The 142,943-nt window shown below is 52.7% G+C and overlaps 2 protein-coding genes across 2 annotated transcripts; one reads left to right on the top strand and one right to left on the bottom strand.

The window, feature by feature from the left end:
- Positions 1 to 8,744: 8,744 nt before the first annotated feature.
- CEBPG (CCAAT enhancer binding protein gamma) lies at positions 8,745 to 9,197 on the top strand (the record flags this gene model as incomplete). The annotated part of the gene is made up of 1 exon (XM_084257812.1): positions 8,745 to 9,197. The coding sequence occupies one exon, from the start codon at positions 8,745 to 8,747 to the stop codon at positions 9,195 to 9,197; it is 453 nt and encodes a 150-aa protein (XP_084113938.1).
- Positions 9,198 to 14,249: 5,052 nt separating this feature from the next.
- PEPD (peptidase D) lies at positions 14,250 to 107,276 on the bottom strand (the record flags this gene model as incomplete). The annotated part of the gene is made up of 15 exons (XM_084256873.1): positions 14,250 to 14,387; positions 14,822 to 15,013; positions 18,275 to 18,459; positions 25,781 to 25,929; positions 34,809 to 34,886; positions 35,784 to 35,852; positions 71,038 to 71,084; positions 71,980 to 72,055; positions 79,722 to 79,766; positions 87,652 to 87,713; positions 89,016 to 89,063; positions 94,242 to 94,305; positions 100,711 to 100,838; positions 102,480 to 102,663; positions 107,260 to 107,276. 15 exons carry the CDS (start codon positions 107,274 to 107,276, stop codon positions 14,250 to 14,252), a joined length of 1,482 nt encoding a protein of 493 aa, XP_084112999.1.
- Between the last annotated feature and the right edge of the window lie 35,667 nt (positions 107,277 to 142,943).

Raw genomic sequence — 142,943 nt, forward strand, 5'->3', positions numbered from 1 at the left:
ATCCTTAGTACTTAGCCCACAACTCAGCACATAGTTGGCACCAAATAAATATTTGTAAACTGAGTAGAAGAATCACCAGCTACCAGCTGAAGAGGAAATAAATACTCTAGTCTCCTCCGCATGGACCAGACTTGAGTGTGGAAGAAGATCTGCTCAGACAGCCCCAGGGAAGCTGCAGCATTTGCTAACCAGAGGAGAGGATACATGAATATACCTCCACGATTTTCCTTAGACATTTTTCAAATGATTAGAAAATAGGGTAAAATTATGATTTTGTGAACAACAAAATAGAATATGTTTTAGTAGTGCTAAATTTTTTTTTTAAAGATTTATTTATTTATACAAGCACTGGGTACAGTCAGAAGCTCGGGAGGGTGAAAGAATTCACCAGAGCCAGAGCAGGGAACAGAACAGGCAAAGTGACGAAAGACACTGCTGGGGGAGCAGCAAGACTGCAGGAGAGATCTGCACCGCCATGTGGGACCCTCGCCAGTCGCCGGGGATCGAAATGGGATCCAACTGGTGCTGCAGAGGCTGCGGGCAGCCTCGCAGCCCAGTGCTCAACTGCTGCGCCACCAGGGAAGGCCCAGTAGTGCTAAAATCTTGATCAAGGAAATTTCAACTCAGAAGTGAGGGCCAAAGTAAAGGAAATCCATTGGTTTTCATGATATTATATCATTCTACCAAGATGTATCCATGGTTATTATTATTCATGTTCAGTTGCAGCCCTTTCTTTTACAATTTTTTGTTTTTCGTTTTTAAATTCTGGGACCACAATTTTGTTTTTCCACAGGCGCACATGTTCCACTCATCCTCCACCATCTTGAAACAATTTTTATCTATATTTTTTTGGCAGATGTTTTAGCATCTTTTTACTGATTCCTCGAAACAGTCTTATATGGAGAGCTGGTTCCATTGCCTGGGCGATGAAGAAACATTTCCTCTTTCAAAGACTATTTTTTGGACGATGATAAGAATTGCTAAAGAGGAAACAATCAAATGTATCGGGAGGGCTCTACTCTCAACTCAGAGCGCGGCTTCCTGGTTTCAGATCCTCCCATGAATTGTCCTAGGTAAATAATACTGGCTTGTCCTTATTATTATGGTGGGGGGGGAGGGAATCCCATGTCTCGATGTGTTCACCTGCAAGACACAAGGGATTGGATCGTGGAAATACCCTTCATTTCACCATCACCACGAGCCGTTGGCAGAGTTCACCATTGTGTCATCAGCACTAAGCCTACCTTGGAAGAATTTTGCTTTGCTACCTTGACAACGTAAGTGCCTTCAGGACTGTGAAGCCAAGACTGCATCTGCGGGGTGCCGGTGGGGGTCGGAGGGCCAGTGGGCCTCTGATGGAGTCCACCTCCCTGGAGACTGCGGGGGTGGGGGCGGGGGTGGGGGTAGGGTGGGGGACAAGGTCAGGCCAACAGGGAACCGGTGATTCAAAATATCACTCAGGAGGGCCTCCCTCGTGGTGCAAGGGGTTAAGTACCGCACTGTGAAGCAATCCACAGCCTCTGCAGCATTAGTTCCATCCCCGGCCAGGGAGCAACCCACATGGTACAGCAGACCTCTCCTGTCTCCCCCGCTGCTACCCTCAGCAGTGTATTTCAGTAGATCTGCCTGTTCTGCTCCCCATTCTGTCTCTGGTGAATCCTGTCACACACCTCCTCCCACCTCTGGCCTGTACCCCAGCTCTTGTATGCATAAATACATCTTTTCAATTTCATCTCCAGTTCATTCCTCTAAAATATCTTTATTTAGGGCCTCCCTCCATGGTGGCGCAAGGGGTTAAGATGCAACCTATGAAGCTGTCCGCAGCCACTACAGCACGAGTTCGATCCCCGGCCAGGGAGCTACCCACATGGCACAGCAGACCTCTCCTCACTCCCCACTGCTCCCCTCAGCAGTGTATTTCAGTAAATCTACCTGTTCTGTTTCCCTCTGTCTCTGGCGAATCCTCTCACCCGCACTCCCCCCCCACCTCTGGCCTGTACCCCAGCTCTTGTATGCATAAATAAATAAATCTTAAAAAAAAAAAAACCACTCAGGAAATGGTGCTTTCCGAAAACAGGTGTCGCCTGCATCAGGCTACGGTTTCCCAGGCTACGGCCTCCGAACTTCACAGAACCCTCCTCGCTGCAGCTCGCCCGCAGCTCGGAGCCCCCGCCCGGCGCCGGCTCCCAGGACCCGCGGGCGGCGCCGCCAGGGGCGTTCCCCTCCCGCCACACCCGCCCGGCCCCGCCCCGGCGTGGGCCACGCCTCCGCCACGTGCCCGCCTCCCGCAGCTAGGCCGCCGGCTATTGGCTGGCGTTGCTGCCCGTCTCGGGGGGGCGGGTGCGTCGCCCGCAGGCTGGCGCTCCCATTGGTCGTGGGGGCGGCGGCCTCGCGCGCGGCCCCGGCGAGCAGGGGAAGCCGGTGGCGGAGGCGGTGGCGGAACGGGCGGAGGCTCCCGGTTTCGTAACCGTCGCTCCTCCTCGCTGACTCGCGGGCTGCGAGGCCTGGGTCGGGTCGGGCCGCGCCGCGCGGGGCCGCTCGGAGAGGAGGCCGCCTGGGGGCGGGCGGGCCGGAGGCGCAGGTAAGGAGGCCGGGGGCGGGCGAGCAGGAGGCCGCGCCGGAGCCCGCCGCTCGCGTGGGCGCGGGGCCGGCGCGAGGAGCCCCGGCCCGGCCGCCGGGAGGGCCCGGCGCGGCGTCTGATGCAACCTGCCGGCAACACCCGGCGGGGCCGCTGAGCTCATCCCTGGCCCCCGCCCCGCGCCCGGGCGCCACCCGCCGACCCCCGCGCATCCCGGGGCGCCCCTCGCTGCCGGCCCGGGCCGGGCGGGAGGCCAGGGGGCCCCCCCAAACCCGGCCCTCGGCCTGTGAAGCGGGAGGCGGCGACAGGCGCGGCTCGTATTGGCCCCTGGGGATGAAGGGTGTTCCCAGAAGGTGGACCGTGTCCCGAGGGCCCCCGGGGATGTTTCCTGCCCCTGCACAGCCCCTCAGGGTGGGGTGCGGTGGGCGGGGATCCTGTTCAGACGTCGGGGGGCGGGGGGGGGATGTCGTCGGGGAAAGCACTTGAGTGCTAAATCCATGACTGCATAGACATAATGGAAGGCTTTCTTAGGCATCTGTGATTTGAATTTCCTCCTGTGCACAGTTGAACATGGGCGATCACTAGTGGAGCCGAAGATGGGGGCAAGACATGAAGTGTTTTTGCTTCGCGCGGTTGGAGGCAACAGCAAGGAAAGTAGCTGGCAGAGGTGTGCAGGTGGGGAGGATGGACATGGGAAGAAGAGTGTGTGTTCTTCCACTTAAGCTCGTAGGTTACTGTTCTTGAGAAGGTCTAGGGGTTTGGCTGAGGTTTATGCTGTCATCTGGCATCTTAAAATGCTCCTGTTTAACTTTCCCCCTCACCCCCCCAAAAAAAAGGTTTTCACGTTGGTGGGTTACACAAAAATTTGTAGTCCTGCCCCTAAGCCTCCACTCAGTTGAGTTCTTATTTGAATAGATTGTCCTTCCATTCAGATACCGGTGTTCGCTTTCCCAGTATGTTTTTGGAAATGCTGTGAAAGTTGCTTTCTAAGAAATCCGCATCTAAAAAAAGTTCTTGGTCTGTAGAAGCTGAAATCTGGTCGGCTGTTAACAGTTGAGTCGTATTTGGGATAAGCCATTCTTCAAAGTTGATCTCTGTGTTTCTGGACAAGGGTAAACAAGGCTAAGTAATTACAGGATGCTAATGAAGTGGAGAATTTTTCAGTTGCTTGATTCCCGCTTCTGTTAGGCGGCACACTTGGCTGACTCATTTTTAATTCCTGTCTAAAAAAAACATAGGTGGAAACAAAAGTTTGTTTTTCTCAGAATGTCCTTTAAATTTTCGGGAACCTATCAGAACTGCCAGCAAGGTTGTCAGATCTTGAAGAGGTGGTTTCATTTTAGGTCCTTGGGGATTTAAAGGGCACATGGTGAGTCCCTGGTAAAGAAAAATAGACCTCATGGGGCTGAATTTGGTTTTGTGGTCTGAGTTGCATCACTGATCACAGTAATGGTAAACGCAGGTAGCCACATTTGCAGGTTTATTGCATATGTTGGCAGGGGGGCTTCATGAGTTCTTGTACTGGTAGCTACAGTGACCTCCTTCCTACCTTTTTGGCTTTCCAGCTGTATCAGTGAAGAAATTTTAAGCTGGACCTCCTCATAGATGTGTATTTATAAACCGTATGTGTGTATTTTTTTTTTTGGTATGTTGGAAATGTCAGCAAAGGTAGATTTAAAAGGTGACATTAAAAAAAAGACACATGCAGAAGATATATTTTCTTCTCATACTTAAGTGACTCCCTTATGCTCTCCCCTGCCCCCCAGGGGATACACCCTCCTTAGATCCCTGATTTAGTCATGAATCGAGCAGTAGCGATGGCGATGCACTGTAGGTGTCTGTAGACTGACTGCTTTCCTTGACTTGCAGGGTTGTGAGAACCTGGCAACACAGGCCTAAGAACTTGAGGTTATTAACTGGAAAATATAACTGGGCTAAGTAGAAAACATAGTTTCAGACTTAAAGGAAACAGCAGGCAAGATTGATGTTCACTGTACAGACTGGTGACTAGATGCAGCAAATGGAACTATATTTTTATTTTCCTTCACACCTTTAGAAAGACCAAGAACTTCAGGTAGTCTGACCATAATGTCTCAGTTACACTCTTGATCTAATTGTGGTTGTTTTAAGAGATTTTGATACCAGTGAGTTTCATTTTTGTATAAGACATTTATAAAAATAATTGTTCTCCCTCGACCTATTGACTTTTGAGCCTGTTTTCAACAAATATTTCTTGTACACTACCATTATAGTAGCCCAGCTGTCCATGTGAAGACGAAGACAGACAGCCCTGCCTCTAGCTAAGTGTACAGGGAGACGCACTGTAGAGCTAGAATTGACAAAGAAACCGAGAGAACAAATGGAATAGAAGCACTGAGAGAAGAGAAAGCCGGGCCATGGAAGGGTCTGTCAGTGGTTCAGTATTGTCGAGGTGTGAAGTGTCAGGAGAAGGGACTAGAGAGTGATTTGATCCTTTGTGCTGAAGTCACAGAATTTTCAGCAGGAGGGTGTGACATACTCAGGTTGTATTGTTAAATGGTCATGAGAGAGTGTTGGAGGGAACACTGCTAACCAGAGACTAGTGCCCCTGAGAGATGATTTGTAGCAACCTGAGAGATGATGTCAGCCTGAGGTAATTTTGGTGGCATTGGGGTGGAGAGCAATGGTGGGTATGGGGTTTTATTTGTGGGGGAAGGGTGTGTGAGTCATTACCAGGTACCAATGATTGAAGAGATTTGGAGCAAGGGAGAAACTCTGAATATTTTTGAGTTAGGCCTTCACTGAGGAAATTGAATGAAATATTTATTTTGGGGAGAATATCTGATTGTAGTTATATAAAGAAATGACAAGAGGGTTAGGGAAATTTGTGACAGGATTATTTTCCCAACTGAAACTTGAGAAAAATTTTATTTTGTTTTGCACGTTCTAACATTCTGAGTTTTCAGTGTTACTGACTTTGAATGGCCATTACTTGAATTGTGAAATTTGAATTAAAGAAGTCACCCATCCAGCCCATTGTCATTCTTAAATCCTTTACTGATCTGCAGAAGTGGCTGTCAAACTCCAGTGTCATCAGGATCACTTGGAGGTCCTGCTACAACAGGATTGCTCAGCCCCATTCCTAGCGCTCCTGACTGCTAGGTCTGGGGCAGCCTGAGAATCGGTATTTCTGTCAAGTTCCCAAATGATAACACTGCTGGTCCAGGAGCCACACTTTGACAGTTACTGCTCTTCAGTTTTTCTACTGCTTCCTGCTTGGATGATTCACTTGCAAGGAAACTGGGCGCCTCCCTTCTTCCTGCAGACTGAACTTTGGAATAGCATTTGTTCACATGGAAGCTAGACTTTCATTTAGGCTTGACTATCCAAATTTGAAGTAAACTTAACTGGGTTTTTTTTTGCCCATTGTAGGTGCTCAGTAAATGGTAGTGGAAGGAACTAGAGCATGAGTAGAAACTATAAATTGTGTACCTTTTTTTTTTTTTAAAGATTTATTTAGTTATGCATACAAGAGCTGGGGTACAGGCCAGAGGTGTGGGGGCATGATTCACCAGACAGAGTGGGAAACAGAACAGGCAGACTGACTGAAATGCACTGCTGAAGGGAGCAGCAGGCAGTCAGGAAAGGTCTACTCCGCCATGTGGGTTGCTCCCTGGCTGGCCAGGGATGGAACTAGTGCTGCAGAGTCTGCGGACAGCTTCATAGGTTGCATCTTAACCCCTTGCACCACCAGGGAGGCTCAGATTGTGTACTTTTGGAGGCAGCTATGTTGTTCATTGTAAAAACAGAGTTGATCGTCTGAAGTTTTTTAGAACTTTGACTCCCTTTACTTGGTTCATTTTCTTTAATCAATCTCTTCACTTTAAAAACTGTTTTCCTGGCTCATCTTTGGCTGAGAATTTTTTTATTAAACCTTCTTGGAGTTCTTTTTATTATCTCCAGGTTTCCCTCTTACATGTTTACCAGTATGATGATTACTCTTTGTTATTCAAGCCAAGATTCTTGCTCACATTCAAAACCTCGCCTTCTATGCTCAGCCTCGTACCTTGGCAAGATGAGTCAGACTGAGGTAAAAGAGTCCTTCCTTATTGCTGTATCTTCTGTGCAAACCTCGGGCATGAACATCACAGGATTTGGAGCTTATAAGAGTTTTTAGTGACTGAAATTTATGGTATATTATGAAAGTCAGAAGGCATCTTACCAGACTCCACCCCTCATTTGCACATGAGAAATTGAAGCCCACAGAAGGGAAGGGGTGTATGTCCAAAATAACAGAGTGGAAGCCAGAACCAAGGCAAGAATGGACTTGGCTCCTGTCTGTACTTCTTAATGATCATCAGTATCTCCACTGATTGCAGAAATTAGCTTTGAAGACTAAAATGCAGTTGATATATAAAAAATGGAAAAGATAAGGTGATCAAGATTGTTAAGATGATCTCAGGAGAGGTGTTAAGTAATGTCTTAAAAATTAAGAACATGTTTATTCAGTTTACACCAAATATATAAATAACAACACCATTAGTGGTAATGGTGATTCAAGTGAATACTGAACAGCCACTTGTTAACTGGAGGCAAAAATAGGCAACATAAATTATTTACTGAAGATAGACTCAGAGTATTGATGGATAGTGGTTTGGAAGGAAGCTTTCTGTCCTGCCTCAGCACTGGAGTGAGAACAGATGACCCACCAGCCCAGGGCTGGCTTCAAGGCTTAAAAAAAGTCAGAAGTAATGGGGGTGTGTGTGTGTAGAAAGAGAGACTTAAAAAAAAAACGATTAAAAAAAGCAGATCAATAAACAGTGTTTATACAGAAATGCCTGGCTATTGGGTGATATAACTGGTATTTACTCTCCGAGCTTCTCTTAAGAACTGTAAGATGTAGTCATTTGAGGCATTTTATAATTTTGACTCCAGGTTTTTCCACTATTGTAGTTTTAGCAATTTTGTGAAGAGACAACAGGATAGTTTTATGCTTCATGACACTGCTTTCTAAATTTCCAAGTGTATCGTGACTTCTTGGTGGACAAGTTTTACTCAGCTCAGTTTATCTTGAAGTGGCCTTATGATGGGAGAGGTGTGTTTTTATCATTTTGAGGCAACTATAGCAACCTGCTCACATTCATAGTAATCGAGATATGACTAGCTCCTGAAACTGACCTCATCTCTATAGGCAGCTCCAAGTGACACCGCAGCTCCTTGACCACATGAGGTGCAGGCGCTGCAGCTGCTCGGGCTGTTGGTGTAGTCCAAGTCCCAGGAATCGCACTACCGTGGATGTAGCACTAGGCCTTTTGCTTCTTTCTTGTGGTTTCAGATTGACTTTTAAGATGTATATATTAACTATGTTGAGAAAAAACACTAGTAGAGGTATGGTGGGTGCCCTAGAGTTTCTAAATCTATGCTAGAAGAAAGTAATCTCTGTAAACTACTGTCATTTGAGGTCATTATTAACAAAATATAAAGACAGGCCAAAAAAAACCCCAAAACCCTTTTCATAATATCCCATAAAGATAAGTTCTGGGAGAAAAATCAAGTCCCAGATGATTCACTCTCTACATACCAGCATAGGGGAAACGCAGGGCTCCTGGCACAGTATTTCTGTTAAATAGTGGAGACCGGGCACTCCACTCTAGCATTGTTTTGACTTGAATCAACAATTGAAAATTATCCCCCTTTCATTGTAGGTGTCTCTTCTATCGTAATTGAACTCAACTTTTCCATGTTTAACCCAAACATCTCAAGTTTCTCCCTGGCAGATTCTCAAGTGCTATTAGTTCATATGTGCTACTTAATTAGTGGTTCTCTTTTGTTTTCCCTTGCATTTTTGATAACGATCACAGATGGGCACTTCCCTCAGGGATTCAGGTGGGCTGAATTGGCCTTGGGGTGCTTGTGTACTTACTTACTTTTCTCAATTAAATGATTTCGATTTCTGAAACATTGGAGGAGTTGGCAGTTATGTAGACTTTTTGGAGCATCATTAATGTCAACCTGCTGCTAGGTACATGCAAGTTTAATCTCATTTGATCTTGTCATTTGAAATATGTTAACGCATTTTATTTTTTAACTAGGTACGTGTGAAGATTTTTGGCAGTTCAGCGTGGAAACCCTTGATCACTTTACCGTCATTTCTGTGTATTCTGTGTTGGCAAGGGACAGTGCCCAAATGAGCAAGGTATCGCAGCAGAACAGTGCTCCGGGAGTGAACGGAATAAGTGTTATTCATACTCAGGCTCATGCCAGTGGCTTACAGCAGGTTCCTCAGCTGGTGCCCGCTGGCCCGGGGGGAGGAGGCAAAGCAGTGCCGCCAAGCAAGCAGAGCAAAAAGAGTTCACCCATGGATCGAAACAGTGACGAGTATCGTCAGCGCAGAGAAAGGAACAACATGGCTGTGAAAAAGAGCCGATTGAAAAGCAAGCAGAAGGCCCAGGATACGCTGCAGAGAGTCAATCAGCTCAAAGAAGAGAATGAACGTTTGGAAGCAAAAATCAAGTTGCTGACGAAGGAGTTAAGTGTGCTGAAAGATCTGTTCCTCGAGCACGCGCACAACCTTGCGGACAACGTGCAGCCCAGCAGCACTGAAAGTACCACAACAAATTCTGATAATGCGGGTCAGTAGACCTCGCCCCTTCCAGACTTCAGAACCCATGGCTTGAACTGGACGGGTGTGAGACCTGCAGTCACGTCACGCCTATCGGTGGCTGAACGCGGTCTTGTTCCATTACTCAAAGACCCACTGAAGGCTGTTTTCTAGGATCAGCACTGACGAGTTGAATAGCTAAAAATGTTATTCAAACATCTGGTTTTCAATGGTAGGATATTTGTGGGGATGAAAAACCAAATTTTTAAGATATATGGAAAAAATACCTTGGACCTTGATGTTCTTAATAAATCTTGACTTCCCAAGAAATGCTTCTTTTTTAGGGGTCACAGTAGTTTTTGGCTTCAGGGGATCTAGTTAATTGGATTAAGAAAAGTTGAATTCACCTATGTTAAATCTATTTGGGAGTTTTCTGTTATGTATTAAAAATCCTAAGGGCTATAGAAACTGATCACTTTGTAATTTGGAGTGATTCTACGTACAGCATGAAAACTGTGTTTTAGCATAATTAGTACTGTTTTCCCCAAGAACAAGTTTTTGAATAGTAATGGTCAAATTAAGTAAAGAAACCCAAATTAAGTAAAGACAGGCATTTTAATTGACTTTAAAAATATAAATAGCCTGAGAAAGCAAATAGGTTTAAAAAAAAGAAAGCGAAGCAGAATTCTGCTTTCGGGGTACCTTCAGGCTATTGGATTGGCATTATTTTGTTTCCTAAGGGGGGTGTGGGGAACGCCCCCAGATAACTCAGGCTTTAGTTTATGTAGATGTTAGTAGTGTAAGCATTTCTTGGATACATTTTCAAGCCAAGTTGATGGACGAAGTGTCTTCACAGTTTGATCACACAAGCTGCTGATAAGAATTTGGAATATTAATTCCGCAGGTAGTTTTTCCTGTGTTCAGATGTCTGCAGAGGGGCTGTGACGTTTAAAGGCAAAATTTTCTAGTGAAGAATCATTTCGATATTGTTTTTAACCAACTGATTATTAGAAAAATGTATTGTCAACTCCACGCCACCTCCCAAAATAATAGTTTAAGAAAACTTGAAAGTGTAAGGTTTTAACCTTTAATTTATTTCTTTTAAATTCATTTATATATATTTTTTGTAGCATTTCTTTTTCTCGTTAGTGGGTTGTTCTTCCAGGCTTTTTGTTCCATTACTTCTGTTTATTCATTTGTGTGCTTTTATGTCTCATAAATTATTTTAGAAAGAAAATACTCAGGATAATGACATTTTTGTTGAGACTACAAAACAGCAGTCACTAACGTCAGGAGTCCCTAGAGTATGGTTTCTATCAATGTTAATTCTGTTGTCCTTGTCGCTTTTTTAAAAAGCACAACAATTCTAGCTCAAATTTGTAGGCTTTTGTGTATTTTTTTTCTGCCTGGGCTGGTAACAAAAGTCTGAGTCACATCTGATTAAAAAGTGTGTCATTTGAACATGATGTGTGTCATTTGAACATGATCCTTATTGGCCACAATACTGTTTCATAACAGAACCCGGGACAGTGTAGCCAGGATGTAAGGCACCCTTGGGTGGGTAGGAGAGTGCTGTCTGTGCACGCTCCCTGGGTAGGAGAAGATATGGCCTGCAGCTCAGCACAGCCATAGGCCACGTGCCCCTTCTGTGCTGTATGTGACAGAGCCCAAGGCTGATGCCTGACAGCTGCTCTCCCAGGAGGGTTCACTCCCGTGGCATCAGGAGACAGCTTAGGGGTTTCTCATAGAGCCCAGGTCAGTTTACTTTGGTTAGAATATTGATCCACTTGTAAAGGTTGTTAAATGTTTTGAATAACTAACTAGGATATGCCCACAGAATTTTTAATAGCTGATGTTGTAATTAACCTAGCTGGAGATGCAATAACATGACTTGATTCTTTAAGCACCTATAAATGGTTGTAGACATTTCAATCTCTTATTTATTAAAAAATATCTTTCAGAAATTGATGTCCCCATGGAATTAATGGGTACAATTTTAAGAACTGACTTAACTATCTTGGAAAAGAAGCTTTAGAAAAATCATCAGGGCTGCCTGTATTTAGTTCAGTATTTCAAATCAACGGAAGATTGGAACTTTTGGGAAAATTGATTCAGGTTTTCCTATTACTTATTTAATTCAAAGCTTCAGCATAAGCAGTCACTTATGCATAGAAAAAATGTTAACCATTGTTTTGACTGTCAAATTTAAGTGTTTTGGGGATGAAAGTTTTTAGTTTGGTAGATTTCTCAGTTATAAAATAAAGGGAAACCAAGTTGGGGAATAGGTAAATTTAGAACTTCGGGAATTATAAATTGACTTGGGTAACTTTTGTTCTGATGTTACGTATGAACCATTAAGATTTGATCTGCCTTTACTGGCAGGTCCAGTGGTTTAGGAATTAGGCTTGAGGATAAATTCATAGCTGCACCGGAGTCTCCCAGGACAGGCGCTTCTGGCTGGTTGTGGCTCAGCTGGCGAGAGCAGCTCCTGCTTGCTGCCCAGCACTTTCAGTTACTGGGGTGGGGCACAGAGACACGGGGCATGCTAAGAAGTAGTGAGATTGTAATAAAATGTGACCAGATTTTTGAAATTCAGTTCATGAGTGTGAAATTTTCAAATTTAAATAAAGTAGAAGTAGGTATGACTTAACATTTGATATTAAAAGAAAGACAATTGTAGCAGCTTTTGATGATTCTTACTCCCCATTGGAGGGCTTGAACTTCGTACCTGACCAGTTGAGTTATCACTCAGAGTGTTTTTTGATGCCTTAGAAATAGAAAGCATTTTCTGTTTGACAAAATCTAGGAAGGAGAAAATGTTCTACAGCTATTAGGTCTGCCTCTCAGGAAAAAGTACTTGTCCTTTTTGTTCTTGGCTTTCCTCAGTTTGTGAGATTATTCTATTTTTTTAAACATAATTTTATTTCTTTCAATGAATTTGAAATAAAAAAAAAACCTTTGGAATAATGGCCGTATTTCATTGTGAGTTTCTTCATGTGGGTTCTTTAAGTCAGACAGTAGCCCAAATGTTGGAACAGCTCTGAAGAGAAGGTAGGCGTCATGCTGTCTTTCCTGTACTCAGGTGGGGGGGGGGGGGACCAGAGGGAGGGAGGGGGGCGGTGTTGGGCTGATTTTGTCCAAGTCTGGATTTCTCTTAGTGGATAAGAACATAGTTTTCTCTGGTCATAACGTGCATCTTTAATATTTTTGTGTCACTTGGTCTCCTCTCAAAATGTATACAATAAAGAAAGCGATCACTGGCTTTGTTGCTCAGATACCTAGTCTCGGTGTGGTTTCCATTTACAGAGAGGTAGGGCCTATGTTACTAGGCTCTGAGGTAGGTGAACAGGAATGTCAAGGTAAGGGCTCTCCTAACAAGGCCATGTATAGTAGGTATGTTGACTTCTCATGAGGCCGTTAGGTCTGGAAATGAATTTATAGATACTCCAGGAAGTTGATTTGAATATTTCAAGGGAAGATGCCATTTAGATACTTTCTTTGTTCCTTCAGTTATTTTCACATCTTAGGAGCTAAATCTCTAGTTATTGCACTTTAATGAAAATTGTAGTGATTTTTTCCTGTGGGTAGTTATGTCCTGTTTCATTATTTATGCATTAGCTGTAAATTAGCCTATTCACTTGGGCATTTTAGAGATGATTTCCTTGTGCAGGTGCCAGCTCTATTTTAAATAAAAGCACTTTTACACCTGCTCGCTCCCTTGTATTGAAGAGTTCATACGCATTTCACAGATGCACAAAGGCGCACAGCCACCCCTGAATATTCTTTCTCTGCAACATCCTCACTCCTCAGAGCTGCAGGCCTGGGGGTTACAGAGGTGCCTACAGGACTTGGGGTTGTAGAACTTGGAAGAGAAGGGAGTTGTTAGGCAGCTACATGTTACACTATTTGGCAGTCCACATGCCGGTCTGTCTCATCACTGAAGCAGCTATTGGAGCCAGATGCCTTTCCACGTCACCCTTCCAGGTTGATCTCCTAAATGTCTGTCTGGAACCTGAGCACTTCACTTCCCCAACCCTGCTGTGGCAGAGCCACCATCCTCTCTCGCCTGCCGTTGGTCTCCCCGACCACTGCATGGGCTCCAGAAGCATCTTGTTTCCTGCTGCACACTGGGTGACAAGCAATCTCCTTGCATGGAGGCCCGATTGACCTTGACATAATTTCCTTCCACTGTCCTGCATTACTTTGCTTTGGCTGCAGGGCTTGCCCTTCACCTTTCCTCAGAAACCGCTGGAAGCCAGCACTGGATGTGGAATGGTGCACAGAATTCTAGAATCTGGCTCCTGGGTAGGGGCATATCTGTGGGACCGTGGGAGAACTGGACAGCAGCCCCAGAGTGCAGTTTGGGAGGTAGGCTTACGCTTACAGAGGACCGATTATCGGCAGATGAGAAGGGAGAGCCTCACTTGTGCCTTAGGTGGCAGCGTTTCAGGCTTTGCTAGTATGTCCTTCGTGAGGAGGAAATCAAGGACTAGGAATCTCTGCAAGTCCCAGGTTTTACATAACGGCGCCTTGCCGTTCAGTGCTACATAGTTCTTCAGAAACCATGCTTTGAGGCTGTTAATCAAGGCTTCTTGCCTCATCGGTTCACAGACCATACACAGAGAGGGTAGCCTGCCTAGTGCCAGGATCTGCAGGGCCGACGCTCAGCTGCGAAGGGGTAACCAATAAAGATGGAGCCCTGCACAAAGGACCACTTTAGGAAATCTTTAATTGCAAATTCCATTCTGTATATTTGATTTTTGAAAGAAAATTTCTAGAAATGCCTTTTTCCTGAGCAAAAGAATACAAACGATAGCCAAAGAACAGGATTATTTTCAATTCACATTTTAAAAGCCACTGTCATTTAAGCTAAGAATCAGAGATGAAGGGTGGGATCTACTGGAGGATGGGGGGCGTCATGACAGAGTGGCTCCCCCAGCAAAGTGTGATTTGGTTTGAGCAGTGGTCAAGGCTGGCTTGTGATTTCTCAGCACCGTCTCTGGCCACCGTAGCGCCAATCAGCAGGCTGCCCATGGTGAAGAGCGGTGGTAAGGCTGGGTCCCCAGTCCTGCTGGGTATTCCTGACTGGCTTTACTTTGGGCCAGAGAAAGGGGTAAAGGCCTTGTCACGTCCTGCCATGCATGCTTCAATTTCTTCCACCGTGCGGGGCACACAGGTCAGAAGCTCCATGCCAGTGTTAGTCACCGCGACGTCTTCCTCGATGCGCACCTGGTCACCAGTGGACACTCGTTAATTTCTGAGCTGGCATCATTAGCTGGATTAGAGCACCAGACCCCCACACTGAGCAGGAGAACCCCTTTCTGAGGCATGGTCAGTCCTCCCCTCCTGATGGAAAGGGCTAGACTCAAGGCCACTGGGCAACTGCCGAGAGGCTGGCTCCTCCCACCCGCTTGTCTCTGCCCCGCATCTTGCCAGTGGCTGGGAGCCATGGAGTGGGCAGGGCTTTTATAGAACCTATGTCTCTTCTCAAGGGGCCAGGCGCTTGTCTGGTGACAGGCCAGGCCCTCCCCAGATGTGGAAGTAAAGACTGCCCTTCCCACTAAGGCCCCTGCCCTGGGACAAAGAGGTGGGGGTGACACACAGCAGCGGTGGGGCTGGGGGGCTTGTTCTGGGAGTAAGGGCGTGGCCTCACGGGCACTTACCCCACCGAAACCTCGGAAGCGCTGCAGAACGTCACGGTTAAAGAAGCAGGCGCGGGCCGGGTCGGCCAGGGCCTCGTCCAGGAGGTGGTCGATGAAATAAATGCCCGGCTCCACGGTGAGTACCATGCCTGCCTCCAGATGCCGGGCAGTGCGCAGGCTCCTCAGACCCGGCTCATCAATGCGCTCCACACCCTGGGAAGGGAAAGGTGAGGAGGACCTGTTGGTGACTCAGGGAGGTGCCAGCTCCAGCCCAGGGCTGCACTCACAGCAGGAGAGAAATGGGCATGAAGGAAGGCACCAGCGAGGCCTCTTCCCCAGAGGGTTCCACATACAAGGGCTGCCTCCAGCCCCCTGGGGTCTCACTGGAGCTGCAGGGGCAACTTCATGACCATGGGAGTTTCCAGTTGAGTCTCATCCTGCTCACCTTGTGCCACAAGCAGTTTCAATAAGACCCTCTATGCTGTACCCCCCCCACCACCCCAGGTTTTGAGTAATCCTGCCCCTTATTACCCTCACCCCCAGAACTGCCTACAGGAGTCCTGTGGATCTCCATGTGCACACACCAAGGCACCTGATGCTGGCCGGGTGTCTGGGCACCCTCACCTCGGCCTGCTAAGGGAGAGGTAGAAGCCAAACCTGTAAAGCCAAAAAAGCTCTTAAGGAGGCTGTGAGGCCTCCCAGGGCTGTTTCTTTTCTTCCAGGCAGCTCAAGTGGAAACCGGGCCAAAGTGCTAGGCCCCACTCCCCCAGGCCAAGTCCCTGGTTTTCCGTGTGGCTTTCCAGGAGGAGGGACAGGTGCTGTCATCAGGATGGGCATGCCAGCACCAGCTCCAGCTTATGTATGCACAGATGCACGCGTACCCCGTGTGCACAGCCAGTTCCACGAAGTTCTCAGCCCTCCAGCTGAGCCCTGGGGAACGGCGCCCAGTCCTGCAGGCGTGAGTGCCAGTGGCAGCTGCTCCTGGCAGCAGCCATTTGTACCCTTCCCCCAGTGCACACCCAACCTGGGCCTGTCTACTCACAAGCCATCGCCTGCAGGGCTGGCTGGCTTCAAGGGCAGGTAGTGGGGGGTGCAGGGCACCTGCAGAAGCATCCTGCTTTCCCCAGTCCCAGAAGCACCCTCCTGCCCACAGCCAACGCCTGTGATTGAGCTCTCTGGTCAGGCTCTGATCTGGCTCTGCCCGGCCGGGCCCTCCTCACGGCTGTCCTGGAAGCCCAGCTGCTGGGGATGGAGCTGTCATTTCTGACTGTTTGGGGGCCAAGAACATCAGACTTCAATTAGTGGTTCATGTAAGGTAACCAGAACCAGGCTGGCTCAGCCCCAAGGCTGGCACAGCAGGGAAGGCTGTGACCAGGGTTCTCTGAGGGTGGGGACATGGGACACACATAGAAACTGGTGTGTACAACCACCCAGCCTGGTGTGAGCCAGGCAGGGATGGAGATGGGGGGACACCAACACAATGACCCTTGCTAGGTCATGCTTGGGGCAGAGATGCCTGGCTGGTGTCCATGGACGTTTTTGTCTGGGAAAGTGGGGGACGCAGAGGGCGGAGTGCGGAATGACGGTGCCCACACTCAGGTGAGAGGTGCTTGTGGGGCAGGACAGAGGCCTGTCTCCTGCACAGAAGCTGCTTGTCTGAGCTAGGAGTCCTGCACCTGCCCCTTGGTACCCCCTCCCTCTTGGTGACCTTCACGCTACCCCCTGATTGCTGGTTTCCTCTCCACTCCAAAGCTGTCAAGGCCAGTGCCTAGTGGAAGCAGAGGCCTGACAAGGCCACGCATCCCTCTGGCCTTCCTCAGTCACTATGGGTCCCTGCCGAGCTGTTCCCTGGGGGTGCACAGGGGAGGGGCAGAGACAGGCAGCCCCCCAAAAATTTCAGCACCATCACTCAAATTGGGGGTCAGGGGAAAATGGAGGGTATCACAGGGGGCAGAGAGGATATGTCTGTCCTAGCTCACTGGCCATTACCCTTCACAGCATGAGCTTTCAGGAGCCTGCCTGGGTGGGGGTGGGGGTGGGCAGTCATGAAGAAAGGCCAGCGCAGGGCTGGGAGAAGGATGGGGGCCCCCGACCCCGAGTGGACAGCAGATTCCATGAAGCTGGGGAGGGGCTGGGGTCAAAGTCCTCAGTCTCTCTGGCCCAGGAACTTAGGCCTTGTTGGGGTAGGGGGCGCAGTTAACACCCGCCTCTATCTGGGCAGAGGACTGGTGGGGCCTCAACTTTTATTGGGCTCAGCACAGAGGAAACTCAGGCCTGAAATAAAAACAAATGAGTTTTATAGGAAAAGCCATATTTTTTCCACAATTTGAACTGTCAGAAGAATAGACTCTGTGAGCACAAAGGGCTGCTTACTGGAAAAGATGAAAACAGTTCGCTGCCAATTTTCTCTGGTGGAAAAAAAGTGCTTTGGCGACTAATGAATAATGAACCTCAGTTAACAATGTCTGGAAGGCCTTGCTCTTGGCTCCCTGCACACAATGTGATGGATAGAAATTAGGAAATTAAAACTGATTTTGTTTCTCCAAATTTAACTGTTTACACTTGAGGAAAAAATAATTGAATAATAATGCTCCTCTTGAGCAATTTTTTCCCCCAAAAAATCATTCTTAGTGCTTTCAAAATACCCTGCAGCCAACAGGCCAAGCCTAGTCTTGGCTAACTGGCTGGTGGGCCCCAGGGCGTGCACTGATTGCACAATCAGCCCCCTGCAAGTGGGCAGCGGGCCAGGCGGCAGGGCCGGGCTCACCCCCACCCACCGGGCCCAGAGAGGCTGCAGCCACCTGCCTGGCAGGGCCTCCCAAGGCCGCCAGCACCCACTGGGTGGTCCTTTCAAGGATCCGCCTATAAGGGGTGGGGAGCCTAGTCTGAAGACACCCACACAAACCTCCCTCCCCTGCCAAGGATGCTTAGAGTGCCTGGAGGTGGAGCCACAGGGTGGGCTGGCTAGGGCTTGGGGGCGAGGGTTGGGGGAGAGGGTCTGTAGCCAGGCTTGTGAGGGGTGCTGGGCGCCCAGAGGGGACCAGGTGAACCATCAGCTGGTGGAACCCCATCACCTCAGTCTGAATGCAGTCAGGTATGAGGGTACAGTGCCAACCCCATCACTGAGGCTGAGCCCCCAGTGTCTTGTGGGGACCCCATGCATCACACACTAACCATCCACCTCCAGGCAGGCACGACAGCCCAGCCAGCACATAGCCCAGAGCACAGCAAGCCTGTTCCTGTGGGGTGACCACCAGAAACACCCTGCTTGTCGTGGGGCCTTGCTGGGCCCTTGGGTAGGGCAGGGAGGGGCAGCAGCCTGGGCTAGGACCAGCCAATGGATGAAGGGGGTTGGGGGGAAGTGGGCTTGCTGGGACTCTCTCCTCATCTGGCCTGCCCACTAACCGCCCCCCGGAGTTCCAACCCCCCCACTTGGCTGGGGACAGGCCACTGGGCTGAAGTGTCCACACGCACCTCGGGATAGCCGCCCACATCGTGCACGTCAATGCCCAGGAAGTGGCCAAGCCCGTGAGGCATGAACACGGCCCCCAGGTGGGCCTGGACCATGGCGTCCACACTGCCAGTCAGAACGCCGATGCGGGTCAGCTCCTCCAGATGGACACGATCAGCCAGGCGGTGCATGTCGGGCCACCAGACACCTGTGGTTCAGAGAGAGGCTGTGGTGAGCCATGGGGGCTAGGCTGGGGGACACAAGAAGCCATCACTCTGGCTGAGGGGGGAGGGCCGAGGTGAGGGGCAAGGGTAATGAGGCCGGGGTAGCCCCCCATGCATGGCTCTGCAGCCATAGTTCTGGCCTTCAAGACCCTCCCGTCACTCCACTGTGCCCGTAGGGGCAGGCTCCTGTACCCCCAAGGCCAGGAGCATGAAAACTCCCCCTCTCTATTGGGTCCTGGCTCATGCTGTGCTCACCCTGGCCAGTGTGGGCTTTTGGGGCCAGGGGAGCCCAGCAAGATCCCTGGGTACAGGAGGATAAAATCCTGTGTCCCCAACAGCAGATGTGGGGCAGCCTCACTGAGTCCTGGGATCAGGGCCAAATGTTGCCTCAAGCTGTGGGGCCAGGGGAAAGCCTAGGGCTCGGGTGGGGGCAATCCTCAAATGGGGCTGAGTCACCCCTGGAGCTGCTGTGGGGAGCAAAGGTTTCTGGGGTGAAGTTGCAGCTGGCACAGCCTCAGTTCACTGACAGGGGTCTGTCATGGCCCAGACTGCTAATCAAACTCATCTTTCCACCATGTTTCTGGGGCAAAGGTCACTATGGAGAGCCTCCCTAGGCCGAGTTTCGGGGTGTGCAGGCTCTGTGGGGCTTGGGTTCAGCCCTGCCCACGCTCTGGGGGACTACAGCACAGGGATCCATGGAGCTGCCCTCCAAAAGCCTTGGCCTTCACCACAGGTACCCACCATGTCTGCCGGATTCTATGGACTCCCACTTTCACCCTTTACCCTCAGGGAGCTCCACCTCACCTGGGTGCTCAGCCTAAGCACCAGACAAGGACTGAGAACATGGACGCTCCCGGCCCCACCCTGAGGGATGAGCTTGGGAGCAGGCTGCATGCTGAGGCCAGTGGCCTAAGACACACGTGGACAGGATGAGGCCCCCATCCCTACGCAGTGCTCCCTCCAACCAGGGATGGCCAGTCCAGTCCCTGCGCTCGCTGCACATGGCAGGCAGCCCCCATTCTCAAGGGCCTCAAGCCCTGCCCTTATCTCCGGTGCCCCTGACAAGACAGGCCTCATTTGCCCCTGCACTGCCAGGGCTGGGCGACATGGTCTGGTCTGGGCTCAGGGATGCCAGAGGACAAGATGATGGGGTGAGGAGAGGTAACAGCTCCTGGATGCAGCTATTACCTGTCAGACACTCATTCTCCAGGTGGGGGCCCCTTACTTGCTAGAGACAGTTAGGGTCTTAGGCTTGAAGCCCAGACCTGATCTCACCTCCTATACCCCCAAGATCTAGGCTTTAAGCAGGGGACTGGGGCTGCACCCTGACAAGATCACAGCACAGTGCCCAGTCCACGCCCACAGTGCAGGGAGGGCACCCACTCTTGTCCCCAGAGACAGATGGACAGACGGCCTCCTTGGAATCCCACCCTGCTCACCTGCACTGCAGTGAGGCACTGATGGGGAGGCCACGGGGTGGGGTCCCAGGGTTTGGAGTGTGGCTATGACCACTACTGACGTGTGGGTAGAGCCCCGTTCACACCCCGAAAAGCTTTCTCTCCTATATGGCATTCTGAAATGGAGACCCGGGTGCTGGAGCCCAGCACGCCGCTCACCTTCAGCAAGACCAGGCTGACAGCAAGACCCTACGCTTCACTGCTGTAGCTTCAGATGCTGCCTTTGCCCATCGGCTGCAAAGCCGGCCCTAGCAAGCTAGCTCCAACCACTGCTCTCCTCGGAGACACACCCACCCACCTTGCCCTGCCCGGGCCAGGCCACCTGTTCCAGAAGCTCACCGAGGTCTTTCTGTATCAGACACTTTGCAGACCTGGCCTGGCCTATAAATCTTTATCCATGGGATCTTATCTCAGCATAAAACTCAGGCTTCCCTGGAGGGACCCACCCCGATAATTCTCCCCATCATCCCCACTATTTCTCTCCTAGCACCTCTCACCTGTACAGCCCCTGGATAGCTTGACTATTGGTGTCTTGTGTCTCCCACCAGAAGAGTGATGTCCCCCCAACCCCTCAGCACTGGGGGCCTGGCTGACAGTGCTGGTCCTGGCGGAAGCACAAGTTGCCTTTTCATTGGGTCTGCCCCACACCCAGGCTCCGGGCCTGAAAGAGCCCCTCCCACCCACCCCCCACAAGTCCTGGCTGCTGGGGCTGAGGGAGGGCCTCCTGGGTAGTGACTGATGCCCCAACCCCAGTTCAACTCCATCTCTCTTGGACAGGGGCCTTTTCTGGGCGCCAAAGGGGAGCCCCAGGAAGCGCAGCCTGACTTCAGGCCTGGCTAACTTCCACAGTGGGGATGCGGTCTCGGCGGCCTCGGCAGAGGGTGGGAATCAGGTATAAATCATGCTCTGTGCTGGCAGCTCGGCTCCTCTCCTGTCCTCGTGGCCCCTCGTGGGGGCCGGACGTGCGGGCCCAGGCGGTCCCCACGGCGCCTCTAGTCTTGCTCGCCTGCACACCCTCGGGGAAGGCCTTGCACACAGCTCTCTTGGCTAGGAGGGGGAGTTTCTGCCTGTGTGTGGTTAGCGTTGTGACAGTGATTAAACCTCCAGCAACTTGGCCTCAGCGTCTGGCCCGGATGGTGGTTACGACACCCATGGCTGGGCAGGGGCCCCTGAAGTGTGTGAAGGTTACTGTCCTTCGGCTAGGCTGGTGGGGTGGGCACAACCTGGGCCTCCCGGCCCACTGAGGCCCAGTCCACAGTGGGCAAGACTTTGCCCTGACTCACAGCTGCTCCCTCCCTCTCTTAGTCTGCAGGCCCCTTGGATCCCAGAGAGCCCAGCCTAAAGGTATTAGCAGACCCCCAAACCTGTTCAGCCCCCGGAGGCTGCACTGGGGACCATGCAGCAGAGACTAGGTGTCATCTGCCCTTCCCTTTCCCCTACCCTCAATAAGCACTGAATCGTGTCTCGCTTTCCCTGAAACATCTCTGAATCTGGGCCCTTTGTGGGCCTCTACTGGACCCCCACCCAGTCTCCCTGTCCAAACCCTTATAATGCCACCCATCCCCACTATGTCCTGTAGAAGGCCCAGACACATCTCTAGAAAGTGGGTCAGTAGAGGTTGTTCCCACCCTGAAGACAGAGCCTCCAGTTCCTCAGCCGGGCCTCCCTCTCCAGCCTTGTCCCTCGCCCACAGGCAGAGTGCCACGTCAATGGTTCTAAGTGTTGGCACTCCCTCTGCCTTCCACCTGCTGTTCCCTTAGCTGGCACCTTACCTTCCCACTCACTGCTATTCTTCCTGTGAGCCTGTGTTGAGGCTTCCTCCAGGAAGCCCTTCCTGACTGCCCCTTCCTTGTGCTTCCTGAGCACAGCACATGGACTCATAACTGGATCTCTGCTTGAGTCCTGAAAGGGTGGGGTGTGCCCTGCTCTGCACCTGGCAAACATGGCCTGTGTGGGAACCCCAATCTCCCATATGCCTTTCTTGTAGCCACTGCTGTGGCCTTTTGGGCCTGGGATTTGGGTGTGCCCTGCCCCTCCTTCATGTACAGACTCCAGGGTGGGTAGGGGAACCTCTGGGTTTGTGTTCTACCATCTGCCTCATGAAACAGGACTCAGGAAACAGAGCCCTGGTGCCCAGAGCAGCCCCAGGTCTCTGGCAGTCTGTGCCTACCTGGTCCCCTCAGGCCACACCTTCCCCCAATGGGCCAGGAGCCAGGTTGGGCCTGTGGCTCAGGCTGACTCTCGGAGACTTAAAAGCATCCATCACAGCCTTGAGGCTCCTGCCCAGGGCGTGACAGCCCTGGAGCCCTGAGTGGAGGGGGGAAGCAGCAGAGGGCCCTAAGAGCTGCATCCTCACAGCCACTTCCAGACAAAGAGCTTACTTCACTCAAAGACAATGGCCCTCGGGAGACCCATGAGGTGATGTGTGCGCCAGGCCCTGGGGGTGCGGGAGGGAAGACTCAGGGCAGGCCCTTGGATAGCAGGTCTCTGCTGGTCTGCACCACCCCCACCCTCACCCCGCTAGGGAGTGAAGGAGGCACTCCTGGTCCTACAGCCTGCTGGAGGGTCTTTCAGGCCAGAGGAGTAACCTAGGGCCCTCATCCAAGACAGCCTCCCCATCCTGGCTCCAGCCAGAGGATGCCTGTGGCTGAGCGATGAGCAGCTCCCGCACCTCTGCCTGCCAGGCCCTGTGTTCTGTGCCATCTCTAAGGAGAGGTCTGAGGGGAGTCAGGGGGAAGCAAAGCCAGCAAAGGCACCGCGACCACACTCCAGAGCAGACGCGTGGCACCCGCACATTCTTCCCAGGCCCCAGCGGCTCTGAGTGTCCTCTTCTGCCGTCAGGACCACTATGGGGCGGTGGCATTTCCCACCACCTACAGCCTCCCCTGACTTAGTATTGCCACCGCCCCCACATGGCCAGGACTCCCGCTGACACCACGGACTGGGGGGGAGGGGGAGAGGAGCAGCACACACTGCCTCATGGGCTGTGCGGAGATACAAGGAGCAGGGTATGTTGCCTGTACCACCAATGTGGGGGTCCCTGTGGGGCAGGAGCTCAGGAACGTGGGGGCCCACTGCCCTAGATGTGGGGGGAGGCCAGGATGGGCAGGTGAGATGTGTTGGGTGCTGGGAAGTGGGAGACAAGGCTGTGTGCTTACAGCTGACCTCGGTGCCCCAGGATGGCTGTGGGAGGTCCGTGGGACCTTGTGCTGCCGCAGGCCGCCCGCAGCTATGGCCGCCTCAGACTCCCAGCATTGGGCCGCCCCACCAGGCCCACCAGGCCCCTTCCCGCAGCACCTCTTGCCATCAAGAGGGCAAGGGACCCATGGACACAGGCTGCTCTGCACGGGTGGGTCACCCGCCATGGAGAACTTTGGCTGCATACAGCCAGCAGCCCCACACAGCCAGTACAGGCCCTCCTGCAGGCTGGCACTCCCCCAGGTGCTGCCTGGCCTGCCGCTGCCACCTTAGGTGGCCTCTCTGAGAAAGCCCAGCCCCCGTTTCCTGCTAGGTCACTGAGGGACCTTCCTTCTCTGACCCCAGGCCTGGGGGCCAAGGCCTGCCTTCCTCAGCGGGGGCCGTAACCCACCTTATGTATATGCACTGCTCTCCTCTAGCCATCTGCTGTGACCCCGTCTTTATTTACTCTTGCCTGGAAGGTCGCAGGAAGCAGCCATGTAGTCTCAGTGGGTGTTTGTCTTGGCCCAGGAGCCGAACCCACAAACCAGGGGCATTTCCGCTAGGACGGGGCAGGGGGCTGACCTGGCCACGGCCTCCTCGCTGCTATGGGAGGCGACCTGCCCCCATCTGAGCTCCTGCACGGATGGAGTCAGGCTGTCACAATCTTGCAGTATGTGTGTTGGGGGCTGGGGAGCCTGGTGGGGGCTCATCCCCCCACTGGGGAACCCTGAGGCCCTAGTGCAGGCCTGATCTGTGCCCTGCTGTGTGCTGGGGGAGGATGATCTCATGGATGCAGAGACCAGCTTAGCTGCGCCCAACCTGGCTGCTCCATGGTTACCCCAGGACGGGCCTGAGGCCTTGTGTCAGCCCCTAGAGTGGGCTGACAGGCGCCCTGTGGGACCAGGCTGACCAGGTGGGCACCAGGTGACAGAGAACAGCATCAGGTCTTTCTCAGTGTGACAATGGGCCCTAGAGACTTGCTTGGGGACCTGGCTACTTTCTGGGGCAGAACTGGGGTTGCTGGATTGGCCAATTGAGCTGGCCAGGACACCAGCTGTGGTGCCACCCAGATCCTGCCCAGTACCCAGCAGGCTTTCCTGGGTGAGTGGGGGTGCCAGACCTTGACTTCTCAATACTGGGTGAGGATAAGCAAGTGTGGGAGCTTGCCAGGCCCCTCCAGGACCTCTGAATCCACAAGCAGCCCTTGGGTGGGTAAGGATAGGATGCCACCAAAGGAAAGGTGACACTGCTTCACCTACATGGTTGCTCCACCCACATGGTGAGGCTGCGGGGGCCCAGAGAGCTAAGTGCGGGTGGGCAGAGAGCCCTCCTGGTGCCCACCACATCCCTGCCCCCACCCCCCACCACTGCCATAGCTGATCACTGCGTGGGAAACACTTATCATTTGAATGCCCAACATTCTTCAGAGCAAATCTTCTCTTTCTGGTGTTACAGGAAGGTAAGGCGTATGGGGAGGAGACGTTCCCGGGGAGATGGCTTCCTGAGGGCCACGTTTTACAGGTAATAGATGAATGTCTTTCAGCTTCAAAGTCAGAAGACCTTGAAAGGCTGGTCGTGAGCACCTTCCCTATGCCCCCTCCCTTCTGTCAGTCCGTCTGTCTCCTCCATGAATTTATAAGCACAAGTGAATCCACATCCTCGCAGGCCCCCTTTTACAATAACAGGAGCCCTGGCCACCCTGACCTGCCCTTTTTCTATCTCCACTGGCCAGTCCTGGCAGTTGCCCATGTTCGTACACGAGGAGGTTCTGGCTTCCAGACTATCAGCATGAGAGGCTGCTGCTTCTTACCCTGGGACGTCCAGTCACCATGTCACCCCGTCAGTTTTCCTTCCTGATCTTCCTTTCAGGGCACATCTGTGTTCCCTCATGTGATTACTGAACTATGTTCCCACTGGACAAGTGAGGGGGGAGGTTGGGCCTGGCATTGCCAGAGCACCTCCAAGCCTCGTTGGTTGGTGGGGGCTCTCCAGGGCTAGACAGGGACCATGGGGGGCCCTGACTGGCTGCCTCTGAAAATGACAGTAGCTGAGGACCCTCCCAAACAGCACGTCGCTGGGTGATCACTGCTGCAACGTGTCCCAACGACTGGTGGTGGGACCAGGGGGGCTGCAGAACCATTGGGTTTTGGGTCTGCAAGAGACCATGTCCCAGGGCTTTCTAATTCTCGGGCACAGGATCTTCCTTTCTTTTTTTAAATGAAGCGATACCAATCTCACCACCATGCTCCCCCTAAATTCAGTATGAATTGAGTTCAGCCTTTAAGGTTGTCCTGGCTGGATACCCAAGGGCCCCACGGCCTCCACTCACCATACCTGGAACATTGGGGAGACACAGCTCTGAACAAGAGGCTGTTCCCATGCCCAACCAGATGTGTGTCCACAGCTGGCCAAGCCCCCACAGAGGAGACTTGTGGAACAGGGCAAGAGGACGTGCAGGTAGAGGCCAAATGGTATATGGGGTGACCTGGGCTGAGCTCCCCAACTCCCAGCTGTGTCCCTGCTCGGAGGTCAGGGGTGACCTTTCCGAGGAGTGGCCCTGGGGAGTGGATACCATCAGGAGTCTTATTGGCTGAGCCCACGAGGGGAGTAGATTTGCGAGGCAGAGGCCACCCTGCACCCCCTGCTGCCCTTCCCGAGGCCCCCTCACCTGGCTTCATGGCACTCATTACGGCGCGGCAGCTCCGCAGCACTGCCTCGTAGATGGCCTTCTGGTCAGCGGTGAACTTGCCGTTGGCAGGAAAGGAGCACGTGATGTCTGAGGAGAAGCAGTAATACTCTCCACCCATGTCAAACAGGCTGCAGAAAGAGGAGGGCATGGAGCAGGCAGGTCTTTGGGGGCAACCCACACTTCTCTTCCGCTGATGCCCAAGCTTTGTGGCCATGTGCCCAGTACAGCAGGAGTTTGGTGCCTCTTCTCATGATGCACAAGCAGCAAAGGAACTGTGCAGAGACCTCTGACCTCACAGCAGGGAAAGTGGGGAGCGTGAGGCTGACCCTGACTCTGAGCCCCCTGCCTGCATGGCCTTCACCGACCCAGCCAGCCAGACCTCTGAATGGCTTCAGGAACTCACATGGACAACCAGGGAGGGGGAGAGATGTCCCAGGCCCCCTGCCTCCATATGAGCACTTGACAGACCCTCCCGGGCCTGCCCTGTACCCAGCATCGGGCATGGCTGCAGCCCATGGCAGCTGGACAAAGCCCTTGGGAGGGGCACACCTGCCTGACAGAAGGTGGGCAGAGCCACATCACCTGCCTCTCACAGACTGTGCTCTGGAATCCCTCTGGCCAGAGGAACGTGTCCCTTTCACTACTGTGGAGGGATAGATGTGCTAAGATAGGGCCAGAGGGAAGGGCAGAGAGGACGGGCAGAGGACAGTCCTTATGTCCAGCAGGGCTTTCCTGGGCCAGCCAGACAACACCCCAGCATCCCCCGGTGGCAGCACGGGGCCCAGCAGGCACAGTTGGGGGGAGTGGACAGTGCCAGACAGAAGAGACCAGAACTGGAGGCCGTGAGCCAGCAGGACAGACAGGGCGGGCCCGCTGAGTCAGGAGGATGGGCCCAGCTGAGTCTGCCCTCTGGACACCCCATGATAGGGCCTGAGACAGCGGGGCTGGGAGGGGGTGAGCCTGTTTGCACAGAGCCCGGGGGCCTGGGCCTCAGTCCCTCACGGCAAAGGGCAGGTCTGAATCTGCTGCACGGTGGAATGTGATGCTGGGTCCAGACCTGGTTCCCACTGGGTCGATCACCCATGCCAAGGGGGTACAGATGAAAGGCACTGGGGGCACAGATGACCCCCCCCCCCACGCTGTCCCCCTGGAGCACCTCTGCAGGGGACCCACTAGCTCCCAGCTCCTTGTCAGCATCAGAGTGGAGTCACGACGTTGATGGTAACAGAGCCGGCTGAGGGACGTGGACCCAGTGCCAGGCCTGGCTTCTGGCTGTGCCTTTGGGACCAGGGCACCAGGTGGAGCAGTGGCAGAGGCTGCCCCCTGGGGTGGCTGGAGCCCAGGCCCCTTGGCGCCTGGCTTGTCCTCAGTGTCCCATAGGGGGCAGCGTGCAGCCTCGCCAACCCCAGCAAATATGAGCTGGGCAGAGCCGCACTCCACAAGGGCCTCTCACCCAAATTCTGATGGTAACATAGCCACTCAGGAATGTTCCAGAAGCTGCCCGCCTTTGGGAGCCCTTATCCCGCAGGCAGAGAGGGGGGCCCCCCCGGCCCTACGTGTAGAGCAAGGAACCTGACGGGCAACACTGGCGACTGAAACAGACTTTTTAAAGGGAAAACCTGCAATCCAAAGTCCCCAGCCGGCGCTTTGTAATCTCCTGTCTTTTTCTGATTGCAAAACACCATAAACAGTGTCAACAGTGCAAAAAGCACCAGATAACACCTCAGGTGATCCTTAGGGAGTGGGGAGAGCCCCCACCAGCATGGTGGGGAACATTGGGTTGGGTCAAAGTAGACAAGACAGTTGCTTTTACAGACTGTGGCCTGGCTCCCACACCCACAAGGCCCGGATCAGAGGAGCAGGGGTCACAGATGGCCCCGCCCCATCCTGTCCTCTGGGGGACTCTGCCTGGGGTAGGCCAATGAGTGACGGGGGGACTCTGCCTGGTGTGGGGGACGAGGCCAAGGAGACAGAGAGGGCGCTGAGCAGACATGCTCGGGCCTCTGCTCCCGATACACAGGCTGCTTGGGCCACCAGCTGCTTGCAGGGTCACTCCTGGCCAGGGCACACTCCCCCAGCGCTGGCCAGGAGGGTGGGGCACATCTCGCCCTAAACTGCAGGGAAACAGGCTCTGACAGGGGCCCAGCAGAGCCCCAAGTGGGGGTCGGTGTCTCAGGGGTCAGCATGCAGGCAGACATGGAGCGGAAGCACGTGGGGCCCTGGCCCAGTTTCACCCGGGAGCAGAGTGTTCTCATTTGGGCTCCTCAGAGGCAACAAAGGAACATGGTTTGTGGTTTGTTGATTCAGAACATCCAGGAATGGCCTGAGCAGACGGGACAGGGCCGGGAGCATGGGGGACACAGATTTCTGGGGGCCGCCACATCAGAGGGCGACCTTCAGCAGCACCCCAGGCAAAGTTCTATGGGACTGTGCTGATCTCAAAGGAAAACAGAAATTGCACTATTTGAGACACCAGGAAGCCCGCAAGAGCACATAACCGCTGGAGACATCTCGAGCGGGGAAGGGGGTGGGCATGGCTTCCCCGGGGCACATGGGGCTGTTGACCAAGTTCTCCAAACTCTCAAGAGAAGGGCAAGAGCGCAAGGTGGCGGGAGCTTGCAGCCTGGCGTTATAGCATTCAGCTTCTAGAAAACTTCAGCTGTATTTTTTTTAAAAATCATCCACTTTCTGGAGAAGGAAGTGTACACCCAGCCGGCCAGCTCCATCCTGCCCAGCGCGCTCGGGCACGGGGCTAGAGTCTATTTTCGTTGTTCTCAGTTCCCTATCTTTTTCTGCATTTTTTTTTAAACCCCCTCGAGTTCCTACAAGCATAAATTATTGAGATTCAAGTCATTCTGGAATCCAGGGACGAAAGCCCTGGATTTTATAAACCATCTCCCTCCAATTCCTCCGTGTCCACTTCATCTGTCCTCCGAACGCAACCCAACAAGGGAGAAATTCAGTCACACTCTGGCTCCCTCCTCCCCCGCTGCCTGGGGACACCCACCAGGGACCGACCATCTTTGGCCGAGTGAATGTGTATGATGATCTAAGACATCTGGGAAGACATTACACATCTCCCGGCAACATGCTGGCGTCCCCCACATGTGCTCATCTGGTTCTATTTCTGGCCGGGCCGAGAGGATCTGTCCTCCACTGGCTCCTCCCGGGCAGCTCCAGGCCTGGGCTACCTGCCATGGCTGGCCCACCCAGACCCTCTCCAGGCCCCCTTCGGCTCTCGTGGCCCCATGGCAGGGACCAGCCAGTCCATAACCGAAGGCCTACATGAGGTTCTAGCCCAGGAGAGGAGGCTTGCAAACGGTTTGGGGAAACAGCGCAGTGTTTACACAAGGTCCTCTCTGCACCCAGCTTGTGGCTCATGTTAGTCTCCGAGCATGTGGTCCAGCTCTCGGCAACTCTCACCCCAGGCCGCTGGAACACAACCACACAGGCCTGGTCACCACAGCAGAACCACCCTGTCAGCCTCCCTGGCCAGGCACGGGGATTCCTGAGCAGCAGGAAACTTGCTTCCCTTCAGACCTCAGCGTAAGACAGAAGGGAAGGCGTCCAGTCACTTTCCTGTTTGTGGGCCACTGTGGGCAGCCCCTTCAGACAAGTCACATAGCTGGCCGCCTGCTCCCTGCCGGGCCTCTCCAGGACGTGCCCAGCCCCACGAGTTACGAGCGGCGCAAAGGCATTGCTTGGTGCCTTGAGAGCTGACCCACCAAGTGGACCCTTCCTGGCTTGCCTGTTCCCCAGCCCAGCCATGGGACAGCTGCTCCCGAGGGGCCTGGGCAGACAGGACAGTCACCCAAACAACTGGCGGTGCCCATGGGGACAGGAGCAGGTAGCGTGCAGGGCCTCTTGCGTGGGTCTTGGAAGAACTCTGGTTACCACTCTAGGGATGACATGAGGAGCAGCAAAGCACTGGTGGGGCCATGTCCCCAGGGAGGGTGCGACTGGTGGGTGGGACCCAGCACTGCTGTGCTGACCACCCGGGCACTGCCCCACAGGGCGCAGGCCGGGCAGCAGGCAGCGCACCATGGGGACGGGGGAGTAAGTCGGTGTCCCGCCTGCACACAAGCCTCATTTCACTTTTGTGGTGAGCAGTGTTCCATGATGGACGGGAGCACCCAGGTCGTCTGGGCCGGGGCTTTCAAACTGTGGCTTGTAAAGTCACAGGCACTGGCCGAGTGGGGTGCGGGTGAGAAGCACAAACCCACTAAACAGAACCAACAGAAAACATGTGGTCAGGGTTATAATCTGGGTGTATCTGCATGCATGGTTCTGGGCGGGATGTAAAGGGTGCTTCTAACCAGACAGAACACTGAAGGCCAAGGCCACTAGTCTGGACAGATGGCTGACTGGGCCCAGTGCCCTCCAAAGAGCTCTGGGCATGTCTTTAAGACCCTTGAGGCCTCACAATAGGTGTCAGTGAAGGGTCCCGCTGAGGAAACAGTGAGGGCTTGGGGGGCTGGGTATTCTTGGCTGGGCCTGGGGGGTGACACTCATAATCTAAAGCCTAGCAAGGCACCAGGAAAAGTGGGGTTGGAGGCCTTCTCACTTCAGGCCCTCTGCTAGTGGGGAAAGCGCCCCAAGGCTGTCAGCAGAGACATGGGCAGACACCAGGAAGACATCACACACAGCTGTAGGGCCAGGAGATATCAAGAGGACTGCTGGGGTCCTGGTGAGCCAGGGCAGGGTAGGGGTGGGGGCCACAGCCTGCACAGCTGATGTCTGTGATATGGGGGCAAGAAGAGGTACTTCTCAAACAGGTTCAATGAACACCTAGTCTACAACCAACCTGTGGAATTAACAGGAATCCAGCTAGCGAGAAGGGCAGGAAGGAGCGACTGGTAAAGGTGCTGGGGGCTGGAGAAGGGAGGCAGGTGTGGAGTGAGCCTGTCGGGCCATGGTCTCCTCATCTGCGGGCAGAAGGACAGGTGTGTGCACAAGGACCTGACACCCCTGGGCCCCAGACATCACAGGGACAGTGGGAGCAGGAGTGGGAGCAGGAGCAGGCACCCTCTACCCACCAGCAACAGCTCAGTTTTCAGGACTTTCCGGGGGTGGGGGGGAGACCAGGAGCCCTCTTTCTTTGGGCAAAAGGTTGGGGTTTGGTGAACTTGAGTTGTGTCCCCACCTTGCCAACAGGTCAAGGGGTGGGGGCTCAGGCTGACCATTATGGGAGCCCTAGCTCTTTGCAGGGAAGGAAAGGGGAGAAGACACTTACTGGATGCTGAGTGTGGGGCTGGAACAGTCCTCTTCCCCCCAACTGGGGTTGGCCAGCCCCCACCAGGGCCCCAGGGCAGCACAGAGGACCTCCTCCAGGCTTGAGGCTGGGCTCCCAGGTCCTGAGTCAACGCTGCCCTCTCCTGGCCAGTGCTGGGAGGTCCTGCTCGCCTCTCACAGCCACATCCTGCCTGCTGCAGGGCAACCCAGGCCTGGGCATCCTTGGATAAGTGCTCTAGAAAGTTCTGAGAGGGGCCACAGCCCACCCTGTCCCAGGAACAACTTCCTTTCTACCTGATCAGATGGTGGGATGGGGGTAGTGGATGTGAAGGGGTGTCCCGGCTGTTTTCAAGTCAGAGCCCACTGGAGGCACCCTTGGGGCCCCATCCCCCCTGGCACAGGCATGTTGATGTCCAGGGGAGGCAGGCAGAGTTGAAAGGCCAGGAGTCCAGCCTGAGACTCCCAGTGAGCTTCTCCCTGTGGAATCCAGAACAGACTGTGGCGCCCCCTGGTGGTCTTTTGTTCCTTCACCCACCTTGATTTCCAAAGCCCAGGCTGGCTCTGGGAGGAAGGGTGGAGTGTTGGGGCCCAGAGGATGCGGCTGATGAGGAGCCCCAGCACATCACACCAACCAGTCAGACTGATTTGGAGGGGAGGAGTTTTCTGGGGCTCCACCTGGGAGGGCCTCAAATGATCTCAGCCTCTGCGCTTCGTGTGAGCAAGTAAAGAGCCCCTGTTTTAGAATACCTGACCATTTCTCTCAAAAACAAAAACAAAAAGCAACTAAGCGTTTCCAGGGAAAGTAACTTGGGTATGGGGTTCATGGTGGGCCCCACGGGACACGGTGGCAAAAGGCTCTGAGCCAACAGCAAAGTCCAAGAAGCCCCACCAGAGGCCTCCTCGGGTGTGAACTAGCTGAGTGGGGGGCAGGGGCTGGGAGCCCCCCTGCTGGCCCTGGTGCAGCCCCTACTGCTCAGGGCCACCCCATGCCAGCCTCCGTGCCTGGTGCTTGCACTAGTCATCACTGGCTCCTCCCTGAACAGGAGGCTGACAGAGAAACTGAGGCTGAGTCGGGGGAGGCGGGGTAGGAAATTCATGCTCATTCCATGCAGCCAGGCCTCTTTCCAACTCCTGGTCTGCGGTGGGGGCCATGTCTGGACTGGGGGTTTAGGGAAAGAAAGGGCTGGTGCCCTGGAGCAACCTTCACCCACTTCCTCCCCACCCCCTGTCATCTGACAGCCCTGGACCAGCTCCGGCCCCAAACAGCACCATTACTAAATGCTAAAATATCTCTGAGGCATTTTCACCCAACATCAAGGGACTGAGACCCCAGAGTGCCCCCCACAGGCACCCAGAATCATCTCTGGAACCCTCTCCTTCTGGAAAAAGTCCGCACTAAGCTCCTATTTTGGTTTCATACCTACAATGAATTATCTTGGCTTTTATGTTGGGCTAACAGAGTGATTTATTATTTACCGAACGCAGTAGACGCTCAGCAGATCAATTTCAATAAAACAATGGATTATAAACGCTGCCAGCAATCTGGCAGTAGCAGTAATCAACAAAACATGTTGTTCTAAATGCTGCATAATAAATTGACTATAATAAACTCATAATTATTCTACTGGCTACATTTCAAAGTTAGCACTAGAAAATAAAATCACCAATTTGGGCTTGGCATTAACGTCCGTGGGCTTCCTTGGATTGCTCGTGTCACTAACGCTGCCACAGCAGACATGTGTGCCACGCGGTGCCAGGAGCCACTCGGTGGTGAGCTGGCCACAGTGTCCACCCAGAGGCCTGATGTGTGCTGGGTCCTCGTCAGTCAGGCCCGCCCCCCGCTCAGGGGCCACCCCAGCTCACAGCTGGGACTGGTCTATTGTGGGGTGAGGTCCCTCTTTGGGGCAGATCAAGAGGGAAGAACAACATCCACTTCCTCTGGGGTGTAAATTCACAGAGAAACACTCAAGGCCATGCAGCCCAGATTCCCCTGGGACAGCTGGGACCATGGGTGGGGCTGGGCTTCTGCCCAGGCACTGGCTTCCCACATCCTGTCCTCCCGCTCAGCCAGAATGGACCACAGAAAGAGCATTAGGGTGAGAAACCCAGAGAGCTCTGGGGTAAGAAACCCAGAAGATGCCAGGTGGTCGCTCCTTGGAACCACCAGGGACTGGCCGCTCCGGCTGTGCTAAGTCTGAGGCAGCCCCTACTATGCCTCAGTGACCTTGCTGCACCTGGTGGAGGGGCTGAGATATCCACCCTGTTGTCAAGATCACCGCATGCCCTCAGTCCCTCCAGGAGGGACATCAGACACTCTGGGAGAGGCAGTACTCGTGGTCTGCCTTGTGGCCACTGGGGATGTCCCCCTCTGTGTGCCCCATCCCTTCTCCAGTCTAGGCCCCGGGAAGAGGGCATCTCGGTCAGCACCTGTGTTCCCGATACGGCCCTTCTGCTACCCCAGGTAGTCCTGACAGGCATGTGTGCTCTCTCCATGGGTCAGAAAAGTAAACTGAGGCTCAGAGGGAACTCAGCCATTGTTGGGCTCCTGCCAACAGTGGCCCGAGCCAGAATACCCTGCCTGGCTACTGGCCCTGGGTGAGTGCAGAGTCTGCGGCCAGTCCCAGTGTTCCCAGAGCGCCCAGTAGCACAGGGATCCTGGGGCTGGGTGGGTTTCTGAAAATACTTGGCAGTGACAGCCCAGAACACGGCATCTCCACACAGGCCCCTTGATGGACGAGGGCTGAGGACCCGGGGTGCAGGAGCTCCCACTCCCTGCCTCAGGGCTGGGTGACACCTGTGTGAGGTGTCCTGGCCAGTGTGCAGGTATCACCAGCTCAGGGATGGCCTAGCAAGGTGCACAAGTGACCTGAGAAGAACCTCAACACTGCCTATAAGCAGGCTTTGGGGAGCCTTGTGGGGTGCCTCAGCAACAGGGGAAAAGGCACGGAAGAGGAGGGAGGGTCTGTGTGTGCCCCCAGCATCTGTGGGTGGATGACCACAGCGAGATGCCTGAGGGCCCGGATGCGTGGCCTGTGGGCTGGGAGCCCTGCAGTGGCCCTGCCTGCAGCTGTCTGACCTGCCCCTGCAGGACATCTGGATGGTAGAGAGGACGGGAGGGAAAGTGAGTGCCATGAGATGAAGGGCAGGCTGCTTCAGGTCAGTGAGGCCCCACAAACCCCTCCCAGGGCCCAGTGAAGCCTGTGAGCAGGACCCACAATTCCACCAACAGAGTCTGCTGCAGGCTGTTGGCCTTGAAGCTGCCCTGTGTCTGCTGGGTCATGGCTGTGTGAGCAGCTGCAAGCACATGCAATGGGCCTCAGGACCGCCCTGCAGACAGTGTGGGGTCAAGGAGCACCCCTGATCTCCTGAACTGATGGCCTGATGCCAAGGGGTCCCGAGACAGAGGCTGGCAGGCTTCAGAGGGCGTAGGCTCCCTGGGAATCTTGCCCGGTCCAGACGAAGGTGCCCAAGACAAAAGTATGAGTGTGGTGGGGGTGATTCAGACCTCCTCAGAGAGTCCACTGTCCAGGCCCCCAGGGGCCAACCCCACCTCATAGGGTCCTCTGGCTCCTCTGCTCGGCTAGAAGCAATGAGAGGAGGCACCAAACAGGCAGTGGCCTCAACTGAGCAGTCTGGGCCCAGAGCAGGCCCAGGGCCTCACTCTGGTCAGTGCCTCAGGATAGGACCAGAGCCTCAGGCTTGAGGTTGAATCCCACCTAGGTCCACTCTTCAAATGCAGTCAGGGCAGAGGAGGCTCAGGGCCCGTCTCACTTACCACATGTCTCCATCCTGGATGGTCCGGTCGTTGGGGGCCCCGGCGTGTCCGTAGTGCAGGACAGCTGAGTTCTCACCACTGCAGAGTACAGGGGGAGGTCAAGGTCCATCCTCCCTAGCAGGTCCGGGGGGCTAGCGCCCTACCCCCTACCCCATGGATAGCATGGCCCACCTTCCTCAAGAGGCCCAGAAGTGGCTGAACCAGACCCACGGCAGAGGTGAGGGTGGGGCCCTGGCCAGGGACAGTGCACCCCTGGAAGTACTGCCCTCAGGGCTTCCCTAGCCTCTGAGGCAGGTGTCCTTTGGGCTGGGAATGGGTCCCACTTAGTGTGGGTCAAGAACAGGAATGGGGAGGGGTCTGTGGGCCTGGGGGGGGGGGTTCTGTCTTTTGCTGGTGTCAGAGGGAGAGGGAGGGTTACTGGGAAGGGTTGGCTATGTCGGGCTGTCCCTGCAGCCCTGCAGGACTGTGATAGGAAGCCAGTGGCTCCCTGCACCCCAACTCCACAGAGACTCCTTAATGAGTGGTACCTTTAAGAAAAAAAGGACTTTCAAGTCTGTCCAAAGGAAAAAAAAAACCCTCACCTGGGTGTAATATTTATGGCCCCCATTCGGGAGTCTGAGGAATCATAAAAGTAGAAATAATGATTTTTCTCTCTATCTACCAGAGAAGAACATTTCCAAGGACTGAGATGTTCATATGTATTATTCATGGACCAGGCCGTGCACACCAGCACAGCGGCTGCCTCAGACTTGGCTGCAGGGGCCGGACCTTTGACCCACGGGGCCGCGAGAAGGCAGAGGCGGCCTTCGCTTGTGGAGCCTCAAAAGGGTTAACGACTTCCAAACACGCAGGCATTGGGGTGGGTGTGGATGTGGGTGTGAGCAGGTGTGTCTGGGAGGGGAGACTTGGACAATCCCTCACATTCCCTCACCCTCTGCCCCTGACCAACCCACATGACCTGGGACGCTGGCTTACCTGCCGCAGATGCAGGTGTAGGAGCTGTGGCGCATGCCGCCCCGGGAGTAGCAGTAGTGCTCGAAGAGGCTGCAGGGGAAGGACAGTGTCAGGTGGGGTCACCAGGGGGGCTGCACACCCCGCCCTGGGGTCACTCCTCTGCCCAGGCCTTGCTCAGCTATGGCCCCACAAAGGCCTGAGCTCTCCATCATGGTTCTTTGAGGCCTGGAGCTCAAGGTCAGTCACAGGCCACAGGCCCACCAAGGTCAGTGTGGAGAGGAGTAAGGCCAAAGAGTTTGCCACCCCCAGTGACAAGGCGAGGCCCAGCCTCCCAGTCCCACCGGGGACAACCCTGGTGCTTCGGGGAGATGGGCTGGCACGGGCCGCAGGAGACAGGGCTGCAGGGGCTGTCTCCCTGGACTCCTGTGTCCAATAGCTGCACCCTAGCCCTTGGGGTGATTGGATATACCACTGGGGGGACACGAGAACTCCGCTGGCCCCTCACAGGACTCGCCCAGGGCTCCGGATCTGACCTCAGAGAAAGGTGAAGGCAAGGAGAGTGGAAGCTATTGGCACCGGTCGGGGTTGAGGGTGAGAGACAGGCCCTTGTGCAGCTGGAGAGGGCAGGGTTGTCTCCAGGGAGGTGGAGAGAGAACTAGAGGCAGGCCCCGCTTCTCCACTCTTAGGACAAGCAGCAAATCAATTCCCCCTGTTCCCCAAGCTCTTGCCAGCCACATCAACACCACATCAGCAGTGCCGAACCCTTGAGAGCCCAGGTTGGACCCCGCCCCACCCACCACATGCCTCAGGACCTGGGCTGGTGCATTCCAGTTGGCATGGGGCTCTGTGTTCCAAGGGCCCAGCCTCTGCAGAGCCCAGTTAGGGAGGGGCGTTGCCCTCACCCCTTCCCAGAGGCCAGGCAAGAGCTTGGACCCAGCCCTGTGGATGGCCCAGAGGGAGAAGCAGGTGTAGGTGGAATCCCCCCGCCCCCCCAGGCTGTGCGGCCGCCCCTTCCTCAGAACAAGACCGCCTTCGGGTTCGCTCAGCGGCAACCCTGCCTCTCGTGTTCTAGGTCTGTTTCAGAGAATGTCTGTGTGGAGGAGTCTAATTTTCCAGGCACTGTAAACACAAATTATGTATAATTGTTATGATTGGGTATTAAGTCGTTGTTATGCAGGAACGGTGCTGCTGTGTTCCGTCGGCTTTCAGACTTGCCTTACAAACCGCACAGGATAATTGGGCCTCTGCGAGTGAAATATTGCCTCAACAAAGGGTTCCCAGGACTGTCAGGGAGGCGACGGGAGCCATGTGCTCCAGTTCACGGTGGGGATGTTCAGGCAGCTGCAGCCACTTATGCTCAGTCCCAGAGCCCACGGGAAGGCGGGACTAGCCACAGCCCTGCACTCCCTCCACGCAGCAGGCCCCCTACACTGGCTGGGCGCAGTCTCTGCTCCCCTCAGACACCAGGGGCCCCACGTCCAGTACAAGAGCCCTTGCCTTCCAGGAGCCTCGCTGCTCCTTAGCTTTGGGAGATGCAGCCACCTGGGCAGAGGTGAGCTGCAGGTTCCACACAGCCTTTTCCAGGTGATCTGTGCCAGCTGTACGCGCAGATTAATGATAAGAACATTCTACAGTGGCCTGAGACAACAGGAGGGTTTGGGCCCCTGTACTATAGCCACTCACATTAGCAGGTGTCTCTCTACCATGCACCCCGCTCAGGACACACATGCCCTGGCTCCTGCTTAAGAAAAAGGTAACTCAGAGAAAAAGGCACACTTCAGAAGTGCCAAACGAAGGAACGGCTGGCCCAGCTTCCAGCTGCAGATTCTTTGCCATGGAGGATTCCACAGGCCCACAAGGAAGAGACAACAAGACCACGAGGGACATCCACCCCAGCTGACAAGGGTCTGAGGTTCTTCTGATTGGACTTCAGCATCTAATTGTGCTTTAAATTAGTCTTTCTGACACTGCATGGGGAGAACCTGGGGCCTTAGTGGCCATAACAAGTGGATATAGCGGGCTTCCGGGTCCCTCTCTCTGGGACCTCAGCCTGGCTGCAGACCCAAAAGTGCCCAGGTGCCATGACTCGGGAGCCTGTGGAAAGAGGATATGGGTGAAGAATAGGTGCTCCAATCTGTTATAGGACAGGGAGAGGGGCAGTCCAAACCCCGCAAACCTGCCTATTCTAAATGGGTTCTGCCATCCGCCGCATCAACACAAAACATATGAGACTTTAATGGGAAGGATCTTTAATAAAACTAGGAAACAATATAGGTAAGGCAAAGAGTCTAGTTTCTAAATGAAGCACCCAAAGTTACCCGTCCCCTCGTGGGTAAAACTCCATCCAAATGGGATCGGCCCAGAACAAGGCCCCAAAGCCTGACACAAGTCTAAAGCATCTTCCAGTGGGGACCCACAGAAAAGGGTCACAAACAACCAGACAAGCCCGGAAGGAAAAGAGCAAAATCAACATCCAGATAAAAGCTGCCATTGTCACCTCCCCACGGGTCTCACCCACATCTGTGTCACCCCGTCCACGACCAAAAGACAAGTGCAGTTTCTTCACGTGTCTCTAGGCTCCATGCGCCTCCTCCAGGTCTCCTGGCTCCATCCTGCTTCCTTCCTCAGTCTCTTCTTCAGCTTCTCCTCTTCCTACTCAGCTCCCCCCTCCCTTGGGAGGGGCAGGGAACCTCCCCCTTTCCTGGGGACCACCCTGTTACAAAACCAGGTCCCACACTTGACGTAAGGCTCCTGTGAGCATGGCAGGAGGACAGGCTGCCTGTTTCCTCCTGGATGGGTCACAGACCAAGGCAGCAACAGAAGGACACTCAGTGAAGACCCTTCTAGACCTTTAATGGGATACGGGGCAAACTGAGCCAGGTGAGGCACTGGCTGACTCACAACCAGAGCAGCCTAACTACTGGCAAAATGAGGCACTAATCTATGGCCAATTCAGACCCCCTGGAGCCACAATAAATGATGCAAAGGCAGAGTATGTGGCTGGAGCCTTGGACCTCCAACACCCCGAGGGGCCATGTGAAGTATAACAAGGGAAGGAAGGGGAGGCCAGAAAGGAGGAGGGAACTGTCAGTCTTGGGGTCCCAGAGGCCTTGGTTACAGCTGCCATGTGGGGACAATGAGGCAACAGGGAGGGGATGGCCGTGAGACCCCACCTCCACAACGCTGGGGCCTAGGCAGTGATACACCCTCAGTCAAAGGGTAGGCTCAGAGAAAATTCACCAGCATCAAAGGAGGGAATCAGGAAGTGGAGTTAGAATCCACAGCACAGGTCTGGCCTCTCTGGGGTCCAGGTTCAAGTATGGGCCAGGTCTGGAAGCCTTCAAGTCAGGGCATTAACAAAAAACCTGGGTGCTGACTGGTGTCATTCTAGGCCTTACTGACCCTCCCTCCTGCACACCTGGAGGGAGGCCGGGGTGGGGAGCACACCAATGGGCACATGGCCCAGCCCCCCTGCTGCCCCTAGGAGCAGGTGGGCTCCACCCACAGCCAGGATCCGCGCGCAGACGCTCCGCACTCCGGGATCCCTGGAGCTCTTGCACATGTGGCTATTGCTCCAACACCCTTGCCTATAAATTTCTCCCAAGCAAACGTGGGTAGAAAATGCTCTGTATCCAGGCATAAATGAGAACCTTTAAGTAATCTGGGAGAGTATGTGCTGTGAATAACGAGGTGGATGGAGCTACTGCAGCGACACAGGGGCAGGCCCATTTGTCAGTGTCTAGAAATGACTAATGGGCCAGGGACAGCAAATTCTGAGTCCCAGGTTGTAGGGATGGTGTCTCCTGGGACGGCGTCGCCGGGCCTCCCCCTGGATCCGCAAATCCAAACCCAAGAGCCTTCCTGGGCACACGGCCCAGCTCTTGTCCTGTGACGTTTACCATCTAATGAGGAGACAGCCATAGCCCTATGAGAATGCATCCGCTGCCCAGGACAACAGCAGAGGTTGCCCTGAGCGGCAAGCCCCTGCCAGCTTAGCTGTGAGCACTGGCACATGGGGCCAGAGAGGTCGGCAGGGGCTGTGTGAGCTGATCATCAGCCAAATCACCCCCTTCCCAGGCTGGGCCTCCAAGCACAGCAGGTTCCAGAGAGCTGGACCAGGAGCAAGAGAGTGGAAGACAGGCTGGTGGGTGGAAGCCATTCACTCAGCCGAGGAGTGTGTCCAGGAGGGTTACAGAGGGGGCTATGGGTCAGAGCCAGAGGGCAGAGGGTGGGTCATCTCAGCCAGAAGGTCGCTCATACCCACTGTTACTGCAGTGTTCCCAGAGGCTCTACTGGTAGGGCAGGGTCCTGCACCCTCAGGCCTGTCAGGTAGTCCCACTCCTGGCTCTGCCACCTACCAGCTGGATGGCCTCTCTGTGCCTCAGTTTCCTTATCTGTAAGACGGGGTGATATCAGTACCTCCCACAGGGCTGGGGTGCCACTGAAGGGACTTAATAGTATGAAGCAGACCATGCCTGGCACACAGGGAGCACCGCGTCCAGGATCCATGTGGAACGGGACGGCCATCATCGCTGTCACTGCTCAGAGCCCTCTGAGGGAGTGCATGCAGCAGGGACCCTCCTGCAGGCTGTAGGGAAGGACGCCTGGCTATGGTGGTCTCTGAGATACTCCTCTAAAACCAGGGAACATGCGCAGACCCACCTGGACACTGCACCTGCATGTTCTGGCACAGCCAGGCTCCAGGCATGGGCCGACGTCTCTGGGATAAATGTGCACACACAGGGTGCCCATGGTACAGGGCGCCTCGGTCTACAGTCCCTTCCCGGCTGTACCCCACCCCCACGCTGGCCCTTAAGTCTCACCTCCTGACCCCCAGTTCCCCACCAGAGCCCAGAACCTGTAAGGGGGAGGGTGGTGCAGAGGGTCTTATGTGTTTGGGGACAAATGACTATTCTGTGCAGCTGTCCCTGTACTAAGTTACTTTCCATTCACGAGTATTAATCAATATTTTATTTTCTGGATAAAAATGGCCATAATTATGTAATGAATGTGACATGCCTTTGAAGAACTACCCAATTACTAAAAGCAAATTCTATTCATAGTAAGAAAGACAACGATCCCCATCCCGTGGAGGGGGGCCCCCAAGAGTCACCTGGAGGAGGAGCAGAGTGTCTCCTGCTTTCCCCAGATAGAGCAGCTACAGAGGACCTGGAGCCAAAGCCAGAGCAGGGTTCTGGGATCAGCAGGAGGAGGAGATGCTTCACATGGAACAGAAGCCTAATTGTTCCTGAATTCTTAGGGGCGGTTAGATGCTGCTCCTTTCATTTCTTCTGGGGGCCCATGGGGCCACCAGAATTACCTGGCAGGAGAGCCCCCGTTCCCATCCGTCGTCAGCCGCTGCACAGGGGCAGCTGCAGAGACCTGTCCAGGGTTCTGCCCAAATTCCCAGGTCCTACACCCAAGTTCTCTGGGTCTCCCGTGAGGTGGCAAACTGGGGAGGGAGTTGGAGAGAAAGCTAGGCATAATGGCTCCGAGCATTTTAAATGAGCAAGTAGCAATCACACTGTCGCCAAGAAGGGACTGATTTAAAGCCTTGGACTAAACCCAGAAACGCATTATTAATAAAACCTTGCTCACACTCAGCTTCACAGCACAGCCTGTGCCGATGCGGCACCCCAGGCACACAGACCGTCTGCAGCAGCTGCAGCGGCCACCCCGCCTTCAGCAGTTCTCTTTCTGCCTGGTGTTCCCCAAGACTCCTCTCTGTCCCCTTCTGCCACCCCCACCCTGGCCCTGGACCAGGGACAACAACGCCTTCCCACCCAGGGAAGGACCTGCAGGCTCAGGCGACCTGGCCAGGGAGCACATGGCACCAGGCATGCTGGGCCTGCCTGGACCACCTCCACATAGTCTGCCAGTGAAGACAGACTCTGAGCCCACTTCCTTCTCAGATTACTCCCCTGATTCCCCAGAAGCTGCCAGGCTGCCCTCCACTAGCACCCTCATTCTGAGGGGCTACACTGGAGGGGAGGGAACTCACACAGACCGAGATCAATCCAGGACCTGCTACCAACTCTGAGACTTGGGGCAGGTCACGCAGTCAACCCAATAAGGAAGACTGAGCAGCCACTGGCAGCATTTGACGCTTACAACAATCCTGTTGGGGACAGGAGAGACATGCCCCGCCCCCACCCACCCACCCCCCACCCACCCCGCACAGATGAGGAAACAGTGCTGGGAACCTTTCCAAACCGGGTTGGACCTTGGAGTTCCTGCAGGCCCTGATGCCCCCCAGGCATGCCAGTGCTGGAGGTCTGGGGCAGCACTCCTGGGTAGCGCAGGCTTTGCGCTGAGTCCTGATGGTGAATGATGTGAGCACAATTTCCAGACTCTGGTCTCGTGTTTGCACAGGGACTGTAATGGAAACGAGATGGATCTGCCTGGACAGAGGCAGGGTGGGCGTCCCAGGGGCACTGGTGAAAAGCAGGAGCTGGAGCTCCGGGAGAGGCCCTGGGATGAGGCTCTCGAAGGCGGGAATTCACCAACCAGAGGCAAGGGCAGCGGCAAAGACGGCAGCGGTCATGCCAGGAAGGCAGGCGCACCCGAGAGCGCCACTCACTCTCTTCCTGAGAGCAGCCTTATCAAGGTACCAGATAATTAGCATTTTAATTGGATAATTGGGAATTCTAAATTGCCTATCTTGTATTAAGCATAACTGAGGACATAACATGACATTCAATTAACAAATATTCCCCTTTATTCTTGACATGCTTGATTAGGTTGAGTTTCTGAGCTCCTCAGTATCTGTTGCTGGATAAAACATTATACTCATCCGTCTGGGGAATTGGCTTCCAGAGCCCCGAGATACCCGGATCTATGGATGCCAAGTTGCTTATATAAAAAGGTGTGGTCTCTGCATGTGACCTACACACAGCTTCTCGCACACTGTAGATCATCTCTAAGTGACTTACAACGTCCATGCTGTATAAACAGTTGTTATAGTGTGTTTTGAGAGAATAAAGACGAGAAAGAGGGTGTATGTGACAGCACAGACTCAACCATGGAGGGCCTAACAATATAGCAGATTTTAAATCCATGGTTGGTTGAATCCACAGACGCAGACCCTGTAGATACAGAGATTATTTATATCCTTAGTTGTTCAAGCTCTGTCCTCATCAGATTGTTAATAAAATTAAATAGTGTGTGTGTGTGTGCGTGTGTGTGTGTGTGTGTGTATGGAAGAGACCTTAGAAATTGTCTACACCCTGAAAAAAAGCAAGAAGCATCTAACTGCCCAGAGATTATTAAATATTTCCATTGAACGTCCTTTGAGGCATGTTTTAATGCAGAAGCTCAGATTTTAAAGGTAATAAAGAACTGTAAACTTTTCTTAAGTCACCTTTTGACTGAAGTCTCTCTCACGCACACAGAAAAAGGGCCAAATCATAAGGACCCAGCAAAAGGGCCTGTGCTAACTGAGCATCCCCGGCCCTCCTAGACAGCCGTCCCTCCCAGCCTGACTTCAGACTCACAGGTAAGGTTTGCCTATTCTTGAATTTGACATAAATGGAAAAAATTGAGGAGATCTCTTTGTGTCTGGCTTCCTCCACTGCTCCGGTCATGCTGGTGAAGGCTTCCCCGCTGGCCCTCCCACCCTGGGGTGGGCGGGTGACACTTGCTCGCACCCTGAGCTGGTAGCGTTCCCCATGGTGGGTATGCCCCAGGAGACTTCTCATTCTGCTGGCGAACACCCTGGTTGTAGCTCTCATGAGTGGTGCTGCATACAAGTGGATGTTCTCGTGTGGTCTCTGGGGCCTGTGCGCATGCGTCTCTGTCAATCACATAGCAGGGAGTGGAAAAGCTGTGTCACAGGATTTTGCGTAGGCTCAGCTTTGGCAGATAAAGTCAGTCTTTCTGGGCAGTTGTATTAATTTACTCCCCAGCTTATAACTTCTTCTCCTCCATGGCTGATGCACAGGGCTCAAGGGAGCTGAGAAGGGTCTGCAAGGACAAAAGGCCCCACCCAGTCCTGGGCCAGGAAGTCCCCAGGAGGACTTGCTAAAGCAGGAATGTTTTTCCCTGACAACAGTGACAAGTCTACGCTAATTTTATTTCTAACGCTGTCACTGTCCAGAATCTGCCTGTTTCTCCCCACAGGCGCTGTGCCCCGCTGGTGCAGGCCTTCATCCTCTCTCGCCTGGTCGATGACAACAGCGTGGTGACTTGTCCCTCGCAGAGTGTGCTCCACAGGGGGCCTTTCACACTGGATGTAGGATCACTGGACTCAAACCCAGCCCTGGCTTTCCACGAGGGCCTGCCTCCTCCGTTCACCTCCTTTTGTCTTCTTGGTCTGTCTCCTGGCTGCTGCTGGCAACATGGGGCAAATTCCCACTGCAGGGCCATGGGGTGGGGTGTGTTCTCTCCCCTAGGAAGGTCACAGCTATTCCCTCTCTTCCTTCAGTCTCCCCTCCACTGTTACCTTCTCAGGGAACTTTGTCCTGAGTCTCTGGATAAAGAGCAGCTCTCTCCTTCAACCTTCACCATGAAATGACTTATCCTCTCTCTCCCTACCTGTCTCCCTCCCTCTCTCTCTCCCCTTTGCTCCGCCCCAACCTATTCATCTTTTCTTTCCTTCAATCCCATCCATCCATCCATCCATCCATCTTCCCATCCTCCCTTGCCTCGCTTCAGTCTGGAATTTCACCTATTTTGTTCACTGTAGTATGCCCAGAGCCTAGAACAGTGCCTGACACACAGCAGGTTTTTTGTACATTTCTACTGAGTGACTGAATAAGTAAATGGCGGTGTGGGGAGCACCCCAGCCTAACATCTGCTAGCTCTCTACATTGTCCTCCCCTCCATGTAACGGACACCTGTGTCATATGCCTCTCCAGGCTTCCAGCGAAACTGCTAGCAGTAGAATTGCTGACCAAATGATGCTGAAATGTTGAGCATGTTTTTGAGTGTCAGGGCATGTTCTCCCCAATGGATCCCAGAAAGCTCAAAGGGATTTTCAGGGTCCTGATCAGGGCACCACAGGGCCTGTTTGCCCACAGGATGGCAAATCTGGTAGGCAAAACAAAACATTCCATTGTTTCACTGATGAACCAGCAACTTAGCACATACTCTTATGTTCATCTCCTCATAGTTCTTCCTTTCTGAATGAACTTTCTGGTGCTTTCTCTGCTGATTCCCCAAAAGGAGGACAGAGCAGTGGAGGCAGGAAGTGCAGACAAGGGCACAGCAGGAGTGGTGCCTGGGATGGCAGCAGCACCCACGAGATGGAACCCAGAGCCCGAGGCATGTGGCTCAAGTGGGAAATCCTACATCTGCCAATCCAGACACTCCTGGGCCTGACAGCCCCAACCAGGAAATCCCTGGAAGAGTCGTGTAAGAGGAACAACCTGCCAGCTGCTCTCTGCCTTATGCTGGGATCAGCCTGCTCACCTCTGACCCGATGTCACCGGTCAGTCCTTGCTGTCATCAATAGTAATACCTCACTTGGCCCCAACCCCCAAAATCTCCCTTTAAAAGTGCACTAGGCCACCCCAGGGATCATCCAGGTGGCATATCACCAGGAAAGGGTGGCAGGAGATGATCCTAATTCAACATAAACCAGCAGCTACTTTCCCTCCAAGAGATGTTTAAATAGCACCCCTGCTGGGAAGGCACAGGGGAAATTAGCCAGGTACACAGGGAGACTTCTGGGGCACCTACTGGGGGGACTGTCCTTAAGAGTCCACGAGATGACATTACAGGGTACACAATCAACATTTTATACATTAGATATTTGCTTTCAAGTGTTGCCTTCCATTTATGGCAGGTTGTATTGGGTTTTACTCATGGCAGGTAAATAAGGCTTTCTTTTAAAATGTATCTAGAGAGAAAGCAGAAAGAAATGCCTAAGCAATCGGAATATTACTGTGGGGCAGGATCTGACAGGATCTGACAGGGTGTCATGTGAATGGAGGCTGCTAGAGACCGTGCACCCAGGCTGCTCTGAGGAAAGGCCTCATTTTGGTTCGACAAGCTCCCCACAACCTCCTCAGTCCCCAGTCGGCACCTGTGGGTCTTTGGGAAACAGCTTCTGGGGTACATGCCAACAGAACCTAGGTTCTTTCTGCACCCCAATCTGTCCTATCTCCAGTTTAGGAGCCTAAGAACCAGGCCGGTGTGAACTCCATGGCCCCTGGCCCTTAGCACCTGGGGGCCACGGGATCTCTGAGAGCAAAGTCTCCTCTAGCAAACCTGGCTGCTGAGGGCCACTCTTTTCCCACAATGCTTTGCTCTCTACCTAGTGCAGGTGAGGCCCCTAATTCTCGCTGGAGTCTGGCTTGATGACCTTCCACCTTTCTGTATGTCATAGCTCACTCTGAGGTCAGGCCATAGACAGAGCCAGGTGAGGGTGGTGGCAGTCTCTCTTGGCAGCGGTGGGAGGCCTGCAGGACCCAGTTCTTTCTACCCTGTGTGTGGTTGTTTCACGTGAGCTGCCAAAGACCCCCTTCTAACCAGCTTTCCTGCTTCACTTGTGACTCTTAATGTTATTTTAGTCACATTCAGTCAAAGAAACTACTGGCATGCTATTTATCACTTTGAAAGTCTTCATCTACTTAAGATGATAAATGGGGGAGCGGGGAGGGACACTCACGCTGCCCCTATAGAAAGGTCAACCCAGAAGAGACGAGCCGCTCTGAGCTTGGGACAGGCGGGGAGAGCAAAGGGCAGGGGACTGGCCTGGCTGTGGAACCTCCAGCGCCTGAGGGAGCTTGTCACAGGGGCCGCAGCCCTGGGTGCAGCCATGCCAAGTGCAGGGACGGCCACCTTGCGTGGCCTCAGCTGCCTCTCATGCCACACAGGGAGGAGGTAGGGGACAGTGGGACAGCCACATGTGCTCCCCATGTGTCCCCAGTGAGCTGCGGGATGTCCCCTCTGGGGACACAGAGGGTGGGAGAGGCGATTTAAGAACTAACTCACATTCTCTGAACCCTCCTCCCGCTGACATCCCCACAAAGCAGGGCAGGTACCCAAGAATACTCCTCCAACCCCCACGAAGTTAAGATTTGTGGTAACTTCAACCTATTTATCAATAGCTAATTAATAAGGTCTACATCTTCTGATGACAGGGTGATTAAACTGTTTTTGAAATAATCCATTTTTAATTAAAATGCTACCCTCTCTTGGTTTCTGAATAGATTCAAAAGAAAGCCTTAACAGATGTCTTGTTTTTAAATACACATTATATAAAGCCAATAATTAGAAGAATTCATGCTTTTAATTATATTTTAATTATTCTTTGCCTATCGATGCAAAGTTAAATATTCTTTTTTTATGGTACTGACATTGCTAACCAAAGAGGCAGACAAGTAGCAGGAATTCTTCCGTGTGTGAACCCCCAATCTGGGGATCTGTATGGCAGCAAAGGAACCTACGGGCTTGTATGCCCAGCAGACCTGGCAGTCGGCAGGCGGTCTGATTACAGAAGGGCTCCCAGCTTGGGCTGAGGGTGTCACGCCCCACAGTGGAGGCGTTGGTTATGAGATGAGGGCCTGGGTTCCCTTTCTGAACAGCGTGAGGCAGGAAAGTCCCCTAACTTCTCCATTCCCCCCAACCCCAGCACACATTCCAGAAGATCTCACCAGAGTGACCCCACCAACAACCAAATGACCCACCAAAATTCAGAAGGCTCTTGATATCTGACAAGAGCTTAGAGGATGAGGAAGTAGGAGCCACAGGGCAAAGGTGGCGGCTGGAGAGGGTTCTCAGTGGCCTCTCTCTCCTCTCACCATCAAAAACCCTTTTATAAGTAAGACCCTGCCCCCTCTCTCCCCTTTTTCTTTCCCCCTCTCCCTCTCTGTCTCACATCCCTCATTGGTTTTAGTTTGCATATGGCTGTGTCATAGTGCCTGGCCAGGCCACGTCTTCCTGAACCCAAGGCTGGGCACAGTGATAAGCACACAGTAGGTCCTCACTAAATATCGGAGGGAAGGTAACAGATGGCAGGGAGGGTTGGCTTGAACATGCCTCGTGATCAAAACAGAACATGTGTGCATTCATGTGCACATACACACACAGCCCTAAAACCCCATCTATCCAGGAGTGGCCCCGGGTGCTCCCCACTTCACTTCCTCTTTCTGAGAATATTTCTCAGCCTCCTTGCAGTTAGTCGGGAATCATGTGACTGATTCTAGTTTTGCCTGTCTGGGCAGAAGGGACATGTGCTGCTTCTAGGCAGGGCTTTTGAGCGTGGATGTGAGTTCTCTTCTCTGTCTCTCTCCCCTCTCAGAGAGGAGGAGCTGGGCAATGGTTGCAGCCCAGACTTGGAAGACAGCATGGACCCACCTCAGATTGCAACATGAGCATGAAATAAACTCAATGTGCTAAGCCACTGAGATTTGGGTTTTTGTTACTGCAGCAAAAGCTATCCTATGCTGACTAACACAGATAGGAATTTAGAATGTGGTAAAGGTGGAATTATAAATCAGTGGGCAAAGCAGACAACAGGTGGATTAATCATTTCTTGGGGGGCAGAAAAGTCAGAATCCTTGTTTACTCATTACTCTTAAATGCATTTGAGACAGATTAAAGAGTTAATTGTTGAAAAAAGAAACTCTATTGGTATGCTATACTATACATACCAGTGCTTGAAGTATTTCATAATGGTACAGAACATATTTTTTAAAGATCATAAAATCCCAAAGCAAGAATCAATACATGTAAACAGCTGAATTGTATTGAGGTAGTAAAAAAAAAAAAAAAAGCCTATATAATTATACAAAAGACACAAGCTATACAGGAAAGGGCCAATTTGACCATATTTAAAATTCCTGTATATCAAAATGACTCAAAACAAAAATATCTTGACAAACAGAACAATAGTATGAAGAGCCCTATTATAAAGTCCTCTTTTAGGTCAGTAAGTCAATCACAAATGTCCACTTAGCAAACCATGCCAAGCATACAGAAGCCACAAAACATGAATATCCAAGAAATACTTGTAAGAGAACTTCAACCTCACTGGTAATCAAAGAAGTGTGAGTAAAGGTTGGATATTACCTTTCACTTACCAGACTGGTAAAAATAAATAACAATAACACAATAAGGTTAACTTTCAGGTCCAAGTGGACACAGAGGCACTTGGGGGTGACTGCGTGTCACCAGCTCAGCGGCTGAGAGCACAGTTCTGGGGCAGGGCCACCTGGCTTCTCCAAGACCCATTTGTGTGCTGTGGGATCTCCTGCCAGCTCCTTACAGCCCTGGCCCTCAGTGTTCTAGAGAGTGGAGAGGACGCCACTCCCACCTCGTGGGCTTAATAAAGTTCCCAGGAAGGTGCGACATGTCCTCTCCCCTCCACAGCTGTGAGGGAGGACAACTTTGAGAGGGCAGTTTGGCTTCGTGAATCAAAGTTTTCCCCAGCAATTCTATTGCAGGAATTTACCCCAAAGAGACTGTCAGGGAAACCCCCACGTGGTGGAGCAAGAAGGCTGACTATCACAGAGCTGCTCGTGCAGAAACCTCCGGCTGTCCCAGGGGAGGGCTGGCTAAGCATATTACAGGCCCCCACGGGCGCCCGTGCCCGAGTTCACTGACGGGAAGAGATTTCAGCTTCACACAGGAGGAACAAACTCGACTAGCATGATCCCAGCAGATCAAAGTCTGTTTGTCTGTGCCCCTGGGGAGATCCGGAAGCTCGTCTGCCACCACAACAGGGGGGGCTGAACGTCTGCATCATGGAATTATTTTTCCTATCTTGTTTACGATGCTCTGCACCGACTGATGTGATATCTTGTTTATCAGAATAAAGCTACATGGACAATGTTTTTTGGAAGAAATGAAAGCTGCTTGTTAAAGATCAGCCCCCTGCACCCAGTCTTGCCCAGCCAGTCCCCCCAGGCCTGGGTTAGCAGGTCTTGGGGGACACAGCCCAATAGCCACAACCCAGGACAACTACGTGAAGCTGCCACAAGGGGTCGCCAGTGCACACCGCCTGCACCCACATGGGTACCTTGAGAAACAGACCAGCTGGAGGAACCACGGTCCAGAAACAAACTGTGCGCAGGGCTCTTTGGCATGGGGTTTGGAGAATCCAAGCCACACGAATCCACCCCTGCTCCCAAAGTCCAAAAGCCCACCTGCCTTTTCTTCTCTGGCAAAATCTCAGTCTGCACAAAGAGATCGCCCCCCAGCAGTTGGAGTGAGGGGTATCAGAGACTGGAAAATAGCTAGCCTGCTGTCTCTCACTGCCCGGACTACTGCCCTCTGTACCCATCCCCAGCCCTCCAGCTGCAGTGAAGGGAGCAAGAGACAGGATGGGAACAAATGTGCACTCTGAAGGGCTGAATTCAGAAGCAAATTTGCCTCTGGTGCTGTCGCCTGGAAACCCCAGCTAGCTGCATCCCTTGGGAGCAGAAGGAAGTGGCTCTGCCCTGGAGGACTGTGTTGTTCCTTGGAAGCGAGCCTGCCGCTGTGAATGGATCTGGCAGGTACAGGGCAAATCACCTCAAACGTATAAAACATGACATTCACCAAATGCCCTGGACAGAAAACTTGGGTTCAGCAAATGGCCCCGATCTGAATAGATTTCAGGACTTCAGTTTCTAAATCTCCCTGGGAAAAGCACTGCTAAGTGGCAAAGGTGGCAAGCTGGGGCACCCTGCATGTGCAGCCTTAATACCTTGGAGCCTCACACATCTTCCAGAAACCCCTCAACCCTGTCCAGTCTGCAACTGTGGTTGGGGGAGGGGGCACTAGGCCTGCCCTCCCTGCCTGAGGCAGAGGGTTGAGGGGTAAGGGAGAAACATATTTTAAGGGAATTGCTTAGACTCCACCAGTTTGGGGACCACCAGTGGTCCCAGTCCAGGAGCTACACAAACAATCACAAGAGGGCCCCAAACAATTCTGACTATGTGAGTCTGGCTCTCTTTTCCGGCCTTCCTAGCCTCGGGCACAGAACAAGTTCAGAAATACATCAACGCACCAGCCTCCCCAGGAACTTCAATAACTAGGGAAGAGGTTTCTTCATGGAATTTTTGTGTTCTGCTAGTTCTTGGCTCGCTCAGTGAGAGTTGGTTTTTTATCTTTTAGCTACAGAGCCAGAGCTGCGCCCTCCCTGCCAAGGGGGCATTCCTACTCCACAAACACACAGCCCACTCCAAGGCCCTTGAGACTATCTTAGAATAATGATGCCCACTTTGTACCTCCAGGGGACTTAACTAATTTATAAGGCAATTTTAATAATAACTATGTATTAATTTTACATTTCCTTTTTACCTATTTCAGTGGCTACGAACTGTTAGGAACTAGGTAATATATTACAATAGGCTTCTGGGGACTTTTTATTAACCACTGCCCCATATTTAAAAATCTTCCTGTCAAATGAGAAACATTAAGAAATGCCGTCCCTTTTATAATTGCTTCTAATAGACTCAATATTCAGGTCTTGGCCTGCACAGACAGCGTAGGCGGTACTTCCCCCAAATTGCATTTAACTTTTCATTTTCTTTCTGACACCAGCCAACAGAATAATTTCAAAAGTGCACAAATGGTCATTTCAGCATGTCAGCCTGGAGCTCCCGTGACGCCTGTAAATCTAGAAGGTTTACAGGCGCCACTTAGGACAGGAGACTCGCAGCAGCCTCTGGACCCACACTGTGGCCACCACAGCCCTGCTTTGTAGAGCTTGTCCTTTGTCTCATTAGCTGATTTTTGAAATTGAACAGCCACACGTCCAGTGCACACGTCTTAGGTGTCCAGGCTGATGAAATTTCATAAACACGGCCCAGATCAAGATCCAGGACACCTTCCGTGCCCAGCAGGCACCTCGCCGCCCCTCTTGCCCTCTGTTCCTCTATCACAGACTTTCACAGGTGGGAGCTTTATTGAGGGCAGCAGGATGGACGGCACCTGCCATGGGTCTGACGTCTTTTTGCATAATGCTGCCCTCATGAGAGCCGTCCCTCTGTGCCAGGGCTGCGATAGCCAGCTCCTCCTCACTGCTCAGTGGGCCTCACAGGAACACACCAGTTTCTCCATCTCCCCTGGCAACTCTGGACCCCCCAGTTTTAGGTGATTCCCTGCCCAAGTATAGCGCTTCCCTGAATGCGTCGTCTGGCGTGTGCTGAGGGGACTCGCGGGCAGTTAGGAGGGCAACACTGAGCTTGGGGAGCTGCCATTTCTGGTGGTCATTCCCGAGCCTCGGTTTTTATTTTGTTGTTTTCCCTGAAGAAATTTTCAAGCCCATTCCTTTTATGAACATGGAGGCTTGAACCCGCACGTGAGGTCTGGGGGCTGCCTGAGCCTTCCTGCCTCCCTCAGACCCCGCGCAGAGCAGGCCTGTCCCAAAGTCAGACCGGGCCTGTGGGACGGCAACACACCTGGCCTGCCCTTGGCCCCACAGGAAGGACCAGGGGCTTCTGAGAAGTGGGGAACCACAGAGGAGAGCCCCCCTCAAGAGGGAACGAACTGTCTTCATATAAGTAGAGAACGCCACAGAAATGGAAACATGATCAGGGATGGGGGGTGGGGGTGAGAACGACAAACCCATCCAACCAGGGGCATGCAGGAGACTGGGAAAGGTCTTTCCAGGTAGAGCAGCAGGTAACCCAGCAAGCCACAGGTGAGGTCCCGCCTCGGGCCTGCCTCCCTTCTCTGAAGGAAGGACTGAGGCAGAACACTCGGGATGGCAGGAGAGAAGCAGCCTGGAGAGATGCCAGCTTCCACGGGGAGGGAGCCCCATGCACAGGCCTGCTGCAGCATGGCAGACAGGGACGATCAGAACAGAGCAGGAACAGGATGCTGAGGGATGAGGTGTGACAAAGGGGGCAGCCATAGCTGGGAGGTTGAGGTGACAGCTTCCTCAGCCACCCGGCATTTCCAGGCAGAGGAGAGAAAAGGCCCAGCCTCCCGGGGCCGCGGAAAAGCCACCAAGCCAGGGATCCTTTGTTTTCATTTCCAAACTCAAAGGGCTCTCGGCTGTGCCAGTGTCTGATCCTGACTCAAAGCCACAGGAGACCCCTGGTGAACCCGACGTGGAGGAGCCTCAGCTGTGACAGCCCGGGGGGCTTGGAAAATTGAGGCCCTAGAACCCAGTTTTAGAAATTTATGAATAATAAATGCAATTAGCGTGATGGAAAACAGAATCTGGAAGCCACACTGGAGCCCCGGGGTGGGTGACTCACCAGGTCACCGCCCAGGCCTCCACAGTGGACAGGTGGCCAGATGGTGGAGGCACCCAGCCCTTACCCTGCCACAGCCCACAACAAAGAACAATCAGCCCTGGGGTCTGGCTGTGGGAAAATGGCCCCCAGAACCTACCCTCCTTGCTCACTCCCTCCCTGTGCTAGGGTCCCTGGCTCCTGTGCATGCCCTCCTGACCTCATTTCCCTCACCTGCAAAATGGGATTACCAGCCATAGTGTGGCTGGACACTATCATCTAGGTGCCTTCTTCAGCCTCTCCTACTGGCCCAGGACTGGGTATTCCTGCCTAACCAAGACAGGTATGGTCAGGGGCTCCAGTCCCTCCAAGGCTGAGGAGACACCTGCCCTTGCCACGGGCCACCAGTCTTGTGCCCACCTTGGAGGCCTCAGTGGCTGCCACAGATGAAGTCACCCAAGAAACCCCGTCTGGTCTCCCCCTAGGGGGCACAAGGCAACGAGGGTAAGGTATTACCTGGAAGTTTCTCTCACTTCATACAATTGTACATTTATTATGGGAAAATCAATGATATCACCACCTCCATCTTCCACACCTGTTGCTGATCTAAAGTAATTATTGCAGGGCGGTAGGCCAGAACTGGGCTAGTGCTCCTGGGAGCACCCGTCTGCTCTATCCCTTCATTTCAGGGGGGCCCAGAAAGGAAAGCTAGCAGAGCGATCCACCCCAGCCAGCCCCCAAATGTTCATTTATCAGGTCCATCAGCCACACCATTGCACACCTACTGTGTGCTAGCCATCAGCTGCTGTGACACTGGACAAGCAAGGCAGACTCAGGCCCCAGCGCATGGAAACTTTCTGTGACATTACCTGAGAAACTGTGACCTTAGACAAAGCAGAAGCCACATGCTGGGAGAGCACAATCATGGAAGACTTCCTGGGGGAAAGGGGAAGAGCAAGTGGGGGGCAGAAAGAAGTGGGGCAGGTGAGCGGAACAGAACTAGGCCTGAGGAGCCAGCCAGAGCTCAGGGAGCGACAGCAAAGGCCAAGTAAGGGGGGGGTCCCCTGAATTCATGGTCAAGGGGAGACTGGAGATGGGAAACACGTCCCGACTCCAACTGCAGTGTTTCCTATTCCTGGCACAGCCACTCTGGACATCAACTTTTCAAAAAAAGTCTTCATTTTTTTCTTTCAAGTTTCCTTTAAATGATAGCTTGTTTAGCTACCAACATCAATTGGCCAGCAATTCCTCGAACAAATGGTTCTCTGCTCGTCTCTGAGTTCAGCCACTTTTATTTGTCCCCAAGTATTTGGCAGGAACCAGTTACATCAATAAAGAAACGTCAATTTTTAACAGCCACATGAGATGCAAAAGCTTCAGATGGATTTTCTGTCGGCAAACAGGGCGCCTGGAGGAGCTGTTATTAACGGCCATCAGAGACATACAGGCAGGCCCGTGAGACAGGGCTCCAGATTTAGACTGGATTAAGGAGATACTGTAGGCACCGGACCTCGAAGCGTCATAAATAACGTTGAAATTTTAGATTGTGGTTGAACTCTGTTGTCACAATCATTTAGGTCACGATGTGTTTGATGTTGTATAGCAAAATGACAAATACCTTTCTCAACTGCTAAGTGCATAGAGCCCGTCAGAATAAATCCAGCCAAAGTGCCCACTCCAGGTAATCAGGCTGAGACACAAAGTGGGAACCTGCAGGGGTGGGTGGTTTCCGAAGCGACTAGGGCAGTGATTTCCGGGGGGTGTGGACCATGCAGCGAGGGGCCCATTTTCTTGCTGTCCCTCACAACCTGGCCATGCAGTCTCGTTGTGGGAAGATGTGGGTTTCCAAACCCTTAATAACACATGGGGCCTGCTACTCCAGTTCTCTCCAACAACCACCAAGCCACAGCCGAACGAAAGAAAGGCGAAGGGAAAAATAATGTCATGGAGTGTTGAAATGCGGTGGGATGAAATATGGGGCAAGAAGTACGTGAAAGAAATGGGGGCATAGGGGACAGCTGGAAGTCACCCTCCCGGTGCCGCCGGCTGGCCCACTGCCCAGAGGCCTCCCCAAGGATGTCACCAACAAAAGACTTCCGGAGAGTCTGGAAGGAGTGTCTGGGAACCAGGCAGGGATCTCAGCGGGATGCCCATCCAGCCTCCCTGAGGCTGGTTCTCTGGCAAACTCAGTTGAACACAGGGTGCTCCTAGGGCCTGGAAAATAATCCAGAGGCAGGGCTGCCACACCCCAAGTCTCCCTGGGTCCACGCAGTGCCTGAACCGCAGGAGAAACAAGGCCAGTCTTGCAATCCTGCCAACTCAGATCCCAAATCACGGCTGGACCACTCCCTCTCGGCCAGACTGGCCTGACTTTGTGATGGGCACAAAGTAGAAACAGAGGGCAGTGAGAGAAGAGTCAGGTCAAAGGGTTTCGCAGGCCCTTTGGCCCTGTGGACATGATGCAAGATCAGAGCCTTAGCAGGGATCTTATGACCCGAGTCAGGCCTGGTGAGCTTGTCCAGGGGTCCAGCCGGCCAGGCTAAGACTGGAGTAGCTCCCACATGATGGAGGTGAGGACAGCAGGGCGCTGGCTGGGCAGCTGTTCCGGAGGGAAGTATTCTCCTTGGAGAGCCTCAACTGGCAGCTCCGGAGCTGAGGGGTTCCCCTCCCAATTCCTTACAAGAATGGGGGAAACTAGAATGCCTTCTATTCAAGGGGTCTGTACTCCAGGTCTGAGGGGCTGCTCTTGCATCAGGGCCTAGGGAGGAAAAAGCATGATGTGGCTGGGCCCCCACACATGGGCACATCACACATGCACCCACAGCCCCGCAATGCATGACAGCACCTGGGCCCTGCAGCTCCTGCGCACCCCCTTTCCCTGGATTGGGCACCTAAGCTCAGCGGGTCTAGCACCAGACCCTCCAAATCCTCTCCCAGGGGGTCACAACTCAGGCACAGCAGGAAAGCATGAAGCCCACACCCACCTACCCACACACATGGAGAGTGGATAGCTGGCCAGCATGAGTAGGCTAGCCCATGTGTGGCGGCCTGGGATGCCCATCCAGCCTCCCTGGGCAGCCTGGCAATGTCCCTGGGCCCAAGGCTTAGATTTTAGCTTCCTGGGGTCCCTCAGCAAATAAGATTTCTCAGGTGCAAGGGACCAGCAGAGAGATGACCACCTCTGCCCACAGTTCCTCGGGTGTCTTCAGATCATGCCACCCAGCCCCATCTCCAGGAAGGGTGGCAGGCGCCCCATCTGCAGCCGCCCTCATGATCCAATCAGACCACGACCTCGCAGACGCTGCCGCCCTCAGGCCTTGATTAATGCCTGTCATAAGCTCCCAGAGCAAATGCCAAACTTTATGAGACTGGGTTCCAAGAACTGTTCTTAATGACTTTACGCTGGCTCTCCCTCAAGCACAGCAATGGCTCATCTATCAAAATTCTAAATGACATCCGGTGAGACCTGCCACCAGACAGCTGGAAATGACCTGCCAGCGACCTCGCCTGGAAATGAACCTTCCTGTGCACAGAGGGGCTCTCATCTCCACCTCACTTAATAGCTACTCATCCTTCCAGGTGCTCAAGTCCAAAACCCTGGAGTCACCTTTGACCTTTCACAACCCACCCTTGATTTGACAGCAAGTCGACCTTCAAAATCACGGTGCAGTTCCCCTGCGCCTTTGGTCTTAGCACCGCCACATAAAAGATACCCAGAACCTGCTCGCCCTCACCTGGAACATTCGGACACCAGGTGGGGCTTGGTCCTCTCTCCCCACTGCAGGGGCTTCCTCACTCAGCTCCTGGCTGCTGCCGCCACCCACCATGGGCTCTGCTCAGCACAGCCACCAGGGGCCATCAGACAGCACCTCTCTTCTGCTCAGACCAATGTGGGCCTTGAGGGATCCCTGAGATTTCAACCCTTTCTGGGCCCTATCCTCTCTGCCACTGCACCTCTCTGCTGCCCCTCTGACAGCCCAGGGCCCAACTCCTCCGTCCCTGCTGGTCCCACCTGATGCTATGAACAGCCTTTGACACCCACCACCCACAGCAGGTCACCCCCAGAACCCCATCTATTATCCTTCCTGGCTTTCAGTTTTTGGTAGTATTTGTCACCATCAAATATGCCATACATTTTACTTATTTATTTCATCTCCCCACTGGAATTGCACCAATGGGTTTTCCTCTGTGTTTTCTCCCTGATCCTAGAACAGCACTTGTAGCCACACAATAAATGTCTGTAATCCAATAAACTGGCACAGGCCGTCTGGGAGCAAGCTAGTACTTGCCGGCCACAGGCACGGGGGGCCCACAGGTACCCGCTTGCCAAGGACAGGTGGTGTGCGGGGGCATCTGTCAGCCTGCTCGGCTAAGGGCTTTTGGGGACTCCGCAGACACTGGCAGCCAGCGCTGAGTGCTCTGGCGTGGACAGCCCTACATGCAGTTCCCAGCCAGTGTCAGCCCCACCCACTACATCTGGAAATGATTCCAGAAAATCCTGGGGTGTTGAAGGGACAACGAGCCTGGTATCTGCAGATTACAGAACCATTCCGAGACGACAGCGTCAACCTGCCTTCGGCACCGCCTGGCACCTCCCGCAAGGCTGGCCGGTCTAGCCCTGGGACACCTGCGAAACATCATCACACCAACATCACTACGACAGCAACACATGCCCCTTGTCTGCCAGCCCAGAAGTGAGAACTGATTCCTTGATAAACCCTCAACTGTGGGGTACATGAAGGCCAGTGGCCACACACACAGGAAGAGAGGTCTCCTGGGAGAAAACACAGTTCTGCGTGTTGACCTTGCCCTGAGGTGCAAGAATTTGGCCCCAGCCCAACTGGATGCACGTGGGCCCCTGAGTCCGCCAAGTGCTGAGTGAGGAGCCTGCACAGGCCTCCTTTCCCTCCACCAGTGGAGGAGCTAGCCCTGTTTCTGTCTTGACCTGGCATACCTCATCGCCTGACATATGCCAGGCCATCCTGGGCCCCACAGAAGGGCTGGTTCTCTGCCCTGTCGACTGCCTAGAAGCTGCTGGGCCTGGGCTCTGGGATACCACCCATCCTTGCCAGTGACCTCTGCTGGCTGGAGACCTCTACCCCACCTCCATTGCCCCCTATCTCTACCCACCTGTCACCTACCTAGCTAGTCCCCTTGTTGTGGTCTCTGAGGAACCATAAAGAGTAGTTCTAGTGGCTGCAGGAAGCTCTGAAAACAGCCTGGTCCCCAGGTGATGGTGTCCTTGGTTTCCTGGCTGAGGCTAACTTTGACCCAGGGGTGGGTGACCTGCCCATTCTCAGTCTCCTCCCACTCACTTCCAGAGACAGGCCTTATCTAGAGCTGGCCAGATCCTGCCCTGATTCTGGTATTAGGTTTTACATCATAATTCGCACTATGATGGGTTTATCCATCATTTATCTATCTTTTAAAATTGTTATAGTATTTTTAAAACCAGGACTCCCCCAAAGACAACCATGTCTCTGTGGTTCCCTGTACTGTGCAATGATAACTGACTGGTTGAAAGATAAGAGCCCCTTTCCCTTGGACAGAGGTCACAGGCAAATCCGTAAAGAATGCAGTGTTCAGCTTGCCAACAGTGTGACCTTGGACAATTCACTTAGCCTCTTTGTGAAAGCACATAAACCCCATGAAAGGGGATCATAATTGTCTCTGCGCTGAGAAAGCTGCCCTGAGGATGAATAATGCTGCACAAGAGCCAGGGTCTGGCTCTGACAGCACCCCCAGGGCTGTCTCTGTCGGTTGGTGGGTTCCTGCTGCTCCCCTTCTCCCCAGCTATACCCTTGGAGCAGGGCCTTTTGGCACTGCTGCATCCTTAGGGCTCAGGGCAATGTCCGGCACAGTAAGTGCTTGAACAACCCAGAGGTACTTGCCCTGGCCTCAGAGTTCTGTGTCTCAGGAACAGGAATGTCCTGAGACACAGGAATGTCTTAGGTGCCAGGAATGCCCCTAACGCCCCTCTGCCCCTCCTTGAAAATCATCACCGTCCTGTTCATAGATGTCACAGTGCATTTCCAAGATCCCAGACCACTGCCCCTAGCTCCTCCCACGCCTCCCTGGAAGGTGACCTCACATTTTTGCCAGACCCTTGGGGGATCTGCCCAAGGGTGGCCTCACAAGACCCATCCCACCTCCTGTCCCGCTCCTCTGGCCCCGTGGAGGGGCCCAGAGCGAAGGGCATGCTTAATGGTGCACGCACATGCACGCACACCCGTGGACTCTGGGCAGCAGGGTGAGGGGCAGGCTGAGCGGGTATATACCTGGCTCACTCACTCACTCACTCACTCACAGCGGTGGCCATGAAATACAGCCAGGCCCTGACTGAAAGAACAGCTCCCGGGCCCAGGGGATCTCTCTCCTGCCCAAATTCATGGGCCTCATAAAAGCAGAGCCTGAGGGCAGAGCTTCTGCATTTTAGAAGGAAACACAATGACTGGGAGGCAAGAGAGAAAGAAGCAAGTTGTCTGCTGCTCTAGCTGCGGGCGGACCAGACTGGCCTGTGGGGGAGAGGACTCAGGGAAGCCTGACTCTGACTCAGCCTACACGGCACATCCCAGCAGCACGGTGGCCCAGCAGAGGCTGGACTCATCGCCATTCCCCCTCTCCTCTCACCTCCAACATCAAATCCTTTCAGGCTCCAACTGGTCTTCCCACCCACCCTCTCCTGCAGCCCAGCCTGGCCACGCAGCAGCCACCTCCTGTCCTCTCACTGCCGCCTCCCCCACATGCCAGCCAGAGCCACAGAGTCAAGTCACTCCCCAGCCCACAGAAACCTTTGAGGGGCTTTTCCCTGAGACCTGGAAGACGTGGCTCTGTGACTTCTCTCTACGGGCCAGACCCCACACACTGCACCCTCTCACCAGTGGCTCCCTGGCCTTCTCAACCACAGCTGGAGACGCCAGTGGCAGCAGCTATAATTCCTTCCTCACTATTCTCATCCCCAAGTGTGATCCTCCCGCCTGTCTGTCTCCTCCTCTGGGATGTCAGAGCCCCAGGAAACTGGGTGCCGCGGAGACAAGAGGTATGAACAGCAGGCAAAGGGCCAGGTCTGATTTCTTCAGGGAGCAAAGGCATGAGGTGGTCGGAACCGTGCGTGCAAAGTCACGTGTTGAAACCCTGACCCCAGTGCCTCAGAACATGACTGTATCTAGAGAGAGGATCTTTAAAGAGGCAATTACTTTAAAGCTGAGGTCATGAGACTAACCCTAATGGAGGCTGATTTTTTAAGACTGGCATCCTTATAGGAAGAGGAGATCGGGACACAGAGAGACACCAGAGACGTCTGCACACAGAGGAAACCCACATAAGGACACAGGAAGAGAGGCCCTGGCAAGCCGAGGAAAGAGGCCTCAGAAAAAAACCAGCTCTGCTAGCTCCGATCTCGAACTCCCAGCCTCCAGGACTGCGAGGAAATAGCAGCATGCTGTTTACATCACATTCTCCTCTCCTTGCCCGCAAGAGTCTGTGGTATTTTGCTAAAGCAGTTCTAGCAAACTAACACAGGTATCTTCAGCCAGAGGGAGGAGAGGGGTCCCCAGAGCTCTCAGGGAGGCTGTGACCACAAACCACCAGGGCCTGAATAGCTCGTGAGCTGAACACTGAGCTAGAGCCCCACCAGGTCAAAACCAAGACTGGGAGGAGGCCAGAGAGAGGATGCAAGGAGCCCCCCGCTCCAGCCAGCTCCAGTCACAGCGCTGCCACCTGCCAGCAGGGTCTGGCTCCTCATGGCAGAGGAGAAGCAGACCCCCACCCAGCCCACCCCACAGGGTTCTGCCTCCTCATCCTCCAAGGAAAGGCCACCAGACCAAGGCGTCCAGACGGCAGCCTCTCAGAGATTCATTTCTTTCCTCTTCAAAGCGTTATAGATTGATTGCCAAGTCTTGCCGTAAATCAAAAGAAAGTCACTACTCATTACCTACTTAGAATTCCCCAAGTTCTTCCTGGGAAACCATTTTTCAACTGTTTGATCTCAGCGCCACCAGCACTATCTCCAGGCACGCCACCCATCACGGCGGCCACCAGACACTTTTTTCTTCCAGGCTCCCTTCTCAGCGCCTAGATGGATTTCTGCCTTTCTCCACTTTCAAGAAGAGCTGCCAAGATAAATGATTCGAAGACTCTGGCTCATGCTAAAAATATATGGACTCCTTAGAGCTTATTCTGAGTGACCCCAAGTTGGGGGGAAAAATCCTGAGACATCCCCACTGGACTGGTGGTGCTGGCAGCAGGGTCCCACATTCACCCGGGCTCCTGGCTGCTCTTTCCTGGGTCTGCTCACCTGCAGGCCAGTGACACAGGCCAGTGCCAGCCACAGTTGAGCCCTTCCTAGCCCTTAGCGGAGCTGTCACAAGGGCTCCAGGGTCACGCTGGCTGTGACTAGAGAGAGAAGAGATGCTCTATTTGTAAGCTGGCAGCTGCCGCCACTTTCCTGGTGCGTCCCACCACCACCATCCAGGCCCCAGAAAAGCAGTGACACTGCCCCCCCCCCTTCTTTTGCTTGGATGGACAAAGTAAACCAGAGCCCAGCCAGGCCCTGATCCTAACAATCTCCAGGTATCTACTCGTGTGTGGGGCTGACAGGGCAGGGCCCTCCAACCAGGTGCTGGAAGGAAGGAGATAACGCACCTGGCCCTTGCCAGGGAATCCAGCAGAGCAGCCTGAGGGTCAGGGGCTTCTCCTAGAAGTGGTGATGTGGCATTAGCCCCACTCCAGGCCTAGGCTTCGAGAAAGTTGGGAATTGCCACTTGCAATAGGGAGGACCCAAAGTCCTATCCTAAGTGCAGGCATACGTGTGTGTGTGTGTGTGTTTGTGTACACACGAGTGCTACTCATGAGAGCAGCCCCAGGAAGGCACAACTGTGCAATATAAGAGCAGAGGTGGTGGAGGGGCAGGCATGGGTGCTCTGCTTCCGCAGAACTGGCTGCCCTGACTAAACGGCAGCATTAACGAGAACGCAGCTGGTGGGGCTGGGAGCAGTGGTAACCATGACCTAGACCCATTTCCTAGCTTTTCTGGAAAGGCTGGGAAATGGTGAGACTGGAGAGGTGAGACTTTGTGTCCAGGGCCTTGTCCGGGCAGGAGCTGTGGTCTCCTTCTGCTCTGAGAAGTCTGCTCGGGGCCCAGAAGGCATGCAGGATACTCCATGTGCACTCCCAGACCCCATGCCCCAGGAGACTCTCACTGACACAGCACAGGGCCCACAGCTCTTCAGCTTGGCTCTCTGACATCCTCATTTCTTTGGGACCTCAAGTGCAGTCAGCAAAACACCCTGTCAGGGCCCATGGGAGAGCCGCAGGAGAGCAGCAGCTAAGCGGGCAGACTCGGTTGCAGTCCTCTCCTGACCGCCCATCCCAACCCTCTCTGTTTCCTTGCCCTGCTCAGGGGCAGCTGTGGGAGGAGGAGGCCAGTACTGTGACCCTGTGTGCCCTCTGACAACTACTGGTGGAGGCGGGAGGCCCACAACACCCATCCTCCATTCCACAGAGGGAGGAGAGCCAGGGCTCAGGACAGAGACCAGTTCAGGCATGACTCTGGCAGGAGACACAAGTCCAGCTTCACTGTGGTCCCAGAACTTGGAGGCCATTCTTGGGGCCTCTCAGCGGGGATCCCCCTCTCTATGGCTTCATCTTAAATTACCTCCAGGTTTCTATCACAGACGTGCCTGCTGGCAGCTACGAAAAGGGTTTTCAGAGTTCCAGGAGCAAACCCTTCAAGACATCCACAGAACTCAGAGTTCGGAAGGAAAAACTCCCGGCCTGGAATAATTGCTCCCACAGGGAGCATCTTTCTGCACCAGAATGCAAAAGGTCTGGATGAGAATTTTCTAAAAACTGGTACCAAACCTCGCAGCATAATCACAACTGTCTGCTTGCTTGGGGGAGACAACAGGAAATAAGAGCTCCTGAAGGAAAATTTTCTCCAGGTGCACTGAGGTGAGGAGCGAGGCCCTCTGACTGCCAGGACTTAGAGAACAGAGGCCCCTCCCGGGGCACCTGGCCCACAGGCCTTCCCCCTACCCCTTTCTGTCTGCCAGGGGGCTCCTTCTGGGAGAAGTGGAAAGGCAGTCCAGGGTGGGGGTGTGGCCTGGACTAGCTCACAGGCCTAGGGGCACCTGGCAGGTAACTTGTAGAGAAGAGAAGCTGACCGGGTTCCCACACAAATATGAGATGCAGACCTTTTTCCATAGCTCCCCCATTTTTCTTAAAATACATGACCCTTGAACTATCTTTTATTTTTCTCTCTTTCGATGGACGCCGGTATGAGAAATCTTTCTCAACCATGAAAGCACCTGCGGCATGAGAATGATAAAAAAGGGTGATGGAAAGGGTCTACCCCAATGCTGGGGAGGTGACTGGGAGGAGGGGCCTTAAAATAAAGGAATAAGCGAAGATACAAAAATAAGATTTACTAGCAATACCAATATCAAATAAAGCCAGATTCAAGTAAAAAAAAAATGGTTTGATTAGGTCAAATGGGCTCTTTCAAGCTGCAAAAAAGATATAACAATAACCTTTATGCCTCAGACAACTGGCATGGAAATGAATAAAGCAAAATCTAGAGTCACAAGAGAAATTCATCAAGCCACCTCTCCTAACCTTAAATACTCAAGACTAAGCCAGGAGGCAGATAACTGGACTATGGGAAGACACCTGATTTAATGCACACCAAAATACGGAGTGTGCAAATAAAAAATAAGCAACCCAGTATTTCCTAAATCACTGACCCAAATATTTCTAAAAATTCAAGATTAAGGAAAACAAAATTTACATAGACTACATTCCCTAGCTACAGTAGTGACAAATCAGAAACTAATAACAAAAAAAGTGAAACAACCATCTGGAAATGAGAAGAAGTGCTTCTAGTTCATTTCCTGAGACAAAAAGGCCCATCAATCAAAACTTCTCAGGATATGGGGAAGGCGGGGTTACCAAATGTATTAGTTGAAATGCATTTATCCCTAAAGAAGAAAAAAATGAGAATAAACTATGCTACCACTCAGTTAAAAGATAGCCATCATATTCTAAACAAGCTCAGGCAAAGAGAAGAGAATAATAGAACTGGGAATCCATGAGTTAGACAAGCAGAGATGATAAACACACTGAATGGATGACTTTATGAAATGACCAATAAAACTGATACAATCCTTTTATCCAGATGAGCAAGCACAGTAAGTGACAGAGCTGGGCCCAAAAGCCAGGATGCCAACCTCTCGAGAGCAGGCTCCCGCCACTACAGTACCTGCCTTGCCGTGTTGCATTAAAGAAACCAGGGCTCCTTGGGAAAGTGGCTGATTCTAGTGCAGGAGCAGGGAAGACACCTCGAGCCTGGTACAACTTGGAGGGGGCAGAAAGGAAGGGTGTGCTCAAAAGGCCCAATGACAGTGGGGAGCAGGTGGTGTCGGGGCGGACACAGTTGCTGAAGGAACAAGCCCCCATGGCCCAAGTTGGAATGACTTGAGCAGCAGAATAAATACCACTGGATTATAACCCCAGGTATAAAACAAATATCTGTGAGTCCACACAGACATATAAGTAAATCATCAAATAAATAGATAAATGGAGAAGAGACACATGTCCTAAACACAAGAGTCACACACAGGGGAGGTAGATACTCCCCTCTACAGGAGGGGGTTGCTTCCCATGTGGGCTGTGCATAGTGACTGACTTCCCAAGAGTACAGGATAGAAAAGGGAGAGAGGATTAATTTATAGTGGAAATACTTGGCAAGCGTATGACCTCCCTTGGGTGATCAAGGTCAACATTAACAGTGGAAAATGAGCTTGACAGCATGTACCCTTGATAGGAGGTGATGAAAGGGACACTTTACCTCCATGGCTTCCCTCCAATAGCCACAATCCTGCTCCAACCATGAGAAAAACAGCAGGCAAACTCAAACCGAAGGACAGTCTACAAAATACCTGACCAGAATTCCCCCAAGTTAAGAGCATCAAACAGAAGGAATGTCCGAGAAACTGTCACAGCCAAGAGGTAAGGAGACAGGACAATGTCTAAATGTAATGTGGTCATCTGGGTGGCACATTATTAAAGGAACACAAAGCAAGGACACTGGAATAAAGAATGGATCTTAGATAATAATGTATTGATATTATATGTGAGTTGTAACAAACGTGTCATACTCAGGTTAACCATAGGAGAAAATGGAAGCGTGGAATCTGGAATCTGGACTATCCCTCTAACTTCCTTTTGCCTCTAAAACAATCCTCACTAATTGCTTACCACACACACACTCACACACACACACACACACATACACACAAGTCAAGGGAGATGCCAAAATGCAGCTGATAAAATTCAACATCCTTTCTGATAAAATCTCCTAGTAAGTCAGAAGAAAACACTACTTCCTTAAACTGATGATAAATATTTATTGGAAATCAACAGTCAGTATCAAGTTCAATGGTGAAACACTAGAGGCCGATCCATAAAGATGCCTGCTGGCATTTCAGTTATTTAATGGGTTTCTCCAGGGGCAAATCCCCTGGCATTTAAAAAGAAAATGCTTATTTCTATTGGCTTTGCCCCAAAAAGCTCTAATTGGGCTGCATTTGACTAGGCTGCATTTGTTGGAGGCCCTTCCCTCTGGTTCTTTGTCCAGTTTCTGGAAAAAGACTGGTTCGTGCCCTAAATGTGCCCCTTTCTCTGTTGGACTCAGAGACCCACAGCCTCTCCATTGCCAGGCCCCAGCTGTGCTCTCAGATCCCTAGCTCCGCTGAACCTCACAGAGGGTACTCAAGTGGCAGCTGAACAGGCAAGGTGGGCACACGGGACCTGCCCTGCCTGGTGTGGACTGGCCCAGAATGCAATACAGTCTGCTCTGGTCTCCGAGAACTCTAGACCCAGACAGCCCTGGCTCCAGGAAGGGGCTGGGTTCAAACACGCTGAGGTCAGCAGGGGTGCAGGACTCAAGGGCTGCCTTCCTGAGGGGTACAGCAAACAGATGGGGGTCTCCTAACTTCTTTTGTGGCAGGTTGTGTATGGCCTATCTCCAATGGTCCAGCAAATGCTGGTAGGAAACCCCAGGCTCACAACTCAATGCAAAGAGCCAGATTTACCACACCTAGGCCCGGGGGTCTCAGCAGACCCTTTTGGAATAAACCAGACAACGCCTCATCCTGCTAGGCCCCTGCAGATGTGACCTGGAAGCTGTCCTGTGCTGAGGTGGGTCATGTGCTGAGGAGCGGCACTACAAAGAGCTCGGGGTGAGCTGGGGGTGAGCTGGGGGGCCACCTGTGCAGGGCAGGGCCTTGGATGGGTAGCGTGTGCAAAGCAGCCTGTCCTACCTGCCACACCTGCCCTGCTTTCCGCAGCCTCAGTCACCACGGGTTAACAGGATTGTAGGGTTTCCTATGAACTCCCCCACCTTCCAATTATCGTCCCTGGTTTTCTATTTCCTAATCCTCAAAAAAGAAAAAGAAAAAAAAAAACCTGCCTTGTTTAACAAGAACTCAGCAGGGTTTTGCAATCTGCTCCCTGGGGTGGTTGGATTGAAAGAACAACTGCCTGACCCACACACACACACACACACACACACACACACCACACCCCTGCCCAGGCTTGGCTGGAGGCTCTGTGTGTGTGTGTGTGTGTATGTGTAGGTGGAGACCACCTCCCTCTGGCCTTGGGGATTAGACACACAGGCTGCCCCCCCATCACCCAACCCCAGTCTGGACCACTGGGCGCATTAAACACAAGAGTCATCACTCCTCCATCTGGATAAAGGGCAGGAAAAAGCAACGAGACTTTCAGTACAGACCAGCACGGCCAGCAATTCTTCAGTAACACAGCACTGAAAGAAAACACAGGATGCTGCGGGTCGTGGCCTGTGACAGAGATTCAAGGGCCCCTGGATGGGGTCAGGGATTAGAAGAAGGAGCCCAGTCCAAGGAGGAGGCTAATGCCACAGGAAAGCACACCTGGCAGACCCTCTGTCTTTCAAATGACTTACCCCCCCCCGCCCCACCCCCTCGGAAGCTGTCACCGAAGGGCCCAAAATGGCCATTCACGGCTCAGAGAGAAAGGAGCATAATTTCAATTAAGGTCCCAGGCTGTCAAAAACATCAAGTTATTAATCTCCTTGTGGCAAATGTGAACCGGGACCTGCTTACACAGCCAATTGAGCATGCTCTAAATTAGTATTTGCAGGTAATTGATTCAGCTGCCAGCCCCATGCCAGCCGGTTACAAGCTGGTGACGCCACTAACATTAAATAATACGAGGCGGTAAAATGGACTGCCTGATTGGGCCTGCAGTCAGATGCTGTTAGCGCCCGATTTACCCAAACATTAATGTCTTATTGGTTTAACACAATTTACTACACCTCAATTGTGGAAAATGATTTTCGCTTCCACTGAAATCTTGCTCACAGGCAAAGCACAAAGGAGGAGGCGTCTTCACAGATGCCAGCAGCTCCCTTTTCTTTTTAACCTGTCCTCAAGATTTTATAACAAACCTTTGACAATAAAAAAAGAAAATGATGAGGCTTGGAATTGGGTCTCCAGTCTCTTGAATCTGAATACCAGGGCTGGGTGGTGTGACCTTCGAGAAAATGAGCTGTAGCATCACTATCCACAAACCCCTCCTCCCTGACCTGGCCCCTAGCCCTGAACATGCAGGGGCCCTACCTTCTGGCCCTGCGTCCCTCTGTGGGACTGGTGCTGGCAATGATCCAGCAGGTTCTAGGGCACCCCTTTTAGCCTGGGGTTCTGGTTGTCTTGAACCTGCCAGGCATCAGTCAGCCTGTGTGAAAATGGCCACACTTCCCGGGCAACCAGCACCTGCCTTGGGTGAGAGCTGAAATTCTTAACCTAGTTTCGAAAAGAATTCCAAAGCTCACAGTGGTGTGGAGGAGAACAGAAAAATAGCTCAGGACATTTTGTCCTCTCTCATTCATCTATCTCAGCAGCCCACACTTGCTTCCTGACACCAACTGTGGGGCAGACTATGTGGATAAATGAGACGGGCCTCCAGGCTCTCAAGGACACGGGCACCCACTGTCCCAGTGCCACCTGGCGATGACAGAGAGGGTGCCCAGGCAGAGAAGCCTGCCCACCTCACCACTGAGATGTCCCCAGGGGCTCAGACTGGCATTTGCAGTCGGGGGTGCCCTCCTCAAATCTGGCCAGGGATAGCCCAAGATGTGACAATGTCCTAGAACAACAACCTTCCTCCATCTTTGGGGGGGAGGTGACACCCTCCCATCCTCAAAGGTCACTCTACCCACCTGTCCTTCAGGAACAGGCTCTATCTCTGCCTCAGCCTTTCCCTGGAGAAGCCCCCAACTCCATCCCCACCTTCTGACCTAGGAGCCTCCCTGTTCTCAGTCTGGGACCCACAGATCTTCTGGTTCCCCTGCTGGACTGAGGCCTGCAAGGGAAGGCACAGCTTCCGGTCCATGTCTCCTCTGGCCAGCTCAGGGTGGGCACACGTGTAGCAGGTACCACAGGGTGCCAGCCCCAGGCTCCTGATGCCAAGGAGGCAGCAGTGGGGCCAACCAGGGATAGTGGGGCTGGGGGCGGGTGGAGGTAGAACAAACCAACTCTGAAAAGGAAGTTTTAGACCGATATGAACTAGATATTGGCGGTGTTAAGGAATTACTGTTAATTTGGCTAGATTTGATACTGACCTGCTGGGGTATAAATAAAAAAAAAAATCTCTGAGAGACCTACCGGTGAAAAAAATTAAGCAAAAAGCCCTGGGGGGGACTCTGAAGTTCATTATACTACTCTACCTTTGTGTGTGTGTGTGTGTGTGTGTGTGTGTGTGTGTGTGTGTGTGTGTGTTGGGGGTTGTGAGTACTTGAAATCTCCCATTTAAAGGAGAAAAAAGACCTCTGTGAGGATCTGAAAAGTATCCTGAGGCCCTGGCCTGACCCAGCACTCAGCAAGGTCAGGCTCTGGTTCAGGCTCCCCCCAGGCCCAGGAGCCCCTTCAAGCTGGACTCCCTGCAGCTCAGGCCACTAGGCTGCCGGCCTGCAGTAAAGGACAGGGTTCCACACAGGGCCAGCTAGTCCTGCTCCAATTTCTGGGTTATTTTTATTTGAGGCATCAGCTACGGGTCACTATAGGCCACCTCAGCTGGGACAGGGATTCTGGGACAGTGCTAATCTGAGGAAACCACTGCCTAGTCCATCTTCCAGGGAGCTCGTAGAACTCTTCCTGATCTTGATCTGGGGGTGCAGGTGGGGAAGGGCAGGGGTCCTGAGAACACCAGAGCAGACACAATACTTCGTAAGAGACCACATAGAGGTAAAACCTGGGATGGCTTGGCCCATGCTCGCCGCCCTCCTCCGAGTGACAGCCAGGTCCGCGATGAAGCCCCTGTCCATGCCCTCTTCCGGAAGCCACTGCGGCCAGGCCTTCAGAGCCATGCTCACCTCTTACTGCTCAGGGCAGGAAGAGAAATACAGGGGGTCCCTGTTCAGGATGGCTTTCAGGGTATGACTGTGAAAATGCCACATTCTCATGATCATAAATGCCCACTGCCAGCCCCATCTGCTCCCCCGACCCCTACCATTAGCGTGGACAGACCAGAAAGGTTGGGAGGGGGCCTCGGAGACAGAGCAGGCCTGGGGGTACCAGGCAGACTTGGGCCTTACAAGGTGGAGAAGAGGCTGTAGCGCCAAGTTCTTACAAGGCCAGGCAGGAAAGGGCTGCCTGGGTCGGGGTGACGGTAAAAGAAAAACTCTGTTCTGTACTCACACTTCTGACACCGGACCGGGGGTTCCCAAACCCAGCAATTCTCCAGATCTCTGTGGACACCCACTGGTGTCCAGAGTTTAATCCTGACACGAACCCCCAGAGTCAGTGCAGACACCACAGGTTAAGGGTTCAGCCCCACAAGCCTGATCCCTTCAGACGCCCCACTACAGGCCTCCTATCCTTCTGGCTGGTCAGCTATAAATCAGAGGTTCCCACGACCCCCACCTCGGGTTTAATAATTTGCTAGAATGGCTCACAGAACTCAAAAAACTGCTTTAGTCATATTACTACTTGATTGTGAAGGACAAGACTCAGGAAGAGTCAAATGGAGAGAGGTGACGGGGTCAGAAGCCCTTCTCAGGCTGGCCACCCTCCCTGTGCCTCGACTCCACCTCTCAGAAGCTCCCCGGACCCTTCAGTGTTTGACGAGGGGTCTGGGGAGGTTTACGGGAGGTCCCAATAAAGCAGGCATGGCTGACTGACTCGCTGGTCAGAATTCCAGTTCCAGCCCCCTCCTCTCCCAGGAAGCAGGCAGGACTGCAGGCTCCACACCTCAAATCCCACAGTTGGTTCCTCCAGCAACCGCTCCCGCCCTCACGAGTCCCTTCACAAGCATAAACTCAGGTGTGGTGAGAAGAAATTCGTTATGAATAAAACAGTCACTCCCCTCGCTCTTTCTGGAAGCTCTGGGCCAGGAAATTGCAACAGAGACCAAATATGTCTTATCATATCCCAGGCAGAGAAATGGCAGCCTCCTCGGTGTCCCCTCCCCACAGGAAGTTCTAAGTAGTGAAGTTTCAGGTGGGAGATGGTGGATTGGGGGCCTCCTGCCCCACGACCTGGGTGGGAGAGCCCTCTGGGGCAGTTTGGGTCTGACCCCTGGGTCCTGAAGCAGGCTCAGCAGCTGGCCAGGCCACACCCAGAGTAGCTGGGCAACCCCGGGAAGCACCCCGGGTGGCCGAGCTCTCAGCAGGCCTAATTGGAGCCGAAGGCCAATGGTGCTTCCAATGGAGCTTTATGAGCCACTTAACCATCCTTCGACCCAGTCATCCAAGCACAGCAGACATAATGGCAGTGTTTACACATAAAAATGGCAAGCTGTTTTACTAGCGGCTTTCAGAGTCACAATAGCAGCTATTTGGTAAAGTTTCCTGCAAATTGCAGAAACAAGGTCCAAGAGTGGAATGATGGGGCACTAAACCACCCCGAAAAGTAATCAAGGACCATTACCATCAAACACTCTGCCAAGAGCCAGGGAAGTGACCACAGTCAGGAGAAAAATCCTCTGCCCACAGTCCGGAAGCCCTGCTCATAATCCCCACTCCATCTCCGGGTGCTGCGGCGGTGCCTCATCTGTTACCAGCTCGGGGAACATAAATTACTGTTTTCTACATTTTAATCTTCATCCAGAGAAACACAGCAGCTTACCTTTCCATCTCATATTCTTTCATTCCCACTTTTACGGCCTTCATTACCTGCAGGATGGATATTAAGCAAAGGCATTTGTATTAAAGAGATAAGTAACACTCCCTTATAAATAATGTACGGCACTTTCCCAAAGAATGTTATTAAAAAAAAAAAAAAGGAATGATACGTACATACAGTGGTGCAGAAATGTGACAAATTAGAACATGTTTAATGCTCCAAAGCCATCCAGTTTATTTAAACCACTCTGGGGCACTTCTACTCAGGAGGAGATAAACAGCCAGCACCAAGCAACAGCCGGCCAGGCAGAAAAGATTACCCAAGAAATGGGTGCATATTTCATGCTAGGACAACGGTGATGACCATCCCATAAAGGTTCCCATGCCTCACTTTTATAAAACACAGAAAATGAGCTCATCCAAGAGGCTCTGCTGCCCACCAAGGACCCCCGTATGTTTCTGGCACAGAGTTGTGACTGTCACTGAGGGGGCCCTGGGGCCACCCCAGTCACCTGAACCTGCTTTCATATTTGCTCTCATGCCTCCACCAACAGGGGAAGGTTTGGGAAAGAACCCGTGTGAGGACTTTTTCAGAAAAAAAGAGTGACAGTAATAAATGTGCATGAACAGTGGGTAAGGACAAGACTCCTTCAAAGGAGCTTAAGAGGATGCCAGAAAGCACAGCCCTACTGGGCTTCTTGCTAGGAATTCCCTGCGGGTGGGTGTTTCAAGGTGAGGGACAGGGGCAGGACGTCTGCTGTCCTTGGCTGTCCTGTCTCTGGCCTGCAGCGAAGCTCCTGTCTGCTTGCGCTGTGCTGGGGACCAGGGCCGCCCCGGCCAGCCGGCCATCTGGACACTGCTCTGACCCCGCACACAGCTGGCTGCTTCCCCCGCCCCACCCACCCCCCACCCACAAGGGCACATCCATGAGCCCAGGCTGGCTTACCTCCTTGTGGGCCTCACTGGAGATTTTATTGGTGTAGCGCAAAACCTCCAGCTCCATGTCTGTCTTAAAGACCCGGCTTCAAAGAGGAGAAAACACAAAGTGGCAAGTCAGAGACTTCTGGCAGGAGCTGGGGACCCCTCCCAGGAATCCCTAGGGCCACCACGCCCTGCGCAGCTGAGGAAGGAACTTGGCCAGGTAGTGCCCAGCCAGACCATAGAAGCCCATAGTTAATGCCCAATCCCTGCCTAATGCCAGTGCTGGGCAGCCAGGCTGCTTCTAGCTACGCGATCTGGAATCCCAGATTCTAAGACTCAGTTTCCTCACCCATAGAATGGGGGTGATATCAACATGGCAAGGCTGTTGGAGCTGAATCTTCAGCACACTCTCCCACAGCTCTGCCCAGTTGGCTGTCTCCCATTTCTTCCTTCCCCCCCTCCCATCTGCCCATGGGGAAACAGGGGGTTGGGAGGGGAGGGGGACTGGGGTGCAGCCCCCCCAGTCCTATGTGCAGAAGTGCGTGCAGAGCCAGTCAGTCCACAGAGAAGTAGGAGGCTAGCACAGATGAGAGGAAAGAGACAGCAATGAGAAAGTGGGGCTTGTGTGGGGCAGGTGGGTACAATGGACCCTCAACTGTGCCTCCTGCAACTGGACTCTAGGGGGTTCCTGGGGTCCTCACAATGAACTCACATTAATTTGTCCTAGGCTAGTTAGGTCTCTTTGCTTTGCAACCAATTTGATCTCCAAGTAAGACTCACACAGAGGAGCTAAATAGATTCTCCCTCCACCCATTTCAACCAGCAGCTCCATGTCACGGGCATGTAAGTGGCAGCCACGGCCTCATATCATGAGTGTGGAGTCCACAGTGGCCCCTCAAGACCAGCTCTGTTCCCTTTACTGAAGGGGACCCACCTTTGCCAAAGCTCCCACAGGATCATCTCCTTCCCACAAAGGAGACACCCAACACCTCTGGACCAGCACAGCCTGCAGAGCGGAGACAGACCTGCCGGCCCACAGGGCACCTCCTGTGAGCGCCCACCCTGCGCTGGTCTCAGCCAGGGCAGCTGGAGGGCAGGGAAGGTGTGCCCACCTCCATCAGAGGCAGCGAACCCTGGAACCCTCACAGCTACACAGAAACAGCGCAAGCTGGTCACCGACTCCATCAATGCCACGGTCCCCCGGCTGGGACAGCAGCCATTTGTCTTCAGGAAACAAGGAAGGGCATCTGCAGCACAGGGACACCTTTCTCAGACTGTAAAACCTTCTAGAGAATGTGGAAAAAACAAACCCCTGAGCTCAGTGAGATTTTGTCCAAATGAACATGCTTTTCTGAGGAGGCAGCCCACACACCTGAGAGTTTGCCCTTTATTATCACAAAGGTGCCTCTGATTCTGCATCCGGATGCTGGGAGCCACCCCGCCTGGAGAACAGGAAGCTTACTCCTGACCCGGGGTTGAGGGTCCAGAGCCAAGGGCAGCACTCAGAAGAGCAGCTCAGAATCCAGAATCTTGGTGCACAGCTGCCTACTGCTGCCTGCAGGGTGGGTACAGGACGCCAAGCAGAGAGCGGGCCCTGTTCTGAAAGGCAGTGCAGCTAAACCTGTGCACCTCCCCGCTCTTTTCCAGCCTAGATCCTGGTCTTGCCACCATTCTGGTCAACATTTTAGCTCTCCCAACACTGTGAGCCCCCCTCTCATCAATGTGTAGGATAAGACTCCCAGGCTACCAAGCTCAGAGGCATCCCATGTCCTCCACAAAGTGACCCCTGCCTCCTCTGGACTCCCTACGCTGCTTCTCTTCCTCTATCTCCCTGACAGGTCCTCCCCTCCCTATGCCTCTTAACTTCACCTCTGCACCTGCTCCCAACCCCCCTCCCACCTTGTCTCTGCAGGTCCCTGGGCACCCAGCTCAGCATGACAAACTCACCCATCCATATGACCCTACTTCAAGCCACAACTCTGCATCCCTCAGCCCTTAAGAGATGCAGCAGCATCCCAGCCGCCCCGCTCTGGTCACTCCTATATCCCATCAATGGTCAGGAGCTGTTATTCCACCTCTTCAAGCTCCCTCAGACCCTTATTCTCCACCTGGACCCCACTCTCTCTAGCCTGGACAATCTCCCCTGCTTCACAGCATGCCTCTTGCCTCTGGGCACACCTTGGGCATGCTATCAGGCCGAGGAGAAGGGAGACATGGCGCCCACACCACAATCTCTTCCCATCAGAGACCACAGCGCTGCCAGCCATGGAGGCCCAAAGGCCTGCTTTTTTTTCTACTTTTACCTTGGGAACAAATGAGGCCTCTAGCTGGTTTACTTAGGCCTCTTTTAAAAGTCATAATAAAAAAATCAAACTGAACCAGGACAAATTATCCTACAAAGGCAACTCTCTGAAACTGGCCTGGCTGGGCTTTGCCCTGGCCCCAATTTCATCCGAGCTTTAAAGGCCCTGAAATAGATGTCTGCCGTGCGCCGGCTTACACCATTATCCATGTCTGCTCTGGCCCTGAAGTCTCACTGGCGCCAGGCGTCCCAGCCTGGTCCAGTTATCTCCATGATATAAGCACCAGAAACTATTTTCACAATTACTACAGGAATAATAAGACTTTCTGGCACTCTGCACCATTTCTCCCGAATCTTCCGGAAGATTCGCTGCCCTGAATCAGATGAGGCTATTTCCATTACTCCTGAGCATGAAAAGGCAAAGAAAAGGGGATTCCACCCGGGTCCAGCCTCTGTAGGCCCAGCAGTCTCTGGGGTGAGGGGTACGTAGTGTCACGTTCAGCCTTAGCTTGGCTGAGGATGTGTGTGGTGGTGGGGAGAGATACAATCTGGAGGGTTTCTATCTCCAGGCGAGGGTGAAGGCCGTCTCCTACATGAGGCAACAGAGGGCCCAGCTCGGGGCAGGACAACACCAACCAAGCCTCCAAGCCGTGTGGGCAGCAGGCAGCCCAAGCTCTTCCCCCAGCAAGAGGAGATGCCTGGTGTGTGCAGGGGGCCCTGTTTGTGACCATGGCCCTTTGGCTGGTGAGGGGGCTGCTCACACAAAAAGGCAGCACCACAGGCAGGGAAGGGGAGAGAGTGGGACAAAAGCTCTCCCCATGCCAGGCCAGAGTCTCCTGCTACAGGTGGGAACAACAAACATTGGACTAGGCTGAGATTTATTTGTGCAATCATGTTTTTTTCTCCTTAACTATACACAGGTCACAAAGCTGCCTCTGGGCATGAAACCCAGGATTAAGGCATCAATTAACTAAGGGTCCCAGTGCCCCACTGATGAAAACTGTGGCAAGACAGGATGAGGTATTTCCGAAATCAGTTTCTAAGTATCAAAATGCCACAGTGTTGAACAAAACCCATTTGAAGGGCAGGAATTCCATCTCTCTTGGAGATGAATGGGCAGGAAAGGTTCTGGGAGGGGGGGCAGATGGGTGGGAATTCAACACCATAGGACCCATCCACGGTACTGTGCCCTGTGACCCCATGATGCAGAGGATAAAATCCTAGAACAGGAGGGACAGAAAGGAAAGAGTTGGTTGGAATTACAGGTCCTCGGGCAGCGCAATCATTAAGTCCTCTCAAAGAAACCAGAGCCAGGAAGAATATGTTGGTTCAGCTGGCTGTGAGCTGAGTGTCCCTGAGACGTGACACGGCAGACATGCCGCGTGTACACGAATGGTCCTCGAGACACCCGACCAGGACCGGGCGAGGCTGCCCTTGGCCAGTGCTCCAACCCATGTCTCACCCCTGCCTGCAGGAGTACGGTCCCCCAAGTTCTCACTCCACCTGGGGATGCCCATTCTCCACTCAGCTTTCCTGGTGACTTAGGGTTAAAGGCCTAGTCATCAGGAGACAAAGACAGCAACGCCACGGGAATACTTTCCACGTCCACACCAAGAATCTAGGTCATCATGTACATCCCTTTTCTAATTTGGGACATTTTGCCCAGGATGTAGGATCCTGGTGGATGTCTGCCCCCGAACCATCCTCAGCTCGGCAGCTCCTGTGCACAGAAAGGCAGGGGAGCAGAAATAGATATACTACCCCGCTGCCTGATGAATACATGCAGGACACCTTCACTCTGTGTAATTAACAATTCTAAAACCGGCATATGACTCAATTGAACACAGTCTCACTTAAAACCCAAGAAGGCACGTGGCAATTGCTGACATGCTTGCTTTTCTGTGACGCTTCCAGGGGTACTTAACTGAAATCCCCGGTGCAGCGCTATTAGGCAGTACAAAAGTATCTCCTTTTATTTCCTACCCTACCTTCAGATCAATTTAATCATCTGCAGAACAGGGAAGCAGAACCACAGCCTAAATTATGGAAGTGAGACGCTTGCTCTTATTAAGTTTCAACTTTTGACCTCTATATTCAAACGGCAATACCCAGCACAAGAAAAGAAATTATCAGTTATGATCTCATGTTTGTGGGGAAGAGTATGATTATAGAGGAATTTACAGGAAATCAAAAAGGCAGTGCTTGAGAGAATGGAAAACAATAAAGCAGTCAGAGAGGAAAGGAATGACACCCCAACAGAAATGAGAAAGGAAGCTGGAGAGGCCCTGTGCTGGAGAGGCTGCTTGTTGCCTCCCACTCAGACAGACTCCGGGAGGAATCCCAAGGCCCCAGTCCAGCTGCCACCAGGGGGCTGGGGTGTGTGTGTGGATGGGGGGCGGTGCAGGGGGCATGCAGCTGGAGGGAGTTTAGCTGTATCACCCCTGCCTCCCCCTGGCCCCCACTATGCCCTGGCCTCTCACAAGATCCATTCCAGAGGTCTGGGAGCACCGCTCCAAGTCCAATGGCCCAGTGTGAGCTAAGAGCTAAGATGAGCACGGCAGCCTCCCCTTCCCTCCAGGGAGCTTCTCGGAACCTCAAGGGCAATGCAAGGCCTGGGCTCAGCTCCTGGCTTTATCTTGGGAAAGTCACTACTCTCTCTGCCTCAGTTTCCTCATTTTGGCCCAGGATCATCAGAGCACCTTCCCTATAATGTATGATAAAATACCACTTCAAATAGGGCTACAACATCAAGGGCCTAGCACGGCACGTTGCACAGAGAAGTCTCGAAACACCGTGATTGTCATATGTTAGCACATGACCGCTGCACTCACTCAGTCCTGAGCCACCCATCAAGGGAGGCTGCTTGTACTTTGTAGGGGAGGAAACTGAGGCTCTGCTCAATAAACTGAGTATTCGTGTCCCTCCAAAATGTCTATGCTGATGCCTAGTCTCCAGTGGGAGGGTGTTGGGAGGAAGGGGCCTCTGGGGAGTGATCTGTTCATCAATCCAGAGCTCCCGTGAATACTGCCCTTATGAAAGAGACCCCAGAAAGCTCCCTGGCCCCTCTGCTTCGTGAGGATAAGGTGAGAAGACGGCCATCTACAGGCCAGGAAGTGAGTCCTCACCAGGCACCAACCGACCAGCACATGCACATCCTGGTCTTGGGCTTCTCAGCCTCCAGAACTGAGAGAGAGAAGTTTCCATGTAAGCCCCGAAGTCTACGGTCTTTGGTTATGTCAGCCTGAATGGCCTAGGACACCAGGTGAAACTTCACATCCACACTAAGCGTTAGTTATTAACGTCCCCATGCAGATGAAGCTGGAGTGCAGGAAAGGAAAGTGGGTTCCCGGGGGTCAGAATTAGGATATGTCTGAGTGGATGGTTTTTCTGTTACCCTAGACAGCTTCTCTCCACGGGGCTTAGAGAGAAGGAGGGTGGGAAAACCAAGCAGGACAAAGAACCCCCAAGATGCCTGAGAGGGTCGTAACTGAGGGTCATGGGAAGCCCATGCTCACTCGGCAGACAAAAGAGTTGCCCGCCACCCCACCCAGAATCCTTCCTCCAGGTACTGAGGGGATGATCATGGCACCCCGGGCTCTCCAAGAACCATGCAGTCAGTCACCATGGGGCCTGGACCTGCACTATTAAAACACACACCTGAGGCAGTAAGGACAATGTGACATTTCTAAAACAGTTCTACTGCCATTAAATGCCAAATAAGTCCTTTCTGCTGCTTGCTTTAATAAAGTTGGGAAGTATTCTTATGAACGCAGAATCCACCTCAGAGCTTGGAAATGTCACTGGAATTAAAGTGTGCTTGTTCCAAAGTGACAGGCTAACGACTTGGTCCCTAGGAGAGGCCTGCGCATGACCCCCGAACTGTAAGCAGCCACGAGGGACTGTCACTTGTGGGGTGCACATGGAAGTGAGCCCTTTCCTGAGGAGCCAGGATTTATTTCTCTGCCAACTTGGGGTACAGGTGGGTCAGGCATTTGTTACTCTATAAGGACAAGGACAGGCGGCTGTGAACAGGAAGGTTACTGGGCCCCACCCTCAGAGTGCGTGTGTGGCCCTGGAGGGTACTGGGCTGCTGTCAGAGCTCTCTACTGTGAGTACCTGCCCTCCATGTTCCCAGGGTAAGGGCTTCATCTCCAGCCCAGCCCTCTGTCCTACTGGCATACTCTTCAAACTCAATATACTCCCCAAAAGTCCCTGATCTGCCACCACACCTTTCCCTCCCAGGCAACCCCATCTTGGTGACATGTCACCCAGCTGCTCTGAACAAAAATTTGGAGGCATCTTCAGCTCTCCCCTGATGCAGGGGTCATAGCTGGTGCTTCCCCTTGACCCTTCAACTGTCACACCACATGCCCACTGCTGCCTGGACCATACAACAGCCTATAACTGGCAACTTGACTCCACTCTTGTCCCACATCTGAGTCTCTAGTCTGAGGCCAAAACGACTCTTTAAAATGCACACCTGAGCCTTCTGATCTTCTTGAAAGGGTTTCTTTGGTTCCCATGTCTCTCCAGACAAAATCCAAGCTGAACCACAGCCCCTGCCCATCTCTCCACACCCACAGGCACCACATGTGTGTCTACACTGCCCACACAAGGCCACTGCCCTTTCTCCTGTCTCTTGCCTTTGACCAACGCTCAGCCTGGACCGCTTGCTCCATCACCCCCACTCTCTGCTTCCCCACCTTACCTGCCAACTCCTACTCATCCTGCCCCCAGCCCAGGTGAGCTACATGGTCCACACAGACAGGGAAACAAGATCACACAGCCTTAGGACCAAACTAAGGAGCCCACACACCTGCCCCTCAGGTGCTTACGTGGCCCTACCTCATCTCCTGCATTCAGAACAAGTGCAGCTACACAACAAAGAAGAACATTCTGGGTCTTCAGAGCAGCTCAGTGTCTCAGAAAGAAGTGGTGGCAGTCAGTGCTGGCCCACTTCCAGGGCCCAAAGAGGTGCTGCCGACCTGAGAAGGCCAACCCTGTGGGGACCCAACAGTAGCCAGTCTTGTTGCAGGCAGGCCCCACATTGCCATGCAGGGAGGACAGCAGGTAACACAGGAACACATGGGATGGCATGCCAACAAGCCAGGCCCATGCGTGACATGGGGCAGCCATGTTTGCCTTCCTGGTAATAGGACGATGTGTGACATTTATGTTTACTGTGTTCACTATCTACTTAAACTGAGCTACATCAGTTTGGCTTATTTGCGGTGGGAGTTTTTAAGACTGAAAATAAAATATAAGAGAAATTTAATTGAGATTTAAGCAATCTGAGTTGAGAAAACAAGCCATGCAGCAAACAGACAAAGAAGAGGCTGCAAGAAGAGGTTCTGAGATCAGCTTGTTTGGGGCTCTCCAAGGTGGAGTGAGTGGGGACAGCACCATCTCTCACTGTCTTGAGCTGGGCAGGACTATCAACCAAGGTGGCTGTAGGCCATACTCACCACTCCACAATGTCCGGGTGAAGAATGGTGTTGTTGACATTGAATCTATAGAAAGAAAAGAAATCAAGCCCATTAGTCCAATGGTTCATATCTCCCAGCAAGAACTATCATATTCAAGACATATACACCATGACCAAGAGATCACCCCAAACATGAACTTCATGACTCCTGGGCCTAGACAGGCCTGCTATTCATTTTCTGCAGCAGACCTAGCAGCAGCCCAAGTCACATCCTCTAAGTGTAGTTGGCTGGAGGATAAGTTGTCTGGCTGCAAAACTCAACCAAGAATAGCCATCTTCTACCTTTGCAGGCGGAGAACATAGCCTATTCCATCAAGTATACCAACAGGGAGTCTAAGAAGGAAAGGAGAAAGAAAGGATCAGAGAGAGTATTGGGAAAAATTATGGCTAAACTTTGCCAACTTGATGAAAGACACCTAGACACATTACAGTCAAGCTGCCAACAGACCAAGAGAAAATTAGAAAGCAGCAAGAAATAAAGCAACTCATCACACACAAGGGATCCTCAGTAAAAACAGCCTGTTCCTCATCAGGAGCTGTGGAGGCCAGAAAGTGAGACACATTCAAAGTGCTGAAAGAAAAAACATCAACCAAGATTCTATATCCAGCAATGCTATGCCTTATAAGTGAAGGGGGAATTAAAACAATCCCAAATAAACAAATGAGAGAATTCACTGCTTCAACATATGAAAATCAACAATGAAGTAATATATCATATTAATACAACATAGGACAAAAATACATGGAGGCAGAAAAAGCATCTTTTTTTGACCAAAATACTCAGTAAACTAGGAAGAGAAGGGAATGTCTTCAACCTGATAAAGGGATCCACAAAAGGCCCACAGCTAATATCATATTTAATCATGCTTAATGACCAAAGACAAAAAGCTCTCCCATAAGATGGAGAACAAGAATGTTGCTCCATTTCTATTCAACAATGTACTGGAGGGTCTAGCCAGGGCAATTAGGCAAGAAAAAGAAACAAAAACAGTCCAGATTGGAGAGAATGAAGTTAAACTATCTGTATTTGCAAAAGACATGACCTTGCAGATCATTTAAAAATGCTCAAAGGATTTGAATGGACATTTCTCCTAAGGAGATAGACAGTGACAGATGAACACAAAAAAAGATGCTCAACACCACTAGCCATCAGCAAAATGCAAATAAAACACTAAGATTCCACTTAACAGTCATTTTCATAGCTCTAATGAAAAACACAGACAGTAAAAAGCTTTGGTGGAAGACATGGAGAAACTGGAACCTTCATATGCTATTAGAAGGAATAGAAATGGTCTGTGATTTGGTGTGATTTGGAAAATAGCTGATAGTTCCTCAAAAATAAAAACACAATGAAATACCAGGAATTTCATTCTCAGGTATATATCCAAGGGAACTGAAGCTTATGTTCACACAAAGACTCAGCAGTGTTATTCATCACAGCCAAAAGGTGAGAGCAACCCACGCAAGCATTGAGTGATGACTGTACAAACATATCGCTCTCTATGTTCATAGACCAGAATATTTTTCAGCCATAAAAATAAGCAAAGTGGGCCTCCCCTGGTGGCGCAGGCAGTTGAGCGCAGCGCTGTGAAGCTGTCCACAGCCTCTGCAATGCTGGTTCGATTCCAGCCAGCCGATGAGAATCCCACATGGTGCAGCAGACCTCTCCTGTCTCGCCCGCTGCTCCTCTCAGCAGTGTATTTTGTCAGTCTGCCTGTTCTGCTCCCCACTCTGTCTCTGGTGAATCCTCTCACCCTCCCGCACATCTGGCCTGTACCCCGGTTCTTGTATAAATAAAGAAAGAAATCTTTAAAAATATATATTAAAAAAAAATGAGCAAAGCACTGATTCATGCTACAACATGGATAAACTCCGAAGACATGGCAAGCAAAAGAAGTCAGACACAAAAGGCCAACATGCCATGATTCCATTTACATCTGATGCTGGAGAGACAGAAAGTAGGTCAGTGCTTGCCAGGGAAGTGGGAAATGACTGTATTTAATGGGTACACGGCTTCCTTCTGGGTGATGAAAATATTAGAAAATTGATTGCGTCGACACAAATATGTAAATATACAAAAGCCATTTAACTGCACACTTTAAATGGGTCAACTGTAAGATATCTGAATTATGCCCCAGTAAAGCCATTTTTAAAAACTTAATGAATTACGTACATAGTAGATTGCACTACATGTAAATTTCATATAACAAAGTTGATTTGTAAAAACTGGCAGAACAAAAAGGAGAAATAGACAAACTCACAAGCATTGTTTGAGATTTTCTAAATTTCTTTATGGTGAGAGAACAAATAAGGAAAGAAATGGAAAGATATAGGCGATATAAATAATCTAATTAATTAACTAGATAATGCCCATATACAGGACACTATAGTATAGCAGGAATGCTGAACCCATGCTCTCTTCACATATACAAGAAACACTGATCAGAATGATGGTATTTTGGATGCTTCACCAAATTGCAAAAGACCTAAGAACAAGAGAATGTTCATTGATTACAGCAGTATTAAACAAGAAAGCAGTAACAAAAGAAAACTATAAAACCCCAAATGGTTTGGAAATTAAGCAACAGACTTCTAAAAACCAACTGTTCAAAGAAGAAACAATGAAATTAGGAAATAAAAAGACATGCAGTGTCCTAATGGGTGACATGCAGCTAAAACAGTACTTAGAGAAAAATGTATGGCTCTAAATGTATACAGCAAAAAAAGAGAAAAAAACAACACAACACTGAAAATCAGCATCTAATCGCCCATCCCAAGAATTCCCCTTTCTTCTTCCTCAAGAAACTAGAGAAAGAAAAAAAAAAAAAAAAAAAAAAAAAACACCTGAAAAAATTAGAAAGCAATTAAGCAGCACAGAAAAAAAAGGCAGACACACAACACAGAAAAATCTACACGGTCAAATATCGTTCTGTGATAAGATTAGTAGAATTGCAAAGGGGTCCCCAGGAGACAAAAGGGTCAGGGTGGGGCACAGCCCTGATGTGTTGCACTCTGATACATGGGACCCAGAGGCCAAGCTCTCAGAGAGGCAGCTGGGGATGCCCATGTGGCCCAGCATGAAGTGACAGGCAAGCCCCCGCCCCCGGGGCCCTGAGTCCTGCTCCTGCTTCATCTGAGGTCAGGACATCACACATGGGGCACACGGACCTGCCACCAACGAGGGGTTGTCTGGGCCTAACAAGGCCCAGACTGCTGTCTGCAAGCACCTCTCTACTGCTGGGACTGTGCGGCTGGCACCCCACTCTTGGCTGAAGGAGGGTCAGAAGAGGTGACAGAAGGGGGTATTCGTAGGCTGAGAAGATTCCAGATCTCCAAAGCTTTCAGGATTCTTAACAACACAAGTAAGACATTACTTCAAAGTCAACCGAAATGCAGAATCAAAGCCCTACTCTGCAATATCAAAGAGACCACAGGCAACCAGTGTGGCTGGGAGGGGGAGCAGCGCGGCGGATGACATAAATCAAGATGACAGCACGGGTTCTGCCTCCCATCTCGCCAAATGTCACTCTGACGTTGGGAACGGCAATGGCCTATCGACTCATCAGCCACACACGCCAGTGAGACTTCACTCGGCAAAACGTTGATGTGTGTCCGCACATGCACACACGAGCGCAAAGTGCCACAGAACACGGACACTGGGGGGTGCGCTCAGGAAGGCGGCGTGTGTAGACACACGGGTGTGCATGCAACAAACACACCCGGTCACAGAGACACAGGTGGACACAGACACACCGACACAAAGCCCAGCTAGCACACGCACTCAAGGCCACACAAACTCACACTATGCACTTGACTGTTTTCTATGGTCAGCCTGTATGAACTGTGTGAAAGCAACAACTAACGCCTGGACTGTGAAAGGGGGGTGTCCTGGAAGCAGTTCCCCAGTGGGCTCCCTCTGGGAGCTGGGTGATGGAGTTGAGTGTGGGCCCAGCACTCTGTCCCAGCCCTCCAGCCTCCTCCCTGCAGTTTCTAACCCAAGGAAGGAGGCCAGGCCTGTGTGGAGGACAGGCCTGTGTGGAAGTGGTCCCCACTCCTCCCCCGCTAGGGGCTGGGGTGGGTTCTGGTCTTTCTGGGGTGCCTCCCCTCATGGATGCACCTAGGCCATCATCAGAAGCCCAGTCCTAAATATTAACCCGATACAGAAGTTAACAGTGCTCTTCAAGTTTTAATAATGTCCCTCTACTTCCCGGGTTTTAAAATTCACATCTTTGAATATTAATATTCCCGCATTAATAAGCCCCAAATTCAGCAATTTCATATTTAACTGCTTATTTAAATGGAATTAATTTGTAACCAATTGTCTTCAAATATGCAAGGCAATTTAAGTAAATGCCAGAAGATAAGAAATATGCTTATCCTGAATAACCAGCTGATGTAAAATCCTGGCCATATTTCTCTCTCAGACAATGGCCTGAAACACAGACACAGTCAGCTGAACTGTCTCATGCCAGGAAGCTCCCCTCCCCCCATCTTGATGGATGGGCAACCTTCAGCTGAGGCTACCTAGCCCCCCAGAGACCATCTCTCTCCCTTCATACTCTGTCTCCCTCCCAGGAAAATTTGCTTTAAAGTCGACCTCCTCAGATGCTAACAAAGATTTATCATGTCTGATTTTGCTCCCAAGCTGCAGGAACCAACTACTCTAGGCAGAAGCCCCAAGTCCTCAGCTGAGGCCTCTCGACCACAGAGCCAGACTCTCCTTTCAGCCTCAGCCCACGCCCAGCCCCGGCCATGGCCTCAACAGGACCTGGCAATGTGCCCACAGCAGGGCTGCTAGTTCCCTGCCTCCCGAGGAGGTGTCCCCAACTAGCCAAACCTGGAGGGGTGGCCTAGCCAGGCACTAAACTCAGCATAAGGCTAGGCACAGCATTTACCCCCATCATAATCTATGCCCCTGCGCCCCTGGGGAACACACAGGAGTTCAAGGCCATGATGAGCCCCCAGGGCACATCTACCATCCCCGGCCCTGTCTCTGCCTCCCCACCCCCTCTGTTCCTGGTCTTCTACTATCCCCACCATCTCAAGACCTGACACACTTCCTGCAGGCTGCAGGAGGCAGCTTGGCCCTGATCAGGGAAGGCTGAGGGAAAAGTGCGGTCTCCCAGGACCAAAGCCTCAGCCCCACCAAGATGGCAGGCCTGAGAGAGTCAACCCCAAGGAGCTGCAGTGGGTGAGAAGGTCACAGGCGGCAGCCAGCTAGACTGGGGCTCAGGGGCCTGGGATCTGGATCTCAGGGAGGCCGCCATTCTACCACAAGCTCCCTCCTTCCCCAGACCCTGGGATAAAGGTGGCCTGAGATGAGCCATCAGGACAAACGAGAAGTCAAACCCGAACCTCTACCAAAGCAGGAGGTCAAACATCCAAAATGGAAGCGATGCAAAGAAGTTCAAAGGGGCGGGGACTAGCAGGAGTAAAGTGCTCCATCAGGGCGGTGAGGAGCAGTTGAGCACTGGCAAGTAGGACGACAGCGAGATTCATCTTGCTTAGGAAACAGGCTATTATTATCCCTGGCAAACAGCTGGAGACGCCTATGTCGGGCAAGGGAACGCATGGCTGAGCCGCAGCCCCTGAGGACAGGCCCTCCTCCACCCCGCCCAGGGGCCAGGAGGTGGCACAGTCCGGGGCTGGCAGCTGGGGGGAGAGGGAAGCAAGGGATTGAGCTGCACCAAGACCCCAGGAATATAGTCAAGACTTTCCAAAGAGAAGGTGCTGGTGGGCAGCTGGAGGAGCGGCCAGGGCCGGAAGTCAGGATCCCGGTGTGTCGGGTAGCACCCAATGGAGCGACCTCTGAGGGCACAGCTACTCTGCGGGTGCCACTCTGGGATGGCAGAGGGAGGCATATGGGGCCCCAAAGCAGAGGGACACCTGGGAGGGCTCTCACCACCCCTGTCGAAGTCAGTCTGAAAACAGTGGGGGAGGAAACAGCACTCCCCACCAGTGTTGGGCAGGTTATCTGTGCAGCAGCATGGGGTCTGGACAGCACCCCGGTCAGCCCAACTCCCTGGACCCTGAGGTGGGAGAGGGACAAGGGCAATGCCTGGCAGAGCACCTCCCAAAGCCAGCTGCTGCGCTGGGGGTTGCAGAGCATGGGTTCCTCTGGGTTCCTGGCAGGGAAGGAGGGTCACTCAGGGAGTCACAGGCAGAGGCTGGGGTATGCTACTGGAGGCAGAGGTTGGGTTCGAGTGGGGCTCCGGCAAGAAGTGGAGGATGGGGCTGAGGCCTCAGCTTCCCCTGCCCACTGACAGAGCTGATATCCCGGGCCCACCTCTCTCCAGAAAGCCTTGGGGAGCAGCCAGCAGAGCTGTTCTCAGGGCCCATGTCCTGAAACCACACCGCCACATCACATGAGTTCCTAGGATGCTGAGGTGGAGTTGTCTGCAGCGAACACTCTGGAGGGGACAAGCATAGAGGCCAGAGCGCACTGCCCTCTGGGAACCTTGTAGTCAGCCATCTTAAAGTCCATCTGGCCCAAAGACAGATGGGGAAACCGAGGCTGGAGGAGCAAGGGGCTTGACAGGGGTTCGCTTGAGGACAGCTGCTTCCTGAGCCATGCCAGTCTCAGGCTAAAGCGGGCTCTTGTTTTGTCCCCCTGACACGTTCAAGCAGCAGCACACTGCATGTGGGAAGGCGAGGCTCAGAGGGCACGTTCTGCTCAGGTCACAGGCCCCGTCAGTGTGGAGGCCACCAGGGCCCACTCCTCTGGGTGCAGGCCCTCCCCAGGACAGAGACCCAAGCAGAGGCAAGGGCTCAACAGCCGGCAGGATGGGAGAGATGGTTCGTGGTGGAGGAGGCGAGTTGGCACGAGAGCCCAAGGCAGGCAGAAATAGGCTGCACCCCACACACCCGCAACAGGGGCCTGGGGTTTAGGGGGCTAGAGTGGCTCCATGGCTGGCATTTCCCTGAGCTGGGCTAATTACTGTGGGCACGGGAGGGTGGGCGGCATGGCTGCTCTGGGGAACTCCCAAGAGGATGCGGAGACTTGAGCAATGAAACAAGCAAATCTGATACCCGCTCCCCCTGCCCCATCGCTCGTATCTTTGGGGGAACTGATACATATTTATGAGCTCATAATCCTTCCTAATCACCCCTACATCACACACACACACAAATTCCCGTGGCTCAGCTCATACATAATTATAAGGCACTTCCTCTGTCACTGCCTGGGCCCACCAGAGGACAACAGAGGACGCAGTGGCAGAGTCTGTGTGGTGGGGGAGGGCCCGGGCAGGGAGGCAGAGACAGGAGGCCGGGAACAGTCCTCGCCCAGCAGAGGCACAGATGCCTTCCATTGAGGTCTCACCCCTGCAGCCTCAGGGCAGCAATGTAGGCCCCGCAGAGCCCCCGGGGGCCACAGCAGCCAGCCCAGGGACACAGGCACAGCTGGCAGGCAGCACTCACGGGGACACTGGAGAGTGACAAGCGAAGCATGGTGCTTAGCTCCCGCACCTGACATTTGTCCTCCTGCCTAGAGGGGGGTCTTCAGGGTTCAGCCTGGGGGGTGAGGGCAGGTAAGAGGCCCCTACCTGGGACTGGACAGCAGGGGACACAGGGGAGACTGGTGGCCAGGAGTGAGAGTTTGGGGAGGGGGTCAATGAGAACATGGTTCTATCAGTAAACAGCACCCCACCCATGCCTCAGGGTGGCAGGACTCTCTGCTACTCTGCCCGCCTGCACTTGCACTCTGGAGCCCCCCAGAGAGTGGCAACCAGTCCCAAAAGTAAAAGGAGAAGTGATTTTAAGCAAAATTTTTCTCTAAGCATTTCTTCGCAAGGCTCAATCTAACTCGTCTGCAGCATCCTCCTGTTTATGGATTTTAGTCCAGTCTGTGGACTGGGCGGGACTGGTGGTGAAGAAGTGAGGGGTACAGAAGCCAGGGCCCCAGGACTCACTTGCTGATGCCCTCGAAGGATGCCTCCCGGCAGATGCTGCCACTGTCGGTGTTGACACCACGCTGGGGAGAGAGAGGGAGTGTGAGGGCACAGACATATCGCCCAGGTGTCCCCACAGCCTGCAAGGGCGGAGCTCCCACCCAGGCCGGACCAACCCATCCTGTCCTGCCTTTGGGAGCTGCCAGATGCCCTGCTCAATGTCCCTCCTTCTCGGGGACCTACACAGCGTGGGTGCACATGGCCTGAGTCAGCACGTTCTGCCCACACGGCCCGGGTTGTTCAGGTGCTGGCTGGGGTGAGCCCACCCCACCAATCTGCTCTCCCAGGCTCGCCCCACCTCTCAGGCAGGTGAGGTGCATATGCTCCTCTGACAGCATCAAATCCAGCTCTGCCAGAGAGGCAGCCAATTCAGCAGGTCAGGCCATTTTCCGGCACCAGGATACGGTGTCACCTTCCTCTCCCTGACTGTAAGGAGACTCCAAGTGCAACTCAGATAGAGCGGAGACAAAACAAGGAATGCAAGACAAAGGTGCCATCCCCAGCGAGGCAAGCATCTTAAATGGCCACTTTTTCCACAAGAACTCTGGGAGGGCGCCTAATTGCATCCCCCAAACAGAACGCACAGGGCCATCTTTGACCACAGTCATCTACTACTGTAACCTTTTATTCTCAGCCACCAAAACAGCACAGTGGAAAACAGACCATGTGAAGTGCTAAAAAAAAAAATAACCAAGAAAATCTATTTCCGTACAAATCGATTAGCAAAGGAGAGAAGGGCAACTCCGGGAGGGAAGAGGATGGAATACTCTTAGGGTTTGAAATGGCCCAAGGTCACGGGAGTTCAAAAAGGCATGCTTTGCCCTGAGCCATTTCACAGCCCAGGGGTCCCCTCATCCCGCTAGGCACCAGAGGCCACCAGGCGCCACCCCCACCCCCACCCGGCTGTGGCAAGTCCTCTGTCAGACAAGCAGCTCACAGGCAGACGCCCAGGGCATGTTTCTCAAATTCTATTAACAATGGTGCAGACACAGGATGACGGCAAATTGAGAGCCTACACCCACAAATTCCATGCTCTCAGGCTGGCACAAATGCATACTCCAGCCAGGTTTTAACCCTGGGGGAGGGTATGGCATCCACAGCGGCCTTGAGCTAGGATACGGCACATCCCAGGGGGTCGGAGAATTGAGGAGGTGGTCCTGGATGTGCGGGCCGTTCAGACTGAGGAGTCGCCACTTATCACAATGACCACCCCTCTCGGTTTCCCAGTCCAACCCTACTGCCCCGAGCTTTGCAGGGGAGAGGGCTCCCTAAAATCCCTCCCTTTTGCCCAAACACTGCCCTGTCGCTGGACACCAGCCACTTACCAAAGTGAGGAGGACGGAGGGTTTCCTTGATGTCAGGATACTGGCGATCTGAAGGGCCAGAAAGAAAAACCCACGTTAGCGCAACCACTACAGTCTGGAGGAGACTTACACCACTACTTAGCGATGACAGCTCATGTTTCTAGAGCGAGTCCCTAAAGCAGCTGGCACCATGGCTGTCCCCATCCTGCAGATGAGGAAACTGAGGCTTACAAATAAGGGACCTCTGAAGCAACACGGCTGGCAAGCAAAAGCAAACCTAAACCTGGCACACTTCCCCACATGTCCTGCCTCCAGGCCCACATGGCGCCTGGGCTCAGAACAACCAAACGCCCACACACCAAGGCCAGTACCTCTGTTCAACTGCTAAATCCACCTGAAAACCCTCTTAGGTGCTGACCCCACCGGCCTCCTATGCCTGGGGCAGACACCTTCCATGCCCCCCTAGATGTCGTGGAGTTAGCCATTCCCCACCTCACCCAGGTCCATGTTCTCCATCCCTCCACTCCAGTCTCATACACCTGAGCACTGCCTGCTCCCTATCCCAAGCCCCAGAATGAGCATGCTGGAATGCCTTCTCCCCATCTTAGCCACTTCATCAACTTGGATGAGGCCCCTGCCCCCCAGCCCCAGCGGGTTCCTTCATCCCGCCTCCACTGCCCACGACAGCCATCACTTCTGGCAAGGTGCCCATCACCCTGCATTAGCTGTGACAGCTACAACCCAAAGATGCAACCTCCCTGTAGAAACACCTTTCTCTCCTCCTGGCCCTGCCCCTGCATCTTGGCTACCACAGCCCCCACTGTATTTGAGCCCCCGCAACCGTCCAGCCTAAACTCTCTGACACCCTGATGGAGTAAGGAGGGTTTGTTGTTGTTTTAACAGCTTATTGAGCTATTGCCAACACACTGCGCTGTATGAATTAAAGTGCACGTTTTGATAAGTTTTGACATGTGTATGTATATGCTTTTTAATACCAAGAGGCTCCCAGAGAAAACCTGGAATGCACTGAAAACTATAAAAAGATAAAATACACCTACAGCCCCATCCCCAGAGACTTCTCATCTCTGCACATAAAAACAGAAATGCAAAGTGACATTTGGATCATATGAAGTTACACGCTTCGCTTATTTCCTGTCATTAAATATTCTTCAAACACGCAATTTTTACCAGTCAGTACTGCTGGGGCTGGTAAACAGCCAGCAAGGCCCTGATTATGGCTTGTGCCAGTCACTTCGGCATCACCTCATCTAACCATCCGTGGAGCTGGTGCTGCGAACGTCCAGCTTCCACACATGAGAAAGGCTCAGGGTCAGAGATTCTGCCGGGTTCAACGTCAGAAAGGGAGCAGAGTTGGTCTTACGGCCTAACAGAGCACAAGTTCCTCGCTCATATCTACGCGATTAACCATTATAAATAATGCCACATGGGGCACCCTTGCAGATGAGCCTTCATTCCCTTAAGGTAAACTCCTTAAAAATTATTTCCTTAAAGAAATAAATCTGACCCAGTGAAACCACTGGGTGGGAGGCCATGGACCCTGCCAAGGTTTCAGAGGGCCCTCCAGATGTGCCAACCCCTTCCCACCAGTGGGGCCACCAGCGGGGCATGAGGACCCTCCTTGCTTCCTCAGGAGCTGCTCTAAGGAGGGAGTCGCTGGGCTGCTGTGCTACGTGGATGCACGCGTGCGTGTTCACACACGCACACACACAGCTGAGCTCCTACACTCCCCCCGCCTCCAGGGGGGAGGTAGGCTTGTTAAAGGGAACTAGAGCCACACGTGTTGGGCCCTGGGTGTGTTGTTCCGTCGACTTGAAGGGTCTCCATTCATCAGCTCAGAACGATGCCGTCAATTACGGCAGCAGAACCAGCGAGCGAGGAGGCACTTGGGGATTGTCTGTGCTATTGTCCTTGGGAGAGAGGAGCAGGATAACAAATGTGCTGGCTGATGGTTTTTCTCCCGGCAACAACTCAGGACGTGCTGGTTAGGAATAATGCAGAAGAAAGCGGCCGCTGATGCATGGACGGATCGCGGCCCGACACAGAGTGGGCTGGGCGGCTGCCGGAGCTGGCAGGGCGACGTCTTTCATTGATCACCGCTACCTGAGTGGGCCTCAGTTACCTCTGTGACCGCAAGACCTGCCCGGTCCAGCGGGTCCATCGGCCCTTCCCGTATAAGCATAGTAGTGCCACGTTTTCCTCAGCACACCCTGATCCCAAGCCTCAACAATTAGGGGCACATGACACGCCCATGTGTCACCAGCTCAAAAGGCAGCCTGGCACACAGGACAGTGTGGCTATCAACACGGGGCCCCATTTCCACAGAGTGGTGGTCACCAGAGACCCATCAGCTCTCACAAGCCAGCACTGTTAAATGCCCCGCCATTGCTCTGCACCACAGCCAGCATCAATTTCCCAGGCAGGTCGAGGTGGCTGGCACATGCAGAACTCATCAGAGTCCTGTGGACAAAGAGTGTCCCCTGGGGACAGTCGTAGGCTTTCAGTGGACACCTCACATTCCTCATGCCCAGGGCCCTGACCAGGCCTGCAGGCTGCTCTTCATGGGTGACGATCTAGAAGAAAGGGCTGAACAACCCTTGACCTGTGCTGTCAAGAAAGCCCACACTGATGCACAGAACTGCCCTCCCCCTGGTAGCCCCAAGGCTTTTAAAAATGAACTGTCTTTTGGAAGTAGGATGCACTGTTGGCCAAAAATGCATTTAAAAACTTGAGTGTTTCTAAAATTTAAACATCAGGAATGATGACAGACAATACAGATTTGCAGCCACTCTTCAACAAACTGGATTATCTGGTAATAATCCAGTTTCTGGATTATTCTGGACCAGCAGTCCCACACAAGGGCTGCTCCTCTCCAGGTCCTACCCACCATGCCTTGATGTCTCTCCAAACCAAAGAGAGGTGGCAGCATCCACAGCTATGCTGCCACAATGGTTTCCCTTACATCCATCCTGCCTGCAGGACACCTCCCAACATCTTCCTGGAGCCATTAGAGAGCCAGTGCACAGCTCATGTCCACCCGGGGCAGCACCCAGCCAGGTATGATCCCCAGCCTTCGCACTGTGCCCTACAACACAGACCCTCAAGGGTCTCCTGAGTGTCCCCTTCTCAGGGGAGGTTCCACTCGCTCTATCTTCTTAATAATTGAACTCGGATCATCTGCAGGATCAGACTCCTGATGTGGCATTCCATACGTGGTCCCAGGTGATGGCCCTGGCTTCATGCCTTCTTCCAGAGGAGACAAGTGCCAGCCACTTCCCAGAGTCAGATGGGGCTGAGCACCATACATGATGAAGCAGGCTCTGGGAACACTAGTGCCACCCAGCCCAGCTGTCTCGGTCCAGCAGTCTATACATTTTGTCAGGCTCTATTTTGAACCACAGAAAATCAAAGGTATATGGGAAACTGTGTCACCTCCACTAATGTGCCCCCAAACACCCCCTCATTCCTAATAGCACATGCAGAAGAGAAGGGCAGGGCCTCTGGGGCTGCACCCTAACTCTGCTACTCCCCTGGGCTGTGGCGCTGTGGATGAGCCTTCCACCTCTGAGCCTATGACAGGGTGAGAGCTCCTCAGGGGACAGGCTGGTGGGAGGGGACCCATGAGAACAACCCACACACTAGCACCTGAGGGCACCACCCCAGGGTGAAGCATCTGTCCAGCTGCCATCATAAGCCCTCATTTCCAACAGGAACAAGAGCAGCGACAGTCAGTCAGGGCCAAACTGATGGACAATGACAACGACGACAACACACGAAGCTCCTGAATGCAAGAGAGAATCTGTTCTCTGACCCCACTGAGGATTCGTTTAAGATTCTGCTTTATAGAGATTAAGAACAAGCTCTCGGCAAGGCTGTAATTCTACACTATCATTAAGGGCTTTCCTCTCCTGACACAAAACCTCTGCTTTACTGCATTGGGAGGCCAGTTCACCTTCTCCAGAAATCACAGTTTACATGGAGTCCAACTTTCCCCAGTCACAAAAGCACAACTGTCAGGCAATACCTGGGGGTGTTGGGGGGGGGGCAGCCCAGAGACATTGATGGGCACCTCAGGGCCCATCCCAGGTCATCCCTCTAAGTTTCACACCAAGGAGACCTGGAAGGTCAAGGTCCCCGTAGGGCAGTAAAGTTAAGATGCAGTTTATGGTGCAGAAGGGATACACCTGCCGAAGATTCAGGAACAAAACCCAAACTAAGGACGGGCAGGCCCGTCCTCTCCAGGACTTAGAAATACAAGGCGAATGGCCTCGTTGGGAGCACACAAATTGTTCAGGCTACTTTAGGTGCCACACTCAAAGAGATCAATACATGGTCACACGTGTAGTCATGGGCTCTTTCAATGCTGTGAATCAGCCCTAATGATTTGCCACTGAAATCACATGACATAAAATAAAGATGCATTGGAAGCCCCCTCTCTTCCCACGATCCAGCCAGGCAGAAACTGGTACCCATGCTCCCACAGATGTGAGCAGTACTCCTTCCTAATGCCCTCCTGGGGGTGGTACCACATTGTCATGGGCTGTGCCCCGGCTCTGAGCTTAGCCCTGGGCCTGAATCTGCTCTGGTGTTCACCTGTTCCCGGGCATGGGCAGGCAGGGTGTAAGAGTAATGTCTGGGCGAGATAAATGAACCCTAGTGACACACACAGGACTGTGGAGTGTGGGGTACAGGCTGGAACACAGACCCACAGCCCACATGCACTGTGTTCACAGCTGATTGGTGGGGAGCACTTGGTAGGGGATGGGTGGGCTGGCTCCATACTGTACCCCTAGCTTTTAGTATATACCCACAGTCTCATACCTACCTAGGTAACCTGATATCACTAGGCAACCATGCTGAGAAGTGGATTAAAGTTGGGACCCCCAACTCCACCCCACTTCACAGACCTCTCCTGAGGGCGGCACCTGTGACAAGGGCCTGTGGGGAGGGCTCTTGACACTGAATGCCGTTACGACCTAGGGGCACTTAACTCAGCCCTGCCCAGAGAGGTCCTGCCCCACTTCCAGCCACTAATTCAGGGCACTGCAGGCCAAGGAGTAGCCCTGCAGAGAGGTCTGAGGTACATCTCTGCCCCCCCAACTATATACAAGGGCACTGCTGAGGGGGCTGGCAGCCTGGCGGTAGCATCCCCTGCCATCAGCCAGGCAGTGGTAGTGGGAGCAGAAGGGTGACAAAGCCAGAGCGGCTCAGGAGCGGGAGGCTGCTGACCTCATCTGCATACTGGACGTCATCCACAGCATACTTCTGCTTGAAGTGCTCCTTGGAGTGGATCCTCAAAGAGAAACACAAGAAACACCAGGTCAGGCTTGGCTACTGCTCTGCACAGGCCACCTTCCCGACACTAAGCCCCGGCCATGAAGCCCATGGACCATCCCGGCCCTGCTGGCCCCTGGCACTTGGTGGGTCTGCCCAGCAGAGGGCAGAGGTCAAAGGGCACGCACCACAGAGAGACCACTGGGCCACACCGGTCTCCCTCGGCCTCCCCAGCCACCTCCCCTCCCCCTCCAGGTTCAAGCAGCTGCAGACAAACCATCTCCCTCCATCTCCACCCACGACAGCCCATGGGGCAGGCAGCCAACACATCCCACTCTTTGGAGCACAACACAAGCTGCTCCCAGGCCCCCGTGGAGCCTCTTTAAGGAAAGTTAAAAATTAACATTTTAAAGAAGTCAATATCAGTATTACTCACTGTGATGAGAAACACTCAGGCTTACTCACATCCCTAAAATAATCAGCCAGCGAGAGGACAGAGACGGTCGGGCTGCCCTCACCCACTATAGAAGGGCTTCATGGCTGTGCTGGGCAGGGCTCAGGCCCAGGTCCAGCAAGTGCCATCACCCCCTCCGGTCCACTGGTCAACGCTGAATAAATGTCACCACTGGGGACAGAGCTCAGAGGGGGAGGCGCACTGCCCCCCTAGTGGGGGGGGCTGTGTTTTGAGAGCCAAGTCGAATGACACACACATGTGCCACCCTGCAGCGCCCCCCGCCTGGCCACCGCATCAGCGCAGAGGGAAGCATCTCTGTCCCGCCTGCAGTGGTGTGCCTTCTAGTCCTCAGGCACAGAGCTGAAAGAGGCCCAGGAGGTAATAACAGATGGTTTCAGATTATGTATCCTGGGGTCTCAAGGGTAAGCAGATGATGGGCTTGGGGTGCCAAGGGCAGTCTTGGGGAGCCAGAGGGAATGGACAGGGAAGGGACTCAGATGCCACCTAGACCGTGAGCCCCATGTCTCTGAGACACCAATGACCAACACCACTGCCCAGAAAACAGAACCTCTCTCTGAGACACCCCCACTTCCCTGTCCCCCATACCAGTGTCCCCAACTGGTGGTGACCAGAAGCACAGCGCAGGGACCCAAGGAGAAAGGGGTGGGCCTTGGAGACCAGCAGCAGCAGGGAGCTCAGGGCCAGCAGTGTGTGAGGGGGCTGGAGACACCATGACGGCTGCCCGGTGCCCCAGACACTCTCTGCTTTGTCTCCAGTTGGCTTCTCTGAAGTGCGCGCTGGGTGTCAAGCTCTCGCCGTTAATTAAATTTACACAATCCAGTCACATTAGCTTCCACATTTGAGACCAAACTCAAAAGTTAAATGGCCAAAGTCTGGCGCCTCCATTAGTGCCGCCTAAAGCAGTTACAGGGCAGGAATTGATGCTAAGCACTCTCCTGGACGCCGGAGACTGGTTCCAGGGGGCCCAGCGGACAGCTCGTGGATCCCGCGCTACTTGGTGACGACACCCTCGGCACCGAGCTGACCCTGAGGCCAGGCACAAAAGCAGGCCAGCCTGGCAAGAGGCAGGGCCAACAACAAAATGTGTGGCTGGGTGTCACCACCAGGTCCACTCTGACTGCTCCGGCTCCAGTCCCAGCTCCAGGATGGATGCCTGCATCCCAGGCCAGCTCCTAACCTCACCTCAGGTCCTGTCCCCTCATCACCATCAGCTGTGACGGGCATCGAGAGCAAACTCCTAACAGACTTGGGGCCCTAACCCTCCCAAGCTGCCTCACAAAGAGAAAAAATACCCCAGAAATATGTTCCTGCCCTCCCCACCCCGGAGACCCGGCACCCAGGCCTCAGCAGAGATGTAGGAGACTTAAGGCGGGGGAAGGCCTCCATGCAGTCTGAGGTGAAGGTTTGGCCAGGGTGGGACCAGAGGAGGTGACAGGAGCAGGGACAGGGAGAGGTAAACACAGGCAGTTGTGATCTGTGGGTGGCCCCAGAGCTCCGCTCTCATCTGTCCCCCCCTCGCCTGCAACCACAGCCATCCATTGCATGGGAGTCTAGGAGCAGCAGGGGCCAATCCCCCCAAATGCCCTCTGCCCTCTCCAGTGGGCTGACACCGTGCAGCCAGAGTGCATGCTGGAGGCCTCAAGGGCCACATCGCCAAGCTAACCACAGGGCTAGTCTCCCGGAACCCCCAACCTGAAAAGCCATGAGCATCCCTTCAGGCACTTTGCGTTCCTCTCTTTTCAAAAGGGCAGAGATAATTAAGTTTGAGCAGTTCTTATTTTTCATGTTTGGGGGCTCATTATAACAAAAAATCATTTAAATGTCAGCCTAAGGGATACGCAGACCAGGCCACCTAGTCAAATCCTCCACCAGATGCATGGGGCTGACGGGAGAAAGAGCTGCATGTCTGTGTGAGCCCTGCAAACTGGCTGGAGAGGCCGCTGGGTGCTGCAAACCCACCGTCCCCTGCCAGGCCTGAGTCCAGGGTCCAGTGGGCAGCTCAGGCAAGAAATCTTCAGATGGAGACCTAAGTGGAAGCGACTGGGGAGGACGAGCCCACAGGGAAGTCTGTCCCGGGAAACCCTTCCCATAGAAGGGACAGCTTTGGCAGGAGAGGGGAGGACGCGGCCCTCTCAAAAGGGATCGTGTCCACGAGATGGGCCAGCGTCCAGGCACCCGGTGTGGGTAGGCCTGTTCCAGCAGCTGCCCAGCCCCACAAGAGTTAGAGGCCTTTCCTTGAATGCAGAGTCTGGGCTGGTGCCAGCACCCATGCGGGGCCTCCAGTGGAAGGAGATGTGACATGAAGGCCCACAGTGCAGACACGATGGAGCCCTCTAGAAAATGAAATTTCCAAGAGCAGGTCTTGCTGGCTAGCTGACCACCTGCATGTGGTTAATGAATAAGTAATAGGGCCAAATTACAGCAGTCACCATCAATTTCCGCAGCCCGAGTCTGCCTTCAGCAACAAACAACACCGCTGCCTTTCACGCCTCTTGCTGCACAGTACCCGGTCCTGCTGCCGAGCCCCAAAGTCGGCAACCATTTCAAGATTCTATTAGCTTGTCAGAGAAAAGGCTCTCTCTCTCCGAGACAAGCAGGCTTCCAGTCCTGGGGAGTGTGGCTGTGAGCGAGCCAGCCTTAGAGAGCCAGATGCAGGGAGGATGGGGTGAGCCCAAGAATCCAGGAGGACAGGGGATCAGTAGGGGCCCCCTGGTCAGCAGAGCCCCAAAGAGGCGCCTGACTGGGGATTCTGGCAAATGCCTAGCCAGGTCTTGGGTTGCTGGGGTCAGATTCCACCCAAACCACCTGATTCAGTAGGAGCCAAAAGGAAGTTCCTCAGCCTTCTCAGGAAGGCCTGCAGCCTGGGCCTCACACTCCCTCCCCAAAGGCAAAGGGAGCTAGGACTCAGCCACCAGACAGGCAAGGCAGTCCTGGTCCTCCAGACCCCGGTGGCTAGGAAATGCCACATGCACACCCCAAACACCACAGCACACATGCACTATAGACATCACTCCACAGATACACACAACACAGCACACACCACCCCTCCCATGCATCCCTTACCACTGCCCCCACACACTCACACGCAACTGTTCTTGTAGCAAAAAGAGCAGAGGCTTAGGGCCCCAGGGCCTCAGCCTGAAGAAACCAGCCCACACCTCTGCTGCATAGCCTCAGTCCAAAGGAGCCCCAGGAGATAAGCATCCTTTTCTCTCTGAGCCCCAGGCCAGGCACACAGTCTCAGTTTCAAGCCTGGGTCTCAGGCAGGGGTGGTAGCAGAACACAACCAAGCTGCAAAGGTTCTGGAAGGGTTTCCCCATGTGACCCTAAGTGGCTCACCCCTGTGGCTGCAGAAGCTGCCCAAGCTGCTGAGTCATAGAGGCTATTTCCTGAGTGCTCGGAGGACCCCAGGCGCCCCCTGTCATCAAAGGCACCATCTGACTCGAATGGAAACTCTCACATCAAAAAAAGCTCCAGACATTTCAAATAAATGTCCAGACTCCAAATAAAACAAATCAGAAGCAAACCACACTCCTGTCCCAGAAAAGGTCCGGGGTGAGGAGCAGGCTGAGTCCAGGCTGCCACAGGCCCCTTGGCGTCTGCAGCCCTGACAGCAGGACGGGCCGCTCACGCAGGAAATGGCAGCTCTGCAGACGGGGGTGTTGTTTCCCTGGGAGACTCTGGATTGCAGTATCTGCCAGATGGATTTTCAAAAGCCATCAGATAGACGCTCAAAAGGAAGCTGAGGAGCTGAAGGTCAAATGTTCACTCTGGTGAGTTGTGCTTGCAAAGGCCAGGTAATCCCATCGGCCTCGTTACTCAGCCCTATTGATTAGGATGTCTGGAAACAGTCACCCGCAATCAGATCTGGGCACTCCCCACCTCCAGCCCCAACAATCAACCCTTCACTGCCACCTGTTACAATCATGCCTCCTCTCCGCAAACCTCGGGACATCAGGACTTGGAGAGGGTTGAACCAGGGCAGAGGTAGGTAAACAAGCTGGGGTGGCCGCAGCCAGGAGCCAGGCCTGCAAGAGACCAGGGCTCAGCTCTCTGCTGCAGTGTCCGAACACCGCTGGAGGGACCCAGCTGCTGGGTCTGGCCTGCCCAGGTATACATGGAGCCTTTCCAACAGGGGAGACCTGCCCGCACACCTCAAAATCACCCAAGCCTGTCCATCAGCACTAGACCATCAACTGGCTCGGCAGAGTGGGGACAGACGGAAGGATAACTTTCAGCAGAAGCTCTGAAAGCCAGCCGTGGCCAGGATGCAGGACATTATTTCTATATTATTGAAGATTATGCACCAGAAAAGCCAGCTGTTAACAGCTGTTTCCTGACCAATCAGCTCCTGGATTTTAAATCCTTAAGTCAAGTGCCATTTGGCTTCCCAGATGGTAGCTTTGGGGAGAATTGGTGAGATTTGCTCAGGTTTTCCCACTGGACAGGAGCAGCCGCAAGACAGGGACCAGGCGTCCTTCCCCCAGCTGAGGAGGACGTGGAGCCTCCACCCATGGACAGGCCCCCCTCTGCATAAAAAGCAGACAGAGAGCAGCACCCCCACCTTTCCAGAAGAACCCCTGGGTTAGGTCGTCCACTTCAAAGGACAGATGGATCATTCATGTCCACTCCCCACCCTCCCCCCCAGGCCAGGGAAACACCCCACCAGGGAAAACACTTTCCTTCTGCTCTGCTTAAAGCCGAGTCTGCATGGGCCTCCCCGGTGGCACAGCAGTTGAGCGCTGGGCTGCAAAGCTGCCCGCAGCCTCTGCAGAGCCGATTCAATCCCTGGCAGCCGGCCGAGGGTCCCACATGGCACGCAGACCTCTCCTGCAGCTCACTGCTCCTCTCAACAGTGTACTTCATCAATCTGCCTGCTCTGTTCTCCCTCTGGCTCTGGTGAATTCTCTCACCCTCCCGTGCTTCTGACTGTACCCAGTGCTTGTATAAATAAATAAATAAATCTTAAAAAAAAAAAAAAAAAAGCCGAGTCTTCACCGCAAAGGCACAGGCCTGGCACTCGGGACACTGCCGAACAACCTCTGAGTAGAACTGTCTCCAACTTGTGAGCCTGAGCCCGTGCCCACCCACGACACAAGAGGCACGTGCCAGGCCAACTAGGTGGCTACCAAGTGTGCACTGAAGGGGTAGGGCAGTGCAGAAAGGCTCCCTGCAGCTTCCAGGTGCCTTGTCATTCACGGAAGCCACAGACCCGCCGGCCCACTTGGCAATGAGCGTTACGGGCACCAGGCAGGGAAGGCCATGTTTTATACATCAGCCAGGAATAATCACTCTCCGGGCTGACACGGCACCTGGAAGGTGGTGAGCCTCCAGTCACCCCAGTCGTTAAGTACAGCTTAAGTTTCAGTGGTTAAGTACAGCTCCAGTTTCAGTGCCTCTTGAGCAGGCGGGAAGGGCTCCTGGGCGGTGTAGACACAGCCGATGGCCCTGAGCCAGCAGGCGCCACAGATGACAGGGGCGGGGCCTCTCAGCATCACCCACACCTCACATAGCACAACCCTCGGCCCTGTCTCACAGGCTGAGGGGAGACCACCTGGCGTGCCCCAGCTTGCTCAGCCCTGACTGGGCATGGAGCAAGGCCCTGCGCATTTGTGATGGACATGAGGGAAAGGCCCCAGCTCATGCTCCCTGACCTGAGCCCACCCCCAGCCAGCTGCCTCCCATGGAGACCATGCCATTCCCTGTCCACTGGAGACAAGCCTGAAAATCCAGAACCTCAAGATTCATAAACAGCCAAATAAGCATGGCCACGTGCCGCCCTGACACTCCGCCCCGACCAAGGATGCAGGGCATGGGCCCAGAGCGGGCCATCAACAGGCCTGGCCACCAATGCTCCCTCCCCTTATCCTTCCCCCCACTTGCTGCCCACAGTCCCCACCCCCCTCCAGCCAACAGTCAGCAGGTCATACAGCCCAGACTTCTCCTTACTTTCCCATCCAGGTGGCATGGCTGGGGGGCAGCTTCGGCACGAACAGGGTGGACTTGCCGGTGTCGACATCAATCACGCCATAGCAGCCTGGCTCGGTGACTCCGAACGCCCAGTGAAAGAAAGACTCCTGTGCAAGAAAAATTGGGGGGCCAACTCAGCAGGACAAACAGGAGGCCAGGGAGGGAGGTGGGCAGTGGATCCAGCACCTTCCTTTCCCACCGGAGTCAGGGGCGGCCCACCACGGAAACTGCCCCAGCCTCTCAGCAGCCTCTACCCCAGCACCCTGCTCCTGCTCCAGCTACAGGCCACACCCCTTCCTTCCATGATTTGGCAGGGGGTAGCCTGACTTCTGATGATGATGTGGGTTTCACCATGTACTCCAGCTCCTCACGCCCCCTCTTCTCACTGGCCACAGCCTCCAGCCCGATTGGTAGGTGGGACAGGGGCCAGCACCTCTCTGCCACCGGCAACCTGCAACTCCACGAAATGGATCCCCCATTTAGGGCTTCTTACTTCCTGCTCCCACCCCCGGGGTAGCTGGTGGCTTCAGTGTTTAGCAATAAACACTGAGCTAAGTAATGTTATAAAGGTATGAAGTGGAGGAGGATGTCTTCCAAAATTAACCTTGGATAACATCAGTAAGGAAGCCAACCGCTGAATTTAGGAAATCGGCTTTTAAACCACCAGAATATGTAAACCCTGAGAAGCTTCAAGGCTAGTCAGAGAAAACTTATTTAGACCTCCATGTCTCTAGCGTGGGGACTGCAGGCTCCTGGCTGCAAGATCAAGGTGGCAGAGGGAAGGGGCCTTCCCCACAGGAGGCACCTTGCATAAAAAAGGCAGGGATCTTAGCCAGTCTGTGCCCAGTGGGGGTGGTGGATGAGTCCAGCTGAGAGGCCACACCTTCCCACCTCCACTCCACCATCAGCTGCCTGCCCCCTCCCAGCCTGGTATGGGACAACCTAGCTGTGTCCCCTAGTCTCTGCCTGCCCCCAGGGAGCACCTGGAGTTCCCAGTGTCTGCTCCCACTCTGGGCACGGCAAGGGGGGAAAGACAGCACTAAACTTGGACTCCGGAGAAAGGGTTTTAAATAATCCCAGCTCCACCTCTGCAAATCATTTCCCTTCTAAGCCTGTTCCCTCATCTGTACAGTGGGTGCAAGGCTAGGATGAATGACAGTGGGGCCAGCTCAGCACCTCCCTGGCTTTCTGGGCGAGCCCTTCTTCTGGGTGTCCTTGCTCTGTTTCTGGGAACTGAGGAGTGCCAGTATATCTCAGCCAAGCCACAACATCCAGGCTGATTTCCTGCAGTGGGACAGCCTATGGTCCCACAGGGTTCCAGAATCTCAAGGAGCCCCGAGACACCACTCCCTAAGTGAGGAAACTGAGGCCCAATAAGAATCCCAGGGTCAGCTCTGGGTTCACCTGCACCTCTTCCAGGCCAGGGAAAGATGCTCAGCCCACCCTCTGCTCATCCAGTACTGTTGTGATCCCATCCTTCCACTTAGAGCACCCAGCCCCAGTAGCACCAGTCAGGACTCACCCTGGACTTCAGGGCTCACACCAAATGCTGCCTCCTCCATGAAGCCTTGCCTGCTTATTCCCCTAGGAATATCATCTTTCCATACTGCCCCCAGTCACAGCTAGGCAGTTTCTAACCCCCCAGGAGTGTGGACATTCTGGGCTTCCAAGTCCTGGCCTGCCTTCAGAGGGCTTTTCCTGGGCCCCCAGGGGTAGAAGCTGCCCAGTTCCCAGCAGATCAGGCTCACCTGGCGGAAGAGGACCCCGGTGTCGGTGCAGTAGCGCTGGGTCTCCTCCCCGCCCTGCAGCAGCACCACAGAGCCGGGCTGTGTGGCCGGGTTCTTTCGCAGACGCTCACACAGGCGCCGCCGGTTCAGGGCAAAGAGTGCCAGTGGCACCTTCAGGGTTTCATTCCCCAGGGAAAACGAAGGACTGCAAAGACACAAGCACACACCACCATGTGGGCTCTCTTTAGGCATGTCTGCCCCAGGGCCGCCATTAGCACACAGCAAGCTGGGGCCAGCTCAATCTGCTTGTGACCTGCAAACAGCCCCTCGCCGGGTCCTCACCAGCTTTCCTCTCCTTTGCCAGTTGCCCTTAACCTGTCCACCACTCTGAAAGCCAATCTGCGTTGAAGACACACTGACCTAACATAAATGGACTGAGTTTACTGGTGCTCATTGGAGAGGCTCTCCTCCACCCACCAGGGTGAACCTCATCAGGACAGAGATCTCAGTCTACTCTGGGCACTGCTGGGCACACAGCCAGTACTCAATAAATGTGAACACTGTCACAACGTGGGCCACACACAAAGTTATGCAGATCCGAAGTTGTCTCATCAGTCCCAGTGGTCAGGAAGCAGAACCAGAACCCATGGACCAGCCCTGCACACCCCATATATGCTGACAGGGCTAGATACTTGGCCTCTGGCCTCAGGCTCGCAGGATGGTGGACACTGGGGCCCGGCTTCCTGTCCCCCCCAGGATGACCACTCACAAACATGACTGCCACCAGGAACTGAAATTACAGAAGCCAGCACCAGGCACGGATCCCCCACGCCCAACCCACATGCTTTCCCTTGCTCAGCTAAACCCATGCAGGGGGGGCAGGCACAGGGAAGAACAGCCTCCAGCAGCAGAGAGGAAACCACACCACCATGGATGACGGCCTCAGCCAAAGTTGCCTGGATGTGTGCAGACCCAACAGCACCAATGGCTGGAACTGCCCTAGCTCAGGCACCGGCCTACATCTCCCGCCACACCTCTGCCCAGCTCCTCCTTAAACACACTAGTTTATGTGTGGAGGCCACCGGCCTCCACCTAGGAGGCTCTCAGAAGGGCTGGGCCTCCTCTTTTCCAGAATCTTCTGAGAGGCCTAAATCCCTCAGGTCACTCAGACTAGGGCTTTCTGGCCCAAAAGCCAATCAGCTCAGCTCAAAACAGGAAAGCTGATAAGCACCTTCTCTGTGAGCAGTCAGCTGTAACTGCAAAAAAAAAATCTACAATCTCACTTCATCCACTGGAACAGAAAAGGGCAACCCAACCTGAGCCACCAGGCAGGCCCACATGCTGCATCACCCTTTAATAGTCATTCAGGGGCAACCGCGGAGTCAAGGTTTATAGACATATGTCCTTTGAATTCTTGTGGCCTACAGCAAGCCCAGAGAGAAAGTTGGGCCCGGAGCCAATGCAGGTGATGTCTCGCTGCAAGTTCAGCAAAAGCAACACTAATAAAACATCTCCAACTTGCTTGTGCTGAGCTTTTGTTAACTAGTACTCAGAATTTACAAAGCAAAACCCAGGCCATCCCCAAGTGCCAGCACAAATAAGGCATGCTTTACTGCAGACAGCCAGGGGCACAGGCAGTGCCAAGGAAGACAGCAGGGGCCAGTGGACATCAGAGACCCACAAAACACACTCAGCTACTCAGGCCAGCACACTCCTGCCAACGATCAAGGACCACTAAGTGGCCAGGGCCATGAAAAGAGTGGCCAGGAGTGGGCCAGCCCCCTAGGAAGGTGTGATGCTGCTGCCCAGAACCTGTCCTTGTCCCCCCAAATAAGGCCTGGGTCACCCACTCTGTTGTCCTCAGTGACCACCTTGGAGCTCTCACCCACAGTCCATGATCCCTGGGGATTCACCCACAGAATTTAGGGACCCCATTCACTTGGATGGGATAAAACTTTATCTTTATTTTCTCTAACCTCTCATTCAAATTTACATTTTCCTCCATTATCAGTGTAAGCCAAATTACGGCCATAGCAGCGGTGCCTGTGAATCTGTCCCCGAGAGGAATTCCAGGCATTTTCCTATCACACCACTGCTGTGAGGGCACCCCAGAATAATCAGCACTGCTCAACACCACTTCAGAATGGAGGTGATTATTCTATCTAAACTACTATAAAATAAATAGACATAAAGCCAAGTTTATAAATCAGGTTTATAAACCAACTTGATTATAAACTTACTTTTATATAAACCAAGCATGAAATAAATAGGATATTGTTTACCATTAGCTTTTATATTATTCAATGTGTTGATAAAGGTGCATTGCTTGTTGTACCTTTTTTAACGTTTTGATGGCTGCACTTGAATACAATTGGCTCTCCTTCTAGTCCTCTGTGTTGCGGTCCATGCATTTGAACACCCCATTCTGAGAAGGTTGCAAAGTCTCACAGATGCCCATGGGGTCCAAGGCACAGACAAGGGCAGGACCTTTGTACTAGATGTGAAGCCACTTCTGGAGGGGTCATAAGGATGGGACTGTGTCTTCACCCTCCGCCTCCAGCTCTGGCTGGGCACTGAGCAGACCTAAGCACACACTCCACCAGCCCCTGGCAAGGCCAGCTGGCTCATCTGGCTTGGAGGGGGGCTCTTGGCAGTGGGGCACTATCTCCGGCCCTGCATCCCTCTGTCCTGATGATATTTGGGGCACTGAGTATAAGCAAAGAGGAAGAGAGGGCTGTGTGGAGTCAGGGCCAGGCCTGGAGATAGCCAAGAAGGGCAAAGGGGCACAGACCCTCCTATCTCCACATGCCCCCCCGTACAGCAACCCCCAGGATCAGCCTGAGACCTCAGCTCCAGGAGTACAAGGTTCACATCAGGGTGGGGACAGGCTTCGATCCAAACCTTTCCACTTCAGATACTTTCTCTCTAGAAGAATGCTGACTCCAGTGTGACCAATGACCCAAGAGGTACACATTCAGGGCAGCTCACCTGCACTTCTTGCTGGGCAAAGGCTCTGGCTGGGTAGCAGCTGTCTGGGAACCATTCAAAGACTTTAAGATATTTCTCCAACCTCCAACTCTCCCACCTACAACTCCCTTTCCTCAATCACTGAGCATCCTCCCGGAAAGCAGAGTGGTACACTGGACTAACTCAGAGTAAATGTCCCTATTCATTCCTCCACCCACCATGTCACCAAGCACCAGTCACAGGACAGTCACAGGCTGGCTCTGGATATACAAAGGATGCCAAGGATGCTAGCTCAGGGCTGCCACTGCTCCCCCAAACTGTATAGAGTAGACCCCAGAAACCCCCGCCCCAGGCTCTGGTAGAACTCTTTAAGCAACCAACTCCAACTCCAGGGAGCCGTGGCCATGAACTGATGGCACAGCATCTCATTATTCCTGGTGTTCTGATCTCTTCTAACTGTGCAGATGGGGGTGAGCTTTGCTGGAAACACACTCAAACCCGCTCCCCTTAAGGAAGCTACTGTGACTGAACCTCAGGCCTAAAGGATCCAGCAGGGCAGCCCCATACATCCTGAGATAGCGCTGGTCAAGGAGGCCCGGTCAAGTTCTGCAAGCTTCCTGTATCTGTCAGGCCTCCTTTCTAACCATGCACCTCTCTGAGACTTCTGTCACTCTATTTTAAACCCCTCGGCCACCTGGAACAGATCAGGTGCCCACTAAATATTTGATTTTTATGTTCTAAGCCCTCCCAACTTTGGAGGCCAACTGAGATCCCATTTTCTGTTGCTATTCTCCCCAGTTCCCCAAATCCGGTCTACCAATTCCCAGCATTCTGATCTCAGTTCCCAACCTGGCATCCAGGCATTGACCCCAGCATCCTCAGCACCCCCAGGCCTCCACCCTTTCCCCATTATAGGCCCTTCTCCTGAACTTGAGCTCTGTGTTTGCTCCAAAAAACAGATCGGAGTAGATGAAAACCCATGAAGGACTCCAGTCCCTTAGGGCAAAGTCTGGAAAACTTTCTGGAGGGTGCCACACCCTCCAGCCCAGGGACACACCCCACTCTCTCTGTCCCCAGAATGCTCTGAACTCCCAACCTTTGTTCCTGTGTTCCCTCATCTGGAACACTCCACCTAATAAAGTTCGGTAAACTCATCTGTCCATACTCTCCACTGGGACCATTCATGCATTCTTTCCAGCAGCAGAATTAAAAAGCGCCTAGTTCACAGGTGTGCAAGATGCTGTGCTACTGAGGCCTAGGACTGAGCCAGAGAAAGGTCCTGCCCTTACATTCTAAACCGGGAGATGACAATCAACAAGCAAAAACATAGTTTATCAGGTGATGATAAGAGCTTAAAAAGGGGTGGGGGGGATAAGTGTAGGGAAGGCTTCCCTGAAGCGGTGACATCTGGTCCCCAGAGAAAGTGGGGAAATGCCCCACTGGAGAGCTTGCAAGCCCATCTCAAACACTGCCGTCCCCCCGAGAGCGCTCTGGTCCCAGGCACCCTGGCCACACCGCCTTCCCATCTAAGGATCGTAGCCGTGAACTCGCGTGTCGACCCCACCTCCCACCTCGGCAGCACAGAGCGGGGCCCACACGCGCGAGGGTGGGGCCCGGCGGACCAGTGGGCAGTGGAAATCCTAAATCGGACCGCGCAGCCCGCCGCCCGGCGCTGGGAAGCCGGATCGCGCGAGGAAGCGCGCCGCGGGTGGGCACCCAGCAAGCCCGAAGGGGGCGCGGCCCGGCGCGGGAGCCGCCACCCACTGCCCCGCCGGGAGGCCCAGGCCCCGCTCCGCGCCGCCGAACAGAGATCGGGGACAGGAGCAGCTCTCACCCGGTGGTAGTCGCCATGTTCGCCCTGCTCCCGCGTCACGTGAAGTGCACCGTCAGCTGAGCGCCGCCGGGTTCCCACTTCGGGGGCGGGGCCTGGGCGGGGCCTGGGCGGGGCCTGGACGAGGCCTGGCGGGGCCTGGGCGGGGCCTGGAGTCTTGCCCCGCCCCCTTCAGTCCTGGGCGCCGCTGGAGCCAGAGGGGCTAAACCTCAGAAGAACCGAGGGTCTGTCTCAGCTGGACGGCCTCTGGCTGCAGGCGAGGGGCGGCACGGTGGGTGGGGACAAAGTACCTTTCAGGACAGGTGGGAGTGTCCCAAGGCAGCGGATACTTTGCCTCTAGTTCAAGTCCTGATCTGGCACCTCCGTGGGCGTGGGGGGCCTCTGACCCAATCAGGGGCGAGGCAGAGTTGACCGCTGTAGTTTAAGAAGGGAAAGGGCCTGAGCAAAGGCCAGAGTAATTGGAGTAATCAAAAGGTTCAGTGTTCAGGAGAGAGGGTGTGGGGGTGAGAGGTGTGGTCTTACAGGTAAGCAAGGGTCACATCCTGCAAGGCCTTGAATATGGGGCTGAGGAGTTAAGGTCTAGGTCTAGTAGGAACTTTCCAAGTTCTGTCAACTGCAGGATGGGGATGACCCTGGAGGCAGGGAAGCCAGTGAAGAGGCTTGGGGAGAAGTAGGTAGTGGAGGACACAGTTCAGGAAAGAGAATCTAGCAGTGGGTATTCCCTCTGCTCTGCTAGACACTGGTCTAGACACAGGGTCTGTGTCTAACAGGGTATTCCCTCTGCTCTGCTAGACACTGGTCTAGACACAGGGTCTGTGTCTAACAGGGTATTCCCTCTGCTCTGCTAAACACCGGGTCTTCCAGATGGGGTGTGGACAGAGAAGGGAATGGGAAGCAGAAGTTCCAGAGGAGCTCTGGAAGGGCTGTACCCCCCCCACCACCCCCAACTTCCAAACCTCTATCACTGGTTCTGGAAGGACTGCCCCCCCCTCCACCCCTCCCCATCACCGGCTTTGCCAGGGCTTACCCCCCGCATCCTCCCTATCACAGGCTCTGGTAGGGCAGCACCCCCCACCTATACCCTCACCATCACTGGTTCTGCCAAGGGTGCCCCCACCCACATCCTCCCCATCACCAGCTCCGTCAGGGGGCACCAGGAGAAGTCGCCCTGGAATGGGAGACAACTGTGTAGTTATTCATGCAGGGCAGACCCTTGATGCTGCTGGGAGCCAGGAGGCAATTGGGGAAAGATTGATTTTAGAGAGTTGGAGCGGGAGTGTGTAAATCAGCGGAGGGAGTGCTCCAGGCAGCACACTCAGGCCTCAGGCAGCGTTGCCTGTGAGGTCACAGGCTCTTGGCTGAAACAGTCTCCATCACAGTGACCTCCAAGTGGCTGGGATGTGTCTGTCCTCAGCTGGCCCAGGAGTCCTCCTCTGAGCTTCCGTGTCTGCTGTGTCCTTGTAACACTGTGCCCTGCCCTCCTTCCCCCCGACTCCCTCACCCCCACCATCTAGCCACCACACTCGGGCAGCTCCGTGGACACTGCTGACAACTGGCTGCCTGGAGATGGCAGCCCCAAGAGTGGTGACCAGTCAGATTCAGACCACGAGTCACCCTTGGGACCTTGATGAGGTGCCTCTGAACATGGGCCCTGTCCATCGTCTGCTTCTGGCCTGCCTTCGGGACCATGCTGGTGGTGGCCTGTTAAGGTGTTCAAAACAAGTCTCCCCAAGATGCTCAGGATAGGTCTCCCCAAGACACTCAGGACAGGGCCTTCCAAGGTGCTCAGGACAGACCTCCCCAAGATGTGCCCTTTGGCTTGTGGCTTATTTCACGTTGAAATCAATTGAGTCCCTGCAGTCTCAAGAGAAACTTTTACCAGCCCCTTAAGACTTGGAAGAATGTAAATTGGGGATCTCACCCTGAGTTAGAGTTATTACCAGAAATAACCTTTCTGTCTGAATAGCCTGTCCATGTGGAAGGGCAGACATCTAGTCACAGAGCACCTGGTCTTCACCCCACTTCTTTCTCTCAAAAGCTGGAGACCCCTACCCCACTCCTTAGCCCAGGATATAAACCCAATTCACCTTTCCTTCCTCAGACCCCTCCTGTCCATGTGGGTGCACATGTGTGAAAGGAAATGAAATATTTTTTCTGGTGTTCATTTGTTTATTAGGTCAAGCTGAGCAGAACTGGGGGTGGGGGTGTTGGAGGGAAGGAACTTCCCAGGCCCACCTCACCCCCTGTGGAAGCCACAGTGCCACTCTGTGACTGGCTACGCTATGAGGGCTCAGGATCCAGAACTGGGGTCAGAGGCAAACACAGGGACCTCCGGCTTGGGGGGGGGGGTGCGGCGAGAGCAGGGGTACATGCTGCAATCCCCTCCAGTAAGTGGGGAGTTCCTGAGGAGTCTGAGTAGGAAGCTGCGGGGTCCGAGCCATCTCCTACTTGGTGTTTTTGTGATTGTTTCTGCTGAGACTAGAAAACTGGGCTCAGAAAAAATAGACTAAAGAGAAAGAATAAAGGGTGTGGGCCATGTGAGGTGGAGGGTAGAGGCACAATCTAGGCCGACCTCTTCCGGAGTAGGAAGGAAGGAGCAGGAGGGAAGCAAAATGCCCAGGAGGCTGCCTTTCCATCACCTTCTGACAGAGCCTGGCCCTCAGCCTTTGCAATGTTGGCAGCGACAGGCATATCTGTCCCCCTCCTGTGGCCAGGGGGCTGGCTCCTTCCTCCAGACCACCCGGGGGTCATCCTACAAACCCCCACCCCCAGAGGCACACCTCTCGCTCCTCCTGACCTCCTCCTGAGGCCCGGTCCACCTGGGTATCCATCTTTCTGCAGAAAAGAGGCAGCAGCAGCGGAGGGACCTTCCCCAGGAAACCCCGTCACTGCCTCAGATGAAGTGGTCCCTGCTGAGTGCTTTGCTAGGGTCTACGAGGCAATTCAAGATGAGAAATGAAACTGTGGCTTCAGCAAGGCAAATCATTCCAACAGCACCTTAAAAACATCAACGGAACACAAGCTCTTTGTGTGTGTGTGAAAATGGGGAATATATTGTTTTTCACTGTTTGGAAGACTGTTTTCTCATCTTGAAATCACAAGCTGTTTTCTTCCAGAGAGACTTATAAATACCTCCAATTATCGACATTCAATATAGGAAATAAAGTTCTGAAATGGTTTTCTTCTGTGCACGCGGAGTGGGCTGGCCAGGCTGGGCAGGTGATAATTACTTTTATTTCATCCACGTCCTATCAGTGCAGAGTGGCTGGTTTCTCTACCTTTTATTGCTTTCCCCTTTATTACATTTTCCATGTTGTGCTGGGCTATTCATTGGTGTAACTTTATTACCACATTTCAAGATCTTGATAAAAATAAATGAAATTCCTAATTTCTAAAGTGTCAGTGCAAAGTCCCAGCCAGAGGGATTTTGTTCTCTGGCTTGTGTCCTGCAGAGAAATCTCCCCAAGTAGACGGGGGCTCCCTCTGCCCGGCTCCCAATTGCTGGCTCTCTCTGACGTTCCTACCAACATCACAACTGCCCCTGTTCTGTCGGGGTGGCATTTTCAGGAGCTCACTTTCAGTAGAGCCTCTTAAAGTCACCCATAGACTGTGTCCCCAAGAGCCACCTAATCTGTTCACGCCACTGTCAAGTTGGGGATCACCTGTGATCCCCATGCAGCCATGCACCCCTCCAAGCATCTGTGATTGCCAAGGTCACCTACTACCTACCTGTCCTCATATAGTCTCTCCCATCCTGAGCACCCACACTCAACAGGGTTCCTGTAGCAGACAGTCCCTGAGTCTGGCTTCTCAGGCAGAAGAGAGGTGAGTGGAGGGGTTTCATGTGGCTCATCTGAAGGACAGGGAGGCTCAGAAATTATACAGGAGCCAGACAGGCTGGTATCTGAGTGCACAATCAGACAACACCACACACTATTTCCCAGAACCCTTGCCACAACCAATGCCCTTGAGCATAACCTTGGACAGGACCAGAAAGCCCCTACAACACAGATGGGGCTGGAGCAAATTAAATTTGACTGGTTAAGTCAATGGAGCCTTGTGTGCCCCAAAGCCAGTGAACCCAGCCTGGGAACTTGGCCTGCACTGCCATACCTCAAAACAATACTGGCATGGGGGTACATGAGATTATCGCCAGGTGGCCTGGATGGGTAACTGAAAGGTCACAGTCAGCTGGGACTTCACTCCCAGGCCTGGACAGACCCAAACTTAATGGCAAAGCTGAGCACAGAGCAAGAGGGATCGCAGCTCCTTCCAGAGTAAAACACCTTGTGTGGTTTGACACAGCGGCCCTGCTGGGGACACCAGTTCTCAGTCTGTCCTTGCTGAATGCCCCACCCCACCTTCAAGGACTCACCGCGACATCCTCAGAGTCTTTTTGAAAGATTCATCGCTATCCAAGAATTTGCCTCTGCTGCACTCAGACAATGCCAGGGACCCTGACTCAGGCGTCCAGTTCATCTGCAGCACTGTAGACCCATAGGGGTCTCACTCCCTTCCTCATCCTTTCTGGAAGGGAAAATCACAATTGTATTTCTAGCTCTAAGAGAGCAATACTAAGGGCGTGAGGGAGAATTTACTGAATAGCGCCTCACAATGGAAATGCCAGAGGCAGGAGCTTCTGCACACGAGGCTCCTGCAAGGAGGCATCTCATTGTGGTTTCGGGCAAGGACTCTCATGCAGCACCCCCATCCCCCCACCCCATCCCCAACCTGTCCACCTCGGTGAGGTTTCTCCAGGTGTCTCCTCAGGGAAGCCCCAGTACCAGTGCCCATAGGGGTGGGCACCCAGGCCTTTCTGCACAGGTGTATGGGAGAAGAAGGGACCTAGATTCTCTCCTGGGTATCAACTTGGCTTGGGGAAAAAGGAAGCCAGGACTGGACTGAGAAGAACTCATGGAATCTTCATGGATGTTCTCTCTATCCCAGGCTGCCCAATCAGCTGCACAGAAAACCATTTTTAGCTTTGGATCTGGCACTCATGGTGGACTTTCCAGGGGGAAATTGGTATTTGAAGACTAAGGGCCCTTTGCAAGGCATCCAGTCCTCTGGAGAAGGCCCGCCCAGCACAGGGACAAGCTCCAAGCTCCTCCTGTGTGGTGGTCGGAGGCAGGGACGGGCTACATGAGATCCTGATTGGGGCTGCTGACCTGGATCTTTACCAGCACTCCAGCTTCCTGTAGTTTGGGGTCTGACACACACACACACACACACACACACACACACACACACACACACACACACCAAGGTTCTCTCAAGCCCGCGTCCCTGGGAGTCCTACTGTCACTTGGGAGCCTTTACTGCCTGGTTAAGGGACTGTGATCCCTGCAGCTCCAGCCCTGTTGGCCAGAGAGCCTGTGAGCCCATGGCTCCCAGCCCAACACTGACAAGGAGCAAAAGCTTGTCGAGACCAAACATTATAAAGGCTGTGAAAAAATAAATTAGAACAGCTACTTTGGAGAGCACTTTGGAAATATCTATTAAGCCCAAAAAATTAAAACTAAGCCCTTTGACCTATAATTGCAATTCTCATTATCCACCCTAAAGAAGCTTCCCCGTGAGCACAAGGAGACAGAAACTGGCACGGTCATGGCAGCATCATCTGTGATGGCGAGAACTAGAAGCAAGCTGAGCGTTCATTGATACGTGAGCTCTTGTCTGTTCATGTGCTGGGAGGCCAGTGAAGAGGAATGTCCAGGAAGCTTACCACAGAACCGAGCCATACAGTAAAGGAAGGGGCACAAGGGAGCGCAGAACAGGATAGGGATGAACACAAGGGAATATGGTGATGGTTCACGGGTGATAAGGTGGCAGGAAAACCATGGGGACTCCGGCGATATCAGAAAAAAATAATTAATAAAAAATAAATTAAAAATAATAATAATAATAATAATAAAGGAATGTCCTAGATCTACAGGTATCAACACAGAGCAAACTCAACAGCACTTTGTTGAGTGAAAAGTTGAAGAACTGCGCACACAGCGTTGTATCATTAGTGTTTACAAACCCTTAAAACAATTGACAGTTCATGATTTCTCAATGGACACGTGTTAGGTGTGTAAATACACTTAAAAGGCCTCCAAGGAAATAAATCAAAGTGGCCACCTTCAGGTGCTGGGGAGGGTGCTGGGAGAGAAATTGAAATGGACTGTGACTTTACCTGATAGTCTAATGTTTTTAGAAGGAGATTAATCATACATTTGTTGCTTTTTTTTAAAGATTTATTTATTTATGCATACAAGAAGTGGGGTACAGGCCAAAGGTGTGGGGGGGGGTAAGAGGATTGACCAGAGACAGAGTGGGGAACAGAACAGACAGACTGACAGAAATACACTGCTGAGGGGAGCAGCAGGCGAGACAGGAGAGGTCTGCTGTGCCATGTGGGTAGCTTCCTGGCTGGGGTTCGAACTTGTGCTTCAGAGGCTGTGACTAGCTTCACAGTGCTGCGCTCAACCTCTTGCTCCACCGGGGAGGCCCTAATCATGCATTTGTGTAATTAAAAAGAAATTTTAACCAATTTTAAAAAGAAAATCTCTCAGGAATATTCTGCAGTCTGTGGAACTCCCCTACAAACTGGGGAGCTAGCTTCATTCCAGGTCCCTGGAATCCATTGAACTTACCCCCAACTCTCCCCTCTATTTTCGCCCATCTCTACCTCCCAGCTCCTGGCTCTGGAATCACAGGTCAGACTCTGTCAGGGAGGGAAGATTGGTTGGTTTGTGTTTTGAAGGAAAAGTCTGGTATTGCTCACAAGGATCATAGACAGCTGTCCGGGGCCGTGGCAGAGGATAGGCAGGGAGTGGGGGCTGTGGTGGGATGTGAACTCTCAACCCATCTCTGCCAACGACCCCTGGCCCCATCCACCATGCCAACCACTACCTGACTGTCTCAGCAATGTACTATAGCCCACAGGCTTGCAAACTAGAGAGCTGGCTTTAATCAGGGACCCTGGGATCTGTTGCAGCTGCCCCACCACCCCTGCACCCTCAACTCTTGCAGGTCCAGCTCCTGGCTCCAGACTTCAGCTCAAAATTGGGGGGTCAGTTCTCCATCTCCTCTCCCCCTTCCCTGACCTTTGCCCCCAACGCAGGGCCAGCTAGCTCCTCCCAGAGAAGTAATCCTTCTCCTGCCTTCATTGCAACAGCCCTGGGGAAAACCGGGAACAAGCCTTTGGTGAAGTGGCTGCCAGCGAGAGAAGTGATGTTTTTAGGCTTTTGCTCCTCCAGGAAGGGAATATTCCCCTCCCCCTCCCCAGGATTCACAAGACTTCACTCAGCCTCCTCCTCCTTCCTGATTTCCAGCCTCCTCTGTGGTTTCCATGGATTCAGAGATTTCTCTCTGCACCTGAGCCCCAGGCAAGGGGGAGGGACAGGAGGGAGTGGCCCAGTCTGCTGGGGAGGGGAGGGGAGACTGCTCTACCCCAGATGCCCCCTAGGCCCACCTCCTCTCAGGATTCCGGTGGTCAGAGGGGCACCTGCTAGGGACTCCCTGGGGGACTCACAGATCTCATGCCCCTTCTGGATGGCCCTGGGAGGGGTTGGGGGGGCATTCAGAACACAAACTGCACCTCGAATGGCTTCAAAGCCAGCCCCAGCCCAAAGTGCCAGCAGTGACCACAGTGACAGAGGACACAGGACACACCGGATGTTAAGGGTCACACTGTCAGTGAGAAGAGCAGGACAGTTTAGGGAAGGGGCCAAGGAGACTGCTGGGTCAGTCTCTGTCCTGCTGAGACTCAAGCAGCTCAGCCAAGTATTTACTAGGGTCCGCTGTTCCTGGGGCGCTAGCACTAGTTGCAGAACCTGGGCCCCTGGGGAGAAGGGAGGAAGGACATGGGAGTCACTGACCATCCATTAACTTGGGAGTGTCCATCCTGTGTGGTCTAACCACTTCCCCACACTGCCAGGGCCCCTGGGGCACTGTTGTGGCCGCCAAGTCCCCCAACACCCTTTCTCCATTGGCTGGGGAGCAGGCCCTGAACACGGCCAGGTCAGTACCCTGCCCAGGGTCCCGCTCAGCCAGAAAAGAGTCTCAGGAGCCACAGGAGCGGCTCAGGGAGAGCCAGGGCACACAGCAAGTGTGCTGCCGAGGCATAAGTGCCCACAGAGTGGTGAGGCTGCCCCCCCCAGGGTTCAGGCCCCGACCCTGTCTCAGCAGTTCTGAGAGCTGCCTCACCCCTTGCCCCGAGGTCCTCTGCAGCTTTCATTTGCTCGGGTCTATTTTTGTTGTTTGCAGTTGAGAGTCTATTAAGTCAGGTGGTTATGTTCTCGGGAATCAACCGTGATTTCCGAGACCACTGCTATGTGACACCCAGGGGGCCTCTGCCTTGGCTTCCAATAGAATCTCTGGAGATTCTTTCAAGGTGGCTGGTACCCAGGCGTCACCCCAAAACAGCTGAATCAGACCCAGGAATGGAAACAGGACCTTAGGACCAGAGTCCCTGATTGCCACTACTGAATGCCAGGACTGAGAAAGCCCAAGACAAAGTCCTCCCTGACACTGCCAGCAGGGAAAGTGGGGTGGGGGACCCATAAGAGAGAAGACAGGAGGAGTTCCTGGGCAGGGTCTCCTCTCTTCCAACGACTTCACAGCCACTCCCCATTGGGTCCCTCCACCCTTTCACTTTGCTCCAGGCTCCAGGGAGGGCTGCCCATGCGTTCTGCCCTATTATCGTCCCTGTTCTTTCACCACTCACCCCAAACCCTGCTCAGCCTTTGCATTCACTCTGGACTCAGGAAACCCAGCCAGGCAGCCAGTCTTTCAGCCTTCAGTTGCTGGCTTCTCTGCTCTGTCCACCGGCAGTCACTGGCAGGCAAGGAGCTACAGGCCCAGAATGCCCCAGGCTGGAAGTAACCAAAGTGTAAATCAGATAAATAAATTGGGGTTCTCATACAATGGAATCCACTTCACAAAGAGGGTGAATCTCAGAACCCGGAGGCTGAGTGAGATGGGCCAGACACGAAAGAGCTGTGTGACTATGTCGCTTTGACAATGGCAGAACTGAGGGGTCAGCTAGAGACTGCAGGGCCTACAAGCTCAAATATTTACCTGGCCCTTTGCAGAAAACATTTGCCGACTCCTGGCCTGCAAGTTAGGGGAACTGGAGAGGAACAGGGATAGAAGCAAGATGTCTCAGGTATACATCTTTATTTTGCTTTGATTTCTGAACTTATAAATACTTGCTTGATGATGAAAAACACTAAAAGAAACTATAACCGAGATAAAAATGCATACATTGTGCAAAAATGAAAAACGATGTAAAAATTTATAAAATAAAAATAATAATAATAATAAATTAGGGGCCTCCCCGGTGGCGCAGCGGTTGAGCACTGGGTTGTGAAGCTGCCCGCAGCCTCTGCAGCGCCGGTTCGATCCCCGGCTGCTCCCCGGCCACCAGAGGAGGGTCCCGCATGGCGCACAGACCTCTCCTGCCGCCCGCTGCTCCCCTTAGCAGTTCACTTCAGTCCTTCTGCCTGCTCTGCTCCCCGCTCTGGCTCTGGTGAATTCTCTCGCCCTCCCGCGCTTCTGACTGTACCCAGTGCTTGTATAAATAAATAAATAAATCTTTAAAAAAACCCAAAAAACAAACTCCCAGACATTTAAAATAATAATAATAATAATAATAAATTAAAAAAACAGGGGAAAAAAAAGGAAAATCAACCCACAAAAAGTTAAGAATACTGGCACAACTCATCTGAACTGTTGGAAGTCAGAATAAAGGCTCCCCGTGTCTAGTAGCACTTAGAAGGGGGTGCAGGAAAGACTTCTGGTGCCAGGACATCGGCTTGGCCGCCTCTCCCTGGCTTCATGGATGTGTTCAGTTTGTAAAATGGAAGGCTGTGCACTTTCCAGTGCATCTGCGCTACTGGCATGACAAGTGCTGTCCTTAATCCGACTGCCCTCCAGGAGAAGGACTGGGGAGCTGAGGAGGCATTTGCATTCCCTCTTACTACTGCAGGAAAAGAGAAGAAAGGCTGAACTGTTAGATTTCATTTTAAAACCAGCAGAACATTGACATGTTGCTGGGGCTCTCTTCCTCTGCACCCACAAAGTTACCTTTTTTTAAAATTTTTTTTAAATATTTATTTATTTATTTATACAAGCACTGAGTACACTCAGAAGTGCGGGAGGGTGAGAGAATTCACCAGAGCCAGAGCGGGGAGCAGAACAGGCAGACTGACGAAGTACACTGCTGAGGGGAGCAGCGGGCGAGACAGGAGAGGTCTGTCACGCCATGTGGGACCCTCTCCGGTGGCCAGGGATCGAACCAGCACTGCGGAGGCTGCGGGCAGCTTCGCAGCCCAACGCTCAACTGCTGTGCCACCAGGGGAGGCCCCAAAGCCACCTTTTAACCTGACTCCTGGGCTGCCTCAGGGTGGAAGGCAAGGCCAAGGAGAGCCAGCCCCCGCCACCCCCATACTCCTTGTCCCTCCAGACTCATTGTGTGCCCTTCTGTCTCATCCTATTTGGCCTCTTGGCACTTTAGGGTGCTGGGGACCCCTCTCTCTTGAAACTCTACTCTTCTTCCCTGCTGCTGTTCCTCTCCTGACCTTACTCCTTTTCTGGAGAGTTCTCCAGCTGCCAAGACCTAACCCTTCTTCAAATAACCACTGTGCCCCACCCCCCCCAACTCTTGCAGAGCCTACACCTCCAATTGCTGCCCACACCCTGGCCATGGCAGCAGCAGCATCTCCAGGACACTGACCTCCCTTGGCTCCCCCACCCCCACCCATGGCACCTGGCAGGACTCTCAGTTCCTTCGAGCTATCCCACCCCTCCCCCACGCTATTCTCGCCTCAGTGCCCAGGCAGCCAGCTGTCCACAAAGAAATCTGGTGTCACCTCATCTTCACAAGCGCATCCCATCTGTCACCAAATGCTGCCAATTCTACCCTGAACTATCTCTGGAATCCCTCCCCTTTCTCACACCCACTGCCCCAGACCACACCCCCTCTTCTCTCACCCTGGGTTCCCTCTAGAACCTTCAACAAGGCTCTCCCAGATTCTGCCCAGCCATCCTCTGAATAAAAGCAATCTGATCTCCTCCCTCCCGGCTGCACACAGCTCTGCAAGGTTGCCACGTTACCCTAGGCTAAAGCAGTGAAGTGGCAAGCTCTACAACTCAGACCTCCTGGAGAGCTTTTAACAATGTATCCAGAGCTCACCCCAAGCCCAAAGGAGCAGGACTTCTGGAGTGGCACCCAGAACCTTCCTACAACTCCACCTGCCTCCTATTGTCAGCTCCCCCATCTTTTGCTGCACCTCATTCCCTCCTAGCCACCTCCCCTAATTCTACATTCCTGACAACGCTGGCTCTCCCTCTTCCAACCTCTCACATCAGTCAAACACCCTGTTCCCTGGCCTTAGACCACATCTCCCGCCTCACCATCGTCAGGCAACCTGAACTCTTTGCTTCCCATGGCTCCTGCCCGTTCCTCATGCCCTACCCTCCTAGTTGACTTGTCTGTCTTCCCCATGGGAACTGCGTGCCAGGAGGTGGTGCTCACATCCGCCTCTATCTCCTTCACAAAGACTCTTTCTTTAACCAAACCTGGGCTCTGTTGAGCCCTCCTCACTGGCCTCAACCTTGGCCCCAAAGGACTGCAGACTTTGAGCACAATTTCATCCACCTCCACACCGGAGACTTGAACAAACGCTGGCAGGGTTCTGACAGCTCAAGGCCGCACCCTGGTACAGCCCAGTGCCCCCAGGTTCCTGTCTGGAAAGCTCAAGGCCCTGTGTTCTAGGGCCTGCAGAAGGGGAGGCACCTACCTCCATACACCCAGTTATCGAACCCAGAGTCTTAATCACACTGCCCCGGGGACTCTGCCCCAGCCCCTGCCCACTGCCTCCCTCTCTGTTCCTGCATCTTGCCTTGAAATACCTGATCCCTGTACACGGAGGGGTAGAGTTCAGTCTGTATCAAAATCCCTCACCTACTGCAGTGGTTATGAATCAGCTCTGTCCTCTGCACCTTCAACTATTGCCCAGAATTGTTTTCCTTTGACATTCTCTAGAACTCATGCTCGAGTGAAGGGCAGGCAGGAAGAGGGGGTCTCATCCCACATCTCCAGGGAGGATCTGGGCCTGCTGCACTTGACCAACACCTCACAGGAGGGAGTGACACTCGATTGGCAGAGACCCTCCAGGTGGGCTCCCCGAGAGTACTGATTTCCTAGAGCTGGTATAACAAACAGCCACACACCATGTGGGCTTAAAACAGGAGAAATTTCTTCTCTTGTGTTTCTGGAGGACGGAAGTACAAAGTCAAGCTGTCGGGAGCCTCAGAGGGAGGGCTGGAAATCCTTGGTGTTCCTTGTTTGGTGTGACTCTAGTTCTAGTTAAAGTTGCCCACACACTGCTCTCGGCTTCTCCGTTTCTGTCCCTTATAAAGATACTCCTTATTGGATTTCAGACCCACCTCATCTGGGGATCCCTAACATAATAACAAAGCTCTTTATTCCAAATCAGGTCAGTTTCTGAAGTTCCAGGTGGACATATCTTTGGGGGCCCACATTCAATCCATAGCCCCAGAGCTCAGCAGATACCCACCTTTCTTTCTGGCACCCACATTGGCATCACTAGGACATAAAACAGATCCATGGGTGAGGCGGGGCAGTTCTCCAGAGTGCAAAAGGGCCTGGGATACAGAACCTGAGCCACATTCTGGCATATACACTCCCCAAGTTTCTGTCAACTCCTGCCCAAAAAGGGGCACTTGGCTCAGAGTCAGCAGACCTGGGTTGAAGGCTCCATTTCATTTCAACCTCATAATGTCCCCATGAGATAGATGCCATGATTATTCCCATTTTACAGATGAAGAAACAGCATCTCAGAGAGGCTGAGTAACTTCCCGAAGGTCACACAGCACTTAAATGAATCAGCAGAATTCAGCCTGGTGGATCTGCCTTCCGAGTGACTCACCATCTCACCCGCATCTCTGAGTCCCGGGTGAGCAGAGAATGAAATAATGAACCCATCACTCAGGCCCAGCAACCACGCCAAAGACATTGCCACTGTGTTCCCCAAATAATATTTTTAACAGTGGTTATATGAGAGTTGTGGGATGATATGGGATATTCTTTACTGTCTTCCAAATGTTCGTTTGTGGGCCTATATTATCCTTATCATTAAAAAGTTAAACATTTCAAAATTATTTACCAAGTTGCTTTTGTCAAGAGTAGAGCTAGGGTAATTGTCATTCAGAAGAGGTGGCTCTGGGAATAGGCCAACCATTCAGAGTCTCCACGCCCTGTTTCCCCTGACTCAACTCTGATCGCCAGGGAGCTGCTCAGTGGCACTGCATTTCCTTTCTTTCACACAGCTCTGCTTTTACCAAATGATATCTTAACACTGTGCCCTCCGCTTCTGCGGAGAATCCATAGACAAAACACTCACGTGTAGATTGTCTCTGCATTTTCCATAAAACTGCTCCTACAGACAACATCTGCTGGGTTGTTCACATCTCTTGCAAAGATCCAATTGACAAATTCCTGTTGGACTCAGAGCTAGAGGGAACACTCTCTTCATCAACCTGTAAGCTCTCAAAGAGCTCGACCATGCCTATTTCCACTCATGTAGCTTTCACAGTACATAATACAGTTCTGGGCATTTACTGAGTGCTCAAGTATTATTTGTTGAAAGAAAAAAGAGGAATGTATTGACTTGCACAGCTGAGAAATCCAAAGGGGTTCTTGCTTCAGGTACAGCTGGATCCAGGGGTCCAAACTGTAGCATCAAGAGTCTACTCAACCTCCTTGGCTCAGCTTTGTGTGTTATTGGCTTTCATCTCAGGCAGGCTGACTCCCTGTGGCAGCCAAGACAGCCATGAGCATTTCCACAGTTCCTTCCACATACCAGCTTGTGATCCCAGAGAAGAGAGCTCCTTATTCTGCAGAATCCAGGGAGGATTCTGGCTCATGCCCTAGTTTGGGTCACATGTCCGCCTCTGACCCAATCAGGATGGCTAAGGGAATGAGGTCCCCTGGTTGGCCAGTCTGGTTCATGTCCCAGACTTCTCCCCAAAGCAAAGAGAAGGAGAGCACTGCATCTTATTCTGGAGCCCAGCAAGGATGGGCTCTGTTCCCCAAAACATGGAGGGAAGCATGCTCAGACTGGTTGCCCCAGTCCCTATATGTCCCAAACTAAACTCTAAATTTTGCCTCTTCTAACCTACACCTCTTAACCTGACAAATGGTGCAACCACCAACCATCCTTACCTAGAGCCAGAAAGTTCCAGATTATTCTTTTTCTTTTCTTCTCCTCCCCTGTGGGCAGAGGGGAACTTGAGGCACCACCCACCCAGCAGTCCAGCCCCAGCTCAGGACCCCGAGGTCCTTCACAGCCCTCAGGGTAGCTCTAAGAACCCTGGGAAACGTAGGCACGGGCAGCTGGGTGGCACTCCAGTTGCCATGAATATCATGAAACTCTTGCTGTGTGAGGGGGTGCTGGCTCCAGTTCTAAGTAGGATTCAGCAGTGTTGCAGAGCTCCCCACTCTTTCTGGGTCTACGTGTGTCCAGGACTACCCAGGACCATCTACCTGTCACCACAGAGCTTCTTCCTCATTCCCAGCTGCCCTGATGCCAATGACACAGAGTCAAAAGGTGATCTGGGGTTGAACCTGGGTGACTTGATTCCCCACCAGACTTTTTTCTCCCCTGACTTGCCCCTCTCAGCAAATGGCCCTACTCTCCACCCCGAAGCTCAGCCCCCAAACTCAGAAGTCAGTATTGATTCTTTTCCTCAGCCCCTTCCTGATTCCATCGGTTCTAGTACCCTAGAGACACCCCCATTTCAGCGACTCCACAGTTGGTCTGTCTGTACCAGCTCCAACACTTGTAAGGCCCCAAACCCAAGGAGTCCTTTGACATCTTCCATCAGCTTACCCCTTCCTCCCGTGGCTTCTAAAACATCCCCCAGTAATAGCAGACTAGTATCGTGGTCCTTGACCCTGGCTTCACGTTTTAAAAATTAGGATGCCAGGACCTCAGCCCTGAAATTGGTCTGGAATGGGACCCAGGCATTAGAGATTTGTTGAGTCCTCAGGTAGGGGTGCTAGTTTTATGGGTGTGCAGCTATGGATTGCACAGAACCCCCTGCTCAGAACTGGGCCCTCTGCTTGTGGATTAAACTCTATAGTTTGGATCTTGAAATTCCTAAAAATTTTCATCTTTAAACTTGCATTTTGTTAAGTGAAAGCCAAAGGGACAATAACACTCTGGCTAAGGCTGGGAGTTCCCCGCTTCTACCACATCCCCACATCTCAGGATGGGTTCCCAGCAACCTACTCCACACCAACACCCAGTGACATCTGTCACTCTCCCCAGGGGCCTGAGCACAGGCAATGGGAGATTGGGGTTGGGCAGTGAGCAGCAGTGTGAAGTCTGAATGCTTGCATACCCCAAGGTCCGAGTGAGGGAAGAATTAAATAGCAAATAAAAAAAGCATCACCACAGTTGGAGGGCAGTCTGTGGAAGAAAGGAAGTTTTTCCCAGTCCTTTGAACAAAGGGCCCTGCAATTATGTGACCCTGCCGCTAGGGGTCGCTGATGGTGCTGGGCTCACACTCCTAAAAGGACAGGAGTGGGTGCTGCTCTTCTGAAGCAACTTAACCAGCCTCAGGAGATTCTAACAGGGAGCCAACAGGGAAGTCCCCCCAATACGCAACCTCTCTGAACTCAGTCCCCACTCCCCCACCCATCAGCCTTCTCCCCGCCTCCCCAGGCCCTCGGGGCCTTTACCCTTGCTGTTCCTTGGGTTCCCACTTTCAAATCACCCTCCAGAGAGCCCCTTCTGAATCCTGCTGTGTTTCCTTGGTATTGCCCGCCCCCTCTCTCTCAAGAACCTTTCTGCTGATCTCATTGTGCAGCTGTGGGTACTATCCCTCATACCCCCTCCATAGCTCCCTGAGGGCAGGGATCTTTCTGTCTGTTTCACTGATGTGTCCCCAGGACAGTGCAGGACACAGAGTAGGAGCTACTAAATAATTGGCAATGGCCCTAGCAGAGGCCTGGCCTAGTGTTTGGCTGTGTCTCTGTCAGAGGGCTGAAGTATGAGATGCTGGGTCTCACCAGAGCGGGGACCCCTCCAGGCAGGCCCCAGCAGGGTGCTACGTGGAGCTGACAGGACAAATTGCAAAGTGCCCGTCTCACTCCACAACCCATTCTGGCAAGGTGCAGTGAACACTAGCAGCCCAGAGGGAAAACCAAGGCTGCTTCAGCTTGAATGACGAGGGAGGAGGTGAGGTGTTGGATACACTCAATTATCACCCCAAACCCTATCATCGCTCATAATCTGCCTGAGATAAATCACAGGCAGGTAATTATTATGTCAGGCCAGGTAGCAGAGAGAAGTTTTAAAATAGCAATCAAAGAACTTCCTGGTTAATTCAAATCCATCCTAACTCCCTCCAGGGGACAAAAGTGCTTTGGCTGTAGAATTGACCAGGCATAGAAAGACACAATTGCTCAATGCAAAATGGAGACTCCTGGACTAAATGTTTCTCTCTGTCAAGTTTCAGAATAGCACACCTGTCAGGACTCCTAAATCAATGATCACCCATCCAGAGTAAATCATGTCACAGTGACTTCCTATTTTCTGGATGTCAAACCCAGATCCCCCAGCCTGCTTGTTAGGCCACACCCTACCTGCTCAGGCAGGCTCAGAAGCCAGGACTCCCACCTAGCCCTGCTTTGGGTCTTTGCCTCCTTGGTTTCCGTGCCAGAACAACCTCCCCATCCAGACGGTGCCACCTTGCCCCTGCACGTCCTACACCCCAGCTCTTCCTGAGGTCATTCTTGGGGCTTCTTGGAACTCCCTCCTGCTTTTCTGCTCTCCAAGGCCAAGGCTGTTTATGTGTCCCCGCCCTGGCCAGCTCCAGGGCCCCCTAACAGCTGGTGCTCCCATTCTCCTCCACTTGAACTGAGCTGCCTCCGGGGCCAGCTCCTCTGCCTGGCAGCAGAAAGCACTCTGGGTTAATGTAAGCCAAAGGATCAGAGTGGATTTCAGAAGGATGCTGGACAGGGGGACACCTCTTGGGGCGTCCAGGGGTCACAAAAACCAGCCCACTCTGGGCTGAGTAGGCCCCATCCAGGGCAGGCAGATCCGGGCGGGGCTGGATTTATCTCCTCTTTCTGGGCTCGCTTCTGGCTGATTCTGTTGTTGACATTCCTGGGCTCCACCTGTTGGCACCTACCTGTCCAGGTGCAGGTTCATGAGGACATGAAGTGCTTCCCAGCTGCTCAGAAGAAATCCCTGAGGCCGGTCCTCATGGGGTCTGTGTGGCCAGTCACCTGCCACCCAGGGCCAGTCACTGTGGCGCGGGGGGCAGTGTGTGGCATCATCTGCTGTCCATTCCCTCACTTGGCACACTCTTCTGCCCCATCACCAGGTGACCCCTACTTGTACCCCAAGATGATTATTGCCACCACAGAGTCAAGCAGGAGAAGCACTCTTACCTTCGATCACAGCGGCCCCCTGCTTCTTAAGCTTTGAGCCCAAACTGATATTCTGCACTGTGGATAAATCTCCCATCCTCACCTGGTCCCCTGGGACCCTCGGGGCTGCCTTGTGCTGGGTGTGGAAGGTGGGAGGTGCTGTTAATACATGCTGGGCGGAGAGCGGGCGTGTGTGCACAAGTCTGTGGGCTCTTAGGGATTTAGTTCAGGTACCTCACTGAGAAACTGGAGGAGACACCCTCACCCCACGAGTTTTAAATCTGGTTTCTTGGCCAACACACAAGACTGGAAATTAAGCGGGGAAAGACAGTAGAAAGATTAGAAAGGAAGGGATGGTCCTCTCTTTCTTGGCAGAGGACACACTCATGTTTACCAAGAACATCCCAAGAGGTAACTACACAACAACTGGAAGCACTAAAAGAATCTGGAAAAGTGATGAAGATAACAGGGGGAAATGCCCACCTTCCCACCTGCCAGTGACTGGAAAGTGAAATGGAAGCAGAGCCGCAGCCGCAACATCAAGAGAGCGACAAACCCAGCAAGAAACATGCAAGACCCAGAAGAAGCAAACGCCATGACATTAAAAGGGACAGAAGAAAAATGAGTTCTGGTGAAAAAGGAATTGTTCTTTTTTGGATGGGAAGACTTGCTATTAGAAAGATTGTGTGAGTGTGAGAGTGTGTGTGTGTGTGTGTGTGTCTATTGCAACTCTACTCTTTAACATCCTCAAAGTATTTTCATTGGCATTTGAAAGAAAAATGCTCAAGTTCATCAGAAAGAGCAGGGGGACCCAGCTGAGGAGCATGGCTGTCCCCACCTGGTAGAAACCCGGAGGTGGGTCCCTATAGCCTGGAGCCTAGAGGCTCCCCCCAGGCCCCCATCCATAGGTGGCACAGGATGGATGAGGTTGGTTGCCCACAGTATGTACCAAATCCCAAGTGGAAAGATGGGCCCTTCCTGAGGGGACTCCAAGGCTGAGCCCAGCTTGTAGTCTAGACCTGTGGGAACAGTGAGGTGTCCTTGGCCCCGACTGGGCTGAGGGGTGGGGTGGGCTCTCAGCACCATGGAGGTGCTCAGGAAGGAGGAAGGGGCAGCGCAGGGCAGGGGTTGTGAGGGCCTGGTTTCTGGTCATGGAGTGGCTGCTTCCCCTCTGTCTTACCCTCTCCTGCAGCTTCTGGGGACCTGGAGACCAAGCCTCAGGTCCCCTCTGGCCGGTCACTTCTGCTGTGTGACTCTGGGCCATCCTGCCCCTGATGCTTACCTTCCTGACTGGTAATATGTGAGGGTAGCCGGACCCCAAGGCCTGGGGCTTTCCACCAGGGCTGCCATTCTTGGCAGATAGAAATTGCCCTTTTATAAAGGGGCCCCTAATGAAGTTTGGCTGGAAGGGCTGGGAGGGCCAGACCAGAACTGAAGGGCCAGGAGAGCCTGGGAGAGAGATGGGGCGGGGTTGGGGGGGCCTTTACAGGCCCTGGAGCCTCAGGTTATTCTTTCTGCTGTAGAGGGACAGACACACAGCTGTAGAGAGGGGGTGTGGACCCAAGAGTGGGTCAGAGTCCTCAGCTCCATAGCTGGCCTGTCCCCCCAGGCCTGGGACCAGATGTTAGAGTGGGGGACCTGGCACAGAGGCCCCAGGAGCATCCCTCCTCACCCCCTAGCCTGCTGCCCTGGTGGATTCAGGCCATTTTGCTGCAGGATTCACGGCAGGGCCAGCTGCAGGTTTCTCTGCTTCTGAGCTGAGGTTACTCTCAGATTCATGGGAGCCATAAACCCGCGCCCTATTTCTGCTCTAATTGAGGCTATTTGTATTGTGACTAAAATCATCAGAGACAATTTTATTGGTATATTTTAAAAAATAATTACATCCCATATATTTAAGTTGTATAACTGCACAGACACTCTGATTGGGTGCCCCGGGGCCCCAGCTCAGCAGGTCTGTGCTAGAGGACCCCCACCCCAGTTCCAGCACCCTGCATCTCCCCAGAATCAGGAACAGAGGTGGTCCTGACAGAAAGAGGTCTCCCCAAGGCCTGAGGCCTTTGGGGGACATGCCTGCTCTGTGACCCCAGAGCAGTTGGACAAGCACAGCAGAGGGGCCCTCTGGAGTCAGCCCAGACCCTGGCTCAAATCTGGTCTTCATGGTGGATGTCTGGGCTTTGCCACCCAGCATGGAGTCATCTGGCTTCTGGTCACCCCATTCTTTTTTGGGGATCCCCTTTGTCCTTTTTCTTCTAGAACAGCTGACTGCCCACTAACTCTGGGGTGGGCCAATCAGAGTGGCACATTCCCCAACCATGGCCAAACACATGACCCAGAGCCAAATACATGACCAAGAACCAATGACACAGCTCACGCTCTTTCCACTCAGTGAAACGGGGTATGGAGCTGTGGGCAGCCATCTTGACCCCTGTGGAGCAGGAGATGGTGCCAACATGCAGAAGGCTGGGCAGAGGGATGTGGAAGAGGGAAGGTCCTGGGGCCATCCCTTGGGCATCCAGACCTGGAGCTGGGGCTACCCCTGATTTTTTGGCTCCATGAGCCAGTGCATTCCATTTGTGCTCAAGTCTGTTGTAACTGGGCTTCGGACCCTGAGGCAGGTAAGTTCTAACTATAGAACTTCTGTAAAAGGAGACAACAATGGTTCCCACCTGGTGGCCTTTGTGCGCAGCTGCACGGAGCTGAGCTGGGCACAGCATCACTGGAAATAGTGGCCATGGCTGTGGTCAAAGATGCTTGCCACTTATATAAGGTGAGACAAATGGACAGGGAGGGGCTTCGAGGGGACCTGGCAGCCCGGGAGTGCCCCAAGTCGTTCTGGGAGGTTCTGGCCTGTGTGCTCATGGACAGCAGGAATGGTTTTTCTGCTGGCTTCTCCTGCATGGGTCTAACATGATTGATTGTGCTCAGCCCAGGGCTCTGGCTGCTCCTGCATGTATCGATCCTGCCCGCAAGCAGAGCCAGGGCTCAGGGAGGGATGGGCAGTGTGCCTGCCAGGACAGGGAGGCCAATGGGAGTGGCCTCTACCATGTTGGGCTCCAACTGTGTGCCTGACACCAGAGGCAGTCCCAGGTTTAAGCTGCCCCATGGGTCTACTCCCTGTCCCCCTCAGCACCTCCCAGCTGGCCCGGCTCTCAGCAAGTCTGGCATCTGCCTCAGATCCCCACTGCCCTGTGAATAATCCCCAGAGTGAGCAGGGTCTGGTCTGTGTGCCCACCAGCCCCACCACACCCCCAGGCACTGTTGGCCACAAGTAAATCTATCTCCCACCCTCTCTCAGCAGGGTTTCTCTCCCACAGCAGCTTTTCACCCCAGAAGCCACATTTCCCAAAGCTACTAACAGTCATGGGGGGGCCTTGCCATCCTGCTCCAAGAAAGCCTTCTCTTTACTGGACTCAGACCATTTTGGTTTTAAGTGGTGGGAGGGCCTGGGGGAAGCCCATGTCTGCCTGGTGGGAGTGACACCCTCCACTTCCGTACCTTCCCTGGGTCCCCTGCCCCCGGCTCTGTCATCCCCCAACCATCCTCCAGAGAGACTCTATGCCTTCCCGCCACCATCTGCACACCAGGACGGGCAGTCCCAAGGCACAGTGTTGTCCCTGCCCTGTTGTCACTGTGGGTGCAGGACATGAGATCTGATGCACAGTGGCCCCGGCCATCCACTTCCACCCAGGAGGCCCTGGTGTCTCCTGTCATCTGGCCAGCCAGGTTGCTCAGTGCTCCCCTAACTCAGGTGTGACAGGAATCAAGAAAGACCAGAGTGCCCTGGGGTCAGCAAACCCAGAGGCCTTCACGGAGGAAGGCCACCCCTCCTCGCCCTTGGCCTCTAGACCAGGAGGGTCAGGACAGTCACCTGAGGGTGGGAGGCCTCAGGCAGTAGGCAGGAAACTGGGCCTGCAGATCTCCAAGGTTCTGCTTTCTGGACCCTAATAGGGCTCCTGGGATTGGAGGGGACACCATCCTGTCCCATGTTGGTAGAGGGTAGCAACCAGAAATGCCTAGAAGAAAGGGAGGGAGGTAGAGATGGATAGAGAGTCCTTCAGAAGAGCCCAGAGAAGCTGGCCTGCAGAGACTGGGGTTTGGAGAGGGACAGAGGGTAAGGTGGGTAGGGCTGCCAGAGGGACAGAGAGGGCTCCAGGCAGTCTCTGATCCCAGGATATCTGGGCCAACGGTCCTAAAGACCCCACCCCACTCCACTGCTTATTCAAAGGAGGAAACTGAGTCTCAGGGGCAGGTGGAGCTGCTCAGGCTTACGCCACAGGCTGGGGTGATCAGAACCCAGACCTCAGACTGCTGGTGCACCCCAGCCTGCAGTTGTCTTCATCTGTAAAACTGGGGCAGTGGGTGGGAAGGTTGCAGGCACTCCCCTGGTGTGACTATCCAGAGAGGGGGTCCCATAGGCGCTCTGCCTTGTCTGCAATTTCCTTCCTTCCTCAGCTCTCGCCACACAGCACTAGAATGGGGGGATTGCAATTGTATGGGGAATATAAAAATAAAATTTATATAAAAAAAAAGTTAGCTCTGTGTAAGGGCAGGACAGGACACAGTGCAGGTTTTCTAGGATCCCAAGCAGACCAGGTAAAGGAGGAGTCAGAGTCCTCAGTGGTTTTATGCAGGTCTTTTATTGGGGTTCACCAGGCATATAGCAGGCAGGGGTGCTGGGGGGCTGGGAGGCTGGCAGGCCTTCACTCTATGGGCTCTCCGGCCTTCTCTCGGCTTCTCTTTTTGGCTTCTTCTTGGCTTCTACTGGCATCCCCGTGACACCGCCCTTAAAAGCCCAGTCGAATCCCATCTACCTAGGCCCACACCCTACTCCAGGTGCCCGCCATCAGGCATGCATTCTGGACCTCAAGGATCCATCATCTATCCTGATGGCGGGAGGGCAGAAAAGCCTGACATTTCTTTACCCTGCACTCTGTCAATTACAAAATACCCGCCAGCTTCATAGCTTATTTCATTCAAACAGCTCAAAAGACAGTAGGTGGAAGCTGGGCGGGCCTCCCACCTGGCAGGTCTCCTCTGGGTGACTGGGTCTAAGCCGCTACCAGCAAACCCTCCACCATCTCTCTGAGCGCCTCTTCCCGAAGAATCAAGAAGGAACGTCCAGAGCGGGTGAGTCAAGGATGGTCCTGAGCCCCAGCTCAGATCCCACACCCCTGCCTGCACCCGCCCTCCCCAAGCCAGCCCCCTCCTCTTGTGCCAACCCCCTGCGCTGAGCCGGGAAGAGGGGCTCATTATCCCATCCTGTCTGCCTGGATGCCGCAGAGTGACAGCTGTTCCGTGTTTAATTACTGATGGGCTGCAGCTATGCCAACCCATGAATAAAATTACAGTTGTTCTGCAATGCAAATACCGCGGGGCTCCGTGTGAGGGCCTGTGAGGTGCTGACTTTGATTGGCTGGCTTTTTTAATGAGAAAAGTTTTATTACATTTTAAAGAACATTAGTAGTGATGAAACTCACATACCTAAAGATTTATATAGTAGCACAAACAAGTAGCAGGGAGAAAGACGTTATTTATAACTTCAAATATGCTCCTGCCGTCTGATTGCATTGTTTTAGGGAACAGGGCATTTTTAGCTGATAATTGCTTTAATGATAAATGTGGAAACTGGAGAACCCAGAATATCTCAAGTATCTTTAAAAGGCAAAAGCCTCAGCTCAGGTTGGGCTGAGATGACCTTTTTTAGGAGAGAGTGTGGAGAAAGGGGAGCTTGACCTCAGTCGGGCATGGGACACAAGAATCATGACCAACATGCAGCCCCGCCTGGGGCGCCATCTGCAGGTGCTCTCCGGGCCCCGCTGGTGCCACCATCCCACAGGGCACAGGTTCAGCCCTTGGGAAGGGAGAGGGAGGCGTGATGTCCTCCTGCTGGAGCTGCTGTCGCTGAGCCTGTCCCCATGGAGTGACGGGTCCTGCTCTGAGGGGCAAGATGCCTCAGCTGAGCCACGGCTGGATGACGATGTGATGTTTCGAGTCAGTGACCTGAAATCCATGTAGACTTGAATACAGAACACCTAACTCCATTTCTGCTCTCACTTAGAGAATGGCGTTCCCCCAGGAGGAGGGCATTTGCTGATTAATGGACGCGGGAGATGAGATGACATTTCCCTTGCTAAGTTTTCTCTGCTGGTTCTTCCCTGCGGGGACACAGCCGAACTCCAGGGGGTACAGCTGAGAGGGTGGGCTCTCTGGCTGTTGAGCTCCTCACCTCCAAACAGAACAGAACTGCTCAACTCAGAGCCTTCGGTACCTTCATTTATTCATCCATTCTACCCACCTCGGCTCATTGAGGAACCACCACGAGCCAGGCCTGCAGCTTCTGGCACTTCAGCAAAGGACCATATAGCCTCTGCCCCAAAGTGGCTTAACAGGTATGGCAGAGACCACTGGTCCCCACTAAATGGTGGTGTGACAAGGGCAGTGACAGAAGTGTGGCATCAGCTCAGCGACAGCAGAAGAGGGGGGCCAGCTCTGCCTGATGGGGAAGGAGCAGAGCAGGAGCTGACCTGGGAGGGCACCAGGAAGTAAGGGGCAATCTCTAATCCCCTTGAGGTCTGCAGGAGGAAGAGAAACTGCATATCAGGGGCACTGGAGGGTGTCTATGAGGGGTGCAATTCAGGGTAATGCGGAGCATTTCTAAGGTGCCTGGGCTTATTCCTCAGGGCTCCTCTGCAGCTTAGAGCTGGGGCTCCGAGCCTGGAGGGAGCGGCAGGCCAGTGGGCAAGCATGAAAAAACCGGGCAGTGGCACGGGCAGTGTTTTCTGCATCTCTTCCCTGGGAGATTAGCCAAGTCAGAGTGTCTCCTGTCCATTCAACCTGCACCCCGTCCTGGAACAAACAGACCGAAGAAAGCATGGGGACCCCAAAGCAGCTGCAGGATTCTCTCTGGGCACCCTACTCCCACAGGCATGCATGTGCCTGTGCAGGTTTTCGTGTGTGCCTTGTGTGTGCATGCCTTGTGTGTGCATGCCTGGACACGCGTATGTCCTTGTGTGTATCCGTGTCTGTGAGCACGTGCATATGTCTGCCTCTGTATCTCTTGTGTGAGTGTGCACAGTTGTGTGCTGGTGTGTGCATTTGAGGATTGATATATTGAGAGTGTGTGTGTGTCTATGTGCGTACATGCACTCACCAGAGGACCCACGTCTAGACCAGACACTGGGTTTTTTAAAAATAATCTGACACTCTGGAATTGACAGTCTGACACCACCGCTGGAGCTTCTTAAATGAATCCTGTATGGTTCTGCACACGGCTCATACCCTTGGGCAGCTCGGGTTGCTGAGGTCTCCTTGGTGCAGGAAGGAAAATGGAAAACTAAATAACAGTGCTGCCTCCTGGGATTGCCCAGGCCAGGCTGGAGGGGCTGTGGGGGTGAGAGGGCATCTAAGGATAGCCAGACAGGTCCCACCTGCAAGGGCCCACCCAGGGCCAAGAGGAAGGGCCCCATCAGCCCAGGGGCAGCCTCGCAGATGCCAAAGATGTGAATGTGCCCCAGTGCCTGCGTGTCTGTTAGGTGCATGTGGGTATGAGTGATGCACATGTGTATATTATGCATGAGTGCACGGGCTCCTATCTGTGCCAGTGTGCGTGCATTTGTATGTGTGTAGATGGCATATTGGTGCCTACACAGGTGTGTGTGTGTGTGACCTGTGTTTCCTGATCCAGGAGCAACTATCCTTGGCCAGAGTTACCCAGAGTTGCACTGGAGGAGGGTGAGGATAGGGATGGGGCAGGGAAGGTTGCATTGCTCAGCTCAGGCCTGCCCTCTGACCCACCACTGTCAGTGCTGCCCAGAGGCGAGACTGTGCTAAGGACTGGAGAGATGGCCCAGCAGGCAGGACATGCCCCAGGTGCTCGGTGCCCCGCCAGAGCCAGACGAAACTCATTGCCTGCTCTAGGTCCTTTTCTTTTTTCTTTTCTTTTCTTTTTTTTTTTTTTTAAAGATTTATTTATTTATTTATACAAACACTGGGTACAGTCAGAAGCATGGGAGAGTGAGAGATTTCACCAGAGCCAGAGCAGGGAACAGAACAGGCAGACCTATGAAATACATTGCTGAGAGGAGCAGCGGGCGCAGCAGGAGAGGTCTGCGCGCCATGTGGGACCCTCGCCCAGCAGCCGGGGATCGAACCGGCTCTGCAGAGGCTGCGGGCAGCTTCGCAGCCCAGCGCTCAACCGCTGTGCCACCAGGAGAGGCCCTAGGGCCTTTTCTTAATGGCTTGTTGAGGTCTAGGACATGCAGTCACAGAGTCATTGTTGGGTTCAAGGACTCTTTCTAGGCAGCAGGAAAAGTTTCTTGACCTGTTTCCTCTTCCTGCCTCAATGTGAAAATAGCTGCCCAGCAGCTGGACTGAGCAGACTAAGGGGCATTTAGGAGGAGACAGGAGCTGCTTATCAAGAGGGTGGGCCAGAGACAAAGGGTGGGGCAGCCAACGGGCAGGACTAACAGAGTTGGTCCTTCTCCCTCCGATGCCCGCTGGACCCAGGAGCAGTATGTGAGCCCCTTTCACAGGAAAGGAACCCAAAGCTCAGAGAGGCTGTGCAACTGCCTGTGACCACTCAACAGACTGGTTGGAGCTATGGCCTATGCTGTAGGTGCCTGATCCCACAGTGCCACCGCCTCCAGGCAGCCCTCCTCTCCTGTTGCTCCAGACAGCAGGTCCAGCAAGGACCTCGAGGAGCTGACACTGTCCAGCTGAGAGTCATAAATGGAGGCATATGCTGTCGTGGACGCTGGGCAGCAGATGCTGCAGCAGGATCTCCTGCCACAGATCCCCGGAATTATCTCCACTTGCTATTTGCACCCTGAAGGGAAAAAAGATCCATTTTGTTTTGAATTTTAGCTGCTACTGAGGAGATGGGTGGAGCTCCGAACTGTGAAGTCACTGTCTAGGATCCAGAGGCTCTGGACAAGGGCCTGGCAGCCTCCCAAAACGGAGCCAGAATTGCATCCAATATGGTTGAAAAGTGTTAAAAAAAGAGCTTAGGTATACATTAGCCCTCTAAAGTCACTGTTCTCTGTGTGTGTTAAGCATGCATTTGTGTCTACACAGCAAGGCCTCACTTAACATCAGCGATGGAAGCTGCATCCTTTTAGAAGCTGTGTCTTTAAGTGAAATGATGTGTAACGAAAGGAAGTCTTGGAATAATGTCATCCAGCCCAAAGTCATGCCCTGATATTTTCTTTTCTCATTAACGTTACACCAAAATGACATTAAACAAAAAAACTTTGAAACAAAGAGCCAAGAATCTGCTGTATGTGGCTATGGCTGTGTGTGTGTGTGTTAGTTTTAAATAACTCAAAACAGCATAGTGGCCCCCCCTGGCCCCCAGAAGTCAGTATGCTCAGCCACTCATGTTCTTTTCCTTCAAAGTTTGAATTTAAAGTAAGAAGATCGCCTCAACATTAGGCCTTCTCTATCTTAGAGACTTGTTGCTTATGTTGTTGTGAATCTAGCATGTGATTTCCACACAGCATAGAGTTTTAACTGAGGCTGTAATAGCAGTAAGAGTGGCCCAAGCAGGTGACAGGCACTGTTCTAAGGGCTTGGCAAATATTGATTGAATCAATTTAAGGCACAGAACCCAAGGTAGGAGCTGTTACTTTCCCTGTCTTCAGAAGAAAAAAAAAAACAAAACAAAACTGAGCTTTCTTCAAATTTTTTATAGACTTAGCATCAACCTCATCACGGGAAAATATTTTTGTCCTTTGCAATGCTCAGTGCTCAGAGGGCTATAAGTGATGCAGCAGGTACCAGGCATGGGATGTGTAGAAGGAGGGGGGCTGTCAGGGAAAGGCCTCCCTGAAAGAAGAAAAAGGCAAAAGAGAAAACGTAAATCAGGGACATTCTGCAGAAATTTTAGGGAGTTTCTGCCCAGTGGCAGGCCGCAGAGACCAGAGTGAAGAAGTAGGAGTGGGCCCTCGGCTTTCTTTCCGGGGAGCCTGGTGTCAGGGAGCATGAAGGAGATGAGGATGGAGCCCCACATGTCCCCCCATCCAGGGCGAGGCATGGAGGGTACAGTCGTGGGGAGGTGGGGAGCAACACCTACTACCCCTTAAGGGCCGTCAGAGACCCCAGACAGGGCCAGGGCAAGTCGTGCTAACCCAGAGGAAGCTGGGGGTGCTGGTGGCCTTTCTCTACCCTGGTCACTTACTGGTGTGGGGGAGCTCCTTCCTGAGGTGGGCTCCATGGAAGGGTGTCCCTCTGCATGAGCCCCTTTTGCAGGCCCTCAGGTCACAAGGCAGCTGTTCTGAACCTGGGAAGACAGTGTCCCCACCCTGCGGATGAGGCGGTGGGGCTCAGTCTGTCTCGGTGATCCCAACAAGAGGATCCCAACAAGAGGGGGCCACCTCATTCTCACAGTGGGATGGTACATGACCCAGCATGGCAAGCAGGGAAGGAAGGGTGAACTCAGCCACAGGACACTTGAAGAAAAGATACATGGGGTTTTTCCATATCACAGGGTGATAAACTATATCGTAATAGTCTTTTTTTAAAATAAATTTTATTTTTATATTTCCCATGCAATTGCAATCCCCTTATTTTGACCCCAATCCCTCCCCTCCCCGCCCCCCACCACCTATAGAGTGTCTCTGGTTCATAGTTGTTTGTTGATTTTGATTTTCACTTTCTTATAGTTATTCATTTTCCTGGTCCCTTATTTAAGTTTTCTAGATTCCTGCTATGAGTGAGACCATCCGGTATTTTTATTTTTCTTTTTGGCTTATTTCGCTGAGCATGATCCCTTCCAGCGCCATCCATGTTGCTGCAAATTGCATGTGTTTATCTTTTTTGAATGCTGAGTAATATTCCACGGTGTATATGTACCACATCTTCTTGATCCAGACATCTATTTTTGGGCACTTGGGTTGTTTCCAAAGCTTAGCTATTGTAAACAGTGCTGCTATAAACATAGGGGTGCAGGTGTTCTTTGGAATGGATGTTTCTGTGTCCTTTGGGTAAATACCTAGGAGTGGAATTGCTGGATCCTATGGAAGCTCTATGTTTAGTAGGTCCAGAAATCTCCACACAGCTCTCCACAGTGGTTGGACCAGTTTGCACTCCCACCAACAGTGCAGAAGAGTTCCTTTTTCTCCACACCCTTGCCAACATTTGTTGTTGCTAGTTTTTTTAATATGTGCCATTCTCACTGGTGTAAGATGGTATCTCATGGTAGTTTTGATTTGCATTTTCCCTGATTACAAGTGATGTTGAACATTTTTTCATATGCCTGTTGGCCATTTGCATTTCCTCTTCAGAGAAGTTTCTTTTTAGCTCTTCTGCCCATTTTTTGACTGGATTATTTTCTTTGTTTGTGTTGAGTCTCATCAGCTCTTTGCAGATTTTTGTGATCAGTCCTTTATCATTAGTGTTGTGTGCAAAAATGTTCTCCCAGTCGGTGGGGTTTCTCTTTGTTTTTGTTATTGTCTCTTTTGCTGTGCAGAAGCTCTTTAATTTGATGTAGTCCCAGCTGTTTATCTTTGCCTTCACTATCACTGCTTTGGGTGATGTGTCTATAAAGATGTCTTTGATGTGCATAGCACATAGTATTTTGCCTATATTTCCTTCTATGTATTTTATGGTTTCTGGTCTTATGTCTAGTTCTTTAATCCATTTTGAGTTGATTTTTGTGTATGCTGTGAGGTAGTGGTCAAGCTTCATTCTTTTGCATGTAGTGACCCAGTTTTCCCAGCACCATTTATTGAACAAACTTTCTTTGTTCCAATGCATAGTCTTTGCTCCATAGATTAGTTGACCATAAATCTGTGGGTTTATTTCTGGATTTTCTATTCGATTCCATTGGTCTGTGTGTCTGTTCTTGTTCCAATACCATGCAGTTTTGATGATTATGGCTTTGTAGTATAGTTTAAAGTCTGGGAGTGTGATGCCTCCGTTCCCTTCTTTTTTTTTTCAGGAGAGCTTTGGCTATTCGGGGTTTTTGGTGATTCCATATGAATTTCGTCAATAATTGTTCTATTTCTTTGAGGAATGACATTGAAATTTTGATTGGAATAGCATTGAATCTGTATATTGCTTTTGGTAGGATGGCCATTTTAATAATGTTTATTCTTCCAATCCATGAGCAGGGGATGTCTGTCCATTTCTTTGTGTCTTCTTCTATTTCTTTTAACAGTGTTTTATAGTTTTCTTTGTATAGGTCCTTTACCTCTTTTGTTAGATTTATTCCCAGTATTTGATTTTTTGTGTTTCAATAATAAAAGGGATGGGTTTTTTTTTAATTTCTTCTTCTTCAGATTTATTGTTTGTGTATAGGAAGGCCACTGACTTTTGCGTGTTGATTTTGTATCCTGCCACTGTACTGAACTGATTGATGAGTTGAATTAGTTTTTCTGTGGAGTTTTTGGGGTTCTCTATTTATATTATCATATCATCTGCAAATAGTGACAGTTTGACTTCTTCTTTTCCTATTTGGATTCCTTGTATGTCTTTCTCTTGTCTTATTGCTCTGGCTAGGACTTCCAGTATTATATTGAAAAGCAGTGGTGAGAGTGGACATCCTTGTCTTGTTCCAGATCTTAATGGAAATGCTTTCAACTTTTCACCATAGAGAATGATACTGGCTGTTGGCTTGTCATAGATGGCCTTTATGATGTTGAGGTATGTTCCTTGTATCCCAAGAATTTCAAGGGCTTTTATTATGAATGGGTGTTGCACTTTGTCGAAAGCTTTCTCAGCATCTATTGATATTATCATATGGTTTTTATATTTCTTTTTGTTGATGTGTTGGATAATGTTGATTGATTTTCGGATGTTGAACCATCCTTGTGTCCCTGGCATGAATCCTACTTGGTCATGGTGAATTATCTTATGGATACATTGTTGGATTCTGATAGCTAAAATTTTGTTGAGGATTTTTGCATCAGTGTTCATTAGGGAGATTGGCCTGTAGTTTTCCTTTTTTGTGTTGTCCTTGTTTGGTTTTGGTATTAGTGTAATGTTGGCTTCATAGAACGTGTTTGGTATTGTCCCTTCCTTCTCAATTTTTTGGAAGAGTTTGTGAAGGACAGGCACTAATTCGTCTCTGAATGTTTGGTAGAATTCATTTGTAAATCCATCAGGTCCTGGGCTTTTGTTTTTGGGGAGGTTTTTGATTAACATTTCAATTTCGCTGCTTGTAATTGGTCTGTTTAGGTGTTCTATTTCTTCTTTATCTAGCTTTGGGTGATTGTAGAGTTATAGGAATTTGTCCATCTCCTCTAGATTGTTTCCATATAACTGTTCATAGTAGTTAACTGATTATTCTTTTGATTTCTGCTGTGTCCATTGTGATTCTCCTCTTTCATTGATGATCCTGTTTATTTGTGCTTTCTCCCTTTTTTCCTTTGTGAGCCTGGCTAGGGGTTTGTCTATTTTATTGATTTTTTCGAAGAACCAGCTCTTGGTTTCACTGATCTTTTGGATTGTTTTTTTAGTTTCAATTTCATTTATTTCTGCTTTGGTTTTTCTTATTTCCTTTCTTCTACTGGTTTTGGGGTTTTTTTGTTGTTCTTTTTCTAGATCTTTGAGCTTCGAGATTAGGTTGTTTCTTTGAGTTCTTTCTTGTTTCTTGATGTGAGCCTCTATTGCAATATATTTTCCTCTTATTACTGCTTTTGCTGCATCCCATACATTTAGGAAATTGATGTTCTCCTTGTCATTCAATTGAAAGAATTTTTTAATTTCTTCTTTGTTCTCCTCATTAGTCCAGTGGTCTTCTAGTAGTGTGGTTTTCAATCTCCATTAGGTAGGAGAGTTCCTTACCTTTTTTTATGGTTTATTTTTAGTTTGATGCCTTCATGGTCAGAAAAGATGGTTGGTATGATTTCAATCTTGGTGCATCTGTTGATGTTTGTCTTGTGTCCCAGTATGTGATCGATCCTGGAGAATGATTATATTGTAATAATCTTAAGGAAGGCAAGACACCCCCAAATTTTGAAAATATTTATTCCAGGAAACAGATACAGTTATTTTTTTTCCCAAAATATAAATACTAACTGAATATCAAGAGAGGAAGAGAGGGTGATGAGAAGTTGTGGTCAGAATGGAGTTGAGGGTCAGGGAAACCCTCTAGGGACAGAAGAGCAAAATTTTACGAGGCACAAGTGACAGTAAACATTGAGGGAGGCCCTGGGGAGGGGAGTAGAGGAACTTTTTCAGAATATAGCGAAAAAGCGGCCTCCCCAGTGACGCAGTGGGTTGAGTGCAGCGCTGTGAAGCTGTCCGCAACCTCTGCAGCGCGGGTTCAATTCCCGGCCGGCCAGGAAGAATCCCACATGGCAGGGCAGACCTCTCCTGCCTCCCCCTCTGCTCCCCTCTGCAGTGTCTTTTGTCCGTCTGCCTGTTCTGCTCCCTGCTCTGTCTCTGGTGAATCCTCTCACCCTCCCATGCCTCCGTCCTGTATCCCAGCTCTTGTATAAAAATAAATCAATCTTTAAAAAAAAAAAGAATATAGCGAAAAAGGATGGGAGAAGTTAGAAGTAACCAGACATCTTTCCACATCTCTGTTGGACATCTAATAAGGGAAAGAGGTGTTTGTGAAGAAGCCATCACAACTAGCAAAACAGAAAAAACATCCCAAAATAAGATAGAGGAAACCTTGTTGGATGCATCAAAATCTATAGGTTGCAAGCAAAATGTATAAACAAGCAAAATGTATAGCAAGCAAAATGAATAAACATCACAAGAAATGGTGAAGTCTGCTCATTTCTTAGACAGATGAGGAATAAGGACCCACAGAGACGTAGGGTTCACCTTAGATTTTCTCCCCGCCCCCCTGACATCCTGCCCTCGTTGGAGTGGACACTTAACTGCTGTTTCAGCCTCTTTCTCTGCCTGCTTGTTGACCCCTCCCTGGCCCTGTTCTCACCTGGTTTCCCCCAGGTGAGATGGGTTTGCATGTCTAGTGGCCCTGCCTTGGGCTACTGGGTGGCCCCAGCAGTAGTAGGGGAGTCCTCCGAGAACAGGGGGCAGTATTCACAAGCTGAGCCTCGGCTGCTCAGGTTTCTCAAAGCAAGTAGGATGAAGACAGACAGAGGGGACAAAACCATCCTGCAAAGTCAGGCCAATCAACAGCAGAAGCCACTTGCCTCCTGGGCCACACTTTGTTCCCAGTGGGTGGTCTGCTCTCCTGACCCCCATGGGAGCTCATGGGCTAAGCCAGGGGCAGCCTGGCAGAACTGCCAGGTACCTGAGCACCTCCCTGCCTTCTAACCCAGGGAGGGAAGTGGACCGCCAGCCGGTCTCCTCTGCAGCAATGTCGCCCCCAAGGACGAGGAGCATAATTAAAATCTCAGGTGCCTGTTCCCAAGGGTCATTCCAGCTGGAAAGCCTAAATATCATACAGGGTATGAATGTGCTGCATTTATTATTTTCACCATGGAGACGTCCAAGAAAACTGACCTTTTCAGCTTCAATAAAAACGGATTTTCCTCTATGTCCTTTGACAGCAGCTGTGATCACGAGCGGGGCTGAAACTCAGCATTAAACACCAAAGAACAGAGAAAGGAGAGGCCTTTCTTCACCAGTGAGGGTTACTGACACCACTTTGCAATCAGTGCAGTGGATCAGGGGAGGCAGAGCCCCTCCTTTTGGACCCTGGTGGCTCAGAGGTCTCCCAGCCTCGGGGTCCTGTTCCTCATGTGTTCCCCCAAGGCAGGTTGGACGTAGAACACAGCCGCAGTGGGGGGCTGCTTTGGAAACATCCTACAAAGTCAGGCCTATTTGGAATTCAGCAGGACTGGACTCTGTCATGCTTAGGACTCAGTTTCCCCTTCTAAAATATGCCTAGAAGCACCCAGGCATCCCAAATTTGACTCATCTTCCTTAACGGCAGCCCAGGACTGACCATTTTCCTGTTCCTTGGCCACACCGGTGGGCAAAACTTTGCAAACTTCCTGCCCAACACTGAGGGGAAAACTCTGGAGTTTTGGCTTATCAGCAACAAGCAGCCCATCCCCCCCCAGTCCCCCCAAAAAAACATCTATAGCAAAGCAGTCACTAATTCTAGAAAAACAACTAGTTTGGACAAGAGAAGAGACGAGACCATGTTACATTTCTTGACTCAACAGTAAATATTCGCAAAGTCATGACGTAAATGCTGATCATAATTTTAATCAGAAGTGTGATGGGGGGCAGTAGAGAAGTCAGGAAAGCAAGAATCCATGCTGAGAGATGACTATAGGATGACAGCTCTGATTAATGAAGAAGGGGCTGTGGTTGTGAATGTGAATGGGAAGCACCCAGGAAAATACTGGGGAGCAGGTATAAGAGGCAAAAACATTGTCTCTAGAAGCAAGACTGGGGCAGAGGGAAGAACTATTGTTCCTTATTATAAATCTTTGGGTGATGTTCGACTTTTTGAACTATGTGTGCACATTGCTTTGATAACAACACTTAAAAAAATTAAACAAACAATATAAAAACCTAACAAATGTAACTCAGATGCCCCAAATGATCTAGATGATAGTTCACATGCAAAAGGAAGTCTAATAGGCCTCCTGAGATTGCTGCAGATATGAACCTGGGGGAGGGAGAGTGAATTATATTCTCATGGTGCTCCAGGCTCCGGCTGCTGCTCTGCTGGGTACTTGTCCTCTGCTCCCCGCCACATCTATCTCCGTGATTTACTCCTCTCGGCACACCTTCCCCAGCCTCTCCATATCAACTAGGAAAACAAGGCTGGCGTCTGTTGGTTTGTGGATCTCCAGAGAAGGGCTGTTTATCAGACACCCCTTTTTCCAGGTCGGGTCTGAGCTCCCCCATTCTGGCTGGGTCCTCTGATCCTGGCCCCTGTGCCAAGGACATGTGGACCCAAGAATTCCAGCTCTTACTCTTACGGCTGGCTCCAGGCCCACTGTGGTCACACACACACACACACACACACACACACACACAGGTCACCTGGGGCAGAACACAGAGTAGACCCTCTAAGAAGACCACAAGAGATTCTGCAGTGATCCTCTTTCTCTCGCTAGACTATATCCTCCCAGAAAAGAATGGGGGGGTTCCCCAATATTTCAGTCGCCTGCTTTGACAAACACAAGAATAGCAGTGCCTGTGCCCTGTGTCTGGTTCACAGTAGTCTGAGGATGTGTTAAATCTTTCCCAACAACAGGCAATCTCCCCAACCAACCTCCCCAATCTGCCCCCCCATCCCCACTACCCCCCTACACCCCCCAACCCCCGCTCTGCAGGTCTCAGCTGGGGAGCCGACTTCCACTGAGCCATCCCGAATAAGTCTCTTGGGAGCAGAAGCCCTCAGCCAGGCATTACAGGGGGTGCCTCACTCCCACATAATAGCCAAGAAAGGACTTAGGATCCCTTTGCAGCCCTTGAATAGGGTCTCCTTCCCATGGGGGCCAAGGACCCCCGCCTGAAGAAGCCTGCCCTGTCCCTGCAGTGAGGCTGAGCTCCGGAGAACAGCACTTTGGCATTTTTATCTCCTCCCCCCAGTGGCATTTACCACAGACCCCTCTGTGGGGGTGCCCCGGCCAGCTGTGGTCCTCCTGGACCCCCCACAACTGTTCAGAGAGGTGCTGCCTCAGTGGTGACCTCCAGCTGGTTGGCATGAGGGCGAAGCTGCAGGCCTCCCACAGACAGGGCACCCAAGGGAAAGGGACTCAGCGCCCGGCCAGCACGGCATCTTCAGGCTGCACTCCCATCTGACTGAGGTTTAAGCGATGCTCTTGTCTCGACCCCTGGGGACTGCAAGGACAGCGCTGTGAAGGGCTCCGGGGAGACCAATTCAGTGATAAGGACAGACCTCCATAATTGGCACTGAAGGGGGCATGCAGGGTTGAGCTTGCCCCAAGTCCACTCCGCAGTGGCCACTGCTCTGGCCACACCAGCTTCTTCTCCAGGCAGAGCTGGACACGGCCCTGCCTTTGGACTCCCAAGGACAAAGTCCAGGAGGACAAAAGCGGGCAAAGGCCAGCATGCCCCAGGCAGCTCGGGCACCTTCTTGGGCCTGGTGGTCCTGCTTTCCTCCCAACCCACCACCATGGGCATCACTGTCTTCTCAAAGCTCTATCTCAGGGCTTTGCTTTCTTTACAATCTGCCTGCCCCTCCCTTCCCACCCTGCTCCAGCCACCTGCCTAGATGGCCACCCACATGGCCAAAGTTTCCCAAAGGGAACTTCTGCGCCACCACCACCCCTGTACCACCATGCCAGGACCACTTCCAGGGAGCCCAGCTACTGCAAACCACACAAAG

Source organism: Talpa europaea (assembly GCF_964194135.1).
Source record: "Talpa europaea genome assembly, chromosome: 16".
Lineage (NCBI taxonomy): Eukaryota > Metazoa > Chordata > Mammalia > Eulipotyphla > Talpidae > Talpa > Talpa europaea.